Raw genomic sequence first — 144179 nt, forward strand, 5'->3', positions numbered from 1 at the left:
TAAAGGGATAAAGATTTAAGGTATTTTTTGGAGGAGTTGTTGTTATCCATTAAGAGTGCTTTATGGCTCTTGGTTTTAGAGATAGTGAAGAATAAGAGACAATTTGTTAACACTGCACAGAGAAATAAGAAGTTTACAAAAGTAGAATTTTGTTTCTAGGGAGGTTTAAATGTGGACTTCAGTATGCGTTCATGTATTTGGGGGAAAAAGTCAAAATACCTTTACGTTCCATTTTAACTCACATTGCTAATCAGAGGAACTTCTGAGACAGGTGGCAGGATGTCTCATCAAAGTGAAACTAGAGTTGCCCTGCTGAGATTCCACCTGCTTTGTAAAAGTCCTACCACCTTCTTGCCAAGTGGGAAGAATTAGCTGACTCCAGCAGATTTTGGGTCTGTATCAGGTAAAAGGGATACAGGCTGTGAGATCGAGCACTAGAAACTGTACACTCCACAACTAGAACTAGAATCCTCCACCTTAAAATTGTTCAAGAAAATTAATTTCCTAACCATGGTAGTGAAAAAGTGTCCCATATTCTAGTGTAAATTTCCCTTCCCAAACATTTCAGCACTAACAAACTAAGGCTCTGCCTCTTGGTCATGGGACGAAGAAGTTGTTGGAGTCACAAGAGGCATTCTACACCTAAAAATGAGCTTTTTGTGGTGAAAATAAAATTAGCTGCTGGCCTTTCAGTATAATTTGGGAAATGTACTTCAAATTGTATGCACCTGCTGTATTTAGCATTTGTAAAAAGTTAGCGCTCTGTGACAGCACTCTCCTCACTAGCTTTTCATCTCTCTCCCTAGTAATTTAATTTTCTTTCTCCCATTATGTCATGGCTTAGCACAGCTCAGGTCACAAATTCCTCAAAATAAAAATGACGCTGATAGCAGTAGGTGCTATAACAAGGTTAGAATTGCAATATAATAAAAATAACTCCTAACTATATAAGTTATGTGCAGATTGATCACATTTTACCCACTGGTATCTTCAGTGAATACTGGGCATAGTACTGTGCAATTTTCTTCAATTTAAGATCATATGCCTGTAGCACAGAATATCATGGGCTTGAAAGCAAGTAAACCAGTAGTAGTGTCCTCATTGCATCAAACAATTGCTTGAAATGAACTTAATTTCACGCCACTGTAAGTACAACTGAAATCATCACCAGTGTATCAATGAAAGAGCCCATCTATTTTGGCCTGATTTTTGTCCAGTTTGCAAACATTCCATCTGAGAACTGTTTGCATTGAAAGTACCCTAATATTTTGTGGGTTAGTAATCAGGGTTATGTCTAGAAAATAGTATTTTCCTACCAGACTGAAAAGACTCACCACAAGATCTCCACTTTTCATAAGTCTCCTGAACAATTTTACTTTCTTTTAGAACCCTTCTTTAGGTGACATCCTCCAAGCAAAGGCAACACACAGTTAAATGTATCATTTGGAAAGCCATGCCTTGGTTTCTGGATCATCAGCTTTGAGTCACAGAATGCTCTGTGTTGGAAAGGGGCCTTTAAAGGTCATCTAGTCCAAACCCTCTGCAATAAGCTGGGACATCTTCAGCCAGATCAGGTTGCTCAAAGACCCATTCAACCTGACACGTTGAATATTTTCAGGCATGGGGTCTTCCTTCTCTACCCTGCATTGCACACATTTTTGACCATTTTGCATATACCTAGACTTTTAAAATGTTTTTGATTCATGGAACTGGATTTTGGAATATAAATCCTTGACTAAATTTGTAGGCAATATAATTGTTAGTAGGTATAACAACTGTTGCAGTCACAGGAGCTAGCAACTGCACTCAGCACTTGACAACCATCAGCAATCTGCTTATCATCTCAATTTCTCAACTAATCTCTATTATTGTCAGTTAGGAATCAAAACCTTAGGGGAAAAAGATATATTAATTATTTCTGCATTTCCAGATCTCTCTGGAAGGTTGCTATGGGCACAGAATCTTGTAACTCTTCTTGGCATCCCCCAGACAATGCTGGCGGTGGTTGTGCCCCAAGCTCCATGTTCGCACGCAGCTGATCCAGAATGTATGAAGTCAAGAAAGAAAAAACAACAGACACTGGCATAATGTCTCACACCTTACAAGCACATTTGTGAATGTTTACTAGTTCTGGGAAAAAAACCCAAACCAACAAAACAAAAACTAACAAGAGGGCTAGTGAAATAAACCAGGGAAGACAAGTGTGAATGAATACAGGACACAACACCAATATGCAGGACAGCTCTTCTTAGCTCTGGGAGGGGGTGCAAAAAAAGGATGTGATAGTTACAAAGTATCCATCCTTAACAGCTCTGGCTTTTACCGAAATCACAGTATCTTCCAACATACTCCTACTACAATTTCTACTTCACATGCTACCTAGTCATCTCTGCCATTTCGTCTCCCCAGCAGACTGAAACATTACCAGTGCACATTGCAAACTTTTAAAATGCACATAGCTTCCCCAGATGAATCTTTAGGAAACTAAAGCTACGTTAAATGCCTGAAATTCCGCATCCATCCGAGTTCACCCGTTCACGTGCACTTTTGGGAAGGGTTCTGTTAAGCCACAAAGGCGGGAAGAGTCAAGGGTGCTTGGACGAGAGCGGGCCTTTCTCCAGTCCTGCTGTCACCCAGCAGACAAAGAGCACTCCTTTTTCTCTCATAACAGAAAATTTCCTGAGATTTCTGTCTTTTCTAGGGATCTTTGCATTAAAACCACTAAGCCTGTTCCCGGGCAGGATGCGCTGGCGTTGCGGGCGAGACCAGCCTGTTGCGGGCAGGAGCGGCGGCTGCGGACGGCCCTGCCCGCGGCTCGGCATCGCTGCCGGGGATAAAGCCGCCCGGGGCGGGGACGCCTTCCCGGAGGGATCAAGCCGCAGTTCGGGGCTGCCCTGCAACGCCGCCCCCGCGCCCGGTCTCCGCCGCGCTCCCTCGCGGGAGGCAGGAGCGCCGCGGCGGCGCTCAGCGGGCGCTGCTGCTCCGCGCTCACGCCCATCGCCGGGGTAAACGCGGCCGCTGCCGCGCCTCCCGCGGGCTGTCGCCGCCGCCCCGCGGTCCCCCGCCCGGCGGGGACGGCCCCGAGCAGCGATGCGGGGACGCTGCCGAGCCCGTCCCGCCCGTCCGGGCCGCTCCCGGGGCGGGGGCGCGCGGGAGGAGGCGGCGGGGCGGGGGGAGCGGCGGCGCTGGAAGGTCCGGGGCGCGCATGCGCGCTTCGGCGCTCCGTGACGGGGGCGCTCCCGCGGCACCGGGGCCCGGCTCGCGCTCCCATAGGCTGCTTCCCCCGGCAGGCGCGCGCCCGCGGCGCGGCTCTTCCTACCGCGCTCGCGGGGGCGCGCGCTGCCCGGGCCGTGCGCCGCTGTCACAGCTGCCCGCGCGCCGCTCCCCGCCCTCGGCGCGCGCCCTGCCCGCGCCCCGCGCCCCGTCCCCGCCAGCTCCGCTCCGCCGCCGGCGGGTTCCTGCTTCCGTCTCCTCCCGCCGCTCCCCGCCCGCCAGCCCCGCCGCCCCCCCGCCCGGCGCCCGTGGCAGCGGCAGCGCGGGCTCCGCCGGCGGCGCCGGCACTCCGGTAAGGGGATGCGGGGGCTTAGCGGCAGGCGCGGCGGCGGGGAAGCGGGTACCGAGGCGAGACCGGGCTGCTCCGGCCAGCGCTCCCCATCCCTCCCCCGGGCCTGGCGCCGCCGCTCTTGCGACTCGGGCGCTGTTCAACAACCGCTGCCGCCGCCGCCGCCGGGGTGGTGATGGCGGGGAGGGGGCCGGTCCCTGCCGTGTGCCGGGGTCCCCGTGGGCTCCCTCACCCGAGGGTCGCTGGTGGGGCCTGAGGCCGCCGGAGAGCGCGGCAGAGGAACGGGAGGCCGGGGCTCGGCGAGCGGCCGGGGCATCACCGTGGGCGGCGGGGCCGGGCCGGGCCCGGGAGGGAGATGCGTGCGAGCCCCGGGCGGCGGCGTTGCCCCGGGCGCGGCGCGGACAGCGGGGTTCCCGCAGCGCCGAGCGCGGCTGCCGCCGTCCCGTGCGCCGCGGCCGCAGGGCGCCGGGGGCGGCCTCCAACTTTCCTTGTCCCGGGAACTGCGGCCGCCCGAGGGGACGCCTGCTTTTGGCAGGGAGGAATACACGGGGAGCTGGGCTGTGAGGACGGACCTCACGCTCTAGGGCCGCCTGGTAGCTCGAGGAGGTGTTTGCCCGACACGAGTACAGAGCCATCGGTTGTTGCCTGGGGCTTTTCCCACGGCAACCTTTCCTGTATTTCGGCACGATTGGCTTTGGTCGTGGATCCTGTTGCTGGTAAGGCTCTGGCGATTTAGCCCTAGGCGAGTTAGTGCTTGATGTACGCTCAGGTCTTTCACACGCGTGTGCAAGAAGTGCACGCACTGTGTTCTTGATGCACTGCAAAGACCAGGCTGTGACCCTCTGCTTTCGGAAGCTGCTGGTTGAGGGTACAAGAGGCAGAAACTATAGTGCTGTGGTGCAGATTGTACCAAGAAGCCTGAGGGCAAAGGCATGAGCTTGTAAAATTGCTTGTTGAAAGACTGTAACTTCCTCGGGGCAGTACCTGCTGTCCTTGCGCCCTCAAGGCTCACATGGTACACTGTGATGCACAGTATGCTGTGATGCACATGCTGTGTGTACACGGATGTGGCAAACAACCCTGTGCTCACAACATTCGTGTAGTTTATCTGCGATCTTCTATTAGCACTTGGCACCTCTTGTTCTGTGTGTGTGTATACTGAAACATACACATCAGCTGAAAATTGTATGTTTCGGTATACGTGTGTACATATATACATACGCACATACTCTTTCTGTCCTGAAGTACAGGATCTTAATGTCTAGGCCTGAAAGTTACTGGAGTAAATACTTCAGAATGAGTGAGCATGAAAGGGTTTCTTGATTTTATAGTATTAATCTTATTTATTTTTCCAAGTAATTTTCCACTGCGAATCATCAAAAACTTCAGAAAAGTCTGAACTGCAAAAGCAAATAAGTGGCCAACTTGTCTGTGCTGCTGGTGCTTGGGGTGCTTTTACAGATGACTGTTACAATTCCTTTCATTATTAGAGAAAACTAGTTATGAGGAGTTGGTGACTCTGCTTTGATGTATTTCCAGTAGCGTCTGTTTCTCCGGTTATTGCAGGTATGCTAACTGCCAGGTTTTTAGTGATGCTTGTTAGGGTTTTATATGTATATCTACCTTAAGCAGGCACACTAGCATATTGCAAAGTTTGCATATTTTCCCAACTACGTGTAATAAGGCAGCCTTTTTCAAAGTTGGAAGTACAATTAATTACTCATATTTTCTGAGCAAAAAGTTCAACAATGAGGAGAAGGCAGGAATCAACTTGGAGTGTTGAATCAGACAAATTCACTCTTTCAGTGATGTAGCTGCCAGGACATTTGACAACTGGGAAATACAGAAGGTCAGTTGGAAGTTGTAGCTTTCTTTCCCTTTTAGTCCATTGTCTTTATTTGTTTAAAATTTTGGTGGTTTCATTAGCTGAGTAAGTGAAAATACAGTAGTTCTAAGTAATATGAGAAAAAAAAAAAGTTAGTTATACATGCTGGAGTAGAAATGGAGCTGCTTCACCTTAAGTGAATGGGTAAAGGTTGTATTAAACCACATAGGGGCTTCCCTTTGGTTTGACATCTGTGGTTTATGTTCACTCTATTGTGACTTCAAATAGAGACTTGATTGTATAATTGAATGTTTATATATTACAAATATTGCACACCATTCATAGTGTAAAAATTTTTAATTGTGATCCAATTCTGTCTTTGTGTGACTGTATGGAATAGGTGCTTTATCTGTCAGATCTTTTCTAAACCACATCATTTTCTCAGGCTTGGAATGTATGCAGTTAAAAATAATAAATGAAAATTTTATTTATAGTTTATCAGATCAGTCTGTTCATTGACATTTAAATGAATAAAGAAAAAGGAGGTTTGGATTTGAGTATTTATATCTTGTTGCAGTCAGAATTAAAGTAAAAAGTCATGACTATAATCTTAGACTGGTCTGGAGGGGGAGCTAGTGTCAAAGCAAAAGTGACTTAATTAAATCTTGTTGTCTGGTCATAGAATATGCTTCTAATACAAGAAGGAAAACAAATATAGATGGTGCATGCTTTGTATGATTGCATTAATATGCATCTCTTGTATGATGAAAATAATCTGAAAGTGAAGTTATGTGTGGTTTTTTTTGGGAAATAGAGTGTTTGTTTTGCTGTTGTGCAACAAAAACTATCTAAAGAACTTTGAAGTTGCAAGATCAAGCTCTTACACATCATGAAATGGCAGAATCAGAATCTTGTAAGACATGTAATGTGGCCTATAAATGTAGGGTTAAATTTTACATTTTTCTCTACAATGTTGCTTTCAGTATATAACATAGAATGGCATAGATGGTGTTCAATGTGCCATACTGAATCCTTTTTCTTGGTATCAAATAATGTGTGGCCTCAATAGTTGTTTATGTGCTGTTCATACTGTACTTTCTTAATTTCCTCTTTTGCTGTTTCATTACCTTCAGTCTCTAGTGCCTGCATGTTTCACTTGTAATATTTTCACATAAGTCTCCTGAGATATATTATGTATTCCTTTGTGTTGAATATCCAATTTAGGAACTTTATGATATGATTTTTCAAAATAATCTATCAGTGTTTTAATGATTTATGTGTTCTAAGATGTTTTCCCATAAAGGTCTAATTTACTAACAATAATCTGGCTTTTTTTGGTTGTTTTTAATAAACCCCTCAACAGGGTTCCATGAATGCACATCTAGAAAAGACCTCATTGCTTGATTTGTAGTATGGTGTGTTGATTTAGACTGTGGGTATAAATACTTAGATCTGTTGCAGTGTTAACCCCAAGGTACTAAGACCATAATTTTGATGAAGAGTGGATTGCTCATTAAAAGTTTGTCAGGGTTTTTGATAATTTTTTTTTTCTTTTAAAGATGATTTGTGTGCAAGAAAGAAGAAGAAAATAAAAATTTCCAGGACAGTATTAATCCCCTCACTTTTTCAACAATACCTGTCTTATTAACAACACACTTGCCAACATTTGCAGTGCATATGGCAAGGTCCTTATATAATATAATGTTGTTATTTATTTTTTTCTAATGCTTTGTTCAGTAACACAGCAAGAGTACCTTGAGCACAAGGACACAGAGAACAAGATAAAATAACCTTTAATTTTTGTGATGTGACTATATATATTTTTTTAACCAATGCTAAGGTTTTTGATAGTCAGCTGTTTAAAACTCCACAAAATTCTTTGCACATAACCAAAATGTTCAATATTCTAGATAAAAAAAAAAAATCAGCAAAGATGATGGACAGGAGGAAGCCCTCTGTCCTGTAGGATTGCACATATGACTAATATGCATATAGCATATATGTCTTTAAAAATGCTGAAATTTGTCTATTTTGCTGTGCGACTTGTGCCACTTGAGCTAGCTGGGAACATGATACTAGTAATTCGTTATTCAGCTGTACTCCAAATGATGTTCTCTGTGTATGGTTTTCTGAAATTTTGAAGTATTTGAAAGTAGAGGTGAAACTCTGGAATCCTGGGCCCTATTTCAAGCTCTGGGAGTGAATATATTCTGTTGGATGCTGATTTTTATGCTTATTCCTTATGTGATATCCCTGTCCCAATCTTCTTTGCCCTATCCTGAAATTTTAATTACAATTCTATTTTCCCCAAGTAAACAAGTTTGTTTTTTGTTAAAGAGCCTCTTATCTGGCGTCCAGTACCATCCAGTGTGCATAGAGGTTCTAACTAATGAGTTGTTTATCCAAGTTTCTTTCACTGTTTGAATCCTTTCACAGTCCTGTCTGCTGGTCTCAGGTTTCTGTCCACTATCCTCAGTTTCATATCTAGTTCTCTGTCATAAAAAGGATCTCTCCTCTCTGTGTTGCATTTCCACTGGCTCCTGTAGTTCTGTATTCTGTAGTTTTCCCCCTTCAATTTTGTGCTTCATTCTTCCTGGGTTCCCTCATCTGAATTTGTTTTTTCCTTTCATGCCTGTCTTCCCAGCCATCTCAGACTTGGTCTGTATCCCAAACTCAAGATTGTGTTCATTGTGTCAACCGTATCAGCTTTTTCCCATGTTGCAGTTCTTTCTTTAGGAACCAAATTTTATTGGTTCCTCTCTTTTTCATCCCTTTGTTTACGTGGATAGCTTATGGTTTCATACTTGTTGGATCCAGCAGGGGTATCACTGAGAATAAATTTAGATGCCAGTGATCCATCCTGATAATCAGGAAAGCAAGGAGGCCTATCAAGAGATGTCTTTGTGGGGAACTCATGTCTGAGCTGCAGTGCAAAAATGGGATTCCCAAACAAGGGCAGCTGGGACAGGCTACAAAGGGAGAATTTAGAAAAATTATCCTGGTATGTAGGGATGACATCAAGAGAGCCAGTGCTCACCTAGACATGATGCTTAGGAGGGAGATCAAGGGCAGCAAGAAGAGTTTCTTCTAGTACTTGAGTAGTGAAAAGCAGGGCAATTAAAATATGAGCTTCTTTTGGAATGTGATGTGACAGCTGATCCAGATAAGGCTGTGGTACCCTGATCCTTCTGTTCCTTAGGGAGGCATCACAGCAAGGTCTCCCAGGCCTCTGTGCCTCTGTGCTTAGTAACAAGGGTTTGAGGAGAGCAGCTGCCAGCAGTGGCTGAGGATTCAGCTGGGGATTATTGAGATGACTCAATTCCTACCAGTGCATGGGGCCAAAAGGAATGCCTGTGAATGTTGGTAGAGCTGGCCAGTGTCACAGCAAGGTCCTTCCCTAGCATCTTCGAAGCATCTTGGATACCAGGAGACCCTCTCAATGGCAGAACAAATGCATACGTTGCACCCTCCAAAAAAGACCAAAATACAGCCCAAAGAGCTACAAACTGGGCAGCTTGCTTTTTGTCCCTGGGAAAACAGGGGCATGGGTTTTCTTGGAACAGATTTCTGGTCACAAGAAGGAAGTGAATGGGAGCAATCAGCATGGATTTGTCAAAGGTAAATCATGCATGACAAGGCAGATTGCCTTCTATGGTAAGCTGACTGAATATTTGGAAGAGGTAAGAACAGCAGATTTAATTTTCCAGGACTTTAGCAAGATTTTCAACTCAATCTCCAATGATATTCTTGTATCCAGATTTGAACATAACAGATTGCTGGAGAACTAGAAGATATAAAAAAGACTGGTTGGATAGATGGATGGATGGATGGATGGATTCAGAGAGAAGTGCTTAGTGTGTCATATAGAGAGGTTGGTAGCAAGAGGGGCACTGCAGGGATTTGTGCTGAATAGTGGCAAAGTGTGCTCTTGTGCTTGCAGATGACACCAAATTGGGGGGAGATAGTTGTGCTTGATGATGGGGCTGCCATTCAGGGGGACTTTGTCGCTGTGAGCACAAGGCCCATCTGGAGCTTTATTCAAGAACAGCTGTAAAGTCCTGCAGTGGTGAAACAGGAGCACCTTGCAGTGATACAGGCTGGGGGCTGACAGGCTGGAAAGCAGCTCTGCTGGAGAAACCTGGGGTCTTGGCAGTCAGCACTCTGACCATGCAGCACGCCCCTGCAGAATCACAGAATGGTTCCCAACTACCAATGTAAAGCACAGCACTGAGGGCTGCTATGGAAAAGGAAAAAAGAATGAACTCTGTCTCAGTCACACCCTATACAAAGGGACATAAAAGATCATCCAGTTCCAACCCCCCTGCCATGGGCAGGGACACCTTCCACTAGACCAGGTTGCCCAGAGCCCCATCCAGCCTGGCCTTGTACACTTCCAGGGATGGGGCATCCACAACTTCACTGGGCAACCTGGTCCAGAGTTCCACCACTTTCACAGTAAAAAATTTCTTCCTACTGTCTTATCTAAACTTTCCCTCTTTCAGCTGAAGGCCATTCCGCCTTGCCCTGTTACTGCATGCCCTTGTCAGAAGTCCCTCTCCAGCTGTCATGTACATCCCCTTTAGGTACTGGAAAATGCTTTAAGGTTTTACAGGAGTCTTCTCTCCTTTCCTCTCCCTTTCCCTCTCACTCTCCACAACCCTGACTCTCTCAGCCTAAAGAAAGGAAGGACAGCAGCATCCTGGACTCTATGAGAAGGAGCATAGCCAGCAGATGGAGGGAAGTGGTTGTCCCTCTCTACTTGGTATTCATTAGACTGCATCCACAGTGCTGTGCCCGGTTTTGCGACTCTCAATACAGGAAAGTCATTGATAAATAGCAGTGAAGTTGGTGGAGGACTACTAAGATGATTAGGGAACTGGAAGACTGATCCTGTGAGGAGAGGCTGAGGGAGATGGGTTTGTTCAGCTGGAGAAACAGATGTCAGTGGGACCAAACAATAACATACTGTTTTTTTTTGAGGACATCACTGAGAAGATGGAATCAGGCTCTTTTACTGAGATGTGTGGGGAGAGGACATGAGGCAGTGTTCATCAATTGAAACACAGAAGGTTCAGGCTTGATATAAAGAAAAACTCTTTCCATGGGGAGTATTGAAGCTGTGTAGAAGGTTGCCCTGAGAAGCTGTGTAGCTTCTGTCTTAGAGGTTTTCAGGACCCAAATAGGAAAGCTGAGCAGCCCATTCTTATATCTGACTTTGAGCAGGAGGTTGGACTGAGGTGCTTGTGAAGGTCCCTTCTAAACTATGTTATCCTGTGAGTCTACAGCTGTGGGTCTTTAGTTCCCAGAAGCCTTACAGGAATGGAATAAATACAGACAGAATATGTAGGTGGCTCAGCTGTAACATATCAAAACAAAATCAGTAACAGTAACATTACAGTGAGCTTGACAAAAGCATCACTTGTATGTCAGGGTAAGCATTTTGCTGTCTCTTAGAAAGATGCATGTAGAGCTTAAAGCATACAAGTGATTAAACATTTTGAAGAAAACCTTTTGTAATGAGGCAGAAGTGTATTTTTATGTAGCTTTCCTTGGAAGAAGGAAAAATATGTTTTGCATACCATGTAAACTTTGAAGCAGCTTTGACATGGACACCTGGCACAGAATGGGTCATCTTGAAAAGCCTTTGGCAACTTAAACTAAAAAATTATTCTTCTACAAGGAAGTATCTGTCAGCCTTAAAAATTGGTGATCTCTCTTGGTCGTTTGTCATGATATGTATGTATATTCATATTATGTAGCTCATAATGCATCATTTCAAGGTGATGATTTTCTGACAACCTGTTAAATCAGTTGCAATCAATTCTGATTTCACCCCCCCCCCCTTCCCCTTCCCCAAATATTATATACTAGATCCCTCAGATGATATGATATTTTTTCTTCCTGCTCTTTTCTCCCTCCCCTGCCATATTTTCAGGGTGGGGAATAAATAGAGGAAGATATGTAGTCCTAAGATGCAAGGAGCCCAGGAACTGTTTTGGAAGACTTTTGGCTAAAAGTCTTCAAATCAGAAAACTTGCCTGTTGCAGAGAGATACTATGAAATAACAGGCTGGGTGTACATGTATAGTTAAAATTTATTTTTCTTTTTTTGTTATTTAATATGAGATGTTATATGAGGAATGATCTTTTTCTGAGGTTTTTGCCTCTTCATTTGTATTTGCTAACCTGTCCTCTTTAGATATCCTCCCTAAAACAAATGGTGATTTCTGTAGCAAAGTGCAGTTTCCATGAATCAATGATTGTATTTAGCTCCTTCAAATATTAGGTATTTATAAGCATAATGTGCATAATTTATTTTCAGAATATATAGATGGTAAAAATAAATACTTCATCTGTTGGTCATTCTAGAGCTTGATGAAGTTTGTGCTGCTACAATAGCTTTGTGGTGGCAATCCTCTGAATGTAAATGCTTTTTAGGAGTATGCTTTCATTATATGTTTGCTTTATAATCTTATAGTATGATGAATAATTTTTTGTAATGTTAGAGAATTTCTTTTGTGAGGCAGTTAATAGCAATAAATATCACCATGACATTATTAATTCCACAATCTTTAGAAGCTTGTGGAACATTGCTGTGAATATCTTATGGACATCAATTTTGACTTGCTGTGAATTAAACTCTTTCTTCAAAGCATTGCTCTTACAAAAGGTTTTGTAAAAGAGCCGTAGGAATTCTCTTCCAATAATCTCCCAATGTTCATCTTTAGTTTGTTATATTACTTTTGTTGTACTTCACCATAGTTTGTTTAAATGTGACACAGTAGCTTTTCAAAGTAAATCTGATTTATATGGGTACTGATATATTTGTTAAGCTTTTTGGAATTTATTTTTTGAAGTTTTTTTTTGAATGGATGTAATAAATATTTATCCAATATGCTGTTTAATGAAGAGTGTATAAAACATATCATAAAAATATTTGTTTAAATTATTAATGTATTCAATTAAAAAAATTTCTTCTTAAAACCCTTTGCCTCTAAGGAAAAATCCTGTTGACCAAGTTCAGAATGTGAGCTTTCAAATTACCTGGAACCTTTGCCTTTAGCTCTGTGCTTCTATTTATGATGATAAAATGTGTAGTATACCTGATATGCTATACTTAGCTGATATTTTTTCCTCTTTTTGGGTGCTTGCTAAACAGCTTCCTGTGTTTGACACAGCATCAGCAAAAACTGTTCCCTCTCAATAATACAGTCATCTAATGTGGCTGTAATATGTTGATGGATACTCTCTCCCCCCACCCTCTTTTTGATTTTCTCCAACCCCTAGTTGTGTAAAACCATTTATGGCAGGGCACCTATGTCTTTAGTTTCTCTCAGCTGCCTAGGCAAGCATTTGTTTCTTATTTAGGGCAAGATTTGAATATTCAGGAGAAAAACTTAAACCAAGCCTAAATGTTTTCCTTACTTTTGAGAGTTTCACTGAGACACCTCTGTGGTATTGTGCCATGTCTCAGTATGCTTAGATAGTCTCTGCCCTTCCTTTTTCTGTAGTCTGGGATTTAGAATGACTTGTTCACAGTTTACAGTCTTCTTGATGCATGTCTTCACATTTCTGTTCAATATCTAAATCTGTTTCACAGTTATCTTGGGATTTGTTTTTTAACAGTACAGCATCTGAATTTTGATCTGTCTATTGCTTGGGGTGTTTTTAAGTTATAGCAGCTAGGACAGCATGAGTTACACCTCTTTCCTCACGTGGCCCACTGGAGGCATTCACTGGCATTGAAAGATGTTCTTCTTGAGTTATTCTTCATTGCAGATGCTTACTCAGCAGTCTGGATTTTGGATTGAACTGCTAGACATTCTCTTTGCAATGGTTTTTGCCTTTTAATGTCAATGAGGTGCTGCTGGATAAGTATCAATACTCTGAAGTTTGCCAGGCTGTGAAGATGGATGGCAATTTTGGTAATATGACAGCTTACTCTACACCCTGTGACAATATTTTCAAATTCTGCAGATATATGCTTTGTATACTTCCTAGGGAGCAGGGGATATCCCTTAGCAGGTTGTTGGTGTTTTTTTCTGAGGTAACTTTTCTTTTCAGTGGCAGCAGGATCCTTGTAATGCATGTGAGAAAGCCCTTTATCCTTCTTCACTTAATTACAACAGATAGTGCTCTTACAGATGAGGAATTCAGTACAAGTAGAGCACAGAAATGTTTGTCTCTCAAGGAGCCAGGCATACATATGAGATACAGAGAGATCAGCATAATTTAAAATGCTTGTTTGATTTTCCTGTACAATGTACTGCAGCATCATGCATAGGTAATGTTAATAATTCTGCAGATTCTGTGTCTACAGAAGAGCTGAGAGAACATGGTCTGTGCTCAGTTGCTTGCTCTTAAGACCCTTCTGTATGTGTGCACAAAGTCACTCACAGTTTATCCTTAGGCACACTGAACACGTCTACTTGCTTCAAGCTGTTGGAACAGGAATAGGAAATATCCCAAGGACTGAAATCTGACACAGGGTCATAAAACCATGTGTTGAGATGTAACAGGGTGTGCTGGCATCTCTTCACCAGAGATGTTTTGATGCTAGACTTTCTGAAGAATCAGTTTCAAATACTGTTTTACAGAGGATTGATTTTTTGCTTACTTCCAAATCCACTGTGTCCTGAAGTCCTGCAGCAGATAAGATCCTGCTGTCCTGGCTTTGAAGAGACAGTCACAGTTTTGTGACCGACTGTATTTTCCATTAAGACTTCCAAGACTGTGCCTTTTGTGCACACATTCCTATGTAGATTGTGATTACATTTACTATTCCAGCTGTATTGGTCTCAGGTTTGCTGTTTGGGTGCTGTGGCTGTTTGGGGTGGGCTTGCTCATTCTTCTCAAGAATGGAAGGGGAACTGACACATTTGAATGCCTGCTGAGTGGGCTGGTTAACTGCATGCATGTCGCAGTTACAGGTTTCATCTGTGGTTAAAGTACCCTTTTATCCAACTTTTTATGTCAAGTGCACATCAGTTGTCATTAGAAAAAGATTAAATCTAAGTCCTTTTTAGCTGCAGTTTTTGTTGATGTGACATGTATTTCCCCCACCCCATCTGATCTTTGATTGATCCTTTCATAGTTGTTAACTTTGGGGATGCCTTTTGTAGTACTTTGGCCTGTCTGAATCCAGGTTTTCTCCTGCTTACCTAACATCCTGCTTTCTCTGATGGAGAGCCCTTTTCTTAGAGGAGAGATTTGAAAGATGAGCATAAAATTGACTGTAGTACAATATAGTACAGATTTTCAGGGGTTTTCAAGTCGTGCCATGCTGATTAAGGCATTGGTATGATACCCTGAATGTCATGGAGTCATGGAATGGTTTGTGTAGGAACAGACCTTAAAGATCATTCAGTTCCAACCCCCCTTTTCACTAGACTCCCTTCAGGTACTGGAAGGCAGCAATTATTTTACCCTGAAGCCTTCTCTTTTTCGGGCTGAATGAACCCTTTCCTCATAAGAGAGGTATTTTGCTATAGATTGTTTAGAAAATGAAGTGATTCATCTTGGCCTTTTGATTTTAAAGATTTATATGACTAATGTTTTATGCCTTTAAAAATCTGAGCTTGTGAATGGAGGTAATAGTTTAGTGTCCCATCAGAAATGTTAACCAGGGTTATATTTGGAAATAAATGGGAAAAATAGTAAGCAGAATTGTATCTTGCTTATTTCACAGCGCTATTTTGAAGGTGCATGCAGATTCTGAACAGCTTTCACGCTGAGTCAGGCCTTTTGACTTTCTTCATGTTCATGTAGTATAAATACAGAAACATTTTTTCACAGTTCTTAAATTTTCATTTAAATATATTTCCTTGTGACGCTGATGTGAAATGCTACAATATGGTCATACTGTGTTAGACAGCAAAGGTGCAACCTGGGTGTTCCTGAAAATTGTTTCTTGCTGAGAAGTTTGTAAATAGTGGGTAAAACTCACTGGCAACTGTAAGTCAAATAGATTTAGCCAGTTTTTTGTTTCTTAAAGGGGTTTACTGTGATCTGACTTCTAGGACAGTAAAAACCTGCTTGTGTTCCTAATATTCTCTGCGCCATTCTGTTGTGCAAGACCTCCTTGAAATCATAAGCAAATAGGAAATCTTTAGATTGCTAACCTTTTGTTAGTGGCTTTTCTCTTGAAGTCTTCTACAGTTCTGTAGTATTTAACTTCTTGCTGTCCCTGGCAGAAGCAACCACAATGAAATTGATTATTTATTTGGTTTAAGCATACCTTGTCAAAAAAGGTTGTAGTTTTAACTGTTCTTTTTGAAATCATTAGTACTGTGAAATGGAAGCATTTCGAACGCTCCTTTGGACAGTTATTTTCTTGGTTTTTACTTGAAAATATTTTATTAATATGGTGTTTATTAACTGCTATCACCTGGTGTTGAATTGTATCTAGAGCTCAGGGCTCTATTATGGCTTTTTTTCTATTCTTATGTTAGGTCAGATGTGATTGTAGGTAAAAAAATGCTGGGAACTGTGGATTCCCATCTGAGAATTCTTCAGCTGTGTTTGGATATGCTGTGTGAGGACTTACTGTTTTTTGAAGGTAGATAGTCCCAGATCTGTGGTTAGTATGTGCTAACATTAAAAAAATACAGTGTGACAGTATATAAGAATAAACAGTGGTAAACCAAAAAAGAATACTTTCATTTGAACTGATTTCTAATGACACTTGTAGTATTACAGGTGTCTGTCTCTTAATTGCACTAATTACACATGTGTAATTGGTGACAGCACATATAGTGTGTAGAGAAAAGATATTTAGAAGGCAGACTCAGTACTTGAGTGCATTTTGAGCTTCAACAATTTTTTCTCTCATCTGTCTTTTATCTTGTACTTTCTCAGCTTTAGACTATTTCCTGATGGAAATGTATGAAGTGTAGTGACAAGTTTGTCCTTCTTTATCCAGTAGGCTCTCTAATGAGTTCACTGATGGACAGCACTGATGTCAAACTGTGTCTCTGTAAAACTAAATGTACAGTGAAAGCTGCTACAAATTTTGCTTGTATATCAGGCTTAAGATTACATGTGTTTTTTTTTAATGTTGTCTGAGTGTCTTTTCTTTTATGTTTCCCAGAGCTCCTCCATATACTACCTTCTCTTTTCCTGCTGTCCTGTTCCTGGGATCAGGATTTAGCAGAAACCCCATTTTCATAATTCTGTATCTCTTGTGTTTGAGTACTGCCTTGTTTTCTTGGCTTAGTGTCTGCCAGCAACTCTCGACTGATGGGAAAGGGTGATCTATGGTTAAATGAAGCAGCTGTTACAAAAGGAAACAGAAGTGCTGCTTGGTACATTTTATGAAGTTCTTTGCTGTTTGAAAACTGTGTTATATGTATAGTGTAGATTAAACTTATCCATATTCTATGCGTATAGACAGAGGTATACACAAAAATATATAATTATACCAGATTATAGGTATAATATAGATATAATATATAGATTATATGCACACACACACACAAAATATATCTAGATTATATATATAGACCTTATAATATATAGATTATAGGGTGGCTTGTACCACAGTCATTGGGTGTTGTAGGGAAACCTGCCTTACTACCAATGTATACTTGCTTTGGGTATGAACGAAGCACTTTGTTGTGGAGCCTTTTACCCACAGTAAATTCATTGCAGTGTTTGTCTGCTCTCCTTCGTACATTATAAACTGAAAGAGAAAAAAAGATGAAATTCAACTCGATTAAAAATCAACATGTAACTTTTTTGCTTTTTTTCCCTAAGTAGGAAGGACATATGTTTAATTTGCTAAATATTTTTTTCATAAATTAAGCATGAGAGGAGTAAGAAAGTTATACAAGATTGGCTAATGGATAGTAAAAGTGGGAGACAGGAAAATAACAACCACTTCAGGAAGAACATTGAAGTGTACATTTGAAGGAATAGTCTCTTAATATCACGCTGCTTTAGTCTCTTTGTGGTGAAGCCTGCTCAAGGAAAAGATGTCAAAAATTTTTCAAATACCAGCAACTTAAAAGATCTGAAATGTCTCTGAAATGGAATGTACTCTAGTATTAGTACATGTTTTCTTCCCTAACATGTAGGTTCTGTAAAACTTGGTGTGTAGTACCAAGGAATATATTCAAAGGCATTTTCTGCTGCACTGAATGATATAAATTGCATGAATTTTCTGTATAATATTAACACTGATGGAATTATATTTAATACAGATTTTCAGCTTCCTTCATTATCAGGCACCTAACAGACATCGCAGAAAGGTTTTTCAGATTTTGTTATTGAAAATCCCTGGCCACTTCTTTGATCTTAATTCCAAGGATCTTAAATTTGATAGTCTTCTTGACTTTGTTTGAAGATTTGTTTGAAGATCTACCTTTGATTAACCTGTCTGATAAACATGAACATTTACCATGTCTGATAAACATGAAGCTGCACTGCTCTCAAGGGAACCAGTGTTGTGTGTTCCTTTTTTTCTCAGCTTCCTGGTTGCCGAATGCTGCTTGCATCTGTTCTTAGCCTTCCCACAGAGGAGCAGTGGCAGCAGTACAGAATTGATACTATCTTTGAAATCTGCACAGCTGCTGGTATGGGTCTGAGTCACAGCAGTGAGGTTGACCACAATCTTGTTAATGCACTGCTACTTGACCAGTCAGTTAATAAAAGCAGAATCACTCAAGCTGATCGATGACAGACTTTGAAATAAAGTGCTATGATTTTTATTTGGTTCTTGTTTGAAAAGCTTTAAAGGAAAGATGAAATTACATATGAATTCCTAGTAAAATTTCCATAGCAAAATCAAGCCATGTGCTCAATGTGGGTAGATTTGAAGAGCATACCCTTTTCAGAAGGTAGAAAAAAATGAAGAAAGAAAAGGGTGAGGCATCTAAGCACAATAGAAAATGTGGTTTGTTTCTTTTAATTTACTAAATGAATTGTTTCAATTAATACGTAGAAGATTTTTAATAATTTTGTTGGTATTTCTCTTGTGTGTTTACATCTCTTTCAATATAAATTTTCTCTGACTGTAGAAGACTTGAGTAATGGTAATTTTAGGGTTAGCTGGTATTTGCAATGTAAGGTGTATTCTTTTTTAATTTTTAAAAAACTTTTCCTGCTTTATGTCAGAACTTTGATAGTGTGAATTAAATTCCAGAGTTTAAAAGGATTCTGCTAAATTAACAGCAAGATTCTCTAGCTTTTTTAATACAAATATGAACTAGAAACAAATATGACTTTTTTTTTTTATTGGCTTACAGCCATGTTCCTTGTTGTGTTTTCAACATCACAGTTGTTTTTCAGTGAAATGTATGGTACTGTCTTTCTTCTGTGAAGCTTGCTGATTTTTTTTTCCCTGTGAATGTCAAACATTGTCTTTTAGTAGGATGGACTTTCTCTTGTGAGCTAATTACTGCAACTGGTAACAAATAAACATGAGGCTGTACTGAATGAACAATTTCCTCCCTCAAATTCAAAGCCTTTAAAAAAAAAAAAATTTGGTTTTTTTGACCTGATTTTAGATGAATGGGTTTTGCCAGCATTTCAGCTTGTGGATTGTTATTTCTTCTATATCGTGACTGTATTCTCACTTACTGGGTTTTCCTGACAGCTTTTTTCCCAGTCTTTTCATTCATTAGCCAGTGTCTACAGAGTGTTCTTTCTGTGTGATTTTCTTTCCTTTAAATTTTCTCATTCTTTTGGTTGAATTTCTAAAGATAGTTATTACTTTCTCCTCTTTTTTTAATGTACTTTTCCAGACTTTATCTGCACTTAATTTTAGTTTCCTTAAGCTGGTTTGATTTCAAATCCCTTTTGACTGCATCATCACTAATAAAGTGGACTATTGTCTGTTACTGAGGACAGCTGGCACAGATTGAGATTTGTCCTTTCTGTTAATCTTTCAGCCTTAAAACAGGTAGCTGTGTGCGCAGTGCTGTTGGAAGTTTTCCCAGCCATGTGATAACCCTCAGATTGTTCCCAGAGGTTGGGAGAGTGCAGTTGGCCTTTATCAGAAGTATTTCAGGACTTGTTCTGACATGATGATTTGCATTTCAATGTCTGGGAAAGTTTTGGTCATTAATATATTGATGTAACCTTTCAGGTTAACTTTTGTAAATGCAATAGTTAAGCCAATTACTAACTGGAGGTTAACTCAGTTTTATCTGTGATCTGCTTCCTAAAAGTTCTACTCTGTGAATCGTTAATATTAAATCTGATGCTTTGAATGATTCTGCTGGTTGTCTAGAAAAAAAAAACCACCCAAATTATACCCAACAACCAAAAAAAACCCCTGAAATAAACAATCTCAACAGTCCATCCAACTCCCTCATCCACTTAAATTTTCTGGTTTGCTAATTTATAGGAGGTCTGCATTTTCCTGCTCATTGTAACTTCCCCGTTCTAATGTTATGTGGAGTGTTTGGCTTCTTTTGCATTCTGTATTCCAGAACAGACATACTAATCTGAAGATATTCAAGAGAAGACTTCCTGCCCCACCCTATATATCTGTCCTCCCTGAGCCAAGTAGGCCTTCTAGCAGGATGGAGTATCTCATAAAATGTGTCAGTTGAGTTATATTTTTGTTTACTTTCCGAGATTTCCAGCTACCCTTTTTTTTATTCCCATAGTTCTTGTGTTAGCTTACTGAGAAGCAGAAGTTTGCAAAGATGCTCTGGAGATATTCTGCTGTTTGCCACCTTCTCCTCCCTGTGACCCTTTAGCTACCCACGCTTGCCACTCATTCCTTTGGAGCTGTGATCTAGGTTGCCATTTGTAAGTCTTGTTATTTTATTAAAGAGGACAGTCTTTGCCTTTAATTTGCTCACTGGTGATTTGAATGACAGCAGAGTTTTAGCCTGCCAGGCTGGGAAGCACAGATGGCACTTCACATGGCTGAGAAAAAGTGGAACTCTGGGGAAAAGAAGCATATGTTTTCCTGGATTTGAGAGAACTAAAAGAGGTTCAGTGCTCGAAATGTTTTTCCAAATTTTCCCCAAATTTGCACCACATGTGCAATAGTGTAATGCATTAGCAATGTTACTCTAGTGTACAGGAAATTCTGTAAAGGGAAAAATGTGGGCCTGCAGACACTGAACAACAGTGATGTGTCTTCCAGGTATAATGTGATGTGTCAGCTAGGGCCATGTAAATAAAAGGGAGAAATGAGTCAAGTGGTTGGGCCATTGTGTCTTGGAGGAGAGGAGCAGGGAAGAACTTGAGCACTGTGCAATAATAGGTGTATTACCTTCTGAGTCACCTGACTCCTGGCAAGTGGAGAGGTTAAAAATGTGTTTATACTTGAGATGTTATTTTGTAACTTAATTCTTCATTTGGCCCTTTAATATGTCCATGAAAGAAGTCAGGGGATTCTGCGCTGTTCAGTGTACTGCATCAGTTTTGTAGAGTGTTCTGAGTTTGTGCCTTCAGAAACAATTATGTGTCAAAATTTCAATATCACGAAGAACCTTTGTACCTTAAAGCAGCTATTTTATATTTTCTTCTCTAAAGGATAAGCACTTAACGATAGTAAGTTTTGTTCTTACTATTATTTATGCTGTTAAAAATGGTGTACTCTTAGAACAAGGTCAAAGTGGCAAAGTACTGTGTTACAAAGAAATACAAGTGTGGGGAGATCTTTTATGCTTATTTTGATGAATATTGATGAATAATGCTCCTGGAACTGGTTTGATTGAAAGTGAAATTTCATTGGCCAACTTCCATGTCCTTCTCAAACCAGGGATAATCAAAGCTTGTTTGAAGGGGAACCTCCTATACCAAATTGAACTGCAGAAAGGATCCTGTGCACTTCTCTGCAAAGAAGATGATTCCTGGGAGCTGCTTCACTGTGCAGTAGAAGTTTGATGATTTGACTTTGTACCTTGCATATGCCAGCTTTTTTAGCTCTTAGCAGTAAGGAATCTGAAGGGAAAAAAAAGCAACAATACCAAACCCCAAAGCATTATGTAATGTATATTGAAAACCCTGTATGATTTTTTAAATATGTCCATTAAAAAGAATAGCTTTCCTTCTGTCTCTGTGGGATGTTTTTCTTTTCATATCTGTTTAAGGAAATTTGCTTATTACCAGCAATTAGCGGTGCTACCAGGCAGATGGATTGATAGGTAAAGGAGAAATGAAATTCAGTTTTTCAGTTATATACCTACTTCTCCATGAGAAACATACACTATCTCTTAAAACTGGGAAAATTATGTTCTGAGCCTCACTTGGGCTTACAGAAGGAATAGTTTTCCATTTATTTTTCTTTACAAATTTACTGATTTTGTTTGTTTGTTGGAATTGGTTTTGTATTGTTTAAATGTTTTGAGTTATTTAAAATAGATTCTTCTCATGCAACGTTCTCCCTACCATAGGTTCAGTCACTTCTCTTGAAACTGTAGAGCTGGCAGTGGAAAACGTGACTGACTTTACTAAAAAGCTGGTCTGTGTGCTTCAGAAATTGCTTGTACTAGAAAGGGTGGGATTATCATGCTTAGGAGCAGATCTATGTTTGGAGTAATAGAAAATGTTTAATAAATAAAAAAATTGTGTTGCAAATTCATGTGCTTGAGCACCGGTGAGAACTCCGGGTAGACCCAGACTGGTGACCAGAGGCAGATTGCTGTTGTGTGACCCAGCTCCTGATCTGCTTCCTTCTCAGATGGTGTGGCTTGGTGAGAGTAACATGGTTCTAAACCACACCAGCTGGTTTCTAGCTTTGAAAAACAGATTGTTAGGACCAGCCAATAGCGCCTTTGTTGATTTACATTTAGATTGGCATTAGCTCTGATCACAATCACACTCAGAAAAGAGCAAGTCATTTGGATAGGAAGGAACTAGTTAAGCTGAACTTGCCTTCTTAAAGGAGAAAGAAAGCATTTAGCAAGAGGACCTGGGAAGAAATAACAATAGTCTTTATTGAGTGTGAGGGCATATATGGGAGAGAAACATCTGAAAATAAATATATCTGAGGCATAAATTTATGAGCAAATCTTGTTTGAAAAGGATCTTATTTGAAAAGAACCTTGTCAGAGGATGAGGTCTAGTCCCAAAAATGGGGAGAAAGAAACTCAGTAGCTCAAGATGATCTTTTATATATTTATCTAAGAATACTGTGTAAGATGATGAGGTTGATCCTGGACTCAGAGGGTAGAGGAGATAAGGAAGTATATGATTGGTATTTGTCATAAAGTTTTCAGTTTTCTGTTCAAATTCTGTTCCTCAGATCTACCACTGGTATCCTGTCCATGTCTGAAGGGAATGTTTATTGTTTTTGTTTTTTCTCTTCTTGGTGCACAGTTTATCTTCTTCTGAAGCAGAGATAATTTGCATTCTCTAAAGGTGGGATTTTGAGTGACATGTCTGATTTGTCCTGTGGTATTGGGAATGTAGTCCTGGTCTGACAAATGGGTCTAGTGTCTGTGTTCAGAATTAAATCAGTTTGCCCCAGTCAAATGGAGAAAGGATGGGGAAAGTGTTTCCTTTTTTTCTTATTCCTTGCTGCAACCCTCTGTATTCCTAAGGTGATATAGGTATTTTCATCTTGCACTTCTGTAGTTACAGTCACTAAAGCGTGGCATCCTTGAACTCTATTACCTTGCTCTTGTGCTTTCAAATTTTGTGTCTTTTTGAAATGCAACTTAAATTGCATGAAAGTGTTGATGAAATGTTTTGGACTTAGTTTTGGTTGCCTTGCAGGAGACTGGATTGAACACTGCAGATGTTATTGAATCCTTTATAAGGATATATATATATATATATATATATATATATATATATTTATAAATAGATGAATTTAAAAAAAAAGAGAGAAAAAGGTAGTCTTGGTACACCCAGCAATTCAAAGTCAGAACTGGGCATATAACTAAAATTTTCTATCTGTAAGTTCACTCCATGACCTTTATCTCCAAAAAGATCTGTGTCAGACACCAAATTTATGTGGAAGGAACTACTGTCTAATTAGTGACGTTTGTAAATACTCTTGAGGTGGTTGAAACAGAAATGTGAAGATTTAAAAAAATATTTTCAGTTTTTACATTATGAATAGAATTCAAATCTCAGGGATTTATTAGCAATACTGGGCTGTAAAATTGTAAACTCTTTGGTAGTTCCGAATGTTTCAGAGTAGACTGGCTGTTTTAAGATAAGCACAATTTATGTAAAGTGACTGTATTCTTTTTATGGCACTGTGGGAAAAAACCCAAAGAGCTTTATTTCTGTCCTATTAGTAATGTAGGCTATTTGCCCAGTAATGTAGGTGATTTGCCCAGCCTGGTAGGTCTGGAAGGCATTTTGGTACTGCTTGCAATTCTGTTGCTTACAAATAAATCAACTTGTAAATTTAGTAATAGTTCTTTTCATTATATGAAATGTAAATGTTTCCACTTCATGTTTGCCATGAGCCAATCTGTCTAAATCTATTTTTCCATATGTATGGCTCCCATAATGTACTACCTTCTACTTGTTAATGAGGTTGGAGATATGAACTTGTAAGAAAATACATCAGAATGCTTCATGCAGAAGTTAGAGTAAGCATCATTCTAGACCATGCTCTAATGTGTTCCCTGTAGGGCTGCCTCTTGCAGGTACCCTCTGCAAGGTAGCCCTGCTGAATTTTGTTCTGCTTGGCTTCTTGAGTCACCTTCAGCTGGAAGTTTCACCTCTCAATTTTTGTGAAGCAGGCAGTGTAGCTGATTTGATGAGAGCTACAATAAGTAATGAGTTTATTTTTTCTGATTTTGCTTGTTATACATGGAGAAACTGGGTTGTATTTTTTGGTTTGAGTTTCTGAGATACTTTATCACAGCAAAAGCTATAACCTTTTCATTGAGTGCCTTAGCCAAAGTATATCTGGACTATCAATCTCAAATAGAAGTGAAAATAGGCTATCTCCCTGTTTCCCTCAGGCTTTCCATTTTTGGAAGTTCATGGGCTCTGACTTTTCAGGTGCTGATTACTTTAAATAATTTATTACATGATAGGAAAACACAGAATTCAGATTTGGTTTTTATCACTGTTGCTTCTTTTGAGAGCTTCAGAGTTGCCAATTCACCTTTAAGAGTACAGCTGCTGAACCTTCTCTTTGAAATAGAAAATAACTTAATTTTCATTCAAAAATAAGACTAATTTGGCAGAATTCTCATTGCAGTAAAAGTCAGTTATCTGAAGCATTTATAATTTTTTTTTTCTTTGTTCCTGTTCCTGGTACTATTGTTGCTTTAATTTGTTTCCTGTTTATTTTTTTTTTTTCTTTCTTTCATTCCTTTCCTTGAAGTCAGGTTCACAAATAAGCTTTTTCAACAACCAATTTCTTGCTGTTTCAGAGTCTGATAGTGCAGCTTTTGATTGCTCTTCTGTTAAATGGCCAGGAATCAACGTTTAGTTCAGTAGTGTGCTGCCATTCTGAATTACTGAGACAACTGTTGGGAAATGATGTACTAACTCCATGCCTTGATAACTCCAAAGTAAGATTTTGTTTAAAACAGTTTTTTCTTCACTGAAAGAGTAGTCAAGCATTCTAACAGGCTGCCCAGGGAAGTTGTTGAGCTTCCATCCCTGGGTGAATTTAAAAGAGATGTCTGTGGCTCTTAATGACATGGTTTAGTGGTAGACTTGGTAGTGGTAGGTTTATGGCTGGACTTGATGATCTTCAAGGTCTTTTCTAACCTAAATGATTCTGTGATAAAAACTAATGAGCTTTTCCTCTTCTACTTTCAGAGACTTGCCTATGCTTCAAAATGAAAGTGAGGAAGAAGAATCCCCAGAAGTATTAATTTGAACAATAATTTTTGCTTGTAAGTAAGTACTTCTCATTCTTTGTGGTGTAACCTTCACAATTGAAAACTGCTCTTCTGTTGATAAGTCTTTGTCAGCTGAGAAGAGGAAACTTTGCAAAAGAGAGGTCAGGTCCTTCGCTTTTCAGTGATCACTGACAAAATGGGTCAATCAGATACCCATTTCACCTTTTGTTTCTCCTTACACCTATTTCTCTCCCTTCTCCTCTTTGCCTCTCATCTCTTAAAAGAGAAATTCTTTTGTAGGTTCATTATGTCTTACGTACAAAATCCTGTATTTCTCTGGCAGTATTTCTGGGCCCTTTCCATCTGTATGGCAGATATTACATGTATTTCTCAGAGGTAAGCTGTACTTCTGCAGAGGCTGGGCACAGGCCCTGCTTCATGCAGTTTTTCAAGAGTTGTAGCAACTAAACTGTTGTGGGTAGAAAGTATTGTGTGCTCTGGATATCCCAGATCCAGTGCTTCAGATTCTTATGGTTTTGAAGGTCTGGGCAACTACTATAATAGTCATGTTTAAGGACACATTATTTTTATTGAAATATAAGTTAGCAGAAAGGTAGCTCTCTTTGTTTTGAGAAGAATGCTTAAAGAACGAACTTCACTGAAGCATGAATCTGGATGTGAACTTGGAAACCAAGAATATTATGACATTATTCTTTTTTTGATGCAACCATAGAAAAGACTGTTATGATCAGTATTCTTAACTATGATAAGAAAGTTGTGAAAATTTCTTAAACTTCCCCAATTGAACAAGTTAGACTAAGAGTTCAAGTAAATGTGCTGCAGATTTGGTGCTTTTACAGTTCACCCAACTTCACTAGTGGTTGTCAAGCTGGTGACATCTAAAGTGCTCTCCATTATTTTGATTTATTTTGTGCATGTATAACTTTAAAAGTACTGTGGTGTTGTAAGAGTTTAAAGGATGGTTTATTGAAAAAAAAACAAAGAAGAAAAAAGTGGGATTTTAAATAATGTCCTAGGGACCTTCTGACCAGGCCAGAGCAAAGACTATGGTGATAGCTTTCCCAAGTATGTCCAGGGTGCTCTGTTGTGACTGCTTCGTGTTGGTGAGAGGACGAGTTTCTGTTTCCTGAACCCAGCCTTCTTTTCTGTCTGACTCCTACTGAAATGAGTTGCCTGGTTTATCTCACAAATCCAGAAGAAAGGTTTTGCTTCTTGGCTTTTGGGATGGGTCAGCTCAGATGACTGTTCAGAGAAATGTCCAAATGGTGCAGAAGAAGCAGAGAGATTCTTCAGGCAGGAGAAAAGTGTGGCATGTAGGAACCTGTCCCTTCAGGCAGCTGTCAGTGGTTTTGCCCAGCAGTTTGTGGTAATGCTCTCTTGAAGTTGTTAGGCTGGGAATACATGATTTGACTTTGGAGAAAAACAGGCATTTGTGGATGCTTCAGACTAGAAGTGGCTGATCTTGCCAGATCCCTCCCAGCCGTTGCAGTTCGTCAGAATTGCATTTTGACGAATAGTTATTGATATGGAGTAGAAACAATGATTCAGATGGAAAAAAATCTTAGCAGATAATTAGGAGATCTGTAACTGTCTTTCCCCCAGCCCACCTTCCAACTCTCCAGCCCCATGTGTAGTATCTGTGTGCTCCAGGCTCTGAAAATGAATGAAAGGTAGGAGAACTTTCGTGACTTCTCAAAACCTCACTTGTAGTCAGAATTGGCTGGTCCCTTGTACACGATGTTATGTAATAGAACGATTTGTATCTTGATTTGAAGTTTTGTAGATTAAAATCTGTTTCCTTGTGAGAGCCTGCTTGCAGGCATGCATGCATATGTAATCACTTACTTTTGTACTTCCTGTTGTTCTGCGTTCACACCAACTTGCTTTGTCCGGAAGCTGCGGTGATGGTTTGACTGTCTTCAGCAGAGATGTGTCCCTTTCTTTAGCAAGAAAGAGGCACAGTGGTTGAGAACTGCATGAAACCTCTTCTTGCCTTTTCTGTTTAGTTTGTGTGGGAGGGCAATTAAAAGGATTTGAGCAGCTCTATAAACTGCAGTGCCTGGAGCTATAGTTAAGCCAGTGGTTTGGTACATGCCTTGCTCAACTGCTGAGGGAGGTTGAGCAGTGCAGGGAAGCTGATTTGGGCTCTGTGTCTAGGTAAGATCTAGGTAGTGCTGGTGGGTGAGACAAGTAACTGAGCACTACAGTGAGGTGATATCTTCCCTGTAATACTTGATTATGCAATCCATGGATCCTGTTGGATTCCTGCTTCCAGTCAGATCTTGTAATAAGCTGCATTTGGAATTATTTTCTGCTATCACAGTATAGCTTGGGGAAACTGTATTATCATCTGTATACTTATTTGATATTTTTTCCTGATTCTTTTCAGATATAAAAATGTTTCCATGGTAGCCTTTCCTTTTTTTTCCCCAAATCATATTTCACACTTAGTCTAATCCATTCCATCTATGAACTACTGTTCTGTAGTTTGTTGAGAAATAAAGATAAAATCAACATTTTTTATTGCATTCTAAAACACTTTCTTATCCTTTCTCAGATATTCTGTAAGTTAGATTAATCTGCGATGGGCTTTTCAAGATAAACTAATTTCTGTATATCTTGAGTTTTATTTATTGTAAGGGAACCTAAAATCTCAGATACGTATTCTCTGTTTCTACATATCTAAATAGATCAGTGTAGGATTCCTGATGGAAAATACCTTTTCAGGAGGGTATGTTGCTCATTTAGCCCTGATATTTTATTAGAACTGTCCCTCTGCGGTTCTGCAGTATCTCTGATCTTACTTGCTACTTTCGTTCTTGCCTGAGGATCAGCAAAGTCTGTTTCTTGTTCTAACGTTTGGCTTCAGTGTGCTCTTCTATCCTGGTAAGCATTTAGCTTGGATTCTTCTTTGAAAGATTGCTTCCTACTCCTCTGTTTCTCTGAACTATATTCTTTATTAAAAGCGTGTTCTAGATAAGTCATTTCTGATGCAGAGGCACAAACAACATTTTTTAATGTTTTTCTTTTCAAGAAAAGAGGATGCTAATGGATCCATTGACACACGTTTACTGCAGTGAAAAATGATGCCAGGCTGAGACACTGCAGAGAGGTTGGAAGATTGGAGGAGAATTTAACATGAAGCAAGAACTTAGAATGAGCAGAGGAAAATGGGATTCTAGCCATTAAGGGCAAACTTAAAATCCTGATTTTAAATTAAATAAAAAGAAAACAGGGGAGTCCAGGATAAGGAATGGCTGAGAGTTCTGAAGAAAGAAATTGAGGGTTAAGAGCAACCTTAAATCAAGAATATCATGCACATAAAGTAGTTCTAAGAATGTAACATCACACCAGGATGAATAAATGAAGGTGCTGTCATTCAGCACTGTAAAACTGATGTAGATCTCTCTGCACAACCTAGGGTAGCAATGGAGTCAAGCAGGTCACTGTGTCCAGTTTGGAACCATGCACTTAATGCACCCCAAGAAATCAGAATTATCCTGCTGAATTGGAAAGTCTAGGAGAAAATAGTATTGAAAGTATAATATTTCATCCGAGACCTGTTAGGAGAGGTTGAAATAATAAGAGTCTGAATAAGGAGCAAAATTTTTACCCCCTTAATTGTCTATGTCCTTTGTGAATGAAGCATAGGGAGAACAGGTTTTTGCAAATGATGCTGAGAAGGAGCATAGGATCTCTTTCTGCATATTGCACTGTTTCTTATTTCATTTTTTTTAAAATAAATCTTTCAATGGACCAAGTAACATTTTATCTTGAATGCAGCTAAGTTTAAACTTAAATAGTCCAAACCTAAAACATCAACTGAAAATTTGAAAAAAAACCTAGACGTGATAACCTGGTGGATATTATTTGGCTCTAAATTAGTACTATTTTTGCAGTGCCTGAAAAGCCAAATTTCAAATACTACTGGTAGTCTGTACCTTTTAAAATGTCTACGATTAGTCTGTTACATGAAACTAAATTTTTGTAATGACAAGTTGTTTGACGGGACAAGATCAGAGGAAATAGCCAGGCAAGAAGTTTTCTGCTTCACAAGCTCTTTCAGTTAAATAGGTGAGGATGTACATCACAGGGTTTTATAAATTTTGTTTAAAGTATGAAGTACAGAGAGATAATGTATGTGGGATTAATGTATCTGTGAGTTATGATTTTTTATTTAATAATTTTTAGATTAAATGGTAAGAGGGGGTAAGAGTCTTGCACACTTTTTGCTGTTGAGTGAAAGAAATTGTAGTTGTCATGGGGAGAACAAGATGTGGATAAGTGTCAAGGTGACATCTACAGTATAGAAATATTCTGCAGTTCTTTTGGCTTTGCTCTTTTTTTAATGATGCAATTATACTACACTGATAATTCAGTACTTCTTTATAGTTTGGATTATATTAAATAGTGGCTAATAAACACATCTGAAACTGGCAGATCCTGTTAGCATAAGAAAATCTTCATTTAATTGTTTTTGCACTTCAATCTTGGTGGGTTTTTTTTTTGTTACTTCTTTTGTTCTTAAACAAATGTTGAAATAAGCTAAGTCTAAGGGGAATAAGAAAAATTAGATGTTTGCCAGTATGTGGAAAAAAATCTAATCAAGACAGAGGTTAATTGTAGGGTGATTCACTTGAAACTGATCCTAATGATACTGTCTTAATGAGATTGATTTTGCCTAAGTATATTTGTCATAACTCATGTTAACTGTATTAAAATTGGTTAATGAATCCAAAAACCTGTCAGTAAGGGGGGAACTTTCAAACTCTAAGGAAGGCTCCCTCATTGCTACATGGCAGGAGGTTCTTGGTCATTGGCTTTAGCTCTTGGGAAGAATACATTGCTCCTAATAAATGTCTAAATTTGATAGAAAGAGATCACTAACTGTTAAATTGCTTGGCAAGTTGAACTGGAAAGTATTTGGATAGAGCCAAACGTGTGATCTCAGGTCTAGAGACCTATATTGTAGATTGCACTTATGGATTAGAGACAATGGTTTTGAATAACACAGGCAGTAGAAGGCATGTAGGGGAGGTGATATTAACTGCTGTATACAATATTAATGGGCTGTGTATAATGGCTAGTTTGGGGTTCCTAGGATTAGTCAGAAATAGTCTTAAGAGGCTTTGAAGAGAGCTGCAAAAATGCAGGTTCTGGGAAAGTATATCTCATTTTAGAGATTTAAGAAGCTTGTTCTGTTAAAGTGTTACTTGAGCAGTTTTGAAGATTTGAACTTTAATCCTAAATGAAAAGGCATTGGTGAGAGCTGAAAACAGATGTTTGGTAACTAAGTAGGTGAGCAATTTATCTGGGAATCATTTGTTCTCATTTTCTCTTTTAATCATGGATGGTTTTAGTAAAAACGTGTGCCTTTTCTTGGAGAACATGTGTGGTCCTGATACAAGAAATAGGAGAAAGTGTGTGATCATTGGATCACAAAGCAAAGAAGTATTAGAGTGCAGCAGGACAGTATAGCAGAATATACACATTAGATGGAAAAAAAGCAAGGATTGCCATTGGGTTTGCAGATGGAGCTGAGGCCTCATGTTGTGGCTGGGGAAACAAAGATATTACAGACTGCTGTGGAGCATCCCAGTCCAATTCTGGGTGCCATATTCCCCTCTGGGGGCAGGCTGTTAATATACCCTCACCCAAGCCAGCATGTTACTGGTAACATTTTTGTCACAAATACTTTGTAAAATACAGTGTATCACAGTAACAGGAGTATAAATCTGTGAAATCCATCCTTGTCTCAAGGCATCACCAGCTCCTTTTCTGCCAGCCAAATGCATTTTCAGGCATTGTATTGAATCTTCTTATGCAGTAGTTGTATTACTCCTTTCTCCTTTCTAGATGGTGTACAGATTTTTCACCTGTTGAGCTGATGGTAGAATCCTTCTGAGTGAACGTTGGCTTTGCAACTCTTCCACTGAACATGTTCCTTTCCAGGAAATATGCTGATGTTTTCACAAAGTTCTTTTTTTAAAAGACTGCTTTTTGCACCTTCCTTCCCGACCGTGTTAGTATTAGTGGTATTCTTTTTTAATTTTTTTATTTTTTAACCGTGGAAAAGTACTCTTTTCCCCTCTAAGCTTAAGATTGGCTTAGGAAGGCAGAACTACTGTATATCTCTCTTCTCCTGGTTCATCACAGCGTAGAAATTCCCTTGTGTTAAAATGTGCTTTTTTCTTGCATGTTACAGCTGCAGTGTTGGGCAAAGCTCATGTTTTTAGTGTCTCTAAATGAGTGAGAATAGCTATTTACTTTATATTTCCCTTCAAGCAGATAGTAGTCTGGAACTGCAAGCTTCTGGAGGGCAATCTTTCCATTTTGTGCCATTGTCAAATGACTTGGATGGTGTCATCAGCATGATGTGCAGTTGTGTTTGTGGCATGAGCATAGTCTGAAGGGTGCAGGGAGGTTGCAGATTGTCCTGTCACTGTGAGAGTGAGTGAACTTACAACTCAGTGCTTTTCTCACAGACCCGAAAGCAGCACTCAGCGCTGTGCAGGTGGTCAGTGAACACTTGCAGCAGTTGATGGCTTTTGTGCACCATCTGTGTCATGCATCCTTTCTTCTTGATTATCTTCAGTGTGCTTTGGTACTTGCTGAAGTAAAAAAAATATGGAAAAATTATGTATGCTATTGTTACATGTTCATAACACTCCTCTGAGAAGAATTCATGTATCTTCTGGAGAGTGCCTGAATGAAAACTGGTCTGATGAGCCACATGTATTTCATAAAGGGGACAGTAAAAAGCCACTAATGAAGTTGTGGGAAGTGGACTCTTGAGTCCTCATAATTTCCTGAATGCTGTGATTAGCATCCCACAGAGCATTGTAAAACAGTTCATTAATCATAGTCAGTGACAAAGAAGGCTCTGGAATGTCAGCTGTATTGGGCACCTTTCTGTGGTTACAAGATCTTGTGAACAGGGGCCAGAATATTTACAAAAACAAGTATGTGTTTTGGGCTGTGATGGGCCACTCTTAGCAGCAGTTTGACAATTAATGCGTTCTGGAATAAAGAATAAATGGAATAAAACTTTTTCTAGTGTAACAATACTATTATAATAGGTTCTTAAGTTATTTTACTAAAAATATTTTATGATCTTTGCATGATCTTCGTATTTTTCGGTTACTAAACCATTTCTATTTTGAATGAATGTTCATATTAAAAATGCTTGCACTAACTTTGTCCCACTGGTTCTATCCAAACAATTCAACTAGATGTTTTCAGTTTGCTGATCTACATATTTTCTTATTATTTTATAATGTTTTGTCCCAGTGTTCCAGATATTCCAAGAAACTAATTTATGTGTACCTGGAATCTCTGTTTTTCAATTAATAATTGTTGCTGCTAACTAATGTGTATTTCTAAAAATGTGTTCTGATGTAAAATGATCTGTATGATCAATCTGAGTTACTGAGCTCCATTGGATGGGAAAAATTAATGCAGATATTTTTGGAAGTTATTTTGCAAAAACTGAAAATGAAACATTCATTCTACATCAGTGCTACATTGTTTGTTTGAAATGGTGTATTTCTGAAAACTGTTCTAAAGCATACACTTGAAGTCAAAAGTCACTAAATCAGAAGTATTCCGCTGATCCCTAGATTTTTCAACTAGCAGCTTTTATTTAGTTTTGGCTCTTTAGTCTGGGTAGCAATATTCCAGAGAGTGTTGTTAGGATGCAACCAGTGAAAAATAATCTCAGAGTTTGGGAGAATTTTACAGCAGCATATATTAGAGTGGGCTTAATGTTTGGTGTCTCACTAGAGCAGGGAGCATAGCTTGAAGCAAGGTCAAGAAAATGGATAACTTGAACTCTGTTCAGAAAGTTAGTGGAATATAGTTCATGCATTCTAAAGGCTTCAGAGAGTATTTTAACATAAGCTTTCCATGTCTTGTTCAGCTTTTTTTCTTCCACATGCCTTTTTGGAGCACTGATCTTTCAGTCTTGAGCTCTGCAAATCCCTTAAATTTGGCAGAACTTGAGGGTTTTTCCATTTGTCTTCTATTGCTTATTGCCTGCTTTTCATTTATTCCTTTGCATCAACTTTTTCATAATTGAGTAACTGTAACTGTTGTGAACACCTCATCTAGAGATGGAGTGGATGGCAGAGAATGGGATCTTTTCCTAGTGTGTGCCAAATATAATGAGTAGGTTTTGTGTGCTTTCCTGAAAACATATGGATTTTCTCCAGATCTCTGTGCTCTGAGACTCAAATCTCTTCTGTAAAGAAGCATCAGAAAAATTAATTGATAGCTTGATACAGAAAGTAATCAGAACTTTGATGCAGTTCAGTACTCCTGTGCATGTATGTGCTCTTTCCATGTAGCTGCTCACTAAGTCATGGCCAACTACTTCTGTTGCTGTCTTGTATTTCAACAGTATTTTAAACTCTGCCATTTCTGTAGACATGTTATGAGCATATATCCATATGCACACAGAAAATAATTTAAAAAAATCTTTTATCTATGCCCTTTTTAGCAGTCATAGTATGAAGAATTTTTTTTTCTGTTTTCTGTTTTGTTCACATCTAGAGTACTTTTTCTAAAATGTAATTTATTCTGATACTCTGCTTAAGGATGTAACTTTTTTTGGTCTAATTCCTCGCCTGTTTTGATGAGTAATCAAGTGTTTCTTTCATCTAGTAAGATTGTTGTGTTTATGAAATGATTATCTTTCTTCAGCTGCTAAATTTCTCAATTCTGTTTCTCAGAGTGTTCAGTGTTCTTCAGCGCAAGAATAATTTCAGGGTTTTTTTCCTCTGTTTCTCTGGCCCAGTCCTTGCCGTCAAATTGTGGAGAGGATTCTAGACTTTTTTGCTGAGCATGTTTTTGTCTTTCTCCACCTGTCATTTAATTAGACAAGATTAAGGAATGAAGTATAAAAATGCATTTTTCCTAAGCAAACAGGGAAGACAAATTATTTCATAACAAACTAATAACCAGGTAATTAATAAAATGTTGTGGGGTTTTTTAATATCGTATATATTATTTTTGGAATGATTTGGATGAACTAGTTAAAAAGTGTTTGTGGGAACATAATGTTTTTCTTTATTTATTGTCATAATTTATTCCCATTCCCCCATTTTCTTGTTGATAAGTCTCCTCAAACATTTTAAAATAATGATTCTCATTTCTAGAAAGCTCAGAACTGTAAGTTAAGAATGTTTTGGAAGTGTGTGATTGTAATGATATATCCATTTTCATGCCTTTTTATTGGTATCCTAACATTCAGTGTGTTTGATCTATAATTTTTTTGGTCAAGCAGAGAATATCTGAGAGAATGGGGCAGGAGAGAAGGGTCAGCTCAACGTTTAAAATATTAAAGTGTCCCAAACCAACAATCAAACTAACCAAAAAAAAAAAAAAGAGAAAAAAAAATTAAAAACCTTAGGCGAATTGTTCCAAAAGTCTGTGTTGCATGTGAGAAACCTTTCTCAACAGCACTGCAAAATGATGGCCCACATTTCTCCTTGTGAATGGGACTCCTTCATAGGTGACACCTTCATCTTAGTTGACTGCACTTCTGTACTAGGATCAAATCCTTTCCATTGCATGTACAGAACTCCTGCCTCGTGTAACTGTGGCTTATGTTGGTCTCGATGCCAGGAAACTGCAAGGTGCTGTGCTTAATGGAACCTCATTTTACAAGGATGCTGAAGGTGGTCTTTGAGTTAAAAGATCTCTGAGTTCAACTCCTCTTTAACACAGCCATAAAAAGAGTTATTTGAGGTGTGTTCAAGTATGGTGTGTTGAAGAAGAGCCAATGCAGAGGTGACCTGATCAATAAACTATAATTAAATTGCCTGTTTTTGGCAAGGCTCTTCAACAATTGCTCTTAGAAAAATGAAATTTTTGGGAGAAAAGAGAAACAGGGTTTTTTTTGTGAATTTGTAACCCCATAAGGGAATGGAATAAACCAGAATATATGGATATTTTTCATAATGGTAACAGTGTCATGCAAGGTTTCATCTTATCCTGCTCAAGGGCCTGTGCTGGGTCCTGTGTACTTCATCATAAGAATAGATTGTCTGGAAATAGAGTCTTTTGAGCTTTTCTGGATAGAACCTATATAGGAAACTTCAGCATTATATTTATGACCAAATAATCTTGGCATAATGTTTTCATTTTAATTATTTTTTTGTGTGTGTGCTTCTCTAATATAGATAGGGAGTGAAGGAAGTTGGAAGTGAGTAAATATTTACATTTGGGAAGGGCTCTTCCTGTGGTCAGGTAATGAATAAAAAACTCTGAATAGTACTCAATGAACCTGTGCATGTAGCACTCCATGAAGATATATGATATGTGTTACTTGGTACAGTATGTCTAGTAATGGATCCATTTAAAGCAAATCAGGGTTGTGTGGTTTGTTTTTTTTTTTTAATACCAGTGTTGAATTTTTGATCACCCTTTGAAAGTCTTAGATTTTCATCTGCCATCATTGCTGTAAAAAACAAGGTATACTACTAGTATACTTCAAATACGTATTCCACCTCATGCTGTTTTAAAAAAGCTTAGCTTCTTTTGTATGGCTGAAATGAATAAAGATCTTAAGCTCAACTCTGGAGCCAAATTATTTATTTATTTCTAGAACCAGCTGTGTAAATCACAGTGAGATAAACACAGTGTATGAAATTTCTCTTCTATCAGTTGTTGCATAGAGAGTTTTTCCTAGGGAAGTCTTATGAAATCAGTTAATAAATATTTAACTATTTATAAGTGATGTTGTATAGAAGTAGGAAGTAGTGCTTCTTTTTTTATATCATCAGGGAACCTTTTTTTAATGTTATATATTTCTGTGAAATAATGAGTAAATGTTTACAACTATAAATTATATGCTGACCACTCTGTTGTTTTTCAAAAGAAAACAAGAATATTTTGCTACATATCTGGTATTTAAAAATTAGCTAATTTAGCTAACAAACATCCTGGGCTAGTGCAGTAACAGGATGTGAAATTTTTTAATAAATGTCTGGTTACTCTTGACTGTCTTTCCCTCAATATTGCTGTTTTTTATATTGATTTGAAATGTATTTAGTAAGTAGATAGCAAACTTCATCTCGATCTCGCTGTCATATTCCGGTAGCTGTTTTATAAAGTTTAATTTATTTAAGAAAGCTTACATCAGTTTTAACCTCCTGATATAAGGAGACTGATGTCCATCACCACTATGCTTTGGAAAAGCGATGGTTATGTTGTGAAGTAGAATATCTTGCAACCAGGCCTGTAAATATTTTAAACTGCTAAAGAATTCTACTGACCATAGCAAAAGACTTATCATTCACTTGTGTTGAACAAACACTGTGGTAGTGAGAGACAAGATAGCAATGCCAGTAGTAATTAGTGGTGCTGCTGTAGGTGAAAATAAAAAGCACAGCATTCTTGTTTAACCTAGGTGTTATAATTTATTGAAGCAATTTATCACTTTGTTTTGTTCTGAAGTTAAAAAGGAGAAATGTTATCACAAAAGTTTTGCACCTCTTCTGAAAGAAATTCAATGTAAATGTTCCTTCAGCCATACAAGCTGTTTAACTTCATCAAGGAAAAGGCTAAGGTTTTGCTCCAAATAAATGTAGTGGCAGCTACTAACAGTCCTGAAGTTGTTTATAAGGAATTAATCAACACCTGAAAAGGTGGCTGAACAGACCATAAAACTTCTTTTCAGAGGAACCATATTAGTATTACATTTCAAGTTGGCGCCTTTATGAAAAATCTGAAAACAGCAAATATATGTGGTCCAAGATTATTGAGGTTTATATAAAATTTAAATTAACTGTGAGCTGAGGAGACAGAATTAGAATTGCATCTCAGATAATGTAATGATATCTTGATCTCATGTCTTTGCAAACAAGTCGACGTTTGCAAGTTGTAGAGGTTGAGAAAAAGAAAATTGTAAAATACAGGTTGTATTGCAGATTTTAAATCTGTAAAATACAGATTGAATTTTACAGATTTAAAATTTACAATTGTTTACAGATTGTAAAGTTCAATCAGCATTTTGGTGGCTGTTTGATTCAGTCTCTATGAAAGCATATGTATATGCAGCAGGCAAAAGCTGCTGGAGGGCTGGTGTATCTGAAAATCTGAACATGTATTCAATCGAGCATAAAGGATCTGTTCTGAAGTAAGAATTCCAGTGCTAGTTATGTGGGTGGTATTGTGTACTGATGGATGGAGTGCTGGGAGAAAATCAGTTACCACTTTATCAGTGTTATTTGTCCAATTTTCAGTTCATGTTTCCATATATACGACACTTCTGGAGTATCTGAATAGCAAACTTTAAGAATTTAAAACATAAATTCCCTAACTTTGAAAACAAGTTTTAGTATTGCCTAAATGCACTTTTTTCCCCCCTCTGACTTGAAATGTAATGCTTTATGATTACATATTTTTTAAATGAAGTCTCTGGGTTTTGATGTTTTGGCAATCTAATTCTCTTCCTCTGTATAATGTGGTTAGAAAATGGGTGAGGCACTATTGTGCTGAGAATGCAGTGTTGGTATTCGGGGGCTTTCCCCCTCCAATAAGTGTATTTAGTAAATAGTTAATTTATTTGACATCACTTCTAGAAATGCATGTAAATGAAAAAAGGAAAACTGAATAGCTTTCCTCTGAATTGATGATTGGAGCTGAAAAGATTAGCAATAATTCAGACTAGTTTTCAGAAAATGAAAACGTTTGAAATCACGTAGTGTGGGTTTGTGTTTTGTTTCTGAGAATTCTCCTGTATTGATTGCAGTTGACACTTTGGATGTGTATTGATGCTTCTGTGAATGCTGGTTGCAGGATCAGGATCTAAGTTAGGGGTTCAAAGCAGGAACAGTAAATCCTTTGAATACAGAAGGACTTAATTATACCAGCAGCAGCATGTGACACCTTGTGAGCACTTTTGTTTATTACACGGCTCTGAAAAGTGCAGTCTGCCTGTGTTTTAAGTAGTCCATGTACAGATTAAATGGTGAGGTTCCTAAATTTGAACATGAACACAAAGTGTTCACATGCAGAGATTTCATTAGGATATAAAAATCACATACAATTGCAAGATTTCTTCAATCTTCTTTTCCTAATAGACTGCTTTTTGGAGCCTTTAACTGTGTTTGGGCTAATAATGCGCTGTTAGTTTGTAGAAGAACAGAGTAATCACTGCATTTACAAAACTTATTATTGGGATTTTTTAATAAATTTGTTATGGGGGATGGAGGGCTCTCTGATTAGTACAAAGTTACAGACAGAATGTAATAAGTGTGTTTCTTCTAAGTTCCAATACTGATTGTTTTATAAACTACAGGTAAAATGTTATGTTTCATGTTTTAGTTTACCATCCAAGCATCTTACATAACTTTTTTTTTTTGTAGAAATGCTTGTGTTGTCTCATCTTTCTCCATTTTCACATGACTCGTCACATATTGTGACTTCTTTCTTTCTATGCTTTTCATAAAAAGAAGAGTGGGAGAGAAGGCAATCTTAAAATTAAAATTTATTCTAAAATATATTTAATCTGTATTAACATTGACATTGGTAAGGCTTAGTTTTGAAAAAGTTTCCCCTAAATACTCCCGCAGTATGGGTTTTTGTATATCTGCAGAATTCAGCTCTTGCTGCCTACTTCCAAATGCATACACATGCACTCTACCATTCCAGCCAACTCCCAAATAATTGCTTTTGAAATTCTTAATTAAAATATTAATAAAATTCTTAATTAAAAATTCTTAGTTAAAATATTCTCCCTAACTCTGGTGCTTCAGAAGTTCAAGTTTATTATTTTGGATATCTTGAAGGCTCTTAAGAACAGTATCAGAACTCTATCAGAATGGGCTGAGTTCTGTGGCACTGTTTATTTACTATATTTTGTTGCAATTTTCTTCAATTTTTTCCTTTGCTTAGTGAATAGATTTTCAGCAATGACCATGCCTACATATGATCCAGGCAGAAAAAGTCAGACTTAAAATTAATGTGATCTGAGCTTTTGTCTGCCGTGGCTCCCTGTCCTACTCAAATGTCAGTAGCAGTTATCTGTAGAAGTGGAAGCAAGCAGCCATGACCCTTTTAGTTTACTTTCTGAGCTTCCAGGACTTGGGTTATTCTAAGGCAGATGCAGTGTAGTATCCATGGATGGATTTTTGTAGAAAGAATATCTAATCTGCTTTCTTTAACATATCAAATTATTTTAATTTGAATTTCACAATCAAGTAGTGCCTTCTTAAAATCCTAATATTTTACATCAACCAGGTCTCCCTAATTCCATGCTAATTTAGTTTATAAAACTTAGTCACCTTCTGAGGCATGACATCCCTCAGAAAAACAATGTTCTTTATTTCCCAGTATCTGGTGTTAATTGATGTGCCTATTGTTTCTGATGAGTATTGTAGTTTTCTATCTGCAAGAATTCTGCTGTCATCTTCTTTGTGATTAAAGATTTCAATATAGGCATCAATTTAAGTTCCTTCTAGTAACTGTGAATGGGTTTATTTCATTTAACGTTTCCTGCAGTGGTCCTGTATTTAATGTGCTGTAATAATAATCTCAAACATAATTTGCACTTATGGTATCTGTGTCAAGTCTTTCAGTTCCACTGTGCTTTAGAAATATTTGATATAGCTTTTATGCATGTAAGAACTGGCTTCTCAAAACTTCTGTAGGCTGTCAATTTAGTATTTTCTAATTAAGCTTCATCACCACCTCTCTGCTTGGTTTATGTGTGTCATAGGGAGCAATAACTTGGTCACTGATATTTTACAAAGCAGCTTAAATTGTAGTCCAAAGGCTTCTTTTCTGCTGCTTCTGGTCTTGTTACTGGAAGTGATTGTGGACTTGTCACCAGCTCCTTCCCAGCATTTTTTAAAAGACCATCTAGTTTTCTTATAGAATTCTGTCTTTATTCTCAGCAGCCATTTCACCACAGAGCAATCAGTAGTGTTAACAGCTTGTTATGTTATACAGGTGATATTTTATACCTTAATGTATAACCTGCCTTGTATCCTTTAGAATCCCTGGTAGTCTCCACATAAGAAGGATGTTGGTATCTTCTATTTATGGGACCATTTATTTTGTCAAAGTTTACTTGAGGCCCCCTTGTCTTGGGAGCCCAGAGTGCTCAAAGTATTAAAAATGTGTTTGCTGTACTTATGTGTAGACACAGCACTTTGGGACATGGTTTGGTGGTGGCTTTGGCAATGCTGGGTTAATGGTTGGACTGCATGGTCTCAGAGGTCTTTTTCAACCTCAGAACTTTTATGATTGTATGAGTCCACTTATATGTCTAGAATATTTTGATTTTAGCAAAGCCAACTTCAAAAAACATTGTTTCACTTAAGTTCCTCATTTACCTACCTCTATCTAGATAATCATGTGTATAATGCAGCATGATGGGGTAGCCCTGCCTTCTAATCTTCCTGCCATTTGTTATAACCTTCATTTGCAATTTTCAAGTGTGGGAGCAGGCAGATTATCTTGTTTCCTTGTTGCTTTTTGTGAGTAACTTAAGAGCTAGAGATGTAGATCCTTTATGCCCCCCTTGTGGAACTGAACTCTAAAAGCCATCCAGACTCTCTCTAAATTACTAGGAAATTCCATCCTGAGACTCAATTTGCTAAAGCAGGGTTGCTTGCTTTAAAAAGAATACAAAGATTTATAAGCCAAAAGCCTACTGTCTGTATTTGGGCCTTAGCCAGATTCGAGTAAAAAAGAGTTTGTGGAGTGTGTGTCACTCTGGCCGGAGTTAGCTCAGAACCATGGAGAGCTCTTTTAAATTCCAGTATGGGGAATAATGGGCATCCCTGATTTTTTCTTGTTATTGTGGCTAAAATTAGCCTGAGCTATTCAGAAATGAAGGAAGCTGAAGGGCTTGAAAAAGCCTACACTGAAAGTAGGAACAAGACTGATGCCTGTTACAAAAGAGTAGGTGGAAAAAGCCTAACTTGCAAGTTAAGGGCTTGTGAGATACTGCTGCAAAGCAGCTAAACATAGGAGCTGCTGGCTATGATAGTCACATCCTTATTATTATGTGTTCACCACAAAGCAAAATGCTGCTTTTCTCACAAATAATGAGTTTATACACAATTATTCTAAGAAGGAAATGCCTTTCTTTGTGGCTGTGTAGGTTTTCTTAGGAAGCAGTAAGGATAACACGATTTTAGTTTTTTTCCTACAAGTGCTTGACTTCCAGATTGATTCAAATGGTGATTTAAAATCCTGCTTTTTTTTGCTTATTATCAGTCTGAAATACTTGATGGGATTTCACTAAAATTACCTTTGAGAAGATAATTTTAATTTAATTTTTAAGTCTTTTGTTACTGTAAAGTATTAATATTGCTTTAATATTTACAGACACTTATATGGAAAATGAATTTAAAATCTTATTTTTAGAATGTTTACCTTATTAAAAAAAGTATTTTTTGGAAAAAAAAAATCAATCTTGCTTTAATTGCTGTATAAAAAGTTGTATATATCTGGGCACAGAGACACAAAAATCCCATCTTACAAATAAAATAGCTCACTCATTAAAGCACTCGCCATGGATTGAACAGCAAATTTATGCATTAGGGATAGTTGTTATAAACAAAAATGGGTATTCTGATTAACAGCGTAAACTTAAAGTATTAAGTTTAAATGGACATAAAAGGAGATAAGCAAGAAGCTAATACTTTCAAAGGTGTTTTAAACTCAGCAAGTTTTAAACTCGTCTGTCATTTTTCCTTAATAATGTGTCATACCAATTCTGAGAGGAAAAGGCATTGGCAGCATTATGTGAGGTTTTGACTTGCGACTTCATAGTTCTATTTTATTCTTATCCTTACTACTGTACAAAGTGCTTTGAGTTTTTCAGTTCCTTCACTTAAAAATAAATGAATAAATCTTAGATCAGTGGTACACCTGAGCTATGGTGATGGTGAGGATCACATGCAGAAAGCAGTCAACTTCTGGTGGCATGGAGCTCTGCAAAAGCTGTAAACCAGTGTAAATTAGACAGCATGAAACTAAATGCTAATGCAAGTAAATGGCTACTTGAATTAGCTCATTAGGTGCCTTTTTTGGTGCATTTTGGTGTGTAAAGTTCTGTATCCCAAGTAAAAGGAAACTGGAATGCCAAGGGAAATTTTTACAGGCTAAGATTCACATATTTTGACACAGTGGAATTAAAGTTAGGGCAGATACTTTTTTATCATATGGTAATATTACTATTTGCAGTCCTCAGTAAAATTTGTCTTGCTCTAATAAAAGTACTGCATAAAACATGGTTCAATTTGAACTAGAAAATGGTGATAAAAAAGCAAGTCTGATTATTTAGTTAATGATCCCATTTGATATTCTTTCCCTGATGTGGCCCACTCAAAACTGTATTCTGGCATTTCTGTCAAATCACCCAGTCCCCAAGCCTGCCATGTATAAGAAGAAAGTCTTTTAGCTCAGTTCTGTGACTGTTTTTTTCCCCCCCCAGCATCTGAATACCGTATAGCCTTCACATGCTTTGATTTTGCAAAACCTCCTGGTTGCAAATATCACTTCAGTTTTCTTATGGCTGCCAAGTGTCATGCATTTTTGCATAACTATTACAAACTCAGCAGCTCTCTCATCTGCCTGTTTTTCATCTTGATTTATAAACATCCAGCTGAGTTGTGAACAGACTGATGTTAAGTTTCCTGGTTATTAGATTTTTGCATGTTGCTTTGATGCCAGCCAAAAGAGAAAAGATCTTACCTCTGATCTTGCTTCTGATGTCTGCAGCCATTAAGGAATGACACGGGGAAGCAAGTGGAAAAGAAAGGAAAGTTTAGTGGAGCGCTGCAGCAGAAACAAGAATGGAAAAGTCAAATATTACCTTAAGGTTGTTTTTTTTCTCCTTCTCTGTTCCTTAACCAAGGCATCCAGATTATTCTACTGATAGGGAGCTGCGCTTTCCCCAAGAAGAGGCAGCTGTACTTTGGTCCCAGATGAGCACTGAAACAGGAGGCAAACATTCTATTAAGCCTGTTAAGAAAGGGATACCCCATTTCTGTTTTGTTAACTCTCAAATGACTAATGTAGGGCAGAAAGCCTTATTCTGTTCAGCTTCTTGATTCAACTACTGTGTATTTTTGAAAGCATGTTTGGTGCTTTAATTAAAAGGGAATTAGCAATTGGGAATCCTTTACTTAATGAAATCATCTGTTTCAGTGGCTGTTTCCCTTATCTGTTTTGCACTTATTTGTTTAGGAACTACTTTCTCCTGCCTCATGAGCCAAATTTATCCAGGTGTAACTCCTAATTCTCAGTTTGTTATGTGTTTATTTGCAAGTGTAAAAAAAATTCAATGTCACAAATTCTTTCTTTTTATAACATATAAGTTATGTCCTTCTACCTTCCATAGTCTGATCTTTTACTTCATTGCTTACAAAGATTCGCTTCCTGGTTTTCTTTGGAATAAGGCTTCTGCAAGGATTATCAGTAGATTATTAATTTCTTGCTGTGGAGGAAGATCATGCTTGATGTTAGAGGTTTGAGTTTTTATTATTCATCAACTGGGGTTTTATTAGAATAGGGTTCTATGGAGTCAACACACTAAGTAAACAAGAGAAAATAATTACTATCATGTGATTGTCCTGTTCATTTTCTGAGGTAATTTTTATCTTACAATGCCATTTCATTGGTTCAGATTAAACGAAGGTAACTTCTCACTTCACTGTGTTTCTGGTTAATGTGTTATCCAAGTAGCTAAAAAGGACCATAAAAGTGAAGACTGCTTTATCCATTGCTTATTAAAATGAACCCATATATGTAATTTCCTTGGAGGAGTGCATTGTTTCTGTAATTGACTCTTTCATCATTCTAAAAGAAGAATCACCAATAAGTTTTTGTCTGTTTGACAGAAAATCTTGTATATATTTGTCAAGTACTCTGCTCTTTTTCTTTCAAGGTACAATTCCCTCTTTTGTTCAAAGTAATATTGATTAAAAAAAAAAAGAGAAATTACTGTATCTTTTTTGAAGCTTTCAAATGTAATATGCTACAAGAACTATGAGCACTTATATTTATTACTGTATCTAATATGAAGGAGTGCTTATTATTTTCAAACTGTATTTGTTACTGTTGATGTACTGTTGATTCTTTTATCTAGTTTAGAAAAGTAATTACTTCTGATTAGATTCTTAAATCCTGATAAACTCTTTCAAGGTCAGTGTTCTATGTATAGCTTTAGCTTAAAAGCCCCCAAGTGCTGTGGGTATGGACTCCTCTGAGCCACTGCTGTTGGGATAACTGAACTTTAGGTGTTCATGTAGCATAATTTTGAGGAAAAATTGATCTCTGATACTAAAAGGACCTAAATTGGTGTTTGATAATTTGTTTTTTATCTCTGACCAGAAGCTATGTAGTTGAAGTAGGATTAGTGCTTAACTCCATTGTGGTTTTTGTTATTGTGTGTGTGTGCTTTGGGTTTTTTTTCTTCCAGTAAAAATAAATTTAGTAACTACAGGGGCACTGAACCCTGAATTTGCCATAATTTTTATGTGGTTCACCTTAGGCGTTCTCTGTGTAATTAGCTCTTCGAAGGAAACCAAATGTTTTTTAATTGAAAATGTGCTCAGTTTTATTAGAGTAACAGTTAGGATAATTAACAGTTTAAGTTTTGCAAACTCAGTGAATAGGGAAAAAGAAGAAAAGGGAAAAAAAATTTACAAGGTTTTCTCTGCCAACATTATCATTCTGAGTGTACTGTTGATTCTACTTGCTCACAGTTAATTCAGTGCCTTTAAGCCTTGAACTGCATGAAGAAAGCTTCTGTTTCTTTGGAAGATAGCAGGAATTTCCTTGAAAGTTTGGAATTTGTATTCTTTAGCTATGGAATACTTTTAAAGAGCTGTTCAGCTTACTTGTATTTTGTTGTCTCCAAATTTCCAGGTCTGTGATTTTTCCAGTGATTATTCTAGTGACTTAAAATTTTGATTGAAAGAAAATTCTTTCCAAGGTTTCCTTAACATAGTCATAATTTTTATAAATGATAAAAATACATAAACGATAACAGATATGAGAGAATATATGAATAGTCTTCTATTAATTTTAATAAAATTAAGGTTAAATATTCTATCTTGGATTTTATTTTTTTTTCATTTCAAAGTTTTGCCTGATATTTTGAACAGTGAGTAATGCTTAAAGATGGGTAAACAATTATTTGACAAAACTGCTAAATGGCTGAACTGCTTTAATTGATTATGCAGATTTATATCTCTCATTCAACATGTATAACATCTTTCAGCTGCAAATTTGATGGTATCTGTAAATATTAATGAATCAACTTCAAACATAATTTTGAAGTTGGCAAATATTGACAAGGGAAATTGGGGCTTGGTGAGACTGACTTGTAAAATGTACTCATAAAATCAATACAGAGCCTAAAATATTCTTTGATTTAATTCTTTGGTTGCTAGATCACATTGTATCTTAATCTAGATGAAAGATGGTAGTTAAAAATATTCTGATTGAGTGATTGATCTTTGTGGATAATCTGTGATTAGCTGAATAACAAGCAGAAAATGTGGTATTTTAAAAGAAAACATTAGATTCTTTCTCACTGTTATGATGAAGAGTAAATGAAAAGGAAGTTGTTCTTACAGAATGTGAAATTAAAGGGATTTCTTTTTTTTCTTTTAAGCAGTTATTAATCTCACTGACTGCTGGAATAGTGGAATTACATGTTAACCTCCAAACTCCATGATGCAGTTGTGTTTCCTTCCTTCTGCCATGGACAGGGTGAGTTTTTCTTCACACATGTTACAAAGTTGGGATTTTTTAAAATGTGCTGCTGTTTATGTGACTGATAAAATACATTGTATGCTTGCATGTGATGCCTTTTGGAATAATATTTTTTACACACCAAAAGCTGTAAAAGTTTTTTATTTCATGGAATCACATCATAGCTGGCTTTAGGAAGTTTCTTTGGGGATCTTCTAGCCCAACACCAGTGATCAAGGTAGGGTTGATTGGAGTTCATTGCTTGGGTCTTTGCCCAGCCTCCCAGGATGGAGACTTCACTGGCACTTTCTGCTGCACTTTCACCAATGTGACCATGTGATGCACTAAATACAAGGAATTTAATCCAATGTGACATGTTGTATAAAATAAGCTATCATGGGAACTTGTGATAATGAACTGGTTTTTTGGTCATGAAAAATGAATAACTAGTAATTGTCCTGCAGATTTATTTTTCTAGATATTTTGAATCAAACTTTTAAAAAAAAAATTTCATCAAACACCTGTATTTATTATAACCACTCTTTTTTTTTTTTGCGGAATAATTTCCATTATCATCTGATTGATTTATTGATGTGAAACTTCCTAAGTATATGGGTTTGGTTTTGTAGGATTTTTTTGTTTGCTTGTTTTGGCTTCATTTTGTTTTGGTTTTGTTTCTGTTTTTTTCTTGTTGGTGGATATTTAAACTTGCAAAGGATAAAAATGCAGAAATTACCAGAGTAATTTGTACTATTTTGGACAGCAAGGAGGTAATGTAAAGGAATAGAATAAAATAGAAAGTAATATTAGAAATTATTTTGGGTTGAAAGAACACTGTGTTCAGTGTTTCAGAGGTTATTATTCTTGATAACAACTCAGGTATTTGTGGTAGTTAGGGATCACTGATGGAGGAGGAGGCTTATAGGAAATAATTGCATGCATTTCTTATTCTGATTGAACTTAGACTTGAGAGGGAAATTGCACTTATTATTCTCAGCTTCAGTTTTTCTGATACACACCACCTTAAGGACCTGAAAAAAGCAGTAGCCACCTTGGTTTAGTGATCACTGTTGTGTCTTTTTAGGAAATTTCTGATGCTACTTTGGTTGCAAATGCAGCAACTCTTGGGCTGTTGATGATCCCTTACTTTGTATTCTACATGTGCTTATCCTGTTGATTTTTTTTGGTTGCATCAGTAAATATTGACTTCCTAAAAGAAGAATAAATTTGGTGCAAGATTACTAATTGGTAATTCTGAACATTTGTCTGAATATTTGTATATTTATTCCTCTGCCTTCCATTCTGGAGGTATTTTCAGTTCAAATTTTTGCAAAGTTGTTTTCAGTTATAAAATGCCTTTAAATTGAAAATAGTTTCTGTGCTGCTCAGCTGAGCATTTCACATCAAGTACACACTATAAGCTCCAAAATAATGCCAGAATCTTCCCCTACATTCCCCTGCTTTGCATGTTTCGTCTGTATTATAATATGTATTGTGCTAAAGCTCCTAAATGAATCTTCAGATGATTTATCTCAAGTTGATAATCTTGCTTTTAGACTTGAGATTTTAATTCCTCAAGTCCTATTAATTTACCTTCTTCATAATCTCTGTAAGTCTGAAAAATCATCAACTTCCACATTCCGTCACGCTGTGTCTTTCTCCAAAGCTTGTTCTGATTGGTTAAGATTTTGTTTTCTAACCAAATGAGTGGCCCTGGAGCTTTGACACAGTTAAGAAAGTCTCTTCCTTCTCAAATGTTTAATTTGAGAATAATCTGCAGATTGTATCAGATGCATAGACTGTATTTATTCATGGACAAGTATAAGGGACTGTATGAAGAGAATATAATGCAAATTGTTCAGAGCAATCTGTACAGGTGTAAAATTAGACTTTTACAGAGAGTAACACTAGTAAGGAGGGAGTTGTGGATGTATGAGTAAATAGTGAGTCTAATGAATATGTTTACCTATGGCCTCTGATATATGTGAATAGAAGCTAAGGAAAAAGAAGTAAATTTCTACAATAATATATATATTGAATACTATGAATTTTATGTCCTTGTTCCAGAAAAAAGAGGAAGTGGATAGTTTTTATGGGGAGAAAAAATATAACTAAACCAGTGATCTTGATTAGGAAACTAAATGAACTTCATTTTGGATACTTTTAGAACACAAACATTAATACATGCTCTGTCAATGGGTTTCTGTTCTCTGGTTGAAGAAAACAATAGATATAATTTGTATGTTAATAAAGGTAATTAAAAAGTTATAGATGAATGAAATGCTTTCCAAATTGTTTCCAGTCACGATTCTAAAAATGTTTGCAACTAAATGGGAAAAGGTCTCTTGGGATTGATATATATGAATGGTAGAATTAGAAATAATTACCAGACCTGGCTTGATCACAGTAGTGTGCAAAGCGTGGAGAAAAATTTCAAAGAAATGATGGTTAACATAGTAGAGTTAGGTATAAATGGGAAATTAGATAAATGCAGCATAGATTTGTTATCAAAGATTTTTTGATCTGTATTATTTTGGGTTTACTTGCTGTTTCAATGGGGTCAATTTCCCAATGAAACACAGCTGGGGAGGTAATGTGTATGTATCCCTTTCAGCATTTCTTGGCACATAGAAAGTTCTATATTGAGTTAGAGAAATTGTGGATGAAAAATAGAATCATTTGTTGGAAAAGGAAGTAGCTGAAGGGATGAAGTGACAGGGGCTTGTGCTGCAAGGAAGAGTATCAACCTGGAGGAGAGATCCTGTTAATGCAATTGATTACATGTGTTATTCATCTTGGATGTTTTCAGTAGTGACAATGTCACAAAAACGTAATAATTTATGATGAAAGGTCACAAAATAGAGGAGGGTTCTGATGAGGTCAGAAAAATGTACAAGAATTTTTTACATGGGATACTGGGGTGGTAGAATGGGATAAAGTGTAATAACATAAAAAGTTAAAAGGATGAAAAATAAGAATCTCTGTATATAAGACAGGAGCTTATAAATTTGAAGAGAGATAGATGGAAAAACGTTTGAATGTATTATGTCCTTGTAAAATGGTTGCTGACTGCCAGAGCAATGCAGGCATGAAAAAAGAAATTCTGTTTTGGGATGCATCACACTAGCCAGGTCCAAGAGAGAAAAGCAAGTATTGGGTTGATACAAGACACCAGCAATGCCTTGTGTTACATGCAGAATTATGATTCAATTACTGTGTAAGTCTTCATAAAGAATGCGTTGCATACACCGTGAATAATATTTGTAAGGTTTGCTTATTTTTATCAAACACTACAGAAGGATTTACTTGTTACTTTTGTCCTTTGATCCTTAGTTTTATTTTAATATCCTAAAAGGATTATTTCCTTAGGCTCTAATCCTTTGTCAGAGGCTGTGCCATCACATTATTCTTAAATAGGAACTGGAATCAGAAAGTTAGTTTTAATTTTCATTTTTATGAGAGCACAACAGGCTAACATTACTTAGAGCAGAATACTTTCCTAAAAAGGTAATTTTTGTTAGTGAAATCTTAAAAATATGAAATCCTAAAAATACTAGTTTAAGTTTACTTTTAAGGGAAAATAACAATGTTCTGAGAGGTCAGTCTAAGTTGTATGTCTGGTGTAACAGGCTTTTTGAGTGTTTCACAGTTAATGGTAAGTCATTGTGATAGCTCTTACAGTGGAATGAATTTCGTGTTTTGTGCATTGTGCAATTTTAGGTGATGTACATGCCTTAAATATAGTCCTGTATATGTTTGCTATAGTGATGGTGTGTGTTTTAATTTTGAGTAATTTTCTCCTTTTCAGCTTACATAAGGTACACTCTTTTCCTAGGCCAGTAGGTCGTTGAGCCAAAAGTAGACTTGCTTGGTTTGCTTTGAATTTAATCTAAAATAACTTGAAACTGTACATTGCCAAGAAAAATCATAATGCTCTTCTGAGGCCATAATTCTGTAGGAAGCAAAAATGCACAAGGAGAAAATACACACTGCGTCACTGAATTTACTATTGAAAGCATGTGTGAAATAGTACATTAAAAAGAACCTTATTTAAGCCATAGAAGATGTCCTTACATTTGAAATTATATGGTATTGAGCTATTAAATTTTTATAATTCTTAAGTACCTTTTAAAGCTTTAAAATAACTTGAAGGCTTTGTGGGAGCAAGATGAAGAAAGGTAGTATTTTTGGGGGGGAGTTTATTGGGGTTTTTTTTGGTTTTTTTTGATTAATCAGTTTTGCTATAGCAAAATAACTTCAACATGGATGCACATTATTTCTCATTAAGATATTGGTGCTATGCTTCAGTTACTTTTTTTCGTTTTCATTTTAATCAAGTCTCTTTAGTGTTTCATTTAGTTGTTTTCAGTTAGTCATTTAGTGCATTACATTGAAGCAATGTAGTTTTTTTAACCAAATTTTTCCTGTTAATTTGGCAACAAAACTTTTTCACATTCTTACAATGAACTGTGGTTTACATGTGTCGTATGCACAATTTGATTTCACAATTAAGGCTTGAAGCAGACGCTTATTTTAGATAAATATTCTGTCTCCTCTTCATGGAGTCTAAATAAGTTTGTGACACCAACCACATTTTCTGTGCTATGCACTTACAATAAATAAATTTTAAATTGAGTTCCTTTCTCACAGTGTTATTTTTCATTCAACTGATGCATTGAACATTATGTATTCCCAATGATTTATGGTAGCCACTACTTACCAGACCTATTTTGTTTCATTAGATAATGCTGCAAATTTTGTAGTGACTTTTTGTAATAAACCTACAAGATTAAATTAAACCTGAAAAATAGCTTACTGTATGTGATGCTCTCAACTCAGCATTTGCTTTTTATATTATTTCATTCTTATTCTACAAAACTTTTTCCTGATATTGGTTTGATGTCTTTAGTAGCTGAAGTAACAAATCAACTTGTAAGGAGTGATAGAGAACTTCTACATTTAAAACCAAAAAGCATTCATTTTAATCATCATCAATGTGCTGTTTATTTCTCATTATGTTGAGAAAATTTTATAGATACCTGTAGTCTCTTCATCTTCTCTCTCAGGGAACCAGGAGACCTTTTAAATTTGTATATGGAAGATTTTGCACTGTTAATGTCATACCAAACTGCTTTATTTCATGGCAGCTAAAAGCTGTGTCTTTACAAGCATACACTGAGCAATGACTGAAGGTTACCAATTTCACTGTGACATCTGCAGTCCCACACTGATACTGGCATTAAAGCTGGCTTTGATTTACTGTACTGATGGAAGCTGCTGCTTGTGCTTTGCCTTTCCTAGCCATGCCTAGCACCTGTTGCTGGAATTTCTGTGGTTGCTAGCTGGGCTCTTAAAAATGGGACATGATTTACCTGAGGGATCAGTTGAAAAACCCTCTTAACTGTGTGTAGTGATGAAATTTGTTGAGAAAATTAGCTTGAAAATTGCTCTAGAGCTGCTGGGAAGAATAGAGGAACACATTTTTTTTTTCATTCCATATATCCAGGGTAAGCCTTTTGAAAGAGATAAGAGATATTTTTTTTACATTGTTTTAGAGAGTAACATTGTAAGAATGTAGTTGACCATTCTCAGGATCCCCTAGAAAGAAACAAGAACTAATCTAAAATTGAAGGAAAAAAATTAGCTGATTACCAATATACCATGTAATGTATTTATGCCCTGGAAAATGCAAGTTTATGGGTAAATCTAATCAAATGCAAGACAAGAAATCATGGTAGATCTCAGGGGATGACTAACTACTAAATTAAAATTTATGGCTATCTCTGGTAAAAGAAAACTAACATAATATTCTTAGATAAAGGACCTTCCCTATATAATTAAAACATAAATTTATAATAACACTAAAAACTGCTATTTAGGTATTTTTATGTCTTCTGCTTAATAAAATATATTTATTGGTACTGCTCTGCCCCACCTTTCAGGTTTGGTGGACTCTTATTTAGATGTTCAGTGTCAGATGGTGTTAATAACCATGTTATGATCCATGACAGGTTTGAATTGCTGCATTTGTGGGCTGCTGCTGTGGGTTTTTTTCTAACTCAAGGCTCATACTTTCAGTCTTGGCAGTCTTGAACTTAGTTTACAGTATGAAACCTCATAAACAGCTGTAGAAAATTAAACAAGTATAAATATTGACATTCCATCTTGACTTTCTGTCAGGCAGATAGCTGTGGCATCTGTCTGCACGTGGAGATCTTTCAGAAACCTGACACAAGCCATAAAAATGGAACAGTTTTAAAATTGTGATGATTTTTCCTTTGTTTTGATTTATATAAAGATCTTGTGTGAACTTTGAAATAATGAATTGCAGAATGATGGAGTGGTTTGGTTGGAAGGAACCTTAAAGATCATCTAGCTCCAACTGCCCTGCCATGAGCAGGGATGCCACTAGATCAGGTTGCTCAAAGTCCCATCCAGCCTGGCTTTGAATGCTTCCAGGGAGGGCACATCCAGGGATACTGGATATTTCATCCCTGGAATGTCAAATACTTTGACAAAATGTCAAATATGTTGACATTTTGCATTTCCAGAACAGTATGAAATAAAAGAATTAGTGTGAAAGCCACATTACAGTACCAAGTTGATAGTTAAGTGCTGTTGGAGCTCATGTGTAATGAGATACAGCAGGTTTGAGATACAGGCTTTTTAATGCTTTTTTCAGAATGTTCTTCCTATTCATTCAGCCAGTTTTGCACCTGTACTTTGTATTTAACTCTACTGTGACCTAACTTATGAAAAGAACAGTGACATCTTCAGAGATTGATAGAAATCTGATAAAACCTGTGAGGACTTTGTGGCATTTAGCCCAATGCTGAACTGATTTTTCATACAATTACCAATCACAGCTAAAGCCCGTTCGTAATGGGCCTCAAAGATCCTTTGTATACAACTCTGCACACTGATGAACTGATTTTTTTCCCCATTTTTGATTTTTTTCCTGATTGAACATCTTGATGACCATCTCAGATCATTGGTATCAGAGTTTTTCACCTCATGTTTCACCTTGTTTTCCAAACACTTATGAATATGTCAAGCTGTATGGAGTCTGCTGTGGGTGCAGAGAGGTCCCTGCTCACTCCTTCCTCTTAAACTGATTGTCTGTTCTTACTGTACATTTCTTCTCTTCTAATGGGGTGGGCACTCACATGACCATCTTTCTTCTTCCATCCAGCTTAGGTGTTTTGGAACAATTTGGGAATCTTGTTGAATGCCATTTGAAAATACACATGGACCAAATCAATTGCATAACAATTAGAACTGGTTCTGTCTTGCCTGTGTGTTTGTTTACATCTTCAGAGGGACTTTAATAAATTTATGGGGCACAATTAGTCTTTCTAAAAGTAATATTAGTACTTTTATATATTGATTACTTTCATCCTTATGTCTGCAGATTTATTTCATCTTATTATTTCTGCCAGTTTGGCTGACACAAGTATATTTTTTTTTCCTGGTCTGTAATTACAGGATTCCATGCTGTAGACCTTAGAAATAATTGTTTACTTTTAAAATTTTCCATTCCTTTGCTACAAAGTCCTTATGAGTAAGAGGTTGCACACCTCTGTTAATAATTAAACTATTGCATTCTTTAACTTCTTTAGAACTGTTGGAAGAATACCATCTGTTCCTGATGAATTGTTATATCAATTTTGTGGATTTTTGATTGTCTGATCTACTAACACTGTTGTTTGAGACAGACCAACGCTGCCTCTGATAAAGAAGATATCTGATTTGTGAGTCTGCTTAAGCTTATATTTTATGAAAAACAGATTAGAAAAAAAGTCAATATTTTGCTTGCAAAGTACTCTGTAAACAATTGTGTCCCATATTACTAGTCATAAGTGGATTTTTTTTGTCTCTTTTAAACATATACAAACTACCTCTCTTCTCAAGATAACTTGAGAAATTTTTCAGCCTTTTCAGTGCTGTTGAAAACACTAAACATTTTCAAGGTTAGAGTTATTGTATCTGGAAGTGTGTGCTCCAGGCATATTTCCATAACTGGATGAGTTTGGAAGTTACTGCAATTTAGGAAGATTTTGCTCTAGACTTTAAATGAGTGCGAACAAAATAAAATAAATGAAATGAAAAAGAAGTTAAGGTGAAAGAAGGATCAAACAGAAAAGAATAATTTGGGAGAAGGTAGATGTGGATGATCTCTCAGATGAAATACTGTGGATTTAGAGATTTGAAAATTTAAAAACTGGGTTACTTTGAAAATTGAGTCAGAATGGCGTACATGTGCCCTTTAAAAAAGGTAGAAATGTTACATTGCTGAGGAAGAGGAAGAGAGGGGAGAAGTACTTTAAGAAGACACTGGACATGCTGTCAGTTAAAATATGATCTAGATAGATGAGCAAATTTGTTCCCTAGTAGAATGATATTTTGCCAAGTAGGAAATGAATTGAGGTGGTTTTGCATTTTTTTAAATGGCTTTTTTTTTTTTGCGAGAGAAGGTATTACCTTTGGAGCATTTTTTGCCTTTTTTATAGTTTTTATAATAACAGCTTGTCAAAATTGGTTTGATAGTTTTGAAACAGCAGAGAAGTGTTTCTAAAGTCATGCCTGATTTTTAAATACTTGCAAATAACAGAATATACTGTTAAAATGGCTGTAACTCATTTGTTAGAGTGGCAGTCATGATAAAAATAGAGAAGAAAGTTAATAAAAGTGAAAAAATGAAGATGTATTTGTAATTAAATAAAAGCTATTTGTTGATAGTAAAGGAAAATGTTACATTTACCAGAGTGACTTTTAAGCTATTTTAATGTCTGAAATGAAACATGAAATGGTAAATATTTCTCTTATAAAAAAGCAGCATTTCTTCTGGCCGTATCAAAGCCAGGATTAATTATATAGTCTTTGTCATTCATTCATGAATTCAGCATAATGTTCTGTGGCAAGTTAAAAGCTTTTTTCTTTGTCTCTGTGACAGAAAGTACTAACATTGTCTATTGTCATTCTTGAATGTTAATGACAATACATTTAGCTCAGTTGCAGTCCACTATATTTTTACCTATCAGAATTATAATTTCAGATTTATTTTTTATTTTTTCCTGCAGAATATAAATGAAGAATGATGCAATATTAATGCTTTCTATGTACAGCCTTATAAGAATCTTCTTTAAGGAGTTGCAGTAAGACAAACACTGAAAATAATTTTTCTCCGGTACAATGTGTTGAAGCAGAGGAGCTGGAATTGTCCCCCTTTGTACAAGCTAAGAGAATGTTTGCTGTTTTGTGAGTGGAAGCATCTCTGGAGTGAACTGAACTTCTGAAAATGCGGCCATGGACTGGTTCCTGGCGTTGGATTATGCTCATCCTCTTTGCTTGGGGAACTTTGCTGTTCTATATTGGTGGGCACCTGGTACGAGATAGCGAGCACCCGGATCACTCCAGTCGGGAGCTGTCCAAGATCCTTGCTAAGCTGGAACGGTTAAAGCAGCAAAATGAAGACCTAAGGCGCATGGCAGAATCTCTCAGGTAGGATCTCAAAGTAAATAAAACTGCTGGGAAAATGTTTGAAGTAGGAAGTAGCAGAATTTAAATTGTAAGGGTTTTTTGTGGGAGTTTTTGCAAGATTGTATTTCATGTTTAAAAGTTTATGTAAGTGTTCTGATCTGTGCTATAAGTAGATGAAAATATATTGCAAAACCTTTAAATAAATAATGCACGTTTAGCTCTGGTCTAATGCAATTATTACTTAAGAGTAATTTAATGGTGTGGAAGTGTTACTGTCATAATAACAGAGTTTTGTAGGTGATTCACCCCTCAATGCCAACTTCAAACAAGTGCAATTATTATGACATTCATACAAATGAGAACATCTAGTTCTTTGTACTTCTGCATGCAGTAATTGGAAGAGCTCATTTTAAAATTGCTGAAAACATTTGTACAGCTTGTTGAAGATAAATGCTGACTTGCTGAAGATGATCTGCAATAGATTGCTGCATTATACAAATTCTTTTATCTAAGTTTTCTTCCTTGCCTTGCTGCTAAACTTGTAGAAATACTCATAAAGTAGGATCATCTTTTTTACAGTTACACAGTCACTGAAATATAACCCATTCAAATTACACAGTGGCTAGAAGAGAGTAAATGATTTTACTGGTGGCAGGGTACTGTTTGCCGCTCAAGAAGGAGGCAGTAGAGGCAGGAGATGCTAAGTAGAGGCTAAACTATATTTTAGGCAGTCATGATTTTTTCTAAATATCTTTCAGTATTTCACTAATCTTACCTATATTCAGAAAAATATTACATTTTTGGTGGGCAATGTTTAAGTAATAGCTTATGCTGTTGGTAATTTCCCATGCTTTATAAAAATAAAAACTTCATTTTTTATCTACTCTAAACATGCTACAGTATTTCCACATTACTTCTCTATGATTCCATTAAAGGTGTCAAGAGGCAGGAATTAGATGCAAAACTGTGTTGACTGGACTCTGTTCAGCTTTTTTTGGAAATATGTTGTTCAACAATATTTCTGAGACATTTCCTCAGAGTGTTTGTATATCATAGCCACAGGAGGATCTGAAATTCTGGCATGAGAAACCCTAAATGACTTTAAATACCAGTTGAACAGCTACTCATGTCCAGGTTCAGTAGTCAGTGCTCTCCAGGAGTTAGCCAGCTTGAGACTGGAAGATCTTCAGGCATAGTTTTTTTGCTGGAATTCATGAGCTTGGTGAAATATTGGACTTTGAGGGAAATGATGCATGACAATATAGGGCCTTTTCATTGTTTTTACTGTGCCAAATCCCTGGTACTGTTTACATAGAAACATCACAAATAGATTTTAGAAATAGCCTGGTCCACCTGTATTATTAAAGTATTATATTATAATGTGGTGCAGAATTTCAGTATCTCATTTCTTTGTTTGCCAGACAGAATAAGCTGTGTTGAAAATAGCTGTTAGCTTTACAACTGTCCCATTTATAGTTTTGTAGCAGTGTGTCTGTTTAAAACGAGGCATTAACCAGCAGTCCATGGATTGAGTACCTGTGTCCTGGAAGAGATCACTGCTGCTGAGAGCATACTTTATAGAAACAAAACACCTCTTAACTTCAGAAATCCAATTAGACAGAAAAGATTACTTTTGCTCCAGTTTACATCTTAAAGTAAAGACGTAATTTTTTTGGGCTTTACTGATCAAAGACAGAAAGACTGGAATGATTATTTGAATATGATTTAATTGCTAGAATATTTTGTTTTATACTGAAAACTCTAATTACTGATAGTGTCAGTTAAATCTGAGTGGTAAGACAACACTCTCTACATCAATAGAGCTCATAACAGGCATGAGGTAAAAGCTTGGTTTTGCTGCCCTTTTCCACTAAAATTTATATCTAGAGAACAAAACAGCATATGTTTTATGGTTAAAACAGAGAATATGTTCTGGTATGCAACAGGGCTAAGATAATGCCTGAAATGAGGAATATTCCAAATAAGAACTTAAAGTTACTTGTGGAGGAGTTTATACAAGATGAGAGTGCCTGCCTGTAAAATTGGAACAATAGACAGACATCTGATTACTAATCAGTTAACTATACTAGTGAAAGTATTTTGACATTATTAGATAAAACTTTGGCCTGGTAAAAAGCTCTAAGTTAACAGAATTTACCTTAGTGGGCAAAGAAGTTTTGTGGATGTTTGAAAATTTTCATAATGAATAGTTGTGCTATTAATAATAGCTAGCTAGGGCAGGCAGGAAGGAGCAGAAGACAGTGTGGTTACAAGAATGAGTAGTTTAGTTACAGTGTAAGTTGTTTTTTAATTTTGATTTTGAAGTTGGAGAAAATTGATATTTCATCTTCAGTTGTTAATTAAAATGGTAAAATGCATTTCAATACATTTCAATTGCCTAGTCTTTCCCATTATATCCCATTCCTGGGACTCCTCAGACTTCCTTATCACCTGATAAAAGTATCAGTCTTTTGGGATGATTGAAAGCAGGAGTTGGACTGTGCTTGTTTTCATCTCTCTAAGAATGCCAACATGCAATGAAGTGATCTTTCCACCCTGAAATTTGAATCCTCCTTTGCTTCCAATTTATGTAGCAGCCCCTCATCCCCAAAGACAACAACAAAAAAAACCCCAAAAATCTACCCTATGAAACATACCTTATGTGCATGCACAACCAACCATTCAAAACTTGACAAAGATCATATCTGTGAAAAGGCTTTATAAAATCTTGCTTAACCCTTTTTTCCTCTGTGATACTTAAATAATATCTGATTTTGTAATTTTCTCCTGCTTGCCTATGTTCACACAAGATGTGTAAGGAATACAATTAGGGTTTTAGGGCAGGGGTTTAACTTGTTTGAGTTATTCTGGTTCCTACCCACTGCAACCATTTTTATGTTTGATTTCAAAAAATTTGTTCTTACGAATTTATGATTTAAAAAATATTTCTAATTTATTACCCATATTGGTTAAGAGTAGGTAGTATTTTTACAAGGATTTTTGGTGAGCATATTTTTTGATACTTATTTTCTGAGATGTACCTTAGCAAGAGTGCAAGTTGGAACAGTCACATCTTTTTGTAAATGGCCTGAAATAAAAAAAAAAAATTCCTTTAGGAACTGAGTACGCTTCTGTGGTGCACTTCTCTTTACTTGAAATTGCATCAGGTATCACATAGTTTTTATGGTATATTTAAAAAGCCTTAGGTGAGAAGTTACTGTGCTTTTTCTTTTGCCAATATGATGCTTTGTTAAAACGTTGCTTGTGGGCTAGAAAGAGGCACAGATATACGTTAATGATGCAGAAGATAAATGGAATTAAAGGTATTTTGTAGTGTCTGAATTTTAAAAATTATGTGCATGAATATTGTAGTATAGTGAGTTTGGATGGTTACCATAGCCTGTATATGATTATAAACAATATTGTGTGAGCAGATTACATAATGTTTTTTCCTAAAACCAGTAGTTTTACCTAAAAGTTTTACTTACTATTAGGATTAGGATGTGATTTCCAAAGACTGTCCTTGTTGCATATGGATGATACAAGGCTTTTAGGAATAGGAGAGCATAAAATTACAACTTTTGTAATGTCCCATTTTCTTGGATGGAAACTGTGAAGCTGCGTATGCCTTCATCCTTGTCCTAGGCTTTCTTTATTTTTGCAATACATGAATTCTTCATAGTATTCATGTGGTTCTTTATGTATTACTGGGTGGTAGTCAAATTTTTATATTTTAGGGTATTTTGATGGAAGATAAACCTGGCAGTTTAGGAACCAGTAATTTTGGAGCTCTCCTCAGGGGAATAGAAAATCTTGTTAAATGGATTCATACTGTGTTCCATGATATGACTGCATCACATTTGGACTATATTTGCTTCCTAGATTCTTTTAGATATTGCATTTTGTAGAACCTGCAATTCTTTTAATAAATATGATAACCTGTTTTTTACTCTGAATTAGCAGTGTGTGTTATAAAGCAGAACAGAGGTGGAAAAGGGCAAAATGTCATCAAACACATAAAACCAAACACCTACATATTATTCTTATAGTTCTGAGTATAGCTTCAGAAAGAAGAGATCAGATTTAATTTTGGAAGAGCACTAGAGTTGCTTTCATGTAGCTGCTGCTGAGGCTGGTGGAGAATCCAAACTCAAGATCAATTAATCATAAGCAACTCTATTAAAGTACTTCTGTCAATTACACTGGGCAGTTTTCTGGTCTTTTAAACCTGTAGAAAACATTAAAGGGGCTTGGATAGAAGAATGGTTTTGGGTTGATAAAAATTTAAATACTAAAGTACAGTTTCCTACTATATGTATTTAAAATATCTCAAGTTTGATGCTGAGGGTGTTGAACAGGCCAGTGTGGGAAGAATGAAGATAATTGAACTAAATGGGGGCCACCTCTGCTCCTTTTACTGGTTCTTTTGTGCAATTCTGAGTTAAGGGAAGCAAGATGTGCAGTGGATAGAAATCAGTGCTGATCAGGGATGTGCTGATCTAAGTTGATAAGGGATGCTTGCTCTTTATTTGCAAATAACACTGACTCTTTCTTTCAGTTTTATTTACTGAGGAGGTTTTATCTAAGGAGGATGAAGTGACAGCCTGTATTCTTTTTGTTTGTGTGCGCAAGTGGTCATTAATAATTGAACATTATTTTCTTCTTGGGAAGAGAAAAAAGTGAGAGGAGAAAAGACAGTCATAATGTGGCTTTAGGTAGTTATAAACCTTCTAGCTCCTTACAAAGAACTTGGATATAAATGAAAGAATGAGAAAGTATTTGAGTATGAACTTGTGAAATCTTACATTTTTCCTTTTGCTGATAAATTAGTGTAACCTTTTAGATATCTTGGAAATAGGAAAAGGTTAGAATGGTTTTTATAATTTATGGATTTTTAAGAACTATTCTTACAATTACTTTAGACAGTATGGCAGTTCTTCTAGCTAAATTGAATGTCACTATGATTAATTTTTAAGGGGCTCTTTTTGCCTTCAGAGTTCCAGACTAGAGATCCATTGCTTTGTCATTGCCCCTTTGTCATTGCACCTGAAGGTGATGAGAAAGTGGCCTCAGTCATATGGATTATGTACACAGAATTTTTTTAAAATCTGGATTACTAACAAAGCAGAAACAGCTTGTCTCTACAACATAATCTTTTTGCTGTTTAGAGTTATCCAGTAATATCTTTATTTGATGAGTTGATTATGGGAAAGATAATTTATATTTGCTATCAGATGGTAGGAAGCAGCATGCAAGCATCACACCTTATAACTACTGAGAATTGAAATGAGCTTTGTTTATTAGCTTGATTGACCATTTAAGTGGCTTATAATGATGTTTATTTTGTGTTCATAACTTAATTACAGCTTTACCATAGTAATAAGGGAAGAATACTTTGTACTAAATGCTTACTGATGTGTTTTTTAATTACTGCTTAGAATCATCTTAGTTTAGATGAATTTACTTTAAACTCATTTCTCATATTTTAAGGGGTAAAATAGTTGTCAGGACTTCAGTAAGATTGTTTTTTTCCCCGTAAGGATTCCTGTTTTTCAATAGGCAATCTTATTCATGAGTATGCATAATTACTAGGATATTCTGCACTGGAAGTTACCTTCATACAGGATGCCATGAGACTAGACAGGGATTTTAATTCAAACACTTTTCCTTCAAATGTTATATCCAGCTCAGCTGAAGTACTTGTAGTGGGTAATAACTGCCAAGCTGTGCTGGTTGCAGAGAAGAATCTTTTCCTTAATTTTGAAACTGGATGAAAGTGAGGAAGACAGCAATTCCAAGTCTGATGAGGTAACAGATGTAGAGACACAACTGAGAAAAAGAATAAGCTATCTTAGTTTCATCCTAAAAAGATGTGCTTTTTGGAACTCTAAGCAACTAGCTTAGAGAATATCCCCCCATCCCAGCTCTTTTATCTAACAGTCTAAGTATAATAAAAATTTTTATTGCAGTGTGCCAAAGCAAGACGAATGTTAAATGGCAAAATGGTACTTTTCTTTTTAAGATCTTAATTATATCAAATGCTCGACATTACTGTGCTTCTTTCATATCATCCACAACCATCCTTCTGTAGGATTCTCTAATTGCTACTTCACAGACTTTCCTTATGCTAAGAGGATGTGTGCACTGTCTCAAGACTTCTTATGGTAATGATTTTCTATCCTTTCGCTCTATTGTTCTCCACAGACTCTACCTTTAGGGTATGCAACTTGTACAGGATAAACTGTTCCATTTTTTTCTGATAATTTTGTGGTTAGTTGTTCTTTCACAACTCAAGTTGTGGTACCAAGTTGGCATATCACAAACACATTTCCATCTGGTAGTTTTAAATTAGTGTAAGAATGTAAATGTTTTTCAATATAATTTTTAAAGGCTTGTTTGTATTGTCGTGTACATGGCAATCCAATACTCTATCTCAGTAGGATATAACACCATACATTTGTTGCAGATTTACAAATGGATTGTTGAAACAGATTATATTTAGGGAGTGCACATGCTTAAGATTAGGATATTTTACACAGTTCTGACATGCTTGTTCCATCAGTGCATGAAAAAGCAGATGTACAAGCAGTTAATGATAATTCCTTTTTGTTTACCGTGGTAGTTTTAGAATACAAATATTTTTTTTCAGTAATTTAATTATCCCTAGTAGGATAGGGATAGGATAACTTTAGTAGGAAGCTTTAAGAATGCAAAATTTTTTGCTAAATTTCTGTCAGACTGTGTAGCTGCTTTTTCCTCCACCTCTCCTACCCCCTTCTGAAAAAAGATGCTTGAATGCTGTGCTTTGTGTGATACACCTTTCTGATGCTCACATTAGGTATTTGTTTTCTTCAGCTGTTCCAGGGAAAACGAACTTTTCATCAGTCCCTGAAATTTTATTGGAATTTAGTTATCCAGACCTGGATAACATCTCAGTAGGAAATTTAGAATGCTTTCATTTCTTTTTTACAGGGAAGGTGCTCCCTCCAACCAATGTTTTCTCTATGCCAGAGGCATCTTTTGTCTGTCAAGGACTCTTCCTGTGTATAGTGCTGTGAAACTCTGTGTGTTTGTGTGTGGAGAGAATATCTGTTTCTTTTCGCAGTTCCAAAGACTTCCCATTGCACGTCTGCTTGCTCTTTTTCTTTCTGGGGTCAGCTCTTACAAAAGCTTATAAAATGTGGAATAATTTTTAACCAGAAGGGTAATTTCTCTTGAAATGAAAAGGGTTTTTATTTTCCCTGCATTAAATTTGTGAGGCAAGAAGTTAGCATCTAATTTCTCAACGTTAATAATTTTGCTTTATTAATATGTGGATTCAAGTTGAGATGAGGAACAAACCTCAGTAATGCCCCCAGGGCTGATTTACAGCTCATAGATTTCAGGATATGTGTTTCCATACTTCTCCTGTGCTCACATATCAGAAATTTAACAGATGGATGTTACAATTGCTGGTGGTTTTTTAGGTGATCTACACTTTAGAATTCTAGAGTTGTCATAAAAAATCATGATAGTGGTACATTTAAGACAGCTGGATGTTTTTCTGAGTCCAGACAATGCATTGAAATCATCCTGTGTGGATGTGTAGGAAGAGTTAACTGGAGATCAAGTGCTGGTGCTCTGGCTCTTCTAGAAGATATGGCACGGGTTCAAGAGCAGAATGGCTTTGTTTGTGGGGCAGTCAGGTTAACAGTTCAGCTGCCACAGATATTATTTTCACAAGCAGAGCCTTGGATTGTTCTTGTTGGTGAAAGTCTTCTAAACAACACAGTTGTTACAGGACCTTCCAGCTGTGTTGTGCAGTGTTTTTCTCCTATGGGATTGTGCTTTTAAAATCTTCATTATGTTAATATGTTTAATTTCTTCTGGTTTTAAGGAAATCTGATGAAGGTTTAGCAGTGAAACAGTATGAAATAAAAATAAGTGGAGAGCTGAATTGTTAATGCAAATAATTTATCAAATAATTATGTTCATAAATCATGCCATTTCTTTATTTTCTGTATCCTAGGATACCAGATGGTCCCATTGATCAGGGACCAGCTGCAGGAAAGGTACATGCTTTAGAGGAGCAACTTCTAAAGGCCAAAGAGCAGATAGAAAACTATAAGAAGCGGACAGGAGATGGTTGGTAGATAATTTTTCTTTTAATTCTTAAACAAGTTTTGATGTTTTGGTATTTCATATCACAGGTGTATTGGCTTCTTAACAAGTAATTTAGCTACAAGTACTGATGCTTTTATGTCTTTTTTTTTTTCTTTTAAAGTAGAAGGCCTTGGAAAAGACCATGAAATACTGAGAAGGAGGATTGAAAATGGGGCTAAGGAACTTTGGTTTTTCCTCCAGAGTGAACTGAAGAAGTTAAAAACTCTAGAAGGAAGTGAACTGCAAACACGCATTGATGAATTTCTGTCTGATTTGGGTCATCAGGAAAGGTACTTCCATTAGTTGGTTCTGCCCTTTAATTTAGCTGTCATTATATTGTTCAAAGATGTGTGGCAATTATATTTTTCATTGTTGTCAATCTTCAGGCCTCCTTATTGTTGGAGTACCTTTTGTATTATATTAAAATATTCTGCGTGAGTTTTGTTTGTGCTGAACAAAATTAATCCAGGAACTGTTAAAAATTCAGTGACATCTGTCTTTAAGCATATTATAAGTCTGTTCCCAACAGGGCTGCAATGACAGTTTGTGTCTCATCAGTAAACAGTTATACAAAAATAGCTGAATTAACAAAATGCACTACCTTAAATGAATGACCTGAAAAAAGCTGTGATCTCTTTATATGAACATCTGTAATAAAGCAAGAGCCTTTGAAAATAATAATATAGTAAAGGGAAAAAATCATAAGAATTTTCAATTCCTAAGAAATAATGCAAGCACTATTTAAAACATAAAGACAATATGAATTTGATTATTAATATGGGCAAATAGTATAGTCCATTAAATTTTGTAATTTAATATTCCACAATTCCAAAATCCATTTTGTCACAGACTGACTGAGTTGAAAGCGAGAAGGGACTATTCAATTATTGAGAGGTAATATTTATATAGAAGACATGATTAAATTTCATCCAATTAGTTCTCTGCCAAGTGCGGTTTTGTATATTGGACTGAAATAAAAGTAGTGCTTGGCTGAAGCGGAATTTTCCAAAAGACTTGAGGTCTTCACTTGAACAGTGAATTGGCAGAGAAGTGTCACTTCCCTGGGCAGTTTCAATAGTTATCTCCTCTCAGAAATATTTATTTTTCACAGAAGTTATTTCCATCTGGGCTTCTTGAACTTTAGGTCATGGATGCTTATGTACCTTTTAAACTCTCTCTGCTAAAAACTAGAGCAAGTCTAATACCAGACTTTCTGACATTTGTCATGGTAACAGAATCACTTATGTGCATGTTATTGCTCTGTTTACAAAGCCAGGATGAGGCAGTCACCACAGTGAAACCTTGTGCTTAGTGCCAGAAGGTTCTTATGTTGCTGCCTCCCAGGATGAGTCCTTTTCCTTAGTCCTTTCCATTGTACACCAATGATTATTAATTCATTAAGTCTTAATTTTCCAGTTACTGCATTTCTGACACCCTTATGTTCACATGTCACTGTACTTCAGGATGAGGTGAAACCTCTTCAAGAGGTGCATAAACTCCTTTGCATGGAGTTATAAAACTGCCCTGTAGACCTCTGGAAGTTTTGAGATAAATCTCACTGTGGTACTGAAAGAAGTTTGTAGATGATGCAAGCAATCACAACTGCTCTTTTTTTTTTCCTCTGAGAATTTTTGTGTTGAGTACAAGTATTCTTTCAGTTGTCCAGGTGGTTATTAAATATAGAATAACCTGAAGTCTATTTAGTCTTTGTAATAGATCTGTGTAGACCTTCCTGTCTGGTGAGGTCCTCAAAGAAGACTAAAGTAATTTAAGCTAAAATCAAACAGTCATAAACTAGATTTTATTAAACTGAATCTAGACAATCTGTTTACAGTGTAGAAATTCAAAGGAATTGCATTGGAGAAAAACAGATAAAAGAATGTTTCTACGATATTCAGCCTGTGTTCCTGCCTGGTGCATTTGCAATGTTGCCTTCAAGCAGTAGAATTATCTTGAGTTGCAGAATGCACAACTTGGTTCCCCCTAGTCCTGAGGAAGTTTTTTCCTGCACCTTTGAGGTTGAGCTGTCTCCTTCTTTCCCTTTAATCTTTCAGTCTTGTTGTGTGAATTGCAGGAAAATTCCTGATTTGTGTGCACATCCTTTGGCATGTGATGCACTTCTGCCTCTGGGGTCTTCTTTACCCTTACAATTCCCAGCACCTCCCCAGGGAAGGAGCAGTCTCATCCTCCCTCCACACTGTCCATCTGCTCGCTTCTCTGAAAGGAACACAGCATAAGTTTGCAATGAGCAAATCAGATGTTTGTCATTCACTTTGAGAAGCACAGGATTTTGCTTTGTTTTTTTTGGGAGGGGGGGTTGGTTTGTTTGTTTGGGGGTTTTGTTTGTTTGGATTTTTGTTGTTTTGTTTTTTACTTATTGCCTGTTTTGCTTGTTGGTTTGGTCTTTTACGTACATGTGCACTTTTTGAATTTTTTTAAAGGAATTAAGTCTGTTGCCAAATGCTCTTTTGTTTACAGTGCTGTCTTAAAAAGTTATATTTTAGATAAATGGAACGCTGCAAGTGCAGCTGGTATTACTTACTTTTATAGATATACATGCACATAAATATACATAAGGATTTCTCAGAAATTTTAATAAACATTATAATCTACTGTTTGCAGTAGAAAGATTAGTGTTAATTATAAGTACTTAAAGGAATTTTTCATGCTGTCCTTATGTGGCAAAACGAAGAGGTGGTTATCAAATGACGAGGTAGCTATGTAAGGAAAGAGGCTCATGCTTTTGTTGTTATGTTTGTGAGGAAAGCCCTCTGTGTCATAGATTAAGACTTGCTTTCTAAGAGATTATAAACTTTCTTTTCTGTGGTTCTGGACAAATAGAATTAGAGTTCTTTGTTAATTTTGGTGATGTTAAGCAAATTGTTTACTACTCCTATGATAGTGCTTCTTGTTGGATGCCTCAATCACTGTTGGCTATGCCCTAGGAGCTGTGTGGATTTTCTCCAGGGCAGTGCTGGTCTCGCCCAAGTTTTTTTCAAGTATTTCAGTACTGATTCTGTTTGAGAAACAGTGTTGCCCAACACAAGATTTTACTTGGGAATTACATAATTATATTCTCATAGTTGCTATAGGGAAGAGAGCTGTTGGGGGTAAATTCATATAAATATTGGAAGGACTATTTGATATTGAGTTATTAAAACAGAGCAAATGAATCCTCTAGTTGTCATGGTTATTTCCTGTGTTGACAAAAGTTGTTTGCAAGGTGGCTGTTACTGAGTTAGTTTCATTCCTTCTCCTGGGGAGTAGCTGTCATCAGGGATTTTGTGGTAACTGGCCAACATTTGATGCATAGTGTTTGTACAAATTTTCACATTATTTCCATGGAATTACATATTTTCCTTTGAGTTTTTATTTGTTGATGTAAAATTTGAGGAGGTTTAAATTTTTTCATATGACTGGAATAAATGTCTAGACTGATTGTTAAAAAACACCCATCCTTCCCCCTTTATTTTGGCAATCAAATACAGAGGAAACACAGCCAGATTTTTTCCTCCATTCTGCTTTCCAGGAAAAAAATGGTTTTAAGTGCAGCTCCAAGATTTATTTTATTTTATGAAGTAACAACAGCAACAAGTTGGTGTTGTTGGTTAGTAGCCCAGTGAAAGAGCAAGTTTGATGCAGTAAATACCTGCAGTGCCACTGTGTGAAGTTTCCTGACATTTCACCACCTGCAGCAGCCTCTAATGACCCTGTGCAGGCTCATCCTTTGTCTGCCCTGAGCTATCCTGGGCTCATGGATCACCTCTCCCTGTGCTTTTAACTCTCGGCATGGAGCATGACCCGGGTCTTTGGTATTTGTGTCTCTTCTAAATCTGCATTAATAAGTTATCTCAGTGATCTGTCACACTCAAAAAACCCTAGCAGACGATCCTAGAAAATGCACATTTCTGAGCAGTAACAATCAAAGAAAGAAGGACTCTGTGGCTGTGTCTTAAAATAGCACTACCTTCTAATCATTTCTGTGTGATAACACCTGTGAATTTTTCACTTCCTGGTTTACTTCAGGGTTTTATAACTTTTTTTAAAGAAGATTATGGATACTGTATGAAAACTCTTTCATGAATTTGTAACATTTCCTGCAAATCATTTGATACTTTTTATGGTTTCTACTGAGCAAAGCTGCCTTTACTTAATATGGTGAGTCATTGAGGCCGTGTAAGGACACTCTTATCCATTTCTCCTACCTCAAAAATTATCAAAGTAATTATAATTCATCCATAAGGCTGATTATTAAAACTAAGCTACTGCCTTTTCTTTGTCATGGTCACCATAGCCAGTAATATAAAAAATTAAATTTGGGCAACACTTTTTTCCTGTAGAAATAGGAAAAATCACTTAAGAACTGACAGATTTTTTTATTGTTGTTTTTTAATTGGTAAACTTTGTATTTTCAGTTACTTTTTCAATATTTAATGGAAATATATTTCTGTAAAATATAGGGAGAGTACACTGATTACTTGCGCCACAGGTACTGAAAAGATTTTTTTAAGGCTAATGAAAGAGCATTTGAAAATGGTTGAAAATGTAGCTATGTGGTTGCACAGCTGCTTTTAATGCAAGAGGATTTAAAAAAAAATGTTTATGCCCTAACTTTGTATTTTATCTTTAAACACCCAACATGGTTACATCCTGATTGGGAGGAAAAACATATTTAAACTCCCAAGAAAATGCATTGGTTTCCTTTTCTAGAATGTTTACTAGCCTGTGTGTTTTCTGTAAATAGGGAAACTTCTTAAGAGGAGCAAACCCTTTATCTGTTCAGTCATCTCTATATAATGCACTGTATTAGAACTAGTCCATCATTAGTTCTGTTCTAATTCTCTTTAAACAGTGTGTGCATGTTACTGTATTATGTGTCTTTAATAGTTACTGATTTAAAAACTAGTTACCCGGTGATGCTTTAAATTAATTTTTATGCAAAGCCACAATAGGGTGTTTCAAGCTCAATTACCTTGCAAAAAAAAATCGACTTCATATAGTTTCAGATTAGAATGTAGATAAGGTTCTTCCAGTTGATTGACAGAAGGTGAGGATTATTGCTGCTGAATAATTTGGGTAAAATATTTAATACAATAATAGTAGATGCTATAGTCAGTGTCTCTGTTACCCTGTGTAGAAGCATGGGGATAAAGACCAGAATGAGTGTATGAGAATAAAATTACAGGTCCATAAATCCAGTTATTAAATTAGCAAGAAAAGTTTGATAACTCTGCTGATAAATCAAATTAGGGCAGCTCTATCTTTATCTCAATGTTTACTGCTTTAATATTGTGTAATTGAAGTAGTTTCCTATTAGGGATATGCAGCCTGCTCCTCTCAGTTACGGACAAGGGGTAGCCTTGGCTAATTGGATTTGTGCTTCCAGTGCTAACAAGTGCTGCCAACAGCTTGACAAGAGCACTTCAAATGTTGTTAGGAAATGTATTTTTCTTACCTTCACACTGTTCTTTGGTCACCTCCCAAATTTCTCTGCCTTTGTTCTGCTGCTTCTCTTTCTAGTGCTCAAACTTTTGGTTTATCAGGAATTTCAGGCAACAAAAGCAGCATCTGAAGTTCAGATGAAAGAATTAAGAAAAGTGGTTCAAACTTATAACTTTAGCACTGTTATGGAGAAATGTTTAGCAATATTAAATATTTTCGATCTATGAAACCAGCTCTGAAATTACTGGTTCCGATTTGGGCCATCTTTTACTTTTAGAATAACCATTAACATTTCTAGAAACAATTTGAATAGTTGTCTCTAGTTTTCTGTTTCTTCCCAAAAGCCACAAGAGATTAAAAAAAAAAAAATCTTTTCCAGGGTGGTACTGTTTGGACAAAATCAGTAATTTTGACTTATCTGCAAATTTTAACAAATGTTGCTTTTATTTTCGTGATTATGAGTTCTTTATTCTCTTATTTGGCCAAAGAAATGTTATAACCCTAAGAAGACAATCTCTAATGTATTAGATAATCTCAATTTAGTATTTGATAGTTCCTCAAAATTAATGTTTTGTAGTATGGACTTGCATGGCCGTGAGTCTGTTTAGAATTTTAAATTTTTAATTGCGAATGGGTGTGGAACATTTGTTAGGTGAAGGACACAGTCAGTCTGTCTTGGCTGCTGTTTGAATTGTGCAGTAGGAGGTGTCATGAAGAAACTGATTTTGAAGCTGCAACTGAAATATCTCTTTAATTTGTCTTTGATTTCATTTAATGCTCCAAATTAGCAATGTTAAGATTGTTTTCCATTATTGTTTATAGGTCAATAATGACCGACTTGTACTACCTCAGTCAAACAGATGGAGCTGGAGATTGGCGAGAAAAAGAGGCCAAAGATCTAACAGATTTGGTACAGAGAAGAATAACTTATTTGCAGGTAAGAGGATAGAGCTTTTGAATCAAGGTACACATTTTTTTCTTCTTATATATGTAGCGCTTAGCTAAAACCTTGCAATAGAATAATTGCATTGCAGTTAAAAAATGAATGTTGGTATGAGAACAAATGATGTAGAAAACAAATTATTACATTTGTTTCAAACATTATTTTGTATGTATATGGATGATATTATTCCAAGGCAATCATTGGGGTTTCTATTTTTGTTGTTGGTTATTTTGGTTTATTTCTTTATGGGTTTTTTTTACATCCATGGTCTTTACTGGGCTGTACTTACCTGTTTGAATTCTTCGCTTTATTGTAAAAGATAACTGTCTGGTTGACTTTTAAAATTTTATTCTTTAGAGTATCAAAATACATTAATATGTTTGCACAGTTTTAAAAACAAATTTAAATGTCTTTGTATCAAACTTCTGAACTAGCAGCACATTTTTAAAAACATAAGGAAGCAAAATTGAAGTGCTTGTACAGTATTGTCTTGCTTGTATTGCTTGAATTGTCTAGTCCTAGATTGTTTCAACAGATGTTTGATACATCTCTAGATGCTCATATTTTAGAGTTGAGAAGGCCTTTTTAATATACATGCGTGTGTATGTGTGTATAAAATTTAAATAAAACTTGATCTGAAGGTGTTTGGACTTTTTTTTCATGACTGAATGCATGCAGCTATTTATGTAGTGATCAAAAGGATATTTAATGTAGTCTATTCATACTTGGTTTATTTTTTATGGTATGTGTGCAGCTGTTTTGTATGGTCACTCCTAATGCCTGATCTTTTCTCTTGTGTAAGTAGCTGAATTTGTTTCTCAGATTTTTGTTATTTCACAGTTCAGCTGTTGGCACCTTCTATTCTGTGACCAAGCTATGTATTTGTTGCTTGTTAAATAAAAAAGGCACCCTTCTGAGGAAAAAACATCTCTCTAAATTGTGCAGGAGTCATCACTTTATTGTACTTCTTCAACTCCTTTCTGAGAATTGTTGCTTATTTTTTATTTTGATACCACTGTTTGGCAGTAGTATACCATAACTGCTTTTCATGCTGATAAATGGAGCCTTTCTCTACCTTTTCCTTGTCTTTCACTATCAATTTATTGTCCTATTTAGTAGTACAACTGTGCAAGTCATCAAAAAGAGCACAGAGTTTTTGCTTTAACAAATATGCACCAATGTAAAGCAGTCAAATGGTTTGAAATTACACACTTTTATATACCTCTATTAATAATAAAACTGTATTTAAAAATTGCAACAACTTTTGTCCCTCATGCCAATAAGAATTCGATGCCAATAAGAATTATGAGACATATTTGTAATTGTTTTTTAGTTAAGTATGAAAGTACTGCATAGCTTTTTTTGGGTACATGTTGAACATTGACAGCTGCATTATTTTGGGACATCTCCCTGGGAAGTCATTTAGCTCAGTGATTGTGAATAGTGATGACTGCTATTTCATTTGGATGACATTACCATAAATTTAATTTAATGAGGCTACATGTAACTAGTTTCCTATAGTTGGAGCAACATTTAAAAAGCTAGGACTTTATATTTAAGGAAAAGGTCTCATTTTCAGAGATGTTTTTTATCAAACAGGTGAAGAAAATGTGCAAGAGACATCAGATAAGAGCACCTGTAGTGCTGTAATCAAGAGAATAAATGATTATGAAGGCAGCAGTTTTCTGTCCCTTCTCTTTTGTGCCTATTTTTGTTCTGTTTATTTTAGGAAGTTTGTGATTCAGCAGGCAGTCTTGCAATAGCAGAATATTTTTGCCTCTGATTTAAAAAGAAACCAAAACTTTTTGTTCAGCTTTGAAGGTTAAAAATACAATCAGGTGAGAAGGGTTACTAAGTACTCAACAACACATCAATTATATTAGTCATAGTTTGCCATATTCAAGTCTTATTCTGCCATACTATTTAGTTGGGGCTTTGTATGTATGTAAAGAAAATAAAGTTGCTCACAAGACTTTTTTCTGAGCTTTCTGGACTTTGCAGTATTTTTGATGATTTAATGTGTCACATAGACTTTTCTGTCTTAAAGTGTATTAAATCCTCTCCTTCACATGAAAATTACTGATTTGTATTTTTAATAAAAGTCCTCATGCTGAAATGACAACAACAAAAGAAAAAAAGGCTTTGGGCACTTTACATACATGCAAAGGGGATGCAACCCATACAACTATAATCAATCAAATCCAAAGTATATGATATGGTTTTAGTATAATAACCACCTAAGGAGGTATGGTTATTGCTGATATCTCTGCAAGGTTTTCTCTAGGATTGAGGAACACAGTGTGTTAAAGTCCATCTGCATGCTGGGAGGTTTCACTTAAGCTGAAACTTCTGTGTCATGGGAGGGTAGGTGCAAACTAGAGAAATTTATATTAAAGGAAGGTTTGAGATCTCTGGCTCTCAAACCAAAAGCCTAATATTTCTGACTAGGGAGAGAAGAATGTTTCCTTCCAGCAGCTGGAAGAAACTTCTGGGGGTTTGTTTGGATTTTTTGTTTCTTTGTGTGGAATTTTTCTGCCCCCAAAGTCTTGAGGGGAGCTGGTATGAAAAGGAAGGATTACAAATGACATCACAAAAGAAGGGGAATAGAAGGTAGTATTAATTACATTTGTGATAACTAGGATGATAAACACCAATTTTTGACATATTTCTCTAAAAAAATGGGATTTTCCAAAGATTTTGGGTGGGACTCTCTTTTCCAGCAGACTGTGTAGCATCAAAGAATAAAATATCTATTGAAAATATTTAAAAACCCCCAACTTTGTTAATGAGCATCATACTGTGTTTATGAGGTTACTCAGTAAATGGTAGCAGGGTGCTTTCCCTCCACTCTAATCTGTTGTGATTCACTGGATTAAGTGCATTTCTCTGAACTGTGTTCAGTTCCCTGAACTGTGAGTTCATTAACAGCACAGCAGTTTCTCATACAGTAAAGTGTATGTTAAGGAGCAGGGTTTGCTTTTGCCAGTTTGTCACGTGTTTTGATGGCTGACTACACACTTGAGAGCACTGGAGGATGGTGAGGCATTGAGGCAGCACTTGGGACATTTTTCCCACCTGAGCCTGCTTTCCATGAAAAGGCCACCCAAGAGCCCTGGACGAGGAATACCATGGAAACCCTGAATTTTGTGAGAGCAACAGTGCGTGCCCGTGTTCTTTGTGATGAAAGACCATTAAATCCATCTTGCCAGTTGCAAAAATCTACTCTTGTTTTAGATGGTATTCTCTTCCATAGAAATAGGTAATTCTAACCATTTTGCTATTCTGAAAATTTGTTAATTTTTTCAGTTGCATTGTTCATATAAGTTACTCTGAGGAAGATAAAAGGTGTAAGCTCTGGAATGGCTTGATGATCTAATCTTCTATACATTGAAATCTGTTTTGTGTAATTGGTCAGGTGTAGGTTTTTTGTTTGTTTGGGATTTGTTTCATTTTTGTTTGGATTTTTTTGGTATTTCTTTTTACTGCAGTTTTATGGCTGTTACATTACAGGGCTTGACATTCATGGAGGTCCCTTTCATCCCTCTCTTGATTGTATTGATCATTAATTGGAGATAGGAGTGTGATCAGCAGTGTCATTTAGAGTTGAGAACAGAATGTACTATCCACTCAAATCAGGGATTTAGAATCCTTTTTTGTGACTCTGTGCCAGGAGGAGAACTCTTTTGTCAGTCTTCATTGGTTTTGAAATTGTTATCCTTTATCAGCTCAGTACTGGTTGCTTTGGTTGGCAGTTTTGGTTATGAACACCCAAGCTATTCTAATGCTTGAAATGTAACTTTTCTTCCTTATCAATGGGTAAGATTTTCACCTTTTTCTGGAAACACTAGTTGAAACTGCAATATATCCAAGTATCTCTACTCTCTTTTTCTTTTAAAGTTCTCAATAGACAATTGAAGCTCAAATACTGCTTTGTCTTTTTGCTACTTGAATATAGCAAACCACAGTCATAAAGAAATTAGTTAAATAGCTTCCTTAAGTCACAAACTAATACTAATATATATAGTTTTTAGTTAAGTCTACAAGCAATGATAAAACCCAAGGAAGTGCATTATATTAACATTGATAAGCTGTCACACTATCAAATTACATTTCATTTTGTGATTACTACTTGATTTCCATAATATTGTTCATAAGCTATTATGTCAAGCTTGCATTTACATGAAAGAAAGTGAGAAGGGCATACCTTGACAATATTTCACATATGCCATTGATTAAATGCTTTCATTTTAGAGGACACAAGCATTTGGAGGTAATGACAAGTGTAGAAAGCTTTATCTAAGGACATTTTCTGAACATTCACAGGGACTATCCCTTTCAGAAAGAATGATGTTGTGGTTTTACGTAAGCTGGCAACAAATAACCCCCAGACACTCCTCTTCCTCCCTGGTAGGACAGGGAGGAGAATCAATGGGAAAAAAAACCCCAAACAAACAAAAAAAAACACCCTCAAAAAAACCCCATTGTGGGTTGAGATAAGGACAGTTTAATAACTGAAACCAAGCAAAATATGATAATATTAATAACAATAGTAATAATAAAAATATAATACTGCTGGTAATCATGAGGAGGTATTTTTTCATGGAGTTCTTTCTGTGTGGACTTGTACAGAATACTAGAAAGGCCCTCTTTCTCTTCTGGAAGACTGTGGGAAATACATTTGTTATAGTTTCAAAAGACACCTGTTGGATTTAGTCCCAAGTTATCCATTAAATTTGTGATGACAAAAGTACTGGTCTGAGGAATAAAAATTTGGAACAAAAATTTTATTTTATTTATTGTTTTCATACCTAGTTAGGCTTTGAATCAGGTGTATTTAAAATGAAAAAAAAATGCTGATGGTATAGCACATGTTTTAGAGTTTTGGATTTTTTATTATTTCCTACCTGCACCTCTCCCCCATCTGAATTGTTGTCTCCTTCTTTATATAACTGAATGCACAAATAAATTTTATTTTAAAGTATTTTAGGACTGAGAATATTCAGATAACCTTTAAATCACTTGAAGGAGGGATCTCAATTCTCCAGACAGGGATCATTGTTTTTTGAAGATTTGATTTGATTGTTGCAAATTTACAGAAAATTTTGTTTAAAGTTTAGATGTGAAAGAAACAGAATTGTTATTGATGCTCAAATGTCAGTATTCTAACACCTTATCTGAAACTTTAATCCTGGAGGTTTTATAGAAGACCTTTCTGGAATTTAGAGCTAAATCCAGAGCCATGCAAATATGAATATGTACAAAAAAAGTACTATCTTTTATGTAAAGAAAAACTTCTGGTGATTATGATGTTGGGGTGTCCACATACCTAAAAATTCCACACACCTAAATATAATTATTAGTTTTTACTTTTAAACATAGCATTCAAACAATGTAGGCATTTGCCTTCTATCTTGTGGTTTCTTGGTTTATGGAAGTGAAATATGTTATTTTATGGAAAGTGTATGCAGATTAAAATTCTGTCCTTTATCAGTCTGCTTGGGAATGTGTTTTACATTCTGCAACTGCTATATGGTCAGCTAGCCTGGGAAGCAGTCCCTTAATAAGCATTTGTTTTATTCTGTAACAATTGTTTTATTCTGTACGTTGTAGACAGGTGGAATTTTTATCTTTTTGGGTGACACGCATGCTTATTGAAAGAGAACTAACAAACTTGAAAAAATGCCAAAGGAAAAAGCATTCTAACGCTGAGAATCATGTTCCTGAAATGTGAATTGGGAGTCCAAATGTTGGCTTTTTCTGACAGATTTACAAATGAGAAAGTAATTTAAAATCTTGAATGTATTCTATTTTATATTAGGATAGTGAAGTATGTTCAATAACTGTTCATGCTCGCAGTGAAGAATTCACATAAAATTTTCATGGAGCTGAAGCTTACTCATCCATTTTAGTCAGAGATGTGTTATAGCAGGGTGGCTTCCGTGATTTATGACGTTTGCCAGTTTTCCAGAAAAACCTTTGGTGTAGCTTCTCTTCAGCTTCGCTTTTTCACCCATCCTTACAGAACCCGAAGGACTGCAGCAAAGCTAAGAAACTTGTGTGTAACATCAACAAAGGCTGTGGCTATGGCTGCCAGCTTCACCACGTGGTGTACTGCTTCATGATCGCCTACGGCACGCAGCGCACGCTGATCCTGGAGTCGCAGAACTGGCGCTACGCCACGGGCGGCTGGGAGACCGTGTTCCGACCCGTCAGCGAGACCTGCACCGACAGGGCTGGCTCCTCCACGGGACACTGGTCAGGTAAGGCCAGCACCCCTCCTGCTTCTGCGCAGCTTCGTTCCCGTGGAGTTATTTGTTGTCTCTTTCGTGTTGTGCGGAGCATGATAGCTGTGACTGCAGCTCTGATGTAAGCGCGTTTTGCATCTTATTTGCACCTGTATTAAAAAAATTCCTTCATAAGATAGCTCTGCGTAGGCAGAGTTTTATAATACAAAAGTTTAGTATTTGAGACTTAAATTGCAATTTTTCAGCGGGGTGCTGCTGTGGTCTCCGCTAGATATTGATCCAGTTTTCATGGGAGGAGAGTGTTAAATAGAGGTTATTCTTAATAAACTTTATAGGAAATAAGGGATGTTTCCAATATTAAGCAATAGAAATATAAAAGAAATGGTATCCAATAGTCACACCCCAAACAATAAAATAAACAAATAGTTGAAATAACTCTTAATGCAAGCTGAACAGATCCAAAAATCATGGCAATGTTAAATATGAGTTTTTATTTGTATATCAGCAAGTTGGTCTTATATCATGCTGAACAATTTGCCTAGAGTAAGTAGATGGATGCTGATGTTTGAGGATCAGGTAGCTTTGTTTGTGTCCAAGTAAACAACATTTGTTTTAAATGACATCTTTCTCCATGTGGTTGGTAGTCAAAACATATCAACATCTTCAGTCTTTTCACCAGGACACTGCATACCCAGTGCATATGGAATCTTAAAGTAACTCTTGAAGCTTTACAGGTCTGAAATTAACTCAATCAGGTTTACAAACTCCAGTTTACAGGTTGCATGTAAACTTGTGTGTTTACACATCGAAACACCATTTGCACATTGAAATAGCATCTGTTCTTCAGAGCTTCAAGATGCTACAAAATTAGCTTTGAGAATTCTAGTTAGCTTTTTGTGAATGAGATTTTTTTTTTTTGCAAAAAATGTTTCTTTGAAATGGGTGCTTTATAAAAACCACTATAAATGGACAACAGATATTGAGAACTCTAGATGAAGTTTTACTTGTATTTGGCAAAGTTAGTAAGTGAGACTACAGTCTGGACATGGCTCTTACTGGACTCTCTATGTGACTCTAGAATTTAGATGCAGGCAGTTTTGTGAGCAACTACTGAGCACAGTAAGCTGGAGAACAGTTCACTTATGCAGACATGGCTTCAAAAGGTCATATATTTTAATGAAAATCTATTTAAATAGATGGTATTTCCTGCAATATAGTCAATATAGTCTCTTGATGATGAAAATATGAAAATACAAATAATGCTTTATTTAGGCTCCTACAGTTTGGGTTAATTTCTTTTTTTTTTTTTTTTTTTTTTGTACTTTTCAATTAGTTTCTAGATTGGGATGAGTAAGTTGAAGGCTGAGCACATGAAATACCCTGATGCAATCAATTGTTTTTTAAATAATGAATGCCACTAATTTGAGTTTTGGTATTCTAGAGCTAGAGGGCTATGGAAGACAATCATTCTGTAGGTAATGTGTTGGCCAGCCACACATGCTATAAACTGTGTTAAATTCTGATCTTGTGCAATGGCTTGGTCAGTGAGGATGAATGGTACTGACAAGGGATCTCTTTACTATCCTCAGCCTGGCTTCAGTAGGGGTCATCACTGGATACTTAATTGCTTCTAAATTTTAAAGACAGTGTATCTTGCTGCAGATTTCTGTGTTCTTTTTATGTCTCCCTAAATCTAGATAGATTTTTATTTACCTGTATATCTGTTTATTTATTCCCTGTTTTTTCAGGGACAAATAACTCTGAAATACTTAACTCTGGTTAGGAGTAGCTGGTTTGCAAAACCACATTTTTAATTTTTTTTTTCTTTACAAATTCTGAAATCAGCATGGGATTTTCTGTATTTTCAAAATAAATGTATTAAAATGCATTGACATTTATCAGTTTTCATTTTTCATAAAACATTTCTCTGATGTATTGTAGGGATTTAAAATTTTTTAAAATTATGTTTCAAAAATATTCATACAAATGAATAATTTTAGCAAGTGTTCAACATAAATTATGGATATAGGCCAACAAGTCAGAAAAATATATCCTCTGAGAGGGATGCTTTCATGTAATTTGCAGACCTGAATAGATAATAATATAGTAAAATGTGCTACATGACAAAATTGTTTAAATTTGTTCATCTATTAATTGCTCCTGCTTGACATTTTTTAGTTTTATTTGCAGCACAAAATCTTGCAGTTTCTGAACTTTATCTTCAGTGAAACAATATAGATTGTAATAGCTTCTCCAAGATTAAGAAGCTTATATAAGCTGAGAATACATATAGTTCTGGAATTTTCTTTGTCCAGTCCTCTCCTAACTAGGTATAAAAGCTAGGCTTGTTTTTGGAATTTGGGAAGTAGGATGAGTTTTAATGAGCAAGCTGATTTTTGCCTGGTAGCAGAAGGTTGGTTAGGCATGTTCTCATCAGTGAAGAATTAAGGGTCAGCTCAGCCCACATCACATCTTGCAGGAGTTGTTCCTTGTGTTTGACATGGTAGTTCTAGAATCAAGTTCAGCTTTTCTGGCTTAAACATATTAAATGATTGAGAATTCTATTGCAGATTCCTGTAAATACAACAGTTATTTTACACTGCGGCATAAGTTTTCCTTGTCCTTTGTTTCACTCATACTGTCATTCTAGAGAAAAAAATCTTGAGAGATGGTTGTCTATATGCTCTTCTCAGTTCTGAAATTATATCTTGCCTGTAATTGCATCTGGCTTGTAGTTTGTTTTTCCTTTGATATCTATGGTCAAACTGTTTATGAATAATTTAGCTAGGAATTTTTATAAGAAGCATGAATGATTTACTCCTAATAAGACCCAAAATGTAGAGAACTTGTGAAGACATATTTATCATGAAATTTTTGATTAATTTTCTTTAAATTAATTAGTTAGCCAGGTCATAATGTTATTATCATTGCTGCATGCTAAAATGATGCCTCTTCTTGCCATTTTTTACTTGCTGATTTATGATGTTATGGTGGCATTCCCCAATAATAAATTGAAAGAGGTCTACAAAATAACTAGACCAAAAAACCATAAATGAAAAAGAAAACAGATTAATAGGAAGGACAGATTAATGTACTGTTAGAAGTCATACCTGCATTTCAAGCTGGAGAATGAGGGGATGTGGAGGTAAAGAAGCCATCTACTTGCTTTAAATAACAGTATGTGCTCCTTCCCATAAGGTCTGAAAACCAAAAAGATCAAAGATAACTTGAAAAAGGAAACCTGAAACAAAGTTTCCTGCAGTTATCCTTGAATATTGATTTTGCTGCTTCTAACTATGGTTTGATGAATTAATGTTTTTGAGGAAGGGATACCCAGAGGGGAGAAAATGGCAGAGCTCTTCATTTGTTGGTAGTGCCAGCTTTTAAGTATTAATTGAACTACAATCTTAAAATATGAATTAACTAATATGTTTATATGTATAATTCAAGAATGAGGATACTGTGGGTACACAAAATGCATGTTTAATTTATTAAAGTCTATCTGGCAACAGTAATCAAAAGGACTAAATAAAAATTGCAAAATCAAACCATAAAAAGTTGTACAGAATTAATTGCAATAAATTAAGAAGTTTCACTCCATGAACTAGATATTCCTTGACAGTAGTTTTTTATGGAAATCAGCTGAATATTTAGTATTGGCCTAAAAAAACCACTTTAACTTGCATACAATTGTATGAATTATACTTTGCTCCCACATCTCACTCTTATTTATAAAAAATTTCAGAAAGAATGGATTCATTTCTAGTTCTAATTCTTAACATTGTGTTTATACAGTGACTTTCATTAGTTACATTTTAATTCAAACAAGCTCCATTTCTCTGAGGTGAGCTGGAGAATGGTAATTTGAGAGAACAGAGTGGAACAGCAGCTTCTCTGAATTTTCCCTTTTTTCAGCTGTGTTAATCTTGAAATCAAGCTACTGATGCTGTGTACATTTTTTGTCTTCAAGGTGCCTTGTAAGATACTTTGTGTGAAGACATTTGTCTGTGTAAACACAGGAATTTATTTGGGAAGTGGTAGCTTTTAAAAGGACTTTGGAATTCTAATGAAGTAGGTCTGAGTTTTCAGAGCAATGCAGTAGCCTAAAAGAGCCAAGTGTGATCCTTGTCCATGTCTAAGTGGAGGGTTATGGAATAATAGTAAGAAGTTATTTTCACTGTGCAGAGCAAAGACAGGCTGCAGGACACTGTCTGCTTCTGTTATCTGGCCTTCAAAATGAATATTGATAAATATGAAAGGATTCTGAGAAAAATCTACACTGATTCAAGGACATAAAATCTGCTTTACAGTCAGAGATTAAAAACCATAATCAGTTCTAAAAGAAAGCAAGTTTTAAAAGCTGGTCCTGGTGCATTTTATAGTTGTTTCTACATGCAAATATTTCTACTTTTAGACAAAGATGTGGCTGGATTATTTTGATTAGAGATGAGGTCTGCTTTTTAACAACTTGCTGCTGCTGTTGACCCCTATTATGGCAACTGCTCCAGAAGCAGAAAAACAAAAAAAAAATTGCATGATCTGACATTGGAATTACAGGGGATGCAGTATTTTCTTGTAACTAGCTTTATTTCTTTTGGGGATTTTCAACCAGAAGAATGTTTGCCTTTTTTTTTTTTTTGGAGTGGGTATGGGGTTTTTTAAATTTGTTTGTTTTGTAGTGATACTTTTAATATTGTCTTACAACTTGTGTCATGAAGTTCACTTGTGCAGTCCCAAATCTGCCATAGTAAACTAAATTAATTTGTATTTTAAGGAGGTTGTAATAAAATACATCTGTGTTTTCTTTCATGCTATAATCAATCAAGCCAAGTTGATCCTATTTAAGCCATTTATGTGGCCTAAGTGTACCACCATTTCTTATCTAATTATATGAGGAATTACATCAAATCTATTCTTGGTAAAAGAATGGTGTTCCTGGAAGTTGTTTTGCATGTCAGTGGCATCTTTCAACAGGATGGGAGATAAATGGGAAATACTTTCATTTAAATACAGCTTTTGTCCAGTAAATTTTCTGACAGCAGAAGTAAGAATGTCTGTATTTCTTTAAGGGTTGATGTATATAATCATGCTATCTCTAAAAAAATGTTCAAGAAGCAAAAACACTGGGCTTGTATGCAGTGAGTTCTCTTTAAGTCATTGCTAATTTAGGTTAAGATTTGATGTCTGTAGAAAATGCAATTGAGTGTTTGATAATAGTTCCTTGCATGGGCAGGACCATAAGCAGAATTAGCAAACATGTTCCATGAGAATTCTTTAACTGGGTTGAAATGAAGGAAGGCAGCCTAAATGTGCCCTGACTGAAGATAATTACTTTTCAAATAGCAGGGGCTTCTTTCCCTGCATTTCTTGATAAGGGGAAGCTGAAGACTTAGAAATCCAAAGAGTGCATGGAGGGGGGAAAAGGATGCTTGGCTTTGTTCTGTTCAGCGGTAGGAATAATGGATGGCATATTTGATCACAGATCTTATGCTGTTTGTATGAAATACTGCACTCTGGAGCATGACTTTCTCTTTTTCCTAACAGATTGATGTGGCCCCCCCACAATGTAGTAGCAAAACTAGTACCTGTAGGTTAGTGGTTAATTGCAAACTTTCCTCATGAGCATTAAATCATGTATGAAAAATTACAGATTGATAAACAAAATGTCCATTACAAACTGAAAAAATTTTTGTTTAACTGTCACCCTTCAAAGGATTGTTTAATAAGAAAAAAAGTTACAAATTGGCTTACTTGATTTTTATTTTGAAAAGCTTTTTTCAAAAAATTGTTACCTGAAAAGTTGTATTGCAGCATGCATGGTAGGGAAAAATAATGTGTTTTCTACTCAAATGAAAGAATTTTTTTTTTTCTTAATATGAAGTGATTGCATGAGGTAAACTGGGTATGTTAGGTCCCAAAAAAAAATCAAAGTTTGAAATGTTACCTGACTTCTTTGGCTCATAAATTTCAATCCAAACTGAAGCATTGTTAGGTTTTTGGGGAATTAGAACCTGCATTCAAGTTTTGAATAACTTTCTAATGTATTACACTGGTCATTACAGCGTCCTACTTAAGTAAAATTGCCTATTTTTAAGTAATCTTTAAACAAGGGTAACCTGAGCTGGCAGCTGTGCAGTTGAATTGAAGTCATCCAAACCCTTCCTACGTCTTGAGAATGATTACTGCCCTTTCCAGGTGGGAGACATCCCAGAGCACTGCCAGCACTATGGGTTATGGCTCTGGTGCTTGGGAATACATCAGTTATTTCTTCCTCTTCGTGCAGCTACTCTTAGTTCTTTCTAGTAGCACAAGGCTGGGGGTTTAATTTGTTTCAGTGTGACTTCACCAAGTCTTAAAAGGTTTTTTTTTTTCTTTTTGCATTTGAGTAATGAATTAAAAGAGAACCTTAAAATGCCAGCTAATTCTCAAGATATATCTCTTGTCTAGATTTAGAATGTCATATTGAAAAGCTGCTTATAGGCAAATGGCTCTGAATAAAATTTTTCCACCGTGTGAAATAACTGAAAGTTATACTAAGACTTTTAAGGCAGAAATACTTTTTTGCATTTTATATTTTTTGGTTCTCAATCTTTAGGCTTTCAACCCACTGATTTATTTCCAGTCTTGTGAGCAGATAAGAAATTTGAAAAGCTGCCTTTTATTGCACTGATCAACCCATTTTTGAAGACCCACATACATTTTAACATTTGATTTAATTTAGCATTTCAAATGAAACAATAAATATTTTATATTAAAAGAAAAAATACTTACATTAGTGCCATATTTTTGGCACTGCATGCCCATGAAGTCGATTGTGCTAAAGTTTTGTAGAGAAATCTTTAGAAGATGTTTTCCTTTAGCTGGTATTACATAAATCCTGAACACAAACCTGAACAAAACAGGTAATTTTTTTTTTTTTTTGTGAGTACCCTTAACTAAACTAGTGGTTTTAAGTTTCTAATAATGTGAAAATTAATAATAGTCTATTACTATAATAGTTATGGAGAAAGCATCTCTATTTCTGTGTGATTTTCTTGATTTTTTTTCTTAATGCTTCCCTTACATTTTTCCCTATGACTGGAGATCAGAAAAATTTCCTTTTCCATTATTGCAGGCTTCCACTCTTGATTTTCTCCTTTCATGTTGGTAGACCATATGAAGTAGAATGCATCCTTGTTCCTTTCAGATGCATTGTTAAGGTGACGTGTGCCTCACTGCTATGAATCTCAAACAACATGGAAGGTTTATTCTCTCCTGATTTATTTATGGGTAACTAAAATGTCCTTTTGTCTACAAATACCTTGAGAGCTGTTTTCCATCTGGACTTGCATATGGAGATACTTTTATTAATTCATTGAAAGACAAGTCCTCCAAGTGTTTGAGTTAGAACAATACAAGATTGGGAGTTACAAACCACTAACTCAAAAAGACAGTAAATGCCTTGTCTAAGCTGGGAGTGCTTCTCCATTAGATGCCTGGACAGGCAGCTGCAAATATTAAGCTCCATTGTCATGACCTGTTGGAAACTTCTAGGTCATGAGATATGAAATACTGCCTGCACATTGTCTTGTTTTTTACATGCTTATACATGCCTGTTACAGGCTTGAGTGTATGTCCAGTCAGCATGTGCATGCAGGAGATAAGTCCCTGAAACTGTTGAAGGATTATAATAAAAATAAGCTATTTTCTATTCCAGAAGATATAACCTAATATTCAAAGCAACTATTTGGAACTATTTTCAAATATATAATAATTAACATTAGACTGAAATAGAGAATAAGTTTCAGTGCAATTGTTTGAAATCAAATCCAAAACTGGTTTTTCATCAATATAGCTGTAATGGTGTTTTTTATGTGTTTCTGAGTTATTTCAACTATCCTTACACATGATCTTACTTTTAAAACATCAGTTATGTTTACTTGAATGACTAGACTTGGGTAACGTGGCAAAACCCCTTTGCATTTATAAAAGTGTATTTTCTTTTGCAAATGCATATAATGACATTTTCTGGCAGCCAGGGAATAGAGCTCCTTTTTAGCAGGTACCCCTTTCATATCGGCTGTTTAGATGAAAATGGGGCATTGTTCAAAAGCAGTTTGAATACATAAAGATAAAAGGAAAAATAAATTGCTAGTAAGCTTCTTGATTTCTACCTAGTTTGATGGTCTTCTGACTGCTCTGTGAAGTCCATTTGTGCAGCCTCTTCATCTGTTTCCAGATCTCTTTCCTGCTGACGTGCTGGGTATCTAAACAACTGAGGATGGGAAAAATCTTTACTTTTTAATGTTCTCTCAAAGTGATGTGACAGTTGCCACATAAAGCTTCTGGTAAGAGATGAGAAGTTTTCAGTAGAGTGAAACAGAAATATAGGTCTTTATAGTGCAGCTCACCTGAGCTGCTGAAAAGGGAATGGAGGCTCTAAAGGCACGACTGCTTTTGTTTTTTAAGAGGCAGAGGTATTGCAAATGCAGAAATTGTTACACTCACTTGAGGCCTCCATCAGGTCAAAAGGGAAAGCATTCTCTGGAATCTCATCACTTGTTAGGACAGTAAGAGGACTGTTCATCTTTGTGCTATTATCAAAGAACTGGAATAATATGGGAAAATAAATATTATTGCAAGACTGTCACTTGTGTTACAAAGACACGTTGGTAGTTCAGTAGCTCTGGGAGTTACAGTTTTTGCAGGAGTAGAAAAGACTATCATTAAAGTTTTACTTTTCAGTAGGGAGATGATAAAATAATATCTTTACAGATTTATTTTAGACAAATTTCTTGTGAGAGCAAAAGTTTTGTCATCATGGTTTACCTTTCTATCTGCTCTTTTTCTTCTTTAAGTCCTGAACGTTGGATGAATTTTGGCCAAATTTGACTAAAATAGATAGGTCTTGTTAAAAGTCCTCAAAATAGGTAGACTGTGTGTGCAAAGAGCAACTGAAGTCAACATTCAGGCCTGTGAGGAAGTGAGAGGCAGTGACTGATCACAGATGCCACTTTTCAACATGCAAATGGTACCCAGAGAGGTAAGAGACATGAGAGCAAGTGAGCGTAGTTGCAAGAGTTGTGCAGAAGAGGAGAGGAAAGAATGCAGGAAAAAAGCCTTGGAAGTGCTGGATTGAGAAAAGTAGTAGAAGGCATGTTGGCATGTTTGAAAACATTTTGGTTTATTCACTCCTGAAGGTATCGAGATTCAGCTCCTTGGGATGACAAATGGGACAACACTATCCATATGGCATGTGAAACCTGGGAAAAAAAGGACTATATTCAGTTTCTTTAAATCAGAATTGCACCAAATTTATTTAACACCTGTCTGCCTTAAAAGGCTTTATTACATAAAGAATGATTAAAAACTTAGTAAGTGGAGAAATAGTTCAGAAAACCAAGTTCAAAAATTCGGTATTAAAATTGTACAGAGCAAAAGCTTAGAGAAAAAAAAAACATTTCAATATATGAGTTGTAACTTACATTGACTAGTTTAAAAGAAAAATATGATTTTTACCTCATGGCAATTCCATTTTATAGTTCAACTGTGACATAAAGCTCTTGTGAGGTAACTTTATCTTCATGATGAGCATAACATGACATAACTTTGCATAATTTTCATTTTTAACTATGTCTGAAAAGAAAAGCACTGAAGTATCACGGATGAGCCCTGAACCTGCTGTCCTTTGCAATATGTAGCAAGAGCCATCAGGACATTGAGGAGCCTTGAGAGGGTTTAGCACAGTCCTCTCACCATACCCTGTGCTAGTCAAAGAGCTTTCCCAGCACTCTGATCTATCTCCTGTGGTTGAATTTAGAGTTGTTCACTTGGGTAGGGTTCCAAATTGGCAGTTTGTGCTGTAGAGCTTAGTTAAGTGGCTCTGTGATAAGTCTGTGCAAGTTGATATCAGCTTAATTAGGTATATTATAGAAACAGAAAAGCAGGGAAGCTCTTCCATTTTTACATCAGTTTATTCAGTTGTGTTTCTAGCAAGACAAACTGAAATTAAATTAAAATTCTCAGTTACAAGACAGGAATGTCCTTATCATGGTGTTCTTTGGCATACTTTTAAGGACTTCTTGAAAAAATTAAAATTAGCTGATGAATTCTGAAATATCAGCAGAGTGAATGATCAAACAGGTTTTCAGTTAACATTAACTAATAGTAGTGATTGCGTGGTAAAATGTCATCCTCCTTTCAGGTAAGAAATTATTAAACACCCAGTGAAACTGCCCATCCAAGGGCAGGTATGAGCCAATGTTCAGATGGCAGGAAGTAACCATACCTAAAATGACAAAATTCCAAAGGTCTTTTTGAGTCAAATCAACATTTTTCAGGCTCCCAAAAGAAGCAGATAAGAAAGATACAAACAGCAAAATTTTTTAAATAGGCTTTAAATTAGAGTAAGTTTGAGAAGTAGACAGACGGTAAGGTTATGCTAAATCACAAAAATTATATAAGTCCTGAGGGGTATAAAGTGATTAAGGCACATTGGGATACTGCAATGAAGAAAAGTTATGCTTTTTATAACATACAGAGCTCGTTTTAGTACTTAAAAAGTATTCAGTGTCTTGTGAAAATTGAAACTCTGTTACTGATGTATTAGTGATGAACATATACAAAAACTGGTGATAAGAACTAGATGGTACAACTGACATGGGTCATCTGAATTAAAATAATTTTCACTCCAGGACCTTCCTCCTGAGTGTGTTGTTATGGCAAGAGTGAGTGTTTTCAATATTGCAGTATTTTATGACTCTTGCAAAAACACTCAATCTTTGGTCACTCAGTGAAGTAAAATCCAAAAGAGGATTAAGTTGCAGAACTCTGGAAGACAATTATTTAGATTATTCCAAACTGAAAAGTAGCACCTGGAGTCATATGAAAGTTAAGCTGTAAATAGAATTATAGTGAAAAACTTTGACAACTGTAAAAGTAAAATAAATCACATCAGAAGAAGTAACTTGAAGCATTGCTGACATGTAAGTTATGTATAACAACTCTAGAGCTATCTCGCAACCTAAATAATTCTATGATTCTGTATCAAATATCAAAATTGTACCACCACTGAGCAGGGAATTGGACCTGATTGACATGGTGATGCTGTGATTTAAACTTCCAACATGAGAAAAATATGCAAATATTAGTATGAATTATTACCTTTTATGGCTTGTCTGTTACTTAACGAAATACATTTGTGGAGTAGGAAAAACTCAGACATTTTACAAATTAGAGAAAATGTAGCTAACAACTGAAGTGTGGATTAAAAATTCATTCTGTATTTTTAACTTGGTTTCATTATCTTTAGTTGAAAATTCGTATGAATCAGTGATGTGACTTACTGTTTCCTAATATATCTGCTTGTCTGTTGATCTGAGTTTTGGTTATCTCCTGTATCATTGATTTTGATCGCAGCTTATTGCTGCATAGAATAAAACAATATCCTGCTTTCCAAAAAAGGATAACAGTTTTTTTAAACTATGCCTGTTGAAAATAGGGCAAGCTCATTGCTTATTAGGAATCTTTTCACAAGTACTGAAAAAAAAAAGTGATCAGTAGGGTAAGAATGCTGCCTCTTGCCTGTATGGCTGTGGCAGAGCTTGTTTATTCCTTCAGGATTACTAAAGAGTTACTCTACACTGGTTTTGTCCAGTGCAAAAGCAAGCAGTTGCTGTAAGTTTTCCTTTCACTGCATCTACTATCTCATACTTTTAAAAGTGAGGGAAGACTAATAGAGAGTTTTTCCTTCATTCATAATAGGGAGTTTTTCCTTAATTTCCTTCCTATATATCATATCCTTCAGATATGATTATATAGGTGATACAATCTAGAGAGTTGCCATGATGTTTTCTGAATTGTACACATATTTACACATATACATCAGCAGATGATAATTGTATGTAAGCAGTTAACACACTACAACATCATTGAAATAGCCATGATAGAATATATGACTTGATTAGTAATTTTTTTTAAAGACAATACTTGATCTAGTAGTTAATTTTAAACAATCAAATTGTTTTTCCTTAATGAATTACATTTGCAACTTCATTACTATTCAGACAACATATCACATGGAGTTGAAAGCTGAAATCTGATTCTTTTTCATAATCTTCTTTGATATTCTGTGATTTTGGTATACTTTAGTATAGTTTGCTATATATGCTGAGAGTTTTCCTAATTATTGCTGGCTAATCTCATTTTCTTCAAAACCTTTAGACAGCCTATGGGAATTTTTAGAAGGATACTTATCCTTTAAATAGGATGGAACAATGTATTGAGTGCTTTTCAGGGTAGGAATGTCAAATAGTAGGTCAGATTGCTCAATCAGCCTTATCAATAGCAAGGCTTTACAAATGACTGTTTAGACCAACAAATTTATTCAGTCACAGAACAAAGTTTTAAAGCTTGTCAGTGATGCTGTACTTAATAAAATCTACCTTTTATATGCAAATTTGCATTACTCTCTTTTTTCCCCTCAAAAAATTTGCAGCAAATTTCCTTCTCTAATTTAGGATTGAAGTCTTTTCTTTCTTCTCTTGGCTAAGACTGCTATTGTTTTATTTGCACCCTGTTTCTTCTCCCTTTCTCGGTTGAGGGGAAAAAGGTAATGGAACCTCAAACACTCTTTCATACCATTCCCAAGCTAAACATTTATTGTCTAAACTTTTGCTGATACTTCACATCTGTACCAGATTTAGCACTTCTCTGGCTTCACACTGCTTTTTTATTGCAGCTTTCTGAAGTCATTCTAATAAAGTATTATCCATCATTTTATAAGAAGATTTAAATGCTCAATATTTTTCCTGAATTGATGAACTTTTATTATATATTTTTCTGTGAGTGTGATTTAATAGATGGTAAAAAAATGAACTGTCTTCCTGAATTAAAAAGAATCATCCATACCTGTAGTATAGGAAATTCTTCTAAAGAATCCCTTAGAGTGATGGTATACAGTGCAGTGATGAAATACTGACATATAGATACATCTTAGAAGATAGATTTCCAAATCTGGTACAAATGAATTGAAAATAAACCTGATCATAACAAACATTCCTTATTTAAATAACTTTGTTTCAGAGAGTTACTGCAGAATTTTGACTAGTCTTGCAAAAGTGTTCTAACCTTTTTGATCTTTAACTGTTCTTAAACTCATTATTCCTTCCCTGAATTGATTTTTTTCAGCATTAAGATTTACTTGGTCTTCAAAAGTTATATGAGTTTGATTTGCTTATATTTAAAGCAGTTTCTTTTTTCCTGGTTGGTGAGCACTAAAGGGAGAATTAACCATCTTTGCCAGGAAATACTTTGCAGACAATGGAAGCATTATTTTGGAGGAAATGGGCATACTAGAAATATTAGCTAAAATGTTCAGTGCTTTAAAAATATAATACTTTTGTTTTATGTCATCATGTATTATAATTTATTTCAGTATATGAATGTAGCTTTGAATTATCAGTTATGTAGACTGTTGTGTTTGTGTAATTTTTAAAAACTCTTAAAATATGTTTGGCGGCTATTTAGCCTTGAATTAAAATCCCATCTAAACCATCCGTATATTCTACTGTAGTTAATATTTAAAACAGAACAAATTCTTACCTGTATGTATGTCACATGCTTATACAGTGCTTGTGTTTTCTGTGGTCTAATTAATTCAGTACTTCATAGTTGAAGTTCTTGAAGACAGGAATTGTCTTTCTCCTCTTCTAACAACAGAATAGCTGATTCAGTGGTTATAATGATGTCTGAAATTTACTGCAATAAAAGGGGTCAAAATAGCAGCAGAGCTGTAGTTATTTTTTTAATAATTTCCTATGCCTTAAAACATTTGTTTAATTTTTAGACAAGTAACTGAATTTTAGACATTTTAGATAACCAGACAAGCCTTCGCACACAGTAATGGTATAGTTGTTCATAAGAAGGTATCAATATATAAGCATGAACACATTTCTTATTTTATTAACTACCAGCTGCTAAGAATTCAAGAACCCTCAATTTTGTTCTACTTGACTTCATTGTTACGTACAGCTTGTATATAAATCTAGTTTAAAATTATGATTTTTATTAGATTTGTTAATGCTGTTTTTGAAAAAGTAGAGCAAGGTTTAGGTAGTCTTTTTGAAATGGAAGATACAGGTGAATTGATATGTTTGGGATATTATTTGCCAATGGTAAAGCTTATTAATAAAGTAAACTACTTGACTCATCTTAGTATGTATTTTAAAACAGGTGAGGCTAATGATAAGGATGTTCAGGTGGTGGAACTTCCCATTGTTGACAGCTTACACCCACGGCCACCCTATTTGCCCTTGGCTGTCCCTGAAGACTTGGCTGATAGACTAATTCGTGTACATGGGGATCCTGCAGTGTGGTGGGTCTCACAGTTTGTGAAATACTTGATTCGTCCACAGCCTTGGCTAGAAAAAGAAATAGAGGAAGCCACAAGGAAACTTGGTTTCAAACATCCAGTGATCGGGTGGGTATTTAGTTTTCTTTTTAACTGTCTGTCCTTTAATATGTGTATGTAGTGATTCCTGTTCAGGAAAAATTATTTTATGATGATAATCAGAGTCTCTTAAGTATTTTGTGGGGAAAGAGAGTGATTTCTAGATGAAGCTCTTATTTTTTAACTGTGCATAATACAAGTTGATTACAAGTACTTCTTCAGCACACTTGTCTACCTGCAGTTGGACAGATATGTAAAAAGCAGCTCAATAGAAGGTTTTTTAATATGTGCTTCCACATCTGGTAATAGAGAATTTCATTAATGTAATTGCCTTGCAGCTTGTATTCCAGGCACTTTACTGTCTGTGTCTTCTTTCCAGTGCCTGTAGCTTTTACATTGAGGAAAACAGGCTAAGCCTATAATTTACATGCCACAATTCACAACTAATTTTATCACTGGCTACATGTGAACATGCTATGTGCCTTTCCCTTCCCTGCTGGTGTTTTTGCAGTTGTTGTTTCTCAGTATAATGATGAATTAGAAACGCCTGTGTGAGGAGATATGGGGAGAAGGAAGAAAAGCAGTAAAAAGCAGCTTGCGGTAGAAAGGTTTTTCCATCATGTAGTCTGAAAAATGTTGCTGCTGCTGTGCTCGAGTCTTCTTTCGTTGCCAGAATTTCCTTCAGTCCTTAAACTTTCTTTTTCTAGGAGTACACAGTAGGTTTTCCAAATGTTAGTTGGCTTTTGACCTTGAGCCAGTAGGACACCTCACCGCTGCTGTGTCTGGAGACTTGTTACATTTCAAGGAGGTCAAAAAAAAAGCATTTGTAACTACTTTAATTCAAACTATGCATTGCACGATGCAAATATTCCTATTTTCCTTTTGACCTGTATTGATCGAGCATTATCTATCTGCAGTAGATAACTTAACCTTGTGCACAAAAGGAATGCCATCTTATATGCTATAATTCAATGTCTTTCATTCCTTTCTTTCAGTTACCCTTTGCCTTCCTTCTCAGATTGTTATATTGCTTTTGAGAGCAGACTGACTTCATATTGTCAGCATGTCATGATGGACATGGATGAGTTTGGATGAGTTTTAATCCCTCATTATTTTATGTATTCATTCAATCTAAAATTTCATTTGCTGAAGTATGTACAGTATTTATAAATGTAATTCCTAGTTTTTCCCTTTTTCCAGGGTTCACGTCCGAAGGACAGACAAAGTGGGGACTGAGGCAGCGTTTCACCCCATTGAAGAGTACATGGTGCACGTGGAAGAGCGCTTTGAGCTTCTTGCTCGTAGGATGCATGTTGATAAAAAAAGAGTGTATTTGGCTACAGATGACCCTTCCTTGTTGCAAGAGGCAAAATCCAAGTAAGATGAATTATGTTTATATTTAAGATGAATTATGTTTATATTCTAGTTCCTCCCTTCCGGTTAGCTTTACAATTTCTGACTATTGTGCACCACGAGTTTTACTATACTTTTTTTTTAATCCTTTATTCAGTTAAGACTGCATTTAATTTTCCGGTGATTTTGATTTTTTTCTCAGATATGTTTTTTTGGGATTTTTTTCTCCCAGTTATGCTTTTCAGAGCTTAATGCTAAAAATCTAGAAGAGTTAAGCAAGATACCTGTGACTATGTAAAAACAAATCGATGCTGTAGAAGGGAGGTAAATAAAAATAATATACTATAAACAATATAAAATATAAATAGTAAACACACAGAATTTATTATTGAACATACATATTAAAAATAAACTACTTAGAAATATTGTAAAAACTGGTTAATATATTAAGTAATATATAAAACCTGTCCAAAAAATGTGAGCAGTTGCCAGAGGAATTTTTGTAAGTGGGTTGAAAAGCTTATGATGCCGCTCTTCCCTCTTTCAGAAGGACTTCTACAGTGATAACATAGAAGACTTTCATCTTACATGTTGAATAATTTTGTCCTTAAATATGGGGATTCTCAGCTTCTTACAGTGTTTGACCATTTTTTACTCTGTATCCTCTTCTAGCTCTCTAGATCTGTGGATACACAGTAAACATTCATTTACTCCTAGATGGCCTGTATTTCCTTGTAAATTAATACTTCTAATTAATTGATTAATACTTTCTAAAATAAAAGCAACTCAGTAGTAGCAAATTTTTTGCACTGTTCTGTTCTTGGTGACATTCTTGGAAAAACATGTAAGATAACATACTAGATAATAGATTTTCTTTGGCATATGCAAGGTAAGCAGAAAGTGTTATTTTTTAGTAGAATAATTTTCTACTACATTGAAAACCTGTCTATTTCAACTGTGCTGTTTCTGTTTTTCTTTCATATTTATAAAAGGCTGCTGTTTAAAATGATGGTGTTTCGTGAAAACTAAATGAACATGCTCAACTCCAGATGATGGCAACCTAATCCTTATTTATATGTGTAAAGGCAAGAATAATAGCAGAAACAATTATAGCATTTAAAGTGCAAATCTAAACAATGAAAGGACAGGTAATAGAAAGTTGAGGTTATAATATTTAATTCATTATATTGTCCTAAATAACTTTAAGAACTGTTTGTAGCATAACAGAATTCAATATTGATGTAACAACCTTAGTTATGCATTTTTCTTTGTTTTTGTTTAACTTTTAAACCTTAGCATTCTTTGTGAATAATAATGAGATGCTCTGCCTGTATAAACATATCATCTCAAGTTTTTAGTAACAAAAACTTATTTAATTGTAACTTATTTAGTAAAACAATACTGGATTTTATTAAGAATTACGGCTCAAGTCCATTCCAAATCACGATTTTACTTTAATATGGTAAGATACAGCGCAGTCATACAGGATTAATTTTATGTTTTCTTCATAAAAGGCATAGAATCTGTAAGTATTGAAGAATTTTTTAGGTGTTACTGCTGGGTTTTCAGTCACAGCTTACAGTAAAACATAATTTCCTACGTTGCTTGCACCCTACTGTTGCTTGCAGCCTCAGATGCCTTGAGTAGAAGGCATTTGAAACTTCCTGTGATTCACAGAAGGCAGGATGCAATTTGATGTTTGGGCATTTAATAGCATCTGAAGGCAGGTTAAGGTCATGTTTTGGCAGCAAAGAAGCTTTTCTTTCTCTTCTTGTGAATTCAACTATAAATTGGTTAACGCTTCTGACAAAAATGTTTTAGTCACATTGAACTACCAAGCTTTGATAGAAACAGCTGTCACATTGCAGTAGCTTATGTTGCATTCATTATTTGGTGCAATAATATTAGTAAGTCCTAGGTACTGTATTTCTCTACAAGAGAGTGACTGGCTGTCAAACAGTGTTGGCATTTAAGTAAAGAAAATTTAACCAACATTCACATGAATAGGCATGTTGTTTCTAGCAAGAGAAGTATTTAAACTAATCATAGTCATGAAAACAGAAATGTTTTGACTTAAGTTTCAGAAACTTCCCTTGCAGTCGGATGTCAACCAACAGCAAGTGCAGTAGTAAAGATAGTGCAGTCACTACCTACAGTTTGTAGAGTGTTTGTGTTCTATTTCCAAAAGAAGGAAAGAAGTGATATATATATTTAGAATTAGCATCATGTAGAACAATTTAGTAGAGAGTAGCAGGGTTGAGAGTTCCACAACTGTAATGATCAGGTTATTAAAGTGTTTGACAGCTTCTGGTAAGCAGAGGTCATGGTATTTATCTTGGATAAGTGATGTGTTAGGGATGGTGTAAATTGCTTTTTCTTTGGCTGATTTAATCGTTTTCACATGCAAATTATTGAATGTCTAGTACATGTATTTTTAGTCCATAATACTCTTACAGTATCTTCACTCTTAAGGTATTCAAAATAATACAGGTTATATATACATGAATTCTTAAAGAGATCATATTTAATATATTTCAGGTTTGTATATGAACCTATTTAGGTTTTGTTCTTTTGTACATGAGCACAAAAATTCAAAGTACTAGAACTTGATGAACAGCTCGTATATTTTCCAATTTATTTTAGAGCAAGACCTGAGAAAACACATTATTTCGTATTCAGTCTTTTTGCACATATACTTACAATCTTCTTTTAGAGGAAAGAAGATTTTCAGTGCCTGTTCTGGACACCTCCACAGGCCCAGCAACTGAGAACAGGAGCCTGGGACTCACCTTGATTTGCACCTGCAGTGATAAGCTGTAGTTACACAAGGAGTTGATCAGCTTCTGAAACCAGGGGAAACTCAAAGCAGTCCCATAACTGTGCTTGATTTGTAGCCTTCTCTGAGGCTGTTCTGTGCAGGGAGGAAAGATTTTTAACTCTCTCTCTTCCCCACCTTCTTTTGTTTTCCTGTTCCCATAAGAGCAGGAAAAAAAAAGGATTTTTAAAAAATTTTAAGTTATTGTTACATGAGAAAATCTTTTATTTTAATATGATATAAACTGTTTCATATTTTAAAAAAATTATTTTGACTTACTATTTTTTTTTGTAATAAGTCAAGAAAAATGTATTTCCATGGAATTTTGCATCTATTTCCTTTTGACCAGTGAATGGCAAAATTTGTTCTCCATAGAGCCTTAAGAACTGTGAAAGACTCTTTTTATTCTTTTCATTAGTTTGCATGCATTTATTTAATATGTCCCTTTCATAGGTGACTGGTTTTTTTGCACAGTGTCCCTATCAGTATCTGATAGTATGGTAGTAAGTGTAGCCTAGTAAAGTCAGAATCCCACATCCTATTTAGTAGTAGAGAAAACTTAGTGGTCTGAGCATATTTCATCTAAAATCAGCACTATTTGCAGAATGTGGTATACGCTTCCTGGTGTGTCTTTCACTTCTACTTTGTTATATATCTGACAGACATACAGGATCTTTTTATTTAATTTTTTTTCTAGGTAAAGACAGGGCATGCTTGGAGGCAGCAGTGGCGTTCTAGAAGGTTCAGCAAATTTGTAATTAATTTCTTGTAAAGCAGAGACTCACTTAAAATGAATTAACAACCCTATCTTGCAACAGAGGTAATGCTTCTTAAAAATAATAAACAGAACAATTCTAATAACTCTGTATTGTATCTTCACAGGTATCCAAATTATGAATTTATCAGTGATAACTCCATATCCTGGTCAGCAGGACTCCATAACCGATACACTGAAAACTCCCTGAGAGGAGTCATTCTGGATATTCACTTCTTGTCTCAGGCAGACTTCCTGGTCTGTACGTTTTCATCCCAGGTAAGGTGCAATGCAGAGACAATGTTGATTATAGGCACCAGTTCTAAATCTGAGTTTTCTTCATGCTTCTGTTTATAAAAATTTGTTTTAAGATAAAAAGCACAGCAAAAAGCCACCAAGCTAATGTGGCTAATGTGCTGATCCACCTAATTCACATATGGCAAGGTATGATTTCTATCAGATTGAATGTTTTTTACTTGCTGTTGTTGTTATTCTCTGAGGTGACACAATCACATGATTGTACTGTTAGATGGAAGTGGACACTAAACTCAGAAGTTAAAATTCACTTAAAAACTAAATGTTTTCCATAGCCTCAAATGTAAATTTTCTGCTGCACTGTAATGACAAATAGAGGACAAGCTCATATTAATATTAATAGATGGTCAATACAATGATATATTGACAGTGACAGGCACAGTTCTTAATAAAATTGCGGTAGCAAGAAGACAGCAAAACTACAAAAAGTATAGAAAAGACTCTTATCCCTCAATCATGCTTGTGCATACACTTTATTTACCATTCACCACATCCTGTAAGAGAGAATGACATTTTATAGCATATTTAGAAGGTTATTAATACAGGCTGTTTCAGACCAAGGACCTGAGTAAAATCCAAAGTAAAAATCCTCACTAAGAAGAGCTGTGAGGAGCCATCCACTTTAATAATAATGTTTGATTTAGCTGAAGCACATCCAGTGAATGCATATCACAGAGAGAGGAACAAAACCTACAGCTGTATGTCTTAAATGCCACACATGCGTTGGTGTAGAGACAGTTCATAGTTGGAAGGAAGAATTATGTAGTCTTGGATAAAGACTTAATGAAAAATCTGTAACATTTTCTGCTATTGTTATGTTCAGATAGCTGTGTTAAAAGTGATAAATGTTTAATTTAAATAAAACTCTGGGTATAAACATAGTTTAAATATAGCTGCAAATGGCTTGGCCAGAATATATAGTAAATTAATTTTAAAGAATATGTATTTAAAATACATCAACACAGTTAAGGTGATGCAGGTTGATCAGGACCTCTGGAGGGCACCTGACACTACCCCCTCTGAGGTATATGGTGTCTTTGAGCTCAACTCTTATTCTCTTTCACCACGCATTTTACAGTAGACTTGTTTATTGGGTAACATATTTGGTTTTCCAGAGTTTCAGAAAATTCTACTGAATTTTGTTCTTTTGTTCTTTCTCTAATCCAGTATTAGAGTGTTACTGTCAATAGCTATGAATTTGGTCCCGTAATTAATTTACTCTAGGCAATTTATTGTGCTGCAATAATTCACACTCCTCAAAAATATATTAATACAGTTTTTCTGGGCATGCAATATTGTGGATCTCTACAGAATCTTCATATATTAGGCTTTTCTAAGGTCTGTTGCAAGTTTTCCCACTATTCATAAAGTTTCCTTTTAAGGGGTTTTAAATTTGATTCTCTTATCTCTAACATTTGAATTGCTACCCCCGTCCTTTCATCAGTTAAATAATCTATTTGATATTTACTTTGGCATTGAAGGTAAGCAAAATAAGGCAGTTAATGACCATCTTTTGTCCAATAAGTGTGAAGAGAAAATAAGATTAAAAATGCATTCTTATTTATTTCCATTGTGGTTTTGGACTTCCTCATTAACCAATTCCATGCAGACTTTGTTTTCCATTTTTCCAAACAGACTCTGAACTTCATTACAGAGGTATTAAGAGAAAATTATGCTATATGTGAATAGAATCAGGAATTCCCCTGTATTAGTTAGGAATTAATTAACAAAAATTAATTAACTAAAAGAACATTGGTAGAAATTGAAGATTAGGTATTTCCTTAAAGTACTGTTGTTAAAGAATTAGTCCTATCATGTAATGGAGAGTCAAGGGAAACAACCTACCTTGGCACTACATTTCAGCAACGTCACATTAATTGAATAGATAAATTTATTTTATAGGAAAACCAAATGGGAGTAACACAAAAAGTAACACAGTAGGAGAATTAAGATTACACATTAGAACAAAGATTTTTTTTTTGTCTTTTCATTCTTCATTTAGATGGAAGTCATAGCTCCCTCTGACTGACATAACTTCATTTCCTTACAAAATTTATTAGTCTCTGTGTGGGACCCAGGTTTGGTGCTACACAGAAAAAAATTGCTGAGAGGAGATGTTAAATGTTTTCTGTTAGATATGTTAGACACACTTGCTTAAAGCATTTCTACTGAAAAGATTTAAAATCTTTATAGTGTGTATTATGTATGTCTCTTTCTGGGGCACACACACATGCAGAGAACAAAACAAATACAGTCAGCGAAACTATAAAATAAATAGCCTTTTGCAAATATATGGGTAATCAAACTTGCTTCTATATTATGGTGTGTAGCAGGTACTTTAAAATAATTAACTTCAGCCTGATCTTCTGAAAGGTACTTCTGAAAAGTTTTTTTAAAGTTCAGATGCAGAAGGATAAAAGGAAATCTATTACATTTTTAAAGCAAATGCCTCTCTCAAAGGAGCTAAGAAAGTACAAATATGTCTCATATGAGTGATCAAAGTTCTATTCACTGTATCTTCAAAGGGAGAAAATAAAAGTAAAATCAAGCTTTACTATATTAACATGGACTGAAAATTATGAAAAAGCTCAAATGCTTCTTTGTATTGGAGAAATCTGCTGTATTGTTAATCAGCCTTTATCCAACTTACGCAAAATTAGAGAAGGATACAGTAATGGAGGTCAGAAACCAGAAAACCCACAGCAGCCAAGTAAGACACTTGGCAGAGAAGAGCCTTCTAGCCAGTTGTTGAAAAAACTTTTTTTAAATAGTGGTATGCTTTTGTGTTTCTGGCAACTCTGAGAAATACAACAAAATTCTGATGTGGGAACGTGTGTTCAGTCTGAAGAAAATTCCCTTCATAAAATGGGGTACAATGACAAGTAAAAATGCATCTTTCTTCTCACCTACATAATTATTGTCTTGATGGAATTCAGTTTCACTTGTTTGTTTTCTAAGTTGCCAGCAATTCTGTCACTGTTCTAATATGAACAGCATTTTACAGCCTTGGACTTATGGAACTGTTTGGTTGTGAAAATTTAAACTTCCTTCAGAAAAATAAATGCAAGGCCTCATTATTGCAGGATAAGTTTGAAAATGTAAATTCTAGAGGCTCAAAGGGAAGTAAAATACAATTTTTAGTGGTAGTAGTAGAAGAAGAAAACTTACATGCTTTTACATTTGATTGGCTACAGATAATTAATTTTAAAAAGCAGAGTTGCTAGTGTTCATATAGATGTTTTCATTTTAAATGGAAGAGTAGATGATACTAAGTATTTATTTGTTTGTTTGTTTGTTTGTTTGCCAAATCAGATCACCAGAGGCCTAATTAAGATTCTGAAAAAATTTCATGCTTTTTAGTAGCAAATATGCAGGGATTCCGTGGGGTTGTTTTGGTTTGGTTTTGCTCGTTTTTTTGATTTTTTGAGGGCTATTTTTGTTGGTTGGTCGAGTAGTTTTTTTTTTTTTAACCCAGATATTCCAGACCCTGATATTCTTGGGAAACACTACTATACATTGGTTGTTGATTTCTTTGGTATATTTCAGTCACACACAATATTAATGACTTCTGTTTTTATTTCTAAGGTTTGTCGAGTTGCCTATGAAATTATGCAGACGTTGCATCCAGATGCTTCAGCGTATTTCCATTCTTTGGATGATATCTACTACTTTGGGGGACAGAATGCTCACAACCAGATTGCTATTTATGCTCATCATCCACGAACTGCTGATGAAATTCCTATGGAACCTGGAGATATAATTGGAGTAGCTGGAAACCACTGGGATGGTTATTCAAAAGGCATCAATAGGAAATTAGGAAGAACAGGCCTGTACCCATCCTATAAAGTTAAGGAGAAAATTGAGACAGTCAAGTATCCTACATACCCCGAGGCTGACAAGTAGATTAAAAGGAAGACATTCAGCAGTTATTATAAAAAACTCAATATTGATTGGTTCAAACCAGTCAACAACGCACTAACTATTGGTTTCTATGGGATTTGAATTTGCATTTTATCATGCGGTTAAAATCAAAGCCTTTGCAATGAAACTGGACAAGAAGCTGAGAACAAGTGGATGGGCTATTGTCTGAACTTACTCTTAAACATTTTTGTTATATGCACTGTCACACATGCACACACAAACCCACGTACAACAGGAAAACTGTTGTTTTATACTTCTTGTCTCTTTTCAGGAGTTGTCCCGGTCATTAGTCTTACGTGAGCTTTGGGCTCTTTTCTCCGCCATTAATTGACAATAATGTTCAGACTTATAACACTGCCACATTGTGTAATTTGGGTGACATGAACATATTTTGTATGTGCAAAATTTGAAACATGGTGCCTATATTTGAAAAGTTTGTGACCTTTTTAGAAGAGCCATGCCTGTTTCACAATGGGCAAGAGTCCACTTTCATCTGGTGTTACCGTGACCACTGAACTTGCTTCAAACAAGAGATTCAGATTTCAGACTAGATTTCTTTACAAGTTTGGGGTTTTTTTTAGCATTCCATTGATTACTTCTCATCATTAATAAAATAAAGGTTACATTCAACAATCAAGTAGTCACTGTCTCTTAGGAGCTTTTGTAAACAATGCCATGAACATATTCTTTAGTACTGGTAATTTCTGGACATTGCCTTTGATTGAAAAAACCAACAACGCAAAATCCACAAAAGAAGGAAAAGATATCCAAAGTTTCATTGAATTTTAAAACACTTGTGGAGTACAGCAATTGCATAGGGCACAGTGCTGCTCAGATTTGTGGACAGTCAGTAACAGCAGGATTATTTCAGTGGCTAAATTGCTTACATTTACCCTCTGACACTATTTTCTTACCTTTTCTGTTTCTCTTCTGAAAATAATTCAGGGTTTAGGGTATTATGGATGGCCACTTAGCATTTTGGCTAAGTAATGTAATTACCTTTAAGTAAAATACTTCAGGTTATCCCATTTATAGAACCTGTCAGTCTGGACTATAAAAAAATCTAACAGCTTACCCAAAAATAGTAGGTTACAAGAAAATATACAAGGATGAACTTTTATGCATGTCATAAGATTATTAGTACTTCTTAGTGTTTTGAAATCTCTTGCCAGTCAGCTCTCGTTAAGAAAAGAGATAATTTATAAAACAATTTTACAAATAAATTCATAGATTTGATGGTTGTATATATAGATACATATAATATGTAAGATGACGAGAGATTGTTTCCAAATAAAAAGAACATTTAATAGCATTTTATAGCTTCTAGTGCAATTCAGTTTGGATTACTGGAGAGCAGAAAATGTTTACTGTTCAGAGGCTGAGGAAATGCCACATGAGTAAAGGTTAAAACAGCCTGGCTAGTTGACCTTAGCAAAGCAAAAATATGCTTAATTATATTTATGAATAGACCAAGGACATTGTTTACAGAGTGAATGGATGTACTTGACCATGAATAAATTTTAGGCTGAAAACTAAAAGGAAATCTCTGGCAATGTGCAGTTCAGCAGCAGGCTTCCAATTGAAATAGTGCTGAGATGGAACTGGATTGGTATGTGAAGGAATTACAAAGTAGTACTTTCTGACATTACTTTCAGGACTGATCCTGTAGATCCCCTCCAGTAATATGTCCCTCAACTGAAAAATTATTTTGCATCTTGAAAAAGAACAACAAAATCAAAGTTCAAAAACTCTGAGGGAAAAAAGATACATTTACCATAGTGTTAAATAGACGTATCAATGAAAATGAGCTTAGATATCAAATGAGATCTAAAGACAGACGGAAAGATAATGGAAAGTTAGTAAGAGCAGCCAGGAAGTCCTAAAGATGAATTTTTGTGACAAAAGATGCCTAGAGTCAACTGGTGTTTCTGTATTTTGGAGCTGCTAAGGAAGCAGCTTTATATAAGTTTCCTGTCTAAGTGATGCTCGTAAATTTTCCACTAATTCAGGCAAATGTGGTATTTCAGAGGTACAAATGTAAGCTAAATAATTTATTTTTCTTTACTTTATTTTGAGTTGTGCATATAAAGCTGCTGCTACTTTCCTTTTCAACTTGAAAAAAATAGAATAGAAACCTATGAACACATTTCTTCCTCAGCAATTAGGTTAATGCTTTTATTTTATTTTATTTTTTTGGAAAAACTAGTTTTATTGTTTCTCCACAAATACTTCATTAGCTAATTGGTATAGATTTATAGATTTTGAAACTGTTTTATTTTTTAAGCTATTTACTTACAGCTTCAGAGCCCATCATTTCTAGCTCATTTCTTAGAGTGTGATTCAGAAATAGTATTCATTAAGAAATTAACACTAAAGTTTTCCTGTAGTTAGGTAACTCAGTTAAAAATACAATGAAAGAAGATAACAGAGTATCTAAGATGATCCCAAAGGCAGAAGCAGGTGTGGTAATGAGAGAACTGAAAACGCTGATGTTGTGGAAGCTGTACCTATATAATGTGGCAATTCCTCAGCAGACTGTATCTGACAAGACATTGGCAAGGTACACATGCCTCCTTACATCTTCTAAGTACCTAATGAATTATTCGGTCATCACCTTTGAGAAAATGATCATGAAATTATACAAAATTATATCATTACTGTGAATAATTCAGAAATGTACTAATGTAGATGCTAAGATCTATTCACCAGGGTCATATGATCCTGTAGTGCTCAAAGTGCAGTTCTTCTCAGAGAAAGAAATCTAGCAATACCCTGCTTGCTGGATGCATGTTTCTAGAGATTTGTTTCCTTTAAGACTACCAATTAGTTATATTTTGGAATCGTGGGACATTGGTACATTAAAACTGATTTTGTTTTATATTAAACAAAATGAATATTTGAGACTTTATTCTCGCTGTACAGTGGGGTCCAGGTAATATAGAAGGATCGATGGGTATGTGGAAAAGAGAGCTCACAGAAAAGTGAAATAATAGGAAATAAAAATTTTGTCTTGAATACCTGGGAGAAAGCTGAATCTTTTGAAAGCTATGAACTCATTAAGTTACTAGTCAGAATGCTTGGGAGGAAGCAAGCATACATCCTGTTTCTTCTGTTTACATTGTAGCCCTGCAGCAATCTAGTCTTGTAATTTTTGCCACATACCAAACCATCTTCTCTGATACCCATAAAATAACAAGCCTTCATACCCCCTTAAAGAACTGCTGTTGAATTAAATTTTTTCTCTTTAAGAAACTTTGGTGCCTGTGTGTGTATGCATGTTGCATACGTAGAACCCAATGTGAGAAGCACTCTTGTGTTCTTCGCTATTTTATGTTATCACTGTCACATTCTCAGTATAAAAACTTACTTGCCAGGTAAATGTAATCTTTGGAAACTTCATATTCTAGATGCTGCTTGGAAGCTAAGAAATTTATTTTGAGTGATTCAGTTAACTGGTCTGCTGTGACATTGCTGTACCACCGACCTCAGTTCTTGATTTCCAGGCCAGCCCACAGTCAGACGCGTGGGATTTACATGCTTTCTCTGCCAACATCCTGCCCATTTGAACTGCTGACTATTATGGATTTGCTCAAAAAGGATGATGTTTTTATTTCAAAGTTTTTGCATATTTTTAAATGTTTACCTGCAGATGAGTCCTTTGTTTAACTCTTCTATCACTGAATTTTAAGAAAACTTTAGGGAAACCAGATTTTTCTCCTTTACCAATTTTCTGAAAGGAGAACTGGTGATACCTTTTTTTTAAAGAGAGATGTTCGCAATGCAGATGTTTCCTTCATAATGGGTTTTATGTTTTCTTTGATTTGCAATTATAAAATAAGGGTCTTCTGAGCTAGAAAATAAGTGGATAATATTAATGACAAATTCTTGATAGAGGGAGGGAGATTTTTATTCATGCCAGTGGAGTAGCACCTACCATTTGGAACATTTTCATAACAGTGAATTGAACTTGGTTTTTCCAGGTCATCAGTTTCTTCACAATGTAATCTCTGATGTGACTGAGGAACCCAGATAAAAATAATTTGCTTAGTTTGGGAAATGGGAAGGAGAGAGAGTCTAGTAAGACATGTGCTTTTAATATGAGTTGTTACATCATCTTATAAAGCCACAAATAAACATTTCTGTACTGGGTTAAGCACCTCTGCTAGTGAAATCATACACAGAATTTGCCACCCTCCTTTTGATTTTGCCTAATACCAGTCTGAGTTGTGTATAAGCATCATGGTCATACTCTGATTCTTGGTTGTTATTATGCTACAGTTTCATTCCTGTTTTGGTGGCATGGGAGCAGGTTGTCAAGGGGCTCAAAAGGTTATTTGGTTTTCTTATTGTATGGAATTAAAATTGCATTTAAAGCTCACTTAAATTCTACTTCCCTAAGGCACCCCTAGAATTGTAATTGTTTCTCCAGACTTTTGTCAAGGTGTTCTCTATCTACCTGCAAGCTTACCTGAAGCAAAGAAAGTTATAAATAACTTTGAAATGCATACAGGTTGTGTTTGATTTCATAGTATCCTGTTCATTTCTAAAAAGCATGAAACATGGCACTGCATGATACGTATAAGAGGATAGTATAAATTCCCAAGTCTGCAAAAAAGAGTTGCTTGTCTATTTGCCTGCAATACTGGTTGCATTCACTGTGTACAAGATTATTTAGGTACTTGAGGCAGAGGTCTTTCAGCATTACTACTGAATCCCTTCCACTGATGTTTGCTAGTCTTTAGCCCTTTTGGTACTGTGCACAGACAAATGTTGGTGATATTTGCTAATCACTGGAATCCCTTTATTTTTTTATGTTTGTTTCCTTTGACTCAGCTTGTCAGCAGAATCCTATTGCCACTGCAATTCAAACATGTTCGGATTAATGCAAAGGTGTGTCAGTTCTTTGCACAAAAATGTCTTTGCCATTGCTCAGAATTAATGTCAGACTCAGGCTGGCTCCTTGGAAGGTGCTCTTGAGGGAAGGAGCCATCTCCACTGCACTATACTGGCCATGTTTTATAGCTGCTGGCAGTACATGTACTGGTTTTACTTTCAGTTTTGCATGATTTTTCCACTTTATCCAGACTCGAGGTTTTGTTTAGTATATTTATGAAGCGTTTTCTGGAGGATGACGAGATGAAGTCCCAAATATGCTACATTTTCTTCAAGAAGTATAACAGACCTCATCCCATTACCTCTTAACAGCCTTAAAGACGTACTGTAGTTGCACTATTTCAGTAGAAGCAGCTAGACTGATGTTTCCTGAAGACTGAGACTTTTTTTGCTCTTCCCTTCGCCCTACCACTTACTTCTATCTGATCTCGATCAAGTGTGGTTGTATGAACCTTCTTCACACCTTCCTGCTTCACATATTTTGATTTCTCTACCAGGTGGTCATTACTTGACCAGGATTCCAAGGGACAAGTCTGTATTTGGTGTTTCATAATAACATGTGAAATTGTATTTCTGGCATATTTGTATTTTTGTTTTTAGTTTTTAGAAATGTGTTTTTGTGTTGTCCCTCATTAGTATACTCAAGGATTTAAAGATGAAACACCATAACACCATAATCTGCTGTGCCTGGTGAGTGTTTAGGAGGCTCACAAGGCATAGAAATGCCTTCAATAATAAGGTTTGCACCTCATACCATGACAGGTATCTTGACCAGATGAAGGATGTATTTTCATAGCATTCCATATTAATTTTTGGCTGCAGCTTAATTTGCAAGAGACACAATGTGGCTGCAGTCTTTTTACAGGACCATACAGATAATTTGCTACTCTTCAGCCTTGGAATCCTTTTTATTAACTTAGTTTTAGTGTTCCTCTCTGGCAAGTTGTGTGGGGGGTGTTTATATAATACAGCTGCACCCTTCTCAGTTAATTAGTCCTCTGCAAGCAGAGCTTTGAGGATATTGCAGCTCAGCTGTGAGAAGCCACTGAATGCAGAGATTGCTGTCCAGTTTGGCTGTCTGCAGAAGATCCATCTCTTGAAGAAGCCAAGTATATCTGCTGACACCTTTTCAAGCAGTAGCAAACTGGAAGAATGGAAAGAGACCAAGAACCAGGACATCCTACTCACTTCTTTGCAAATTAGAAGGAGCTGGGCCTGTGCTATGTTGGTGGGGGTAGTTTGCTTCAGTACTTCTGCTTATTGCTGGAGAATGACCCGTGATGATGAGTTTATTATTCTAAATCTCTGGTCAGTTTGTAACAGCTGTAAAATTTTGTTTTCACTTGAGAATAAAATTGATATACGCAGTAAGTTCAGACTTATGGAATTAGACAGTTTCATTCTTGCCTCAGATGCTGTGTTAGCTTTTCTTAAAATGATGGTTGCTTATGAATAAGATTCAGTTATTCAGCAAAGATAGGAAAAAACTTGCTAGGCTGGCTTGACCATTTTTTAACCTGTACATCAATAGAGATTACACAGGGCCTAGATAATCTTTATGTGATAGATTTAGGATGGATAGATTTGTTCCCTTAACTGCTCCTTTTGTTTATAAACCATAGAATTTTTTTTTTAATATTAAAAAGTTATAGTTGCAATGTATCTCCCTGCTCAAAGTGTATTTCTTTAGGGCTGGTGATGTGCTATGACTGCTTTTTATTACACTGATTCATATTAGCTTGTTTGTATGTTTCTGAGTGTATTGCTCATTCCTTTTGTCCAGTGTTTAGACTATAAGATTTATGATCCAGGACTTGCTCTTTTTTGTGTTTCCACCTCTTTGTCCCAGTGGGATTCTTCATTCAGTAAGATCCCTAGACGGTACAGTAATATGAATTATAATTGTAGCCATAAAATGGCTTAAACATTTATATCTGTAATGCTAAATTCAATATGATTTTGTAGTGCTTGCTTTATTTATGTAACATTATTATTTTGTTTCATTATATATGTTGCCTTTTTGTCATTATGTGGGTATAAAAAAAAACCCTCAACCCTCAAGGAATTCAAGTATCAGAAGTCAGACTGAGGAAGTTATCTGAGATATCTCCTACATGCTGATGACCTTTGTCATTGCCAGTATATTTACATATTTGGTTCTGAAACAGCACAGTGATTTAAGAAATTATCTTGTGTACTTTTTGTGCTCTCACTCCTCTTGGAAGTTAATAACTGAGTGTGTATATGCTAAATCTACTTAAATGTGAATTGAAACAGGTTCATTTCTATGCTGATTGGTCTGGTATATATCAGTCAATTATAATTTTGCAGTAAGCAGGAATGTATATCCTTTATTTCTGTGCTTTGAAAATTGAGTAGAATAAGTGAAGGAGCCATTGGAGTAACAGGCTTTTCTCACCTTTTGGTGAAATGCCTAAAGCTTGCTCATGTGTTTTTTCATTCTTGCACACATAGAGAATTATATATCTTATATGAAGAGATAAAATCTGTTGAAGTGTCTGAAGAAGCCTCGAGAAGACCAGGATGCAACCAAGGTGATGTTTGGCTTGATACAAAGGTGTGCCAGTCTTGTAATTAACTGAAGATCTTGTTGTTCTTCTCTTCCTGGGCTGCCCCTTTAGGATTAATTTAACAGACATTGTTTTGTTGTGACTTCATGCTGGATGGACAATGGTTCCAGGACGTCCTGTTCCTTTTTGATGAGATGCATCATGTTAATGCAGGTGCTCTGCTGCACTGCTTCTGTGGTAAAACAGTCTGGGTTTCCTCAGTGCAGTGTTGATGCTACTCCCTCTTAATAGTTTCTCTTGAAGGGTTTCCTTTTGGTAGAGCCACACACAGTGGTTGGAAAAAAAGGAAATAATATCATTCTTTACTGATAAGAGTCTGATATTTTATTTCTGAAGTAGCTGTGATTGGCCTTGCTGGCGTACAAATCCACAAGGTAGATTTTAACTTCACTCCTGCAGCAAGTTGTTACTACTGTTAGCTGTTGCCAAAAAATTGTGCTGAAAGTAAGCTTTAAATCTCTGAAGATACTTCTGTCTCTTTTTACTGTCTGAGAACGAGTGGTGACCCCTCCTAACAGCAGATGTGTGGAGTCCACAAGAACTAGTTAGGACTAATTCCATGTGATACAATTTTTTCTCTCAACATTGCCACTCTTTTGCCTAAGTCTCTTTTATCCAGTTTGAACTAATTTTAGAATTTAGAAACAAGGGAATAGTGTTGTCTGATTGAAAGGGAGTTGTAAATAAGTTTTCTTAGCATGCTACTAGTATAAGGCACAACAATGTCCAATACTCTTTTCATTTATGCAATAACTTCTCCAGCAAGTTTTCTACTGCTATTGCCAACTTCTTTTGTTTCCAACTGATTGCCTCCCTGTCTCTGCTTATACAAAAGTGGTCTTCTACTCTGTACCTTTATATCTCAAAAAACCCCTGTGTTTGTACAAAAACTGAGAACAGAAAACTAAATGCAAAGATATTTTAAACACATCTGATTTTTTCATCAAATTTTATATTCTATATATCACATTTTTAAATTTTAGGTTCTCAAAAGGAAAAAAAAATACTTTTTGTTCAGGCTTCTTAATCTCAAAACAATAGACAAAAAAGTTTCTAGGAGGAGTAAATCTTTTCCTGAAACAGTAGATCATTTAGCCCTAGCACGAACAATGAAAAATAGAAAGCTTATTGAATTCCCAAGAGTAGAACTGCATGAAAGAGTACTGGGAGTGCCAGAGTGGAAATACACAGGATTTTAATTTGGTTTTCTCCCCTGTTGGTTTCACAGCTCATCTAAGTTGCTGCTTATCTGTGAGGAATCAGCATTAATTTGCATCTGTGGAAGTGGACAGACTCTTTAGTGTGCAGGCTGCCTGTCAGGAGAACAGCTCTAAGAAATTTAGTCTCAAGACTTTTTAATCTTACTACAAGATTACCTTGATGTTCTCTTAGAGTATTTAGTATTTTTGTACCTTGAGGCTCTTGGATCACCACTTGTAAGTGGTATATAACATGAATGATAAAACTTTAAGTATATCCATCTGGGAAGTGTAGGACAGCTGTTTGTGCATAAGGCAATACATTGATGTGTCATGTTAATTAATCATTAGTCATGGGAAGTACAGAATGAATCAGTGTTTACTGCACAGTAGTCTGGCTAGCAAGTGATTTGGGAAATCACTGTCCATTCCAACTGGGATGCTGTTAATAAAGGACAGTATCTATGACCAGCAATTTTAGTTTGAAGTCTGCCATTTGTTTATCATGGCACACACTCAGTGACTGAGTAATCAAGAATGTGAACTACATTTTACTATTGGAGACAGATTCAAAGAGTAGTTGAGTCTTAAAAATCACTTAAGAACATGTTATTGGACAAAAATGCTCATATTGATTTCAGTGAAAACTCTCTTATATCGAGTTTTGAGATTCAATCTGGGGAGGATTCAGTTTTCCAAGTGTATTAGAACAGTGCCCTGTACCCATGTATTCTCAGTATTACTAGTCTGAGGAATTTTATGATGTAATGCTTTCTCAGAATTCTTCACATAGGTCAAGCTTCTATTTGTGCATGACAATATAGTAATACATACACAAGCAGACAAGGGTGTTCCAAATTCCATAAATCCTGTTTCCCTCTGTATACATTATTATTAGTGCTCTGGAATGGGTGCCTGAGAGCATCATCATATTATCATATCAATACTGAAGTTAAGTATCTCTACCATGCTGCAATTAGAGAAAATGTTTTTCCAGGAATCACAATTGAAAATTGCTTAGATGGGTGATCCTTATTTTCAGCAGTAGTACCTTTTAGTGCTGTATCTGTTTGCAAGGGAAGGCAACAAGCCTTTTATCAGAGGCTGTTGCAATACATGTTTCCCTGAGGATGCATTTTTGATTCCAGAGAGGCGTGCTGATGGAAATATTCCTTAAAATTCTTTTGCTACTGAGGCATGTCAGAAATTTAGTTGAAGCATTTTATTCTGGCAATGTCTTCATAGACAAGAAAAACTTAGTCCACAGGGTAGTTCAAATTATCTGAGAGCTTTGTGGGGAAAATGGTGATTTTCTGACTGATGACAAAGTATTTGCTTCATGCTGTAACATTTTTCAACAGCATCTAGGAAGATTGCTCTTGTATGCTTTTCTGATCTGTACAGGCTACTTTCAAGTAAAGATTAACCTAAATGCCAGGAAAAATATCTACAAAAAAAAATTAGATATGGAAATGAAGTTGTTGTTTAACTGCAGCTTCTGATGATAATGAGTGTAGTTTTCTTCACGGTTTTTTTTTGGAAGTTTTGGACCACTCCAAGGATTTACTTTGTGCCAGCAGTTAGAGTCTTCAGTCCCTTAAAGACAATATCCTTTGCCTTATACTCCATTAAAATTTCTAAATTTTTTTCTTTGCAATGTTCTTCATGCATGTGTTGCCTTTCTTTGTCTTTTTATGATATGTGTGTATTTTTTAAGACTGCAGTAGCTAGAAGAGACTTTTGAAAGTTTGGGTATCAGAAGGCCCTAGACACATGCAAGTAATCTGTGTTTCATCATCACAAAATTTTCATTGAATCCTAACCAAAGCTGCTAAAATTACTGATAAATATACGCAGCTCAGGTGTCATAATGACTGTAATCTTGACTTGGTTTGGAATTAAGCTGTTCAGATTTGTCTCTTTTGAGAGTCTTATAAGTCTTACAGTTTGCACCAGAAAATTTCAAACTAGATATGAGTGGAGTGCAGTGCTGTGAATGATCAAGGGCATAACTGCTCAGTGTAATCCAAACATGTCCAAAAATTTTCACCAGCTTTACTCATTGGCCAGTGCAAGAAAATAACATAGACTTCTCAAGAGACCTTTTCCAAAATATTTTTAACAATTATTCTTCTGGGTATGTTTTTTATTTAGTCATTCCTTCCATCAATTCTGGAAAAGGACTGATTTCTTACCTCGCTCATTGATTGGAATAAAATGTCAACTGAATAGGAATAAGCAGGTCAAGAAGGAGAAAGGCTAATTGCCTCTAACAGATTTATGTTTGTAGTGTGCTGTTCCCTAATGTATTCCAGTTTCCCCAGCTTTCCACTTGCTTTGTATTTCTTTATACCACATGAACTCCATAATGAAAAAGAAATAAGCATAGAGTGTTTCTTTTATGTCGTTCTGAAGTGTACTTAGGAATTGAAGAGCCTCAGTTTTCTTGATCTAGGTGCAGGAATGCCTGCCCGGTCCCCTGGAGTGCCCATTATAGCAAGACATCAGGAAAAAATAAGACATTTTATGGGTATGTATTTTTTAATTATTAGGGTTTTAATATTGAGATAGTTGTGCATCTGCTCTTCTCTTGATAGCTTTATATTTATTCTGCTTTTCAGTAAGAGGTGTCATGGATGTTTTAGTTATTAGCCACTACACTCTTGGGCTGTAATAGCTCTTTCTGAGGGTTCAGGGCAAGAAAACCAGATCAGTTCTCTGTCAGTTCTTTCCCTTACAGCCTTATTAAGAAATGAAATAATTAGCAATGCTTTTTCCCACACAGTTTTCTGGTTTAGCCATCACTGACTAAAGATCATTTATCCATGCTCTAGAATGTGTGTATATGTCATTCTGTCGATGTTATTTTTAGATCTTGTATTTTGAGAGAATATTGTTAGGGCAGACTGAGTCCTTTTATGAGAAGAGTTAAGTAACTCATGTTAGGATTTTTTCCCTTATTGTCCAGGTATTTAGAAACAATGGTGATCACTCTAAATGTGCAGATAGCAGTGTGAGTAGTTAATGTTGGTTCCAAGATCCCTATAGTTTTATATTTTGATCTTACCAGACCTGGAGCCTGCTTAATTATTTTCTTGAAACCAGTGTAAGATTTCCTTCTTCATTAAATTATATATAATGCTAGCATGAGGCCCTAAGGAGACCTGAACTGCAGATCTCAAAATTTTGAACTAGATACAAGGTTTAGCTCAGGATAATTGCAGTGATTCTAGCACTGCTGCATAGCCTTGTCTCCATCAGACCAGCCACCCACTCTCCATAGCTATTATTGCAGTGTGGTAATATAGCTGAGAGAAGTTACAGAAGTCCTTCTCTGCCTCAGCAGAATTAAAAGATGCAAATGAGTGAAACCCAAACAGTTACCTCTTGGAGAATTTCATTGTTTCAGGTTAAAATTAGTTTAATCTTCACCCAAGTTTAGGGGACAGATGCTAAACACAACTTAGCTAGCAGTTTGCTGTGTTGTACAACAAAACCCTCACATCCACACTGTTCCATGTATTCTTGTGGTTAGAGAAGAAATCCCAGAAATTTGTTTTCCAAATGGTTTTATCAATAGCCTGTGCATAAATAATGCTAGAATTGTTTCTTGATGGAAACTGCACTTAGACAATGTAATATCTGAAATGGCAGGTGAAATGTGGCAGTGTGTTTAATGAGGGCCTTGGATTTTTGTGTTTACCGAGAGGCTTACTGTAAAAAACTGATATTCAGAATTCTCACTCCAGAAAGAGAATAAAAGAGCAGGAGCTGAACTCTCCCTGTAGGTATGGTTGTAACCACCTACTGCAGCTTGCTAATTTCTTTACTGAAGTTATAACAATGTCTCACATTCAGGTTGATTCACTACTTTTCCATTATCATTTATTCAACTACATTGTCATTTATGCATACTATGGTTTTCTCTTTATTTCTCTCTTTTCAGGAGCCATGCTGGCCTCCAGAAGTTGGCACTGATAAGGCTGTAATGGCTGGGAAACATGCCTAATTTGAGCACATATATTCTGAAAAATGCTAATGGTCCTAAACATTACTCATGAAAATGTCACCAGGTGGTGATCTCTATTTGCAGCTGCCCTGACATCATTTAGATTAGGCCAGTGGCAAGACTAACTCAGCTTTCAGCCTACCAGTGTGTAATGCAAGCCTTAAAATATGTGAAACATAAAAACCTCGTGTTTGAGTTCATAGTGGGTCACCATTTATTAACAGTAATCATTTAATAAGCTTTTTGTTAAACAAAATGTCACTGTTTTCTAAGTGTGGTCATGTACATTTTATCTATTTTCAATCCAAGTAATTGACAGTTTCTTGTGAAAACAAGGTAGAATTTATACATGGGGAATGAGAATGGGAAATATAGATTTAACTGCATGTGCCAAGTAAAAGCACAAGCACTTAAACTATTCTAATATGCTTGGGTCCTGATTTTATAGGAAATGAAACTTGTCAAAGGCAAAGAGGAGGAGGAATTCTGAACCCTGAAGATTAATGATAGCACAATCTCTTTCAGATATAAACCCCCTCATAATTGGTTGTGATCCTTATTTTGATATGGCTTCAAGTGGTTCAGCTCAGATTGAAAGAGACCTTAAGTTTATGTTTTAGCTTCCAAGAGGTGTTAGAGGATTTTGGTATTATTACATTTTTCTATATTAATTAAAGGCACAGATACTCATTCCCATTTCAGCACATATCAAACCCCTGTTGGAGAATGATTCCCTGCAGCATCCCAGCTCAGAGAAGCAGGTGTTTGACTAATGTTCAGTGAGGATGAAAACATTTCATGACAGATGTTCAGAGAAAAAGAAAACATAATCATTATTGCTGCGTAATTATAAATTAATTGAATTTTGCTGTAATAGAGCCTTAGTCCATAACTGCTGGAAGATGGTGAAGCTGTAGGAAAAGTCCTGTTCATCATGTGTATCCATTTCTCAGTGGTCTGTTGCCACTACTCCAGTGGATTGTAGTCAGATATACTTCAGATAGTTTTAATACACCAGGGAGGGAAACAGCAGCTAACCACAGGAAAGTGAAAGTCATCATAGCCTGATTACATCTCCTGATTCAGTGTAACTCTAGATTAAACACACCTACACTGAAGTCCTAATTGTAGATGCACTTGAAAAAAAATGCTGTTAAGATGGCCAGCAGGAACTTGCTAGTTGCTCTTTTGAGATTATGTCTTGAAGACAAATTTTAATGTAAGGTGCTCATTTTAAACTCCTTATGGCTATCAAGCCTAATAAAAGCAGTTTGAACCATCCAAATATGGGTACCTAGTAGTGCTTAAATACTAATTAAAGATACTTATCATCTGGAATGGGGAACCTTATTGAAGCCAGTTCACAATTTCTGCTGACAAGCTATTATATTCTAGAAATGATAGGTTAATTAACATATCATAGCCTTGGGGGAGGTATGGTTTGCTTTGTTTGTCCTTGAAAGAAAAATGACATCTTAGCAGATGAACTTAAAAAGTAGTGTTGTGTCCTGTCTGAAGAGATCTGAAGTCAATGTGCTCTTTGAAAAATGGAGTTTCTCAAGTCTGTTTACTCGTGACAACTGTCTCTCTAGGAAATAAATTCTAAGTGGGGACTCAAGGATATTTAATTAATGTTATATTTTCAATTGAATAGAATCTTTCTCTATGTTTGTCCTTCATTTTTCTGTTACTCTTCCAAGGATAAGGTAGTATAGATAAAAAGTTTTCTTTTTGTTTGCTACCTGTCATTTATGACTTGCTATGCCTTGATGGTGGATCCTTGTAAGACAAAACTTCAGCATGCTCACTCCATTATCCCTGTATCTAATTGTTTGGATGCTCATCATTTGAATAGTGTTATGATTATTCCAAGAGCAGGAAAAAAATTTCTGCTGCAAACCAGAAAACCCTATAGAAGGAATAATTTTGTGTGGGTTTTTTTCCCTTAGGCAAAATCTGCTTTCCACTTTGTCACAGAAGGCTCCTGAGATCTTACATGCTCTTTATTTTCCCCCAAGTTTTTAATTACTTATTTAATTTTTATTTAAGTCATATAGCTCTTCTGCAAAGCCCTGCTATGTTACATTCCTGGCAAAGAGAAGATTCTTCTTTTAGTGATACTCCTTTCTATAGCATAAGTGGGGAGCCCACTGAGGTAACATAATTTGAGCATGACAATTCTCTCTGCACTGTTAAACACTGAGGGTTTAATTCCTGATCATAACTTCAGTCCAGAGGAAATGAAACTGCTAATCAGTTTTCCTCCCTTAGTCTCATGCTCTCAAATGGTATTGCAGTGAGTGTGTTCCAGAAGATTCACTGGGGCTGTGTTGCAGTTTCTGGTCACTGTATTCATCATTCAGGTTGATCTGGCGCAAAGCAGGAGTAGCAAAGTCCCCATCCAAGCTTAATTCAAGCACCTACTGTGAGTAGTAGTATCTTCTGTCATCTTTGACAAGTTCAACACAGCCACGCCTTCTTGCATTTAAAATGGAAATGTGTTGAGTCAGACTGGTGTCTCTAACTGGTCTCAGACCAGTGGGGAAGTCTGGGACAAGGAAGACTTACCCTTGGTAAAGGAGAGCTGGTTTAGGGAAGATTTAAACAAACTGGGCATCCACAAGTCCACGAGTAGCCCTGACAGCAAGGACTGATGGAATTGGCTGATGTCATTGTGAAATCACTCTTAATTGGTTTTGAGCAGTCATTGTGTTTGGGGGAGATTCCTAAGAGCTAGAAGAAGGCAAATGTCATTCTTATCCTTGAGGAAGAGGATCTTGGGAGCTACAAACTGGCCAGCCTTGCTTCAAGGGAAGGGAATCCATGGGGCTGATAATCAGGGAAACAATTTCTAAACTTATTAATGATGGAAGGTGATTTGGAGTTGGCATGCAGTTACAAAAGGGCTTTCTTGCTCAATCAACCTGACAACTGCAAGGTTGACTGGCTCAGTAGATGAGAGGAGAGCTGTGAACGTTGTTTATCTTGATCTGAGCTCTTGACAGAGTCTGAAATGCATCCTCAAGTCAAACTTACAACGTAAGTTATGACTAGAGAAGTGGACAGTGGGGTGGAGTGAAAATTAGCTGAGCTGCTGGCTCAAAGGCTTTTCATCAGTAGCACAAAGTCCAGCTGGAGTCCAGTTGCTGGTGGTGTACCCCAGAACTGCTAAAACCAAAACTGTTTATCATCTTCATGGAAGACTTGGATGATGGGGGCAGAGGGCACCTCAATTTTACCCCCTGATATTGCAGAGAATGGGCTGCCAGGAATCTGGTGGAGTTACCCAGAGGGAAGTGCCAAGTTCTGCACCTGGGGAGAAACAACCCCATACACTAGAGCAGCACTGGAAACCAAGTGGCTGAAAAAGAGCTTGGCAAGAAAAGACCTGGGGGTTCTGCTGGATGATAAAATGAACGAATCAGCAGCAAATGTTAGCATTTGTCTTAGACTGCATCAGCAAATTATTCCCCACAGGAAAAGTGGGGAATAATTGTGCTCTACTCAGCACTGGTTGAGGGCAAATCTGAAATGCTGTATTCAGTTCTGAGCTCAACAGTACAAGAAAAATGTGAACTTGGAATGAGTCCAGGGAAGGGCCATGAAGAAGATTAAGGGGTTGAAAAATTGGCCATGCTGAATCAGCTGGGATTGTTCATCCTGGGGAAGACTTGGAAGGAAGGAAACCTATCAGATATTTTTAAGCAAAAGGAGTATCCTCCTTAACCAAGGAGACACACTGAGGCCTACCCATGAAGATATAAGCAGGACCTTAACAATCTGAAAGGTCTTTCAAAAATAGGCTGGAAGAGTTGCTTCATCATCACAGCACATTTGTTGAGAACAATGTTAGTGGTGGCTTCTGCTGCTCTGTAAGCACACCAGCTCATAGTATGCCCTTGTGTTTCAGAGAAAAGGTCATTTAGGAGATCTACCTTGCTTTTAAAGCTCTTTTGATGGCAGCCAGCCCAGAAGAAATTGTAACTGAGGAAGACTTGCATTACACAGTCCCCAGTATAGTCTTGAAAAGTAGTCTGGTAGTAAAAATTATGGTCTGTATCCTTGGTCTTGGAAAGGCATCAGCCAACCAAAGAAATTGCATATAGCCAGATTGGTTTTACAATTTGTGTAGCTTGATCACACATTAACTGTAGATGCTTCCACATTAGGTTGCTTCTGAGTTTAGCTGAATGATGCAGCTGACGAACATGCTTGGGGCTGTGCAGTGTTTTTTGTGCTGACTGATACTCCTGACCACAGGGGTATTGCCCTAAATTTCCTTGTGTACTGAACATAATGCATCTGAGAGGAGAGATTTAAACAGTTCTGACATTCCTCGTTGCATATTTTTTTGCTTCCCTGAGCCAGAAATGCTAAATTTTTGGATCATTATCTAAAGCTACTGTCTACACAGACTCATGGAGCTGCTTCTTTCCTTCCACTTCAGAAATTCTTCGTCTTCAACAGTATTAACATACGCACTCATCTCGCTATTTGAGTCAGAGTAAATGTTCCAGCACTAACTATCTTCTTCCTGTCTGCTCTCAGCTAAAACTTAAACTAATAATGTAAAAAGAAGCACACAGCTCTTTAGCATGCATTTCAGAGTTTAAGGAATTTTCTTGAAACTACCACTTGAAATTTTATTTTAAAACCTTCTGGTGGACTTGTTTGTTCCTGTAAGAGGAGTCTGAGAGATTGCTATTTTTGATGGATAACTAAACAAACAACATATTAATAAATGGTGATAATGGCATTTTGTGAGATTATGGAAGTGAAAAGGGAAGGCTTTGTATGACATTGATGTTTGTTCAAAGATCTCGCAGAGTATAGGTTCTTAAAAGTTTATTTTGCCCTTGTAGGAACACCTAGAAGCTTGGCTTAGGGTTTTGGGAGCTGTATGCACATGCAACTAAAATATTTCAATGCTTTAAAAGATTGTAGCTCATTCAAAGAAATCTCAAATAAACTTCATCAATAAGTATAAAATTACAGTTTCAGAATATAGATTTTTTTTTTGGATGGTTATAAGGACCAAAAGCTTATTTATTGAACTGCATTGAAAAGCCAGAGTTCTTTTACCTCTACCATGAGCTTGTATGTATGCTAGAAGTTGAAAAGGTACATGTTTTGATAAGACCTCTAAAGGACTTTCAATTTTTTTGGCTGCAAGGGAAGAATAGACCTCATTAGGCAGAAAGTAAAAATGAACAGTGAACTAGCAATTTAGCCATGAAAGAAACAAAATAAGAAATGTGGAATAATTATTAGGAGCACTGATAATGAACCACCTCTTTAAATTGCCTAGCATTTTCCATTATGTTAGATTTTTGTAGTATGTTAGGTTTCTTTCCTCAAAACTTAATACCTTATTGTTTTCACCAACCTTTAAAGTTTTCCAGGCTCAAAGACCTGGAGCAGGAGACAGTTTTTTTGTAAATACTTCAAAATTCTCCTTGAATTATAAAATGTTACAAATTACTACTTCTCTTACTCAATTTGCATTTCAGTAGAGGTTTTTGTAGGTTACTGAATATAAAGGCTGCAAGTCCATGCTGCTGCTGTGATGTGATAATAAACTATTATTACAAACTTCTGCAAGTAATTAGATTTTTTAAAAAATGAGGATCTTAAATTTAGTCAGTGTAAATAATAAATGCAGTATTTTGAATTTTTTTAAAGAAGTAAACACAGCTATATATGGTGCTAATTTTATGCTTCTTATTTGAAAGTGTGTTCAATGAGATTCTTTCTTGAAAAAAAACATTTTTTTTTCTGTTAACCCACAGCTACAAAAAACAGAAGACTGAGACCCTGACTGCTGAAGGTGGAGAACTCTCAGAAGGTAGGTGTTGTCACTGATGATGTCTGACACTCTAATCTTCAATTCTGTAGATATTAGCATATATGAAATAGAAAATGCAGGCAAAGCCCTGGGCAAAACCAGTTAGGATTCCCATATTTATTTACTGGAGGATATTTGGCACCCTAGTAATGAAAGATACTGGTGAAATGCCCAACGAAGTCTAAGCAGAGAAAACATACATATGGAGAGGCTTGGTGTAATAGCTGCACTCTAATTAAGGCAAATTTACATCTACCTCTAATTTTGACACAGATGCTGTGAAGGCTGAATAATTGATGCATAAATTCTTTCTGTTATGCAGCTCAGAATGTGAACGATAAAGAATTTATGACAATGACCTGAAACTATATTGCAACATTGTCTTATTCAGCCTTCAGTCTCTATTGTGAACTTTGGAGGAAATACGGCCCTAAAATTAGACAATGTTTGAGAGGAAAAATATGGGGGTGTTTTAAGTTTTGTTAATAATACATAATGCATAATGTAAATAACAGCAAGTTATGAAAAAATGCATACTGTGCTGACACTGATTGGGTAATCATTTGGAATGCACTTTGGCGAGAAGCAAAATCACGAGCTGCAGAAATGCCGATGCTGCAGATTTTTCTCCATGTCTGGGGACTGTATGTTTTCTGGGTTTATTCTGAAATGTATAGAAGGCATGGCATGATTACATTTGCAAGTAGGTAGATGAAAGAAACCCTCTTCCTGATGCAGCTAGTAATTTAAAGCAAGAAAGTTGTCTGGTTAGTCAAGGAGATGTGCAATTAGGCCTTGCACATGCTGCACACAGCTGCACTTACCTGGGCTGGGTTTGTTCTGCTCTCCACAGCTTGGTCAGGTGTAAGTGGACCAGCTCTGACATAAGAATTTGCAGAGATCCTTAAGTGGCATTTTAGGCATTTAATTTATATCAGATTTTTTTTTTAACCTCATCAATAGGAAGGGCCAATTGTTTCAGAGTTTTATTTGTTCTTGTGTGTTAATGCACTGATGTTAGTACAGAGCTGTTGATGATTAACTTGCCTGCCTCTGAGAAACATCAAGTCATTTGTTACAACTGACTTGCATGTTCTGTGATAATCCTGTTACTTGGATGTTAGTGTGACATGGAGTAAAGCTGTGTGTAAAGCTTTCAGATGAAGAAAGTAGGATATGTATGTCATTCTCCAGGTCCATTTTCAGAGTCCCTGGGAAAATGATCTATAAATTTGAGTCAGAACACAAGTATATGCTTTACTAGGGCTGCACAGATCTGTGATTTGAAGTTCAAGAGGAATAAACACATGGACTATAGCAGCTTTGTAGTTCAAAATGTATTTATGTGCTATAAAGGTTCCATAGGTTCTGCTTGTGCTTGATTCTAGCTAGCACTGTCGCATAATTAAATTTTCTGAGCCTGTTATTTTCAGAAAAGTAATCTTTTTGCAGTGTTCATGTCAAAAAACAAACCCAAACAAAACCAACCGACCAAAAAAAACAAAAAAAAGAGAACCCCCTCTGAAAATCAATCCTGCTAACTTTAAACAGGTTATATTTACTTTCTAAATTAAATCAAAGTTATGGATTATATTTCTATGTAAAAATGCTTGGCATGAGCTCTGGCTTTAGAGAATATAAAAACTGAATATGTGAGATTGTTTAAAAAGAAACAACTGTTAGGTAGCATCCCTGAAGTCAGTTTAAAAACTGCTTCTGATACAGCAGTGATGTGTATATTTTAAATTAAACCCAGTTTAAGACAATTTCTTTTTTCATAGTCCAAATGCATTGAGTCAGTGTAATTTTAACAGCAGTGTACTGGTGTTATGGTTGCAATGCCCAGATTTACTTTCTCTGGAAGAAATAAATTTTAAATAGGAACTGAAGAAAGAACTTTTTTAAATAGAATCCATTTAATATTCTACTTGTTGGTCATCCTCACTGGTTTAAAATATAATAATTCTTTTTTTATAAGCATAAATTGTAACAATATTTTGCGCAATACATACATAATCAACAAATATATATACACTGTGTTAGCAGAATTCTGCTCTGTTTTTCTTGGTGTTTTCCCTTTGAGAATATCAGAGACACCCATAAATGTCAGAGGAAAGCAGCCTAGTTAGATTCTGCAGAACCTGTAATTTATACATGAAGATCCCATATTCTGCACACAAGATTTCCTGTTATCTCTTATAGCAAACAAGATATTCCTGGGCATGGCCATATGCAGATATTGTGTTTTCTGGGGTATGAGTGGGTGAAAGCCTAGCTTCACTAATTCAAAAGGAGTATTCTGGGTGAAGCCAGGTTTTAATTTCAGTTCCTTTTCTGGATGTCTTTTCAACTGCTTTATTTGGGATACTATTAGGTTTGGGGTTTTTTTTGCTGCATATTACACTTAAAGTATCAAAGATTTTGCAAAGCTTGCAAGGTTGCTTCTGTTGTGAAATGAAGATAAACCTTTCCAGATAAATACCTCTAATTAAAAAGAAATATATTTTGCTTCTTCCATGCTAGGAATCTTGTAATCAAAGATAACACATAAGATTAGGTAACTTATGCCTGAGTGGGAGCAAAAATGATGATTAAATATAGTTTTTCTTTCAGTTTCTCTGTACAGGACAGTCCCAGCATTTTTTTTCTCAGTTGTGTGCACAGACTCTTTTTCAAACCTAAGCTTAAAGATGGGAATTCTTCATGTATCAGAGTGATATGATAAGAAAGGTTTGGTAATCCTCTAATTTTAGTTTTTCTTGGAAGCCTTTTAATGTGCCATTTTTGAGATTGGGCATTACCATATTGGTCTTCTGTCTTTTAAACCCCCTGATTTTTGCATTCATAACATAATAAAAAGCTGTGCTCTGAGCAAAGGTCACTTTCATCTATGCTATTTAGACTGCAACAGCTTTCTTTTCAGATTCTGGACGATGTAAAGCATCTGTAGGAACTGCAAAACTGAGGCCAGTTTGTTTTGTCCATGTCTGATTTGACCCTCTTCCATCTGAGACGACATAAAGGTGAAAATTTATTGAAGTGTAGAAAGACCAGCAGTAGTATAAATGTCATTACCTACATACACCTGATGCATTTTCTCTGTTCTTGTTACAAAATTGTATGTTTCTGAAGTAGCCTAGAAATTTTTACTGAGTGAATTGAAGAAAAGTCAGAAAGTAGCAATGTTGATTGCAACAGCCTGGATTGCAGACAAAGGCTCTGTTAAGTACCTACAATAGCAGAGTAGTGCTAGAATATTTCTGACCTTTTCAAGTTAATTGTTTTGAAAGTCACTGGTATTCTGTTTTTATTACTAAAGCTTTTCCCTTGAAGTGTTCATAATTTTAATGTTTTCTGAGTCATGCAGTTTAAAAAGTTAAAAATTGCACAATGTAATAAAATTAAGAGAACCTTGATATGAAACAAAGGAAGAATTATGTAATGTCAGGTTACCTTTCTTTCTTCTGACTGACTGCTTTGTCTTCTATTACCTCTCCTCTTAAAAATGTAAGTAATGTGTTGTTCAACCAGGGCTATGATCTTGTTAAGCAAATAACAGATATATCTGAAGATGTAGGCAAAGCCAGATCTAATGCAGATCTAGATACTGCCATTCTTAGTTTCAAGGGGGCATTGCTGTCTCATGTTAACTGTCTGTCCACCAGGAAAGTCGGATCCTTTTCTGCAAAGCTGTTTTCCACCTCATAACCTGTACTGGTGCATGGGGTTATTCCACCTCCAGTGCAGGACTGGACACTTTGCTCCATCCAATTCCTGTCAGCCATGTCCCTGGCCTGAGATCCCTCTGAATAGCAGCACAATCCTCTGGCTTGTCAGCCACTTCTCCCAGTTTGTGTCATCAGCAAATTTGCTGAGAGTGCACTCTGCCCCATCATCCAGACAATTAATGAAAACAATGAACAGTTTTAGACTCCAGACTTATTTGCTACATTCATTGCCACTTATACACTCGTAAAAGATTTCCCTGGGTTCAGCATGCAGCAGCCTTTGGTTTTTCTGACTGTCTCTGCATGGTTGGGCCGGTGTCTCTCTATTCCTGCCAGGTTACCTGTGCCTGTTTTCACCTTCTGTATACTTCCTTTTAGTCCAGGGCTGTGATCCTGCTTCTTTCCAGTCCCTCCTCTCAGGATCCTGAGCTCCACCATCCCATGGTCTCTGCAGGCAAGGCAGCCCTCACCCTTCACACACCTGTGTGCCTCAACCTTCTCCTCATTTATAAACAGGGTCCAGCAGAGCCCCTCGTTTGTAAACAGTGCCTGCATCAACCCTACCAAGCTGTAATTTTGAGATCTCTGTGTAGTTCACAGGGGTGCATAATAAATACATGTCCAATAGAGCATGAGGTGACCTTTAGAGATCAAGCACATCTGCTCTTACCAGAGTCATACTGAAAGGAGTTGTTCTCTGGGGCTTTTAGTGCTCCCTATGTGAGAGCGTAGGAAAATCATAAGTTTTGATATGTTACATATACACCTAAAGTTACATTTTGTGTCAAATGAGCTAATTACAGGATTTGTGAAAGACATTTTTTTGAGACATCTGAAAGCAGGGGAATGTGTCAATTTTTCAGAATTCTTTCTCTATGGAGTTTTTGGGGCACCTTGTCAGGTTGTACATAAAAGAACACTTGGCCATGGTTCTCAAGAAAGTTCAGATAAGTTAAGTATTCCCTGTATCAAGGAGAAAAGCTAACATGATGGAACTGAGACAAACATGCTGGACATAGTTGGAGATGTGGGTGGGGAGAAACCTGTAGGTGATAATGAATCTGAACACTGGAAAGCAAGAGGATGCATGACAAACTTTGAGGAGGTCCAGCTGTGTCAAATTGTGTGTGCTTTGTGAAGCTACAAGAGTGAGCACTGTCTGAATAACTTGTTTCTGTAGGATTTTTTAAATTCTTCTTACTTCCAAACTAAATTTCTCCTGTGTGGTTGATTGAATGTTACTTAGTTCAAATGTCTCTGACAAACAAACCCTTCCAGTTTTTTTTTAAGGGCTGTTTGCTTAGATCTATCAAACAGTAGTGTCTGCTTTACAGGACTGGATGGGATTGAGAGATTAGTGCCAGTAATGGGAAAATAGGAATTGGGAAGTAAATACCTAATGGAACTTCTTTTAACTGTATAGAGGAATGGAAGCCAGGCAAACAAATGTTTACCAGATTCAGTTTTCAAACTATATATTAAATAATAATAATAAAAATAGTTCATTGATTTTGTGCTCCCCACAGCCCACTGGGAAAAGTAGAAAGATCTACAAATTTGTCTAGAAACTAATGCTTTCAAGTTTTCTTCATAAGGGATATGGAAAGGAGAGGCAGAAGAGGGTTCCATTGTGATGGTTTCCACGATATCTCCATTCGAGGGTCTGAAGGGCCATCAGGATGGGTAGGGTATGTTTCATTTAACTGCTGTGAAGTTAAGATTACACAGTCCTGCACAATAAACTTTCTAACAGTCTTGGTCTACCCTGACTTCTTCTGTTGAGTGAGCACAAAGCATGCTCACAGGTTTCATTTATGAAGAATAACAAAACATGTTTGAGAGAGAGGCAGCAAAGACTCAGATGTATCTATATAGTTTCTTGCAATCTACAAAGCAAGCAGAAGAGAATTTCTGGTGTGCTTGATTTATTAATTTTAATATGCAGTGAATTGACAGAACATTTCTGTCCTGCAGCACACCTGTTAAAAAAAATATAATTGCAGAGAAGTATATGAAATAGATCATGGAAATGTTTCCTTCTGGCTTTTCTTCTTGGCAGATGTGCTAAATGGTTATTCCTTTCATCATATGGCTCTCACACTGTAAAATATGACCTGCTTTTTCTCTACTGCATAAGTCAGGCAAACTGCCCATGCACTAGCAGAAAAAAAAAAATAGATGACCTTTCTGAAACATTGAAAATTTTCAGGGCTTTTAAACTGGCATTTCATTTGTGTGTGCTGCAGTCACTTGAATTGGCACACTTTCTGTGACTTCATATTTCTCCTTTCTCCACATCAAATATAATTCATTTTGAAAATGAGCAGTGACATTTTATACTGAGGCTTTATTAATCTTTGAAGTTATAAGATCCAGTCTTCCTTTGAGTGGAACATTTATAAACAATATCATCAGAATTCTTCTAACAGGTCCCAATTAAGGATATGGAAAAAAACCCCAAAAAAGATTGTTATGTTACACTTGTGAAAGTCCAAATCAGGGCAAAAATAGCAAACACACCCACATAGATGTACTGAGGCCATAGTCCTCTTCCTATCTCCTCCATCTCTGATACTTTTCTGGTTTGAGATAGTGATATAATTGTTTAATAAAGAAGCGGCATGGAAATAGAAAAATATTACCCTAACTATATTCTTTAGAGTTTCGATTGAGGGAGTTATCTTTTTGTGTCTAATTCAACTCTGTTTCTGGTTCATTAATAGTTTGGAAATTGCAGGTGAATGAACATAGGAATAATAACTTAGAAGGGTTGGTTCATTTAAATGAATAAGTGAGATTGTATGCCTTGTTTATGTTGTATGTGTCCTCTAAAGATCCAGCAGATCTAATAACTTGAGTCTCAGTGATGACAAAATATTACTCTTTCATTATTGAAGCCAGATATTATTTTAAAAATATTCAAGGAAAAAATTAGCCCGTGTCTTGGGACTGCCACATGAATGTCCTTCGGTGAAAAATTACTTATGTATTCGATATTTCTTGAATGGTTTTAATAAAGCATATGAAGCATATTAAAACAAAATTCTCTCAGAGCACTGACACGTGCCAGAGGGCAGATTAATGAGAACTGGATAGCCAAGCCACCTGCCTGATTTTTGTACTGACAATTCACTGGTGTCTTCAGAAATTGTTGAATGAGTCTGTAAATTTTCTTTGCCAGAAGTACAGTGTCTTAGACTTTCCTTGGGTTCTTGATCAATATAAAGGGAAACAAGAGAAAAGCAGTCTTGGCTGCAGGGGCATTTGTACCACTTCTGGCTGTAATATCGATATAGCTGCCACATTTGTCACCTGACCTGGCAATTATGTGTTTCTCAAAGAGGAGGCACTTGGTTTGCTGTAGAGTATTGTGGCTCCATATTCACAGATGCTTAGTCAGAAAGATTACTATAGAAAATTCCCGTTACTTAAAAAATTGACAGTTACTTAAAAAATTGACATATCACAGTCAAAACTGATGTATCTCTTACTCATTTTCTGAGCTCTTAGATAATTAATAAAGTTGTGCTGTTTTGCTACTGCAAACTTTTTTTTTTTTTTAAAGAGTGGGAGAAGATCCTGATGCCCGTAGGTGTTGAAAACACTTTGATTCCCGTGAAGATACCCGGATTGTTTGCAAAAGACTGGTCCCAGGCAGAAATCAGACAGATAATAGAAGTTGCTATCCCTTTTTCATTCAGTTCTACGCTATGAAATCTTGGTATGCTCCCCTTCAAAAGGGGGAAATTCTACCTACAAAGATTAAATCTCATGCAACCTTAGATATAGAGAATAGAATTGAATTTGAATATTTGACCGACCAGAACTTAAAAGCAGTTAACTGCTTAACAAGTAGGCCCACAGGCTAGAATTGTGCCAAAGGTTTGGTCTTCTGATTTAAGAAGTATTTAGGTGTATCCCAGCTACAGTTTTCCAAAAAAGAACTGGCTTCCTTATCCAAACTTTCCAGGAAAGTTAGCACCATTCGCTCCTTAGGCACAGGAAACTCATAACAGGTTTTTTGCCCAGGGCTACGAGTTTGGCTCCTGAATCTGGAGTAATTTTTTTCTTTTCAGGATTTTCTGTGATTTGGTGCAGCTGGGCTTTTTTTTCCTCATTTGCTATGTCTACTGAATTAATCACTTGATGGGGAGCAGTTGGAACTGCATAAGATACAGGGAATTCAAACTGAACTTGAGCACATTCATTCTCACTGCAGGGCAGTGTGAGAAGCTCCCCTGATGCAGACCTGATTTCTCACCCCAGAACAACCAGTCTGCCTTCCTCTCTCCAGCCTCCTCAGGGGCCCTGAGAAGACAAGAGTCAGCCTTGCTCTCTGCTCCTCCCAGCCCCATCACACAGGTGATGGGTGATGAGACAGCCATCCTACAAGCTGCAGTTCAGATGGTGGGTGCAGATTTGGCTGTGTGAGAAGACTGGCTGTCAAGCCATGCCATAGGAGCCCTCTCAGTGCACCAGTAGATGTGTGCCTGTCACAGGATCAGCCACCATAATCTCCATCGTGTGATCATTGTGGAATGCGTTGATATATTTAGTGTAACTGTGGCATAACTCCACCTAAGTAGAGGGGATGGGGAGATCTGGCCTCAGCTGCTTCTATCAAAGCCTATGGGACTTGCTTGTGCCAAAAATAATTCACCCCATCGTAGAATAGAAGATCTGCAGAAAATGTGTTGTCGTGTTTGCTGCAAGATTTGAAGGAAGTGGCTCAGAGGAAGGAAATTTATGTCTGTTCCTCTCAGCTCAGCCAGAGAGATTGCACGTGGTTCAGTGCTTGCCTACAGAGCTTGTCTCAGGTCAGTGCCTGCACAAATTAAATTCCCAAATTTGACAGATGGGATGTGTTTGGTGGGCATGTTCTCAGTTGCGTGCTGTGTCCCTGCGTGAAGTAGCTGGAAAAGGAGAGGCGTTGGAAAGGACAGCAGGGGATGGGTGTTGTTTTGGGAGAAGGTTCCAGGTCTGGCAGGAGAGCAGTCAGTGCAGCCTGGGAGGCTCTGCAGCTCAGTGGGACAGAGACCACCCTGAGGAGCACAAGCAGGACCCACAGACAACCAAGTGAACTTCCTTGGGATCAGAGGAGTCTGGCAGAGTTTGGTGTGATCCAGAAAGCCACACAGCTCTGCAAAGTGATTCCTGTAAGAAAGGATCTCTCTCCAAGGTCACAATGAGGAGAGGAGAGATTTGTTTGGAAAACTGTTTCATTTTAATTCTGTTAAATGTGGTCACTTGGAATTTTTTGCCACTTAAAAGCTGGGTTATGTTTGTTTCATATAACCTATCCCTTCTTCAGTTTGAAAGCCTTTTGTCTTCTTGCATTATCTTCCTACAGAATGAGATCTAGGCAGACCCAGATCACACAATTGCTGCCTTTCTATAAATCAGTAGTTTCTGGGCATTTAGTGTTTTTATTGTTCTTGTCTGTAAAGGACACTATCAGCTGATCTTTGGTGTGGCTTTCTGTTGGTTTTGATGTGATAATAGAGCTGACAATAACATCCTGCAGGCAAAACCTTTGCTTTGCAGCTTTTGCTATTTGAGTGCTCCCTTCTGCACCAACACTGTATCTGGTTCAATGATTTTGACAGAAATGTCTATATTTTTCTTTTCTAGCCTCTGTATTTTTCTTAGCTACTCTTCTGCATATGTGCTTAGGTCTGTAAAGCTTTTGATGACTCAGCTTGTTTGAAATGTGCAGCTCTTTGTGGTGCAAGTAGGAAGAGACCTAAGGAAAACAGTTGACTGTGACAGATTGTAGGCAAGCAGAGCTCTTCCTGTGCTTCATGAAATCTGCTGGGGTGCGTGGATTGTGAGAGGAAATGGCGTCTCGAGTCTTCTCACCATATATGGGTCTGGAGAAGTATTTATATTGTCATGTAGGGCTAAGATGGATTTATTCCCAGTTCATTTCAGTTCTTGCAGCTCAGCTCTGTTTCTATTCACGCTTACTCATAGCTTTCACACACTTGCACAATCACACACAAATTTGACAATCTGCATGAAAAATTAATAATAGATTTGAAGATCATTATGTTATTTAATGCTTTAGGGAACGTGGTACAGTGAACTTGTTATGCAGGAAGTGCATCTTATCAAGCAGGTGCCCTTGCCATGTTCAGCAAATGATACTTCTATGTTGTCCCTGGCAGGTGGTCTCAGAGCTACAAGTGTTCTGTACATCTGGCCCCAGTGCTTGGGGACTGCATCAGCATAAAGGCTGTTGTTCCTAATCACTGCCAAATCAAAAAGTGCACTGGGAGGATCTTTCTTGTCCTGACTTCTTGCAAGTCCTGTGCTAGTCCTGAGCTGTAGTGGTGTGTGATTAGCTGGTGTGCATCTGTTGTTCTCGGCAAGGGTCCTTTCATAAGGCCTTTCAAAAAAGTCTCTGCCCCATCTTTAAGTATTCTTCCTAGGCTATTCTCATCTAAAGAAAATATGGCAGGAAGAAGGAATTAGAGCTATAAAGCATTAAGATAAGGAGATAAAGAAGTAAATCATGTGACAGGTAGGATAATATGAAAAGAGAGTGCTTCACAGTCATTATCAGCATTAATGTTGAAAGTCCTTAAGCCAAAGGTATAAAAGGCACATCCAAACATTCGACCATAATCTCCAGTATAAGAAGGCCTTAAAAGACATTATGAGGTCTTGAGAACACCTGTCCTTGTCCATCATGGCCAGGATACTTAGTGCTTGTGAATATATGGATATGAAAGAATGTTTGTTAAAGAATAAACGAGTTAAAACCAAGCGAGAAGGACAGTGACTGAGTGAAATTTATTTTGACTGAAATAAAATTCCCTTTCTTTCCTTTATGGTCTCTCACCAAGTTTAGTCACAATACTTGTGTAACACTGGTGCCATCAGTTAAATTCAGAAATACATAACCAAGTTTTACATTGTGTGAGTGATACTATAGCATTTAGAAGAGGTAGGAGAAGAGGCTCATTATATTTTGATATTGAATATGTGTAATTCAGAACTTAAGAGTGAAGAAGCAGCAGGACAGCATTATTGCTCCTTTCCTTGACATATGAGTAGGTAGGTAAGGAGGCCCTGTCACTACTAATTCAATATTAAAAATGTATATTCTGTTGAGAACTGTCTGCTTTTATTAACAGCAAGTAGAATTGCCAAGTTAATTTTTCAGGGGAAGAAATGTTGCTACTGGCACTGAATGTATTCCTCAACATTTCCAAAAGTGCATTGTTACATTCACGGTTTGTGTAGCATTTATTCCCATTGTTTGCTATGTTTCTCTCCATGATCATAGTGATAGACTGTACTGTTGAATTCACAGTTCTCAGTTTGTTTTTGGGTCAGGATCTGGTGTAAAGTGCATCATGCAGCCAGAGCCAAACACTCTGCTTAGCAGTTGTTGAGGCTCTAGGTTTTGGTTATTCGTGGGAAGAAAAGGACACATTAAAATGGGATCATGAAATGGGAAACACAAGGGTTTTATATCTAAACCACTGTCTGGATGCATTTCCCTTGGGGAAATGTGCTTTGGGGAGATGCTGATGCAGGTGCATTTCCCCTAAGCACGGTGGGAAGGACACTGCTGTGCTGCTCAGCACTGCCTTTGTGAAGTGCCATGTGCTCTTTGCAATGTCACGGACCCCTCTGTGCCAGTGGGAATTTCGCCTGCTATGAGCCATTAATACTGAGATCACCATCTGCTTCTTTCTGCTTCTGGGTGAGACACGGACTGCCTTCCCCCCCCTTCTCCCCCACATGGTCTGCAGCCAACGTTTGGGTTTTAATATCTTTAGTAAAGGAAGAGGTGCATCAAATGAATAATTATCCTAGAGGCTTTTTGTGCATTAGTTACACAGGAAAAGCTGTCAGACTGCAGTCCTGAAACAAACTGTGGGAGTTTATAGTAATTGAAAAGGTGGCAGTCCAGACTCTTCTGTATTACGACTCCGTTGAGTGTGCTGATGTGGTTTTACACATGAAAGTATTGCTCTCAAAATTTGAGCCCTGGCACTCATGTAGTATCTTCTGCAACACAAGCCATAATGCTGCTTTCTGATATAAAGATACTTTTCACTATGTGATCATTTGCACTCTTCTTGCAGAGTTTAAAACACAACTATTTTTATTTTCTAATGTTGCGTCTTATTTGTGCAGGAGCACTAATTACAAAGATACAGAGCAGTAGAAAAATCTCAGTCAAAATGTCAGTGACGGTCATCAGCTTGGAGAAACACAGTCTCCATTAAAGTATCATTAACCTTTGGTTGAATCCAGGACCAAAAGCTCTCAAAATAAATATTAACAGGGAGTTTGCAAAATGGAATGCCGGAAAGATGAGTAAAGCACCAACTCATTGCATTGATCAAGCTAATTTTCAGGGCATTGAGTAGAGCAGTGTTGTTAGGGAATAATGGGCACTTTTATTGGTAAACTGAGCACTTTTAGTGTAGCTAATGAGACACAGTAAGCAGGAAGGTTCCTCCACAATTTTTCTTACCACTTTTCAGATTAAATTGGCAGCATAACGTCTTTCTTCTCTATTGTAATACAATATTTAATTTAAGTTTGAGCACTGCTTTGAGATACATTTTGCATGAAAGATCTTTGACAGAATAACATTGCTGTATTTTTACACTGTCAGATACAAGAAGCAAATGGAGACACAGGAGATATATCACAGAGGTTGTTTGAGGTGAGAGCTGAATAAGGTAGATAGCAGATCCAGTATCCAGTCACTTGAATGAAAAGAACATTGAATGCCTGGGACAAAAACTGCGGAAGTGTGTTTTTGTTGGAGTGCTGTGGGTTGCACCCCCAGTGTTAACCTAATCTTTCCCTCTGCAGTTTCTGCTTGTTTAAAGAACTGTCTTGTTGAAGTCTTAATGCGTCCCCTACTTCTTTTCAGATGAATGTTTATTGACTCAGCACAAGAACTTTACAAGTAAAAGCAACATTGGGGATTATTTGCTTTTTTTGTCATGTTCTAAAACTGCCTAACTGATCAACAACGAAATTTTGATATTTTGGTTGACATTTAGCTTTTGCATAGTGTCATGAAACAACCAAATATTTCCTCTAATGACTTGTCTGGGAATCCCATATAAATAAAGCCATACTTCCATGTAGTATGTTTGCTTCTTTGTTTAGACAGATAAAACTGAGGAGTTTAAACAACATGCCAAGGGTCCCCCAAATCTGACTATTTTTATTATCTCCAGCTGTCACTTTCATAAGTGTAATACCTGTTCATTGCAGGCTGAGGTCAGGAGAAGGGTTTTTCAGCGGTATCAGACAAAGCTGCAGTATGCCTTTTGTGACAACAGAAATTCAGTGTGAGATGAAAGCAGCACAGAATACTAAAGCTCAGTATGCCCCAGTTTCGTGGCTGAGTGGAAAGCAGGGCTGTTCCCAGCTGAAGGTAGAACAGTGGGGGGTTCTCCTTGTACAAAAGTCGGGTTCTTGTTTCCCTGCCAAGTCCCAGCTATCCCCAGGAAGTGGAGCGCTGTTAGAGACTGTTACAAGTCATCAATACTTGAAAGGTCTCTACATTGTACTAAATTCCTTTCAAATATAGGAAAAAACATGCAAACATGCAGATTTTGGAAAATTAAGCCTCTGTTGCATTTTCTTGATGTCTTTGAGGAGTCAAGTGATAGCTTTTTACTCATTGCCATTTCCTATGCTAATTCTGATAGGAGTAGTAGTAATATTGGGACTTAATTTTTTATACTTCACAGAATCACAGAATGGTGATGTCAGAAGGCACCTCTGAAATCATCTGCTCCAACTCCCATCTCAAGCAGATTTGCCCAGAGGCAGCTGCTCGAGGGCCATTCCAGGAGGCTTCTGAATGTGTCTGAGCATGGTGGCTCCAGAGCCTCTGACTAACCTGTGCCAGGGCACAGTCACTCTCACAGGAAAAAACCTTTTTCTCACAGGACAAAACCTTTTTCATACGTTCAGGCAGAACCCCCTGTGCCTGTTTGCGCCCATTATGCTGTCAAGGTGCTTGAAGATATCATGTTGTTTTGCCCCAGCATCGACCACTGGGGTACACCACTGGTTACTGGCCTCAAACTCAGCTGGGTGCCACTGATGACCACCACCCTCTGGGCCCTGCCACCCAGCCTGCTTTCAATCCATGTCAGTTCTGCTTCCCCTCAATTTCCTTCAGATCTGCTTCATACAGAGGATAGTTTGTTACTCAAATCTAAGTGATGCTGAAACAATTATATATCAAGAGAAACAGCTTGGTTTAATATATTTAATTTTAGATTGTTGTGGTTTGGTAATGCAAATGAATGTTCAAATCTGTCACTATAATTTTGTCCAAAATCCTGGCAGAGTTTTCTTTTAGATAACTGCTGGTAGGAGATAAAATTCTGTTGCTTCATATTTGATTTTCTTCCTTCACCTGACTGCTTCACTACAGCAAAGTGTTACATTTAATTACCTTTTCTGTTTGCTGCAGGAATAGAGAAAGTACATGTAGACCACCAAGTTGATATTTGCATTACCACCTCTAGAGAGGAGAAAGCTTCTCATTTTGTTCTTGGCTTCCTAGCAGTTTGTGCTAGGTATGGGCAGCTGGATGCTTTGAGGTGTCCCCAAATCACTGAATTTTGACCATTTAGCAGTTATCAGAAAACAGTTCTCCTCAGTGATAATTTGCATTCAGAATAGTGTCCTCTTGCTAATTCCATAAGTATTGGACTAACTCCTGTGTTTATTGGTGGATTGTGTGCTCTCCATCTGCACTTTTAGGTTTTTGCATCAGCTATTTTGTGATGTGGAAGTGTGACTAGGAACTTTGTCAAACAAAATCTGAAACCCCTAATGTCCTGTACTTATGCTTTTCAAATTAACAGAGACTTCTGATGATGGCATTCTAGCCAGGTAATTTTCAGTCTGCTAAAATGATTTTTTTTTTTTAATTGACATAAAGCTTCTCTAAAATAGGAATGTTATTTGGTCTTTGGAGAAGATTAAAGAATAGTTGTGTAGTTTTATTCTGCTCCTAAACCTTTCATTTTCAGTTCCCTTTTATCTGTGTCTTGATGTGACAGATATTGTCAAATACCGAGAGCACTTGACACCTTTTTTCCTGAGAAGTTGCTTTTATTTTATTTGTTTTCCTTACCTTCAGTATTTCTGGCCAGAGCACAGAAGAGCTTCCTTGGCATTGCAAGTCACAGAAATTCAAGATTCATCAAAATATCAAAGTTTCTTGGTGCAGCATCAACCCTTTCAATCCTTTGAATTTTGTCTACAATTTACAATAGATCTCAATCACTAGACTGTGCAGGGTGTGTTCTAAAGCCTTTTAATGTTGCACAGTCAATGGAAATACCACAATAAACATGACTACTTATTTTTAAACTATCCTTTTGTCAACAAAAATCCCTTTGAACTGCTCATTTAACTGTTGGGTGTCATGCCTCGTGTCCCAGGGGAACACATCCCTGCCTGATTGTGCTGTGTTGTGACATTGACAGCTTTTTGCTGCAGGGAATCTTCACATATTTTTCCCAGGTAAAGAGATAGCAATATGATGAAATTTTAGCTGTTTTGGGTAATGGACACAGTAAGAAAGGCAATCACAAAAAAAGTACAGCTGTGGGGCTCACAGGACTAACACATAGCTGTGAGGAACCTGTATTCTATTCCTGGCTCTGTCATTGTCTGGTGCTGTTGTGAACTAGTAAATTAACCTTGTTCTGCACCTGCAGCACCATTTATTAAGTGGGAATGATAATGCTTAGCACCACAACGGGGCAGTGTAATTCTTTGCTAATTAATATTTATTAAGTGCCAGACTCTCCATAACTCTGCACCTTTGCAATCATTTACATCTGTGCAAAATGAAGACAAAGTGGCAGAGAAGTGCTGTTGTATTTTATACCTGCTGCTTGCCAGTGTGAAGGGTAGTACCAAGATTGCAGCAGAGAAGGATCTGTCTCAAATAATTTTTGAGATACTTTTGCCTGTAGGCACAGACCTGCTAATTCAAGAGTGGAAGCACCCCTAAGACACATATCCACAGTTCCCCTTCTTGGAACACGGCACAGAGCAAAGTTACTGCCATGTTACTTGAGGTACAAGCTTGCAGGACACTACTTCACAGCTTGCTGCTTATGTGCATGTTCTTAGGTGCTGAGGTAGTTTATCTGCCAGGGAAGAACGATTAAAGTATATTATTATCTGTGACAGTGTAAAAATTAATACCCCAGCTGAACCTTGCAATAACTCTTTCATACCTCCAGGTATTTTGATAAGCTGAGTGATCACGTATTTTTGATTTTGCTTCTATATTGTAGCAGGTGTTTGAAATATGATAAGGAATACAGGAATTCAATGAAACAAAAGAATTTAAAACTTCTGGGTCTTGGTCCTTTGCCTGCTTTATTTTTGTATGGAAGAAGGCTTTGGATGTGAGCTTATTTTCCTTCTTTCCTTCAGTAATATTGTCCTTCTAGAGATCTTTCAGTTGTGCACAACAGGTAAATAGAATCACTGCTCTGTCATGGTTCTTGGTTAGGCTGCCCAGAAGACTGCAAGACAAACTTCCACCTTAATTAATTGATGAAAATGAACAAAGAAAACAGGTAACAGAAAACCTATCAGGCTAGCACAGAAGATGGGGTTGGGGGCGGGGGGGGGGGGGGGTTGTGATTTTGTGATTTGGCAAGATTTTTGCAGAATCTTTTTGGCATGTTGATACAATGCCTGTTTGCCATGCCTGGCCCAGCTTTTCTCTCAGCTAAACATAAAGCTTCTTTTGAAATCTGACTGCATGACTGCATATTCTAGGCTATGGGAAAATGAATAAGGAGCGCCAGTAGTTTTGGAATTAACAAAAGGAAATGTTACTTACTAGATTTTGCATTTACTGTTGTCATAGGCTGAAGGCAGAAGGTTATTGCAGCTTTATTCCTGCTCAGTTCAAGTTTCATTTGAAAAATTATGGAAATAAGACATTTTGTTCATTTTCTGTCCACTTGTCCTCGATGCTTTGCTTTGCATACAGCAGTGGCCAGAATAATGTATATGTTAATCACAAAATTGCTTTAGTGCACATTCTTATTGCCTCTTTGATTATGGGCCTGTCACCAAGAGCTGAGCTGCTCAGAATACTTTCTGATTAATCATGTTCTCATCAAACACTTCACTTGCAGAGTATCAGATAATGATCCTCCTCACAGAGAGTTAAAGGTTTTCCAATAAATAGAAACTGTGGCTGTTGAGAACTCCAGACACTGTGCTATCCAATAATTAAAGTGATGGGAAACTATTCTGCCTGTGCTTGTCTCTAGATTAGCACATTAAAATATTCACTCATGATTCCAAGCAAAAATCTAGGGTAAGAGAAACACCAGATGAGGTGATATGAAGTAAGCATGAGCATGATCAGCAAGTATGAATCTATATTAAAAGAGTGCCCTACCTTGCAGGCTCCATGACAATCCTCCATCTGCTGTTATTGCACAAACAGAAATGTGTTTTCTTGTGGCATCTGTTTGTGTTTGTGTTTGCTCATGGAGAGTATCATGTAGCTGAAATAGTCCAGCTCATCCTGTCATAAACTTTATCCTGTTCAGTCTGTCTGCTTTAGCCACTGTAATGTGTGCTCTAGTTCCTTGTCCAGTCTGTAGCTCAAGAAACAGGATTTTCCCTGGAGAGTCCTCTACAGTCTGACACTGTGGGTAATAAGTATTTTATATTGCGATTGAAATGGACTAGTTAGAAAATAGCTCTTTATATTCTTTAGTATAGAAAATAAAACAGGTTCCAGAAGGCAAAACTGAATGAATTAGAGAGGCAGGAGACGAAATCTGTTTCCATGCCTTGTCTTCTACATAAATATTTTGAATATTCAAATATTTTTACCGTATATCCTCCTTGATTTTTTGCCCTCTGCAAGGCTGCAAGATGAAGGGGCATGAAAAATCTGGGGCTGCCCATTTCTATGATGTGATGATGGACACAGGACATATTTTTATGTATACTATATACTTATAATAAGTACATTATAAATGCATAATATATTTTGGAAAGGCATCAAATCACTAATTAAAATAGTGACCACTTTCAGATAAGTCAGTAATCACTCAATATAAATGATGTCAGTAGTTTGTTAAGGTTTTTTAGGTCTTGAGCAGAGTGAGATATACCTCATCAAAAGATAGGGTTTATCAGGTAGCTGAGTTCCCAAGAAAGTGGTGTTCCAAGCTACCACATACTGCCAGATTTCAGTGCTATTTATGAGTTTGCTCTTAGCCCATGGCAATCACAACGTAAATTTGATTAAGTTTAGTCAGCATTGAAGGAATCTTAAACTGGATCAGATTCCCTCCTATTGAGGGCAGCATAAGGGTAAATACACAGAGTGTGGTTCGGATGAGCCACGGTAACCTGTCAGACTCCAGCAAGGTGACTGTTTGCCTTATTCCTTTTTCTGCTCCAAGCTGCAGACATCACACGTGTGTAGCCGCATTTCTCTTCACAGAGAAAAGCAAGGCACAACTTCCCAAGGGTATTTCTGGGATTCACATTCTCTGAACCTCAGAGAATGAAAAAAACCAATTCTTATCTCAATTGCTGCGCCTCTTGTTGTTCACAAGTGGAATGCATTGTGGAAGATTGTTTACCTGAAGGGAATTGATAATTGGGTTCTGGTGTGAGTGTTTGAGTCATTCACCAATTGAATCCACACGTGTGAGTCGGGACTGTCGGCTGACGGTCATTGACAGTCGCGAGATTCTGTTCAGTTGAGTGCTTGACAGGTTCAGTGTTATATAGTGTAATATAATATAGAATGATATAGTATAATAAAGTCATTAATTAGCCTTCTGATACCCATGGAGTCAGATGCATCATTTCTCCCTGCCATGGGGGTCGCCTTTGTTTCCGATAGACAGAGAATAGAGAAGTGGTTTTACACAATAGCTGATGTATTCTGAGCATCAGGAAAGCTTCATTTACTCTCTGCTTTTCCACAGACTTGAAACACAATGCTGAAAAAAATCGTCACAGGCCCCACACCTGAGCTCCTCCAAATTCTGGTACTGCACAATGATTCTCATCTGCTCTTGTAAGACATTTTTATATCCTCTGATTAAAGGTTGAATTTAAAGGTGTATCCTTCCATAAAGACTAATTAAGTCAGGTTTTGTTATCTATTAGATTTTTATTAATAGGTCCCTTAACAGAGAAAAATTCTCTGTGTTATCAAATAACTGACTAAATGTACAATGCTTTTTAATTGTGGCTTAAGGGCCGCTAACACCAGACACCCCTTTAATCAAAGGAGTGAAAACTATTAATGAGGGTGAAACTGAGCCCTATATGTCCAGCTAGTGTGAGACTTACACACTGAGTTAATTCTGTTGAAATTTAATCTTTTGCAGCACAGTGACTTCCTAAAAGGATGGTGAATCACTCCCTGCATGTTTCCTTGGCCAAAACTGAGAGTCACAGGGTTGGTAACCTGGTCTGCTCCAGGCGTGGTGTTAGCACTCTAGTCAAAACTGATATTCCTTCACATTAATCTAAGAAACAGCACAAACACTTCTCTCTAATCCTTTCTGGGGGAGGTAGAAATCATGTCTGTGATTTGTTTCTGTTCTCATAGGGCATGTACAGGGAAATCTGGCCTGTTTCTTTAAATGAAAGTATATTTTCCTCCAGTATATTTTCCTAAGGGAAAGAAAGCTGCAGATCTGTGCCTGGCAGTCTGAACAGAAAATGGTTGATCTGTGATAAGTAGGTTTACTATTCTTTGGGTGGTGATTACACTGCGCTATGATGATTGCTAAAATCCCTGTGATTTCTCAACTGGTGAAATAAAGTGAACTCTTCTTGTGTGTGTGGAATGTTGGCACTGGATTTTCTCTGGCAGAGTTAGCATGGTGCCTGAGCACCTCACAGGTAGGGACAGAGACTTGGAATATGGCCCAGCGTAGTACTAGGAAGGAGAGTGGGTCAGATGCATGGGTGAGATAATGTTGTCACCTGAAATGGAAAGAAGGGGCAACAAAATGAGAACTCAGAGGCCAAGGTTTAATTTAGAAATTATCAATGGAAGCAGCATTAATTGAAACAAGTCATATATTTTCTCTTAAATGTTCCCAAATTTCAATCCAATTGTTGTAATTTGGAATTTAGCATTTTAATTATGCTAACAGATTTTAATCCATTTTGTGACAATTCACTAAAGTTTTTATATGTACAGTTGCAATTAAGTATAATCTGAACGTCACCAAAATCATCATTTAGCAAGTTTCTGCAGTCTGCCCGTATCTGTAGAAATGAGGAAAATATTGTTTCAGCTGCTATGTTTGAGGTAGGAAGGGACCGAGCAAGTTTCCCAAACTTTAAGAAAAAAAAAGAATTAAGAATTGGAGATAGAGCTAGATTAGTTCCTGCAAGCCTCATTAGCTCCTACCAGCCTCGTTCAGCTCGTTACGGAGTCTCTCAGTATTCTACAATGAGCTGCTTCAGGGAGTTAAACTCATTAGGAAAAAAAATCAAAGAATTCAGATTTCCTCTTCAGAATATAACTATTTTACAAACAGAGGATTGAGTGATCAGTGCTTGAAAGTGGGAGAGAACATGAGCGAGGGTGGAGGAGACCCAGTTCCTTTTAGCCGTCACACTAAATTTGTCTTCCTCAGTCAAATCACAAAACCACCAGCAGCCAAACAAAGTTGCTGAAATTTTATTCATTGAAGGCAAAGTAAGAAGTATTTCAAGCCAAATGCACACTAGTGTATGTAATAATTTTGAAGTGCTGCTCCCTTTGATGAGTTTTCTAGATAAGAAATATTGTCATCAAGTCTTTGTTTTAATTTACCTTTGAATTGAGTCATTATGTCATGAGGTTTTGTGTCTATGATTCAGCTTTTTCACTGATTTTTTTTTATACATTATAAAAAAAGTTATTATTAGAAACATTCTAATGAAACAAAGCATTTAGTAAAAAATGAAGGATGAAATTAGGTTTGAAGGGACATGGTGTTGCAGTGGTACGATGGTATATATGTTTGATAGAGAGAACAGGTCATTTCAAATTATTTAGGCCAATGGAAGTGGTTGATTGATTTATTTAGAACATGTATTTAAAGGAAAATTTATGTGAAATACATAATGTGAGTAATTCGAACTACACATTCATGTATCAATAGTACAACACACACTCAGGCACTTTCAAATGTTAATGAGCATCTGCAAGTGCCCACAAACTCTTCTTTAGCTACTCCTGAATGCTCTGAGGCCACCTGCACATCTCCCAGAGTGTTGGGGCACACGGGCTGCTCTTGCCTATGGGTGTTTCAGGTTGCTCAGGTTCTGAGATCTCAGCAAAGCCCCGGGGGTGGGAGCTGGTTGTACCTCCACAGCTCTGGGGGTGACAGCCCAATGGCCCTCTCTGGGCTCTGTGGCTTCCCCTACACACCCAGCCCTCCTGTTGTGTGGCTCTGCCTCTGTGTGCACCCTGTCCCTTGCAGCAGCCCCCTGATGTCCATGCTGCTGGGAAAACACCTCTGAGTTCATGGGCATAGAATGGGAATTCCATACTTACAATTTATACAAAAATCATTAGAGGAAAAGCGACCAATCAGAAGGCACAGTCTGACAGTTAGAATCTTTACACATCACAAAAAACTGCAAACCATCATCCAAAGTTCTAGAAATATGAAATAATTTTTTTGTATTTAAAAAATTTTAATGCTCTCATATTTTAATTAACTTTATACTTATAAATTGGTAATTTGTCCTTGAAAGTAGTGTTACGTTTCCCATGTGGTTATGAAAATTATATCCTCATTGATAATAACAGTTGAATAAACCATATTCTACCTGGTGATTCATAATTGTTATTCTAACTCATGAAAGGAAAACATAATGGTAATTGCTGTACCTTATTTTTAAACAAAAATGTCTAGGGAGCCCTACAGATTAGTACTTCATTCTAGCAGAAAGTTTTGAGATATTCCATTTGAGACTCAAAAGGTGGTTAAAATCTTGCAGTTTCCTTTAAAGAAGAATTTTAATAGTAGAAAATATTCTTTGCTATCACATTATGCATTTCACCAGATGCATAAATGCAGTAGAAAAGTCAGTAAACATTGTATATAAAATGAACTTTCTTGTGTGTATTCCTTTAGGCGTCTGCTTCAAGATTTTCATCTGCACTGATCATGAAGTTCTGGTTTTGCTGTGGTACCTGGTTTTCCTGGGTGGCAGATTGTTCACATTTCCTCTTGTAAAAATGCTTCAGAAGAGCAATAGTCCTGAAAGTGGTACTGGTTATTTCAAGCTTCATGTTCCATCTCAGGGGAGACGAAGAAATCACACAATGCTGTATTGATAGCAAGATATTAGCATGAGGCTACTCTGGATATGTAACCAGCTTTACATTTTATTTTCAATAGAAACATCAACTAAGCTTGAATAATTTTTACCTTTAACTCTGTTGCATCTTGCATGTAGATTTGTTAATGCATCTAAGAGCATTTAAGTCAATGTGGCTTGTGTAGGAATCCCAGATGAAAAGAAATGTAAAGTCCTAAATCCTTTTCATACTCGTTTTATTCACTGTTGACTTTCTCCTCTTCATATATATATAATTTTACTTTTGATTCATTAGTCATTTAAATAAATGAGCGACTACATTTTTTTTTCATTTAATTATTCATTCATGTAATGTATAGCATGTTAGGGAACCCATGGTCAGTAATTTCACTGCAATAAGAGCAGGGGCAGTCTGAACTGGGAAGGTGGCAGAAGGATTGTAGACCTTGCTGCTTTTGTAGCAGTGGGAGGATGGAGGCAGATGGCTACACTGTGTTGACTTTATTTACTAGAGCATCCCTGTTTCTCTGTGAAGCAGAGAATTTCTCCTTCTTTCTGTGAAGCAGTGAATTTCTGCATTGAATGTTTTCCAGATTGCACAGAAGCAGAGATAACAAAATTTCAGTCAGGATGACCTGGTAGGAAAAGCACGGAGTGGGGAAATCAGAATGTGTGAGTGTCGTTCCTTGCTCTGCTACAGACACCTTAAATAACCTTCAACAAGCCCAAGAGTATTCTTTAGCATTTCTCCTTGCATGATACCTAATCCTGAAAGAAAATATGATCCTTATTATATTTGCCTTTGCCAACCCTAAGTTCTTTTTGAAAAGGAGTTATTATAACAATGCAAAGTATTAATTCTTTGACATTTTAAAAAGCTAATGACAAAGGTAATACTTCTTTTTTGTGGTAGCATTATGTGTGCAAAATTAGATTGGTAGCAATGGCTGAATCAGTACCAAACTCATCAGATCTGAGTCAGCAACTTAAAATAAGATTTAATTTCCTATTTCCAGTACTCTGGATTCACTTTTATGGGTAGAAATTGATTGAGTATTTATTGAACAATACTGCAAGGAAAAACTTTTTATTTTTTCAGCAATGAGCATTTTCTACTCTGGATATGTAACCAGCTTTGCATTTTATTTTCAATAGAAACATCAACTAAGCTTGAATAATCCATACTTCTCTAGCCTGCATCTGATTAAAAATGATCAATTTACTGGACCATTTTTCTACTGTTTAATCAGTAATTGGTTTCAAGTTTAAAAAAATACTTCTGTCTAAAAAACCACATTAGTCTTCTGGTGTCTGATAGGAGATGAATACTGAGGAATACGGATGATGCATATGCACAGAAACCTAATTCTCTAATTCCTGTTTTTCTGCAGCCATCTCTTTTTCATAAAAAACATCCTTCAGAGTCATTCATGAAGAAACAAATCCATATGTTGCAAAGCTGTTAGGAGGCAAGCAAAGACAGCCTGATATACTTAGCACCCTAATTGTGTCTTGCCAGGTTTCTCTGGACAGACAGGCCTTTACTAAAAAAAAAAAAAGTAATAAAAAGTTCCCTTTTTACTGTCTCACGTTTGCTATATTCATAGACTTCAAAGGAAATTGGCCAGGTCACAGCACCCACAGTGATGGATCTGAGCAGCTCTGGCTCTTAAAGCATTAGTGGTCTGTGATGAGCAGCACAGGACAGCTATGAAGGATGGATGGCTGATGATTTTGGTGAAGCTCTGTAAGCATTTTCTGCTTATCTCTTTTTAGTGGATCTGATTACCCATTCCTGTCGCTGATGGAGACATGTCGATGGTCTGCGTTTTCTGTAAGAGTAAATGTGTAATATCATAAATTATTCATTACACCTGTGTGTTTCAATCAGAAGAAGAGACAATAAACAGCAAGAAAAACAGTAATAAGGGCAATGAAAGCTGTGTTAGAGTCCATTCTTGTTAAGGTGCTGGAAGACATAAGAGATTGCTCCAAGCTGCCCACACGTATATTCTGCTTATTTTTATTAGGTAAAAAACCCTTCCCATTAAGCTGTGCATGTCATTGATCTCTTGTGGAGCAACGTGAGGATTGAACAGAGTTGACACTTCATGAATGGGACAGAGTTACACAAATGTTCCATGTCATTACTCATATTTTTTTTTCACTTCTAAATCTTGCTGAATAAACTCTTTCCTGCAGCCAAAATATTATCTTTATTTAGTTTTGGCAGGAGTGATTTATATCAATTAGGGGCTTACTTAAATGCAAAATATGTTTTAAAAATATATATAAGTAATATTGATTCATCAGGGTTTTTTTATGCTTTAATACCAGGCTAAAAACTCTTGGCTATGTTCAAGTAAGCATCTTAATTCAGGGATCATGTTCTGTCTCTGATCCTATGACTGTCATTGCTAATGCTTATATTAACTTACTCATATATCATGAGGTTACAGTCAGATCATAAAATAATCACTGGCTTTCCTTGTTAACTTTCATATTATAAGGTTATTAACTCAGAATTCAAACACTGCAGAAGTGGAAAAAGGAGAGAGTTTTGATATCTAAAGCTTTAGTAGAACAATTATATACAAGACTTAAAGAGGAAATTAAGAGAAAAAGGACACTTTGTAGTCAAGGATAGATCCATCCTTTTCTGATCTTGAAACACTTAGTAAAGCAGTAGTATCTTACTGCTTTATCAGATAAATTTAGTCTTAGTGCCAGGCCTTGCTTCCCCAGAGTCTTATCAGTAGAATGTGTATAAAAGGATTTGGGAACAGAAGTCAGTAAAGTTTATAGTATGACAGGACAGTCTGGACTGGAAAGAAGCACAAGAAATCTCCAGTTCCACCTCCTTCTCCAGTCAGGGTCAGCTGACTGGGACAGCTGGACTGGACACTCAGCTGAGCCAGGGGCTGGACTGGACACTCAGCTGAGCCTTGCAAACCTCAGAGGATGGAGGCAGCACAGCCTCTCTGGGCAGTCCCTGCTGCTGTTTGACTGCTCTCATGGAGAAAGGTTTTTCCTTCTATCTGTTCTACACTTCTGTTGTTCCAGTTTATGCCCATTGTCATCCCAGTATGCAGCACTGTGAAGAGGGAGGCTCTTTCCCATAACCTCCTAAGGGTGTAGACAGCCTGCTGTCTCCTGAGATCCCTGCTTCTGCAGCTGAACAGGCACAGCTTCCTCAGCCCCCAACCATCCTGATGACCCTCTGCTGAACTTGCTCATCATCTTTCCTGGCAGACCAAACCTGGACACAGCCCTATAGCTGTGCTCCAGCGTGTGCATAGCAGAGGCAGTTCATCACTTCCCTTGATCTGTGCTGCTGCTGCTGCTGCCACAGCCCAGGAAATTGTTGGCTTTCCTTGCTGGCAGCACACGCTGTCCAACAGAGCGTCCACCAAGGCTCCCAGGACCTTGGCAGCACAGCTGCTCTCCTGCTTGCCAGGAAGCACTCTTCAAAGTACAGATCATGAAATGAAGACATGGAATGTTTTATTCTGATTCCCAAGAAAGATATTTTGACATATTTTTGTTCTTTACGTTTTCTTTGAACAATTAAAGCTCAATTACGTTGAGCCAATATTGCAAAGAGCTAGAGTTATGACAGAACTCTACATCATCCTGTCTGCATGTCTTAAATCTGTTGTAACTACTAATCTATCCTTTTTCCCAGGAAGATCCTAGCAAAAGTTTAAAACAATATTATTCTATTTATTGAACTCAGCTTGATTGGAATGTGTTATGATTCTCATATTTTACTGATATTTTATAGGAGTGGAAAATATAATATGTAAATTGACTGTGCAGGAAGAAAAATGGTCAGAAGAGGAAAAGTGAAGCAAAAATAGTATCTGCCAGACAGCCAGC

At 36.6% G+C, this 144179-nt stretch overlaps 1 protein-coding gene across 3 annotated transcripts; it reads left to right on the top strand.

The window, feature by feature from the left end:
• The first annotated feature begins 3366 nt into the window (after positions 1–3366).
• On the top strand, positions 3367–100490 carry FUT8 (fucosyltransferase 8). 3 transcript variants are annotated; one of them, XM_084207856.1, is made up of 13 exons: positions 3367–3565; positions 25085–25161; positions 45770–45867; positions 53469–53600; positions 54930–55350; positions 63338–63453; positions 63593–63761; positions 69736–69850; positions 75879–76116; positions 90313–90559; positions 91730–91906; positions 95580–95730; positions 99352–100490. In XM_084207856.1, the coding sequence occupies exons 5-13, from the start codon at positions 55148–55150 to the stop codon at positions 99667–99669; spliced, it is 1734 nt and encodes a 577-aa protein (XP_084063982.1). In that variant the 5' UTR covers positions 3367–3565; positions 25085–25161; positions 45770–45867; positions 53469–53600; positions 54930–55147; the 3' UTR covers positions 99670–100490. The 3 variants fall into 3 exon arrangements, with proteins under 3 accessions (XP_084063982.1, XP_084063981.1, XP_084063983.1); XM_084207855.1 differs by having other exon boundaries at positions 45773–45867; XM_084207857.1 differs by having other exon boundaries at positions 45773–45867; positions 63596–63761.
• Positions 100491–144179: the final 43689 nt, after the last annotated feature.

The sequence above is a fragment of the Fringilla coelebs genome (genome assembly GCF_963513975.1).
Source record: "Fringilla coelebs genome assembly, chromosome: 6".
In the NCBI taxonomy this organism is placed as follows: domain Eukaryota; kingdom Metazoa; phylum Chordata; class Aves; order Passeriformes; family Fringillidae; genus Fringilla; species Fringilla coelebs.

Bases quoted from the DNA above. Each gene is read 5' to 3' on its own strand.
- FUT8 (XM_084207856.1), top strand. From the start codon at position 55,148: ATGCGGCCATGGACTGGTTCCTGGCGTTGGATTATGCTCATCCTCTTT. The intron at 63,762-69,735 runs GTACTTCCATTA...TATTGTTTATAG, and splicing joins GATTTGGGTCATCAGGAAAG to GTCAATAATGACCGACTTGT. The intron at 91,907-95,579 runs GTAAGATGAATT...GTATCTTCACAG, and splicing joins TTGCAAGAGGCAAAATCCAA to GTATCCAAATTATGAATTTA.